We start from the raw sequence: 140,083 nt of genomic DNA on the forward strand, positions 1-140,083 counted from the left end.
AGGATGGTATACAGTCATCGTGATCACAGCCAGGAGCTTCACAATAGTCATGAAACAGCCTAGAGTCGTGGGACATAAATATACCTCTGTTGTTTCTGGCAACCCTTGCAATTAAGTTCAATTGCCTCATCCAGACCCGCCTGTCTGAGTAGGGATGCTGGCTGGATCAGTGCATAGGTAGGGCACAGGTAGGGAAATGGATGTTTTAATTACTTGGCTGAAATGATAACTCTGCTCAGTAACCTGTATGAATAACAAGCAGATTGACGTGATGAATGCACTCGGAGTCAGCATCTGGTGTGGGAAGTGGGAAAAGCATTGCACTGTGCAGCATAAACAGGCACAATAAACCTTGGGTGGGGGGGTGAGAGTTTATCCCAAGTTCTCATGTTCCTCAGGACCTCGTGTAGGGACAGAAGTATTTTATCAGAAGCGTAATGGGAAGAGGGGATGCATCTGGGGAGAGCTGTGGAGAGAATTACTGTTTGAAACGTCAAGGCTTTGACTCCATTGGTCTTCCTTAGAAGAAAGAATCCAGTCGCTTTGGAGACAGTCGGTCCTCAGTTAGGAATATGCAGTGATGTTTTGCAGAGCATTACAAATCTAAAGCCTGTATGACTGTATATGAATGCATAGCCATAAAGCTAAGGCGAGACTGTTAGAATGCAATGCCTTTGATGGATATCGAGGTTCAGCCTTGTGACCGAGGTGGGTTTTTGCAAAGCACAGCCATATGTTTAGGTTTGCTACGAAACATCATTTAGAGGTCCTTAACAAAGCAAACGGACACAAAGTTTTTCTGTGGCTTACTTACAGCATTGAAGCGTTTTATCCTTGACAGTAATGAGGTACCATTTCTTTTGCACAGAGGAGGGTGGCTGAGATGGGATTGAATTCATAGCTACTGAGAATGCAGTATAGCAGGGAGGAGCCCTCCCAGGACTTACTGCACCATTCCTACATATGTGATATCCCGGTGAAAATGGAGCTGCTAAGAGGAACCTGGATCATATATAAAGTGTTTTTCACAAGCTGCCTGTGCGTGCAGCATCTCCAAAGTACTGAGCATAAGTCTGTCAGCACCATTCTCAGAGCACGCACTGCTGTGTGAGCAAGCAGAGCAGGGGTAAGTGTGTACATGAGAGCCTCAGTACAGCCCAGAGCTCTTCTGAGAAGTAGTTTTCAGTCTATCTGACTTTTGGATCTAAATGCTTCATGCAGAGATGTGGATCTTGTTGTACAGTAGATGTGCACTTATTGATAATAGCCATGATTTTCATGGTTACCTTTCACAAATCGTTTAGAAGCAGGCCACAAACTCACGGTGACAGTCGTGTTTGAAAGCCACTCTAAAGGCTCGAGTTTAACTGCCTTTATAACAAGTTGCCTTCATCGCAGTCACAAGGTCTCCTGGTGAACCTGAGAGCAACTCATGGGGCATCTGTGCATCTCACTTGAACCTTCTATAGCACTTCTGAAGCTATTAATCTCCAGGTAAGAGAGCTGCTGTGCTCAACTGTATGTTAATCTGTGTGCCTGACTCTTAGATTCCCTCCTGTTTTGATAGCGCTGTTTTTAACTGTTCTGATTGGATTTATGTGGGCATATCTCTGAGAATACATCTCCTACATAGGTCTGAACTACATTCCCTGCCTTTCATACACTTGCATAAATCTAGATGCTCCAGTCCACTGCCTTCAGACTTGAACAGGGTAAATTACAGTCCCGGTCCACTTAAGTATTCAAATAGTGGGGCCTTTCCAGGAATAGGCTCTAATTGCTCCCTGACATCTTACCTGTTCTGTGAACTTCTGCTGGTTGCTGAAGTGTATTTTCTGTCCTGTGTATTAACGGGGTGCACAGAACTGTTTTGGGGTCAGCAGAACCCTCGCACTCGATAGAGCTGGAAGAAAGACACTAACATAGCACGGTTTGGGAAACCAAAATCTCTCTCCAACGTTGAACTTTATCTTTCCACAATTTAAATGCAAAAAATACTAAGAATCCTAACAAAGCCTTTTATGTAACTTCAGTGTCACAGTGATCAGTTTCAGGGCTGACGTGACAGCAATTATAAACAACAGTTACGCAACTGCCTCGTCCATTGAATTGAAATTAATACAGAGAAAGAAAGAGCCAGGCAAGAAGGAATGGCTTCGGGTTAACGTGTTGTTTTGAAGTGATACCAAATGCTCAGGTCTGCCGGCTTTTCAAAGGCGACGGCAAACCCAGGATGAAAAACCTCTTTGAAAAGCAGAGGCTGCCCTTAAAAATCCCAGTGGTGGCGGAGGCAGAGTTTTGTTTGCTGCCTTCAGACTTGCAGCTTTTATTAATTCTCAATCTGCCAGTGAGGTAATTCAGTCTCTCAATGCGGAGTTCCTGCTTTAGGTTCCTTGTAGAAGAACTGCTCAGCGCGTCGTTTGGTTGAGCATTGTGGCTGCGGTGTCGTGGTTCTCACTGCAGTGAAGGCCCATGTCTACACAGATGTGTTTTTCCTCCTCTCAACATCTGGCAGGCGTTCAGATGTTGCCTTCATTCCCACTCAAAAACACGGCTGCTGCACTTTGTATGGCCAGCATCTGGTATCTCAGAGAGGAATGCTTCCTTAGGCTGCAAACCCATTTGGTAGTACATTAATTCATAGAAGGAAAACAGGGAAGTTCTTTGTCCAGCTGGCTGTACTGGCAAAGCCCGAGCCCTGCATCTATTATACAGGAGTTGTACCTGACTCTCATTTTCTGTGATCCATCTGATAAAGGCAGGATGCAATTACCATGCAGCACCACTAAAGATTTAGTATGGACGTGAGCTAACCTGGAATTAATTTGCAGTTGGGAGGCAGATGTAGAAAACAATGCCTGAGCAGATCTCTTATCACAGAAATTCCGTGGCTTTTTTGTTTCTCCAGTATTTTTCCTGCTCATCCAGAGAACAGCACAGAAGAGATGGGGGACAGGAAACAGACCTGTCTCTTTGCTCATCGTGCCTTTGAGAATGCGAGGATGCAGAGGAGCTCTGCTTTGTTGCTACCCCTGGGAGGGGAGATGGCAGATTTTGGAGGTGCTCAGACAAAGTGAGTTTGTTACACATCCCACTGATACAGGTGTGTGTCATCCTGTGTATTTACTACCCTGTACATAACAGGTTCAGTGAGCAAAACGATGAAGAAAACCTGCAGTCTATAGTGCACTCGCACTATAAAGCACTGGGAGGTTAAGTTTTATGTTTTGCATAGCCTTCCCCTCTGGAGACATGAAAAGAATTATAAGAGTTTGACCTATTGTGTGGCTAGGCAGCTGTGATGGGTGCTTTATTAAAGTCTATAGCAATAACACTAACACAAACCAGAACCTTTCTGTGTAGTTTTATGTAACCCTTTAAGAAGTGATGGATGTTTTGCAGCAGGAGTGGAGGGAAATCGGTAGGTTGGGTCAAACTGCACAACATGATAACCAGAGCAATTAATAGTGCTTACTGTGAAACAGCAAGCTCTTGGCTCCCCAGATATTATCCCATTTATAAGGCAGGACAGAATGCCTTTAAAGTATGGCTCTAATCAAAAGAGTGTCTGTAGGGCCCTCGGTACCATAAAGCTGTTGCATGGAAATCATTCTTCTCCATGTCAGCTGAACCATTATCTGAAACAGTGGCAATGGTGTCTCTTCCCCATCAGCTGCCATTTGTACCAATCCACTGACTCAGCTACGGAGCTGTAACTGGCCATGGTCTGTTTTTGTCTGTGTTCCTAGTGATGATGCCAGAAATCCTCCAGCTTGATTTGCCATCTCAAAGTTGCTCTGCAGTACCCGTGTTCTGAAATAGCCTTTCTTTTGTTTGCTGTCCAACACAGAGAATCTGAGCTGCGTGTTGGAAGACACAAAGAACCCAGCAGTGTAGAATGCAGCTTGCCTGACATACTAGGGTATATATTCTTCTCCTTCAGCACCTTGACTATTTTGCTCCCTTTCTTAACTCAAGCCATTCCATTTTCCAGGTAGCTGCTAGGAGACCAAGCAGGTACTTGTATCTTCTTTCCTAAAGGCAGAGGAGGAGGAATCAAACAGCAGCAGGAAGATTTAAATGGAAAAAGGCAAGTAATGTTGAACAACCATCTCTCCTATCAGCATACTAAAAGCCAGTGTCCAGGATCTCTCAGTCTGTGCAGGGTATGTGGACTTATGTCTGCACTCTCCCTCCTCATGTAGTGACACCGTGTTTTATGTAGTGTTATGTGCTGTTATGACATTCTCTTACACAGTGTGCAGGGTTTCTTGAGTAGTGAGGTTGGCACAGAACTGTTCTTGTGCCCTCAAAGACACAGGTCCTCATGGCCATAATACTATTTGTACAACTGCATCGTGTTCAGTACTGTGGGGTTTTTTATTATCAGGGGTGTCGAGTACATCCTCTTTTCTCATTAAACCTAACTCTATTCTTAAACTCCTGAAGGGAACGTAAGGGAAAAGAAGAAGTGGAATTAAGGTTGTATAAAAGTGTCCTTTCTTCCCGACTTGGAAGACAAGGTATTTATTTTCAATGCATTAACATTTCTCACAAAGAAGCTGCAGTTCCCTGCAGGACTGTAGCTCAGCCTTTTGGCAGGCCTGGGAAGCCAGTACTCCCTTACTTGCATTCAAGTCATGTTTGGTTGCTTGGCTTTAGGTCAGTGGGGGTTTGCTGCAGCTTTGAAGACTAGAAAACAATCTCTTGTTTCTCCTTTTAAAAACTGAATGGAGCTAAGCTGGAAAATGGGAGCTCACTGTAAAAGTGCATCAAGAAGGCCAGGTATTTGCAGCCATCTAAGCCATGTACGGTTCCATTGCTGTAACCATGGAGCAAACAGCTCTCCCTCCCTATTTATTGAAAACAAGTATCATTAGACCAGGGGAGAGGTTGGAATTAATTAATTGCATTGTCCTTAACAAAACAATCTGCCTAATTACCCCCTTGGTCCAGCAGCCTTGAGTGAGAAAAACATATTTTGCAAAGTAAAACCTGTTCAGCTGTCACCTTCCCAGCCCGCTGTCCTTAAGCAAAGCAGTTGCATCTCTGCGTAACCTTATAGTGAATGAGCTTCAGCTCCTTCAGCCAAGTCTGTATTTAGCTCGTGGGTTGTTGTTTTTCGTATCTCCAAAGGTGTTTCATTAGCTCAATTACCAGTGACATGTTCCACTGCGCTGCTGGCCGAAAAAATTCAGCCAATCCATCTCCAAATAGAATCCAATTAGCCTCTCACTCCCCCCTCCTTTAATCCCCCGTGTCCTATGACTTGTTCACAGCCACATCTTTTAAAGAAGACGAGCTTAATCTGCTTGAGGTCACTTCACACTTTTTGTAGTTGTTTTTTGGTTCCGTTGGGCTTGGCTGTGTGCTGTTCTTGTTCAAAAAACAAGTGTCCAGTGATAGTTCTCTGTGTGAGACTATCCCTAGGTTTGCTGTATAGGTATTTTCTGCACCTCGCTGTCCCTATCAGTAAAGGACGGGCAAAGATCCCCAGCAACATTTAGAAAGGTTGCTGAACCTGTTGACTGCAGGCCACTGTGTAACTGCTGAGACCCTGCAGGAACATAACTGGTGCTGCAAACACGCTTGCTAACAATTCAGTTTGCTTCTATGCCCTTCAGATCTTGGTGAAGCATTGTTTTGAAGGCAGTTAAGGTGCCTGGGTGTTGCACTGGCTTCCTGCTCGGGGCTGAGTTTTGCCCTAGATCCATTAATGTTTTGGCAGTGTTGTCAAGACAGTTAGATGCTGAAGTCATCAGTAAAGGCATATAACCCTAAATGGATAGGTTGGATCAGTGACCTACTTTAACATACAAGTCTTGCACAAGTCTGACCACGATCCACCCTGAGCAACACAACCCATCTCCGAGCATCTTCTGTGTCGTTTTGGGCATGTGCTGAGGTTCTCAGCAGCAGGGGAGGCCCCGTACCCCATGAACCGAGCAGTTCAGTCAAAGACATACAGTCTTGGGAAGGCTGGAAGGTTCTGGATGGCAGTGAGGACTGTTGACATGGTGTTTTGGTGGGATGACACGGGCAGATAGTCCAGACCGGTGCGTGTCTGTGTTTATATTTGTGCAGCTTATTGAGTGATAAAACAGGATGAATGCCCTGTAATGTGGGAAGGCAGTGACGAGTTTATACTGAACTGCACAGTCAATACAGCGAGAACTAGTCTGGTCAGGTTTTCCACAGACAATTATCTATTTCTCCTCTTACTATAGCATTTCTGTTAGGTCCTTTTTTGGCTTTTCTCTTTTTAATTCCCTGCTCCCCTAAGCTGATCATCCATCCTTCCTATCTCCTGCTGTCTAATGTCCGTTCATGCCAGTGGTCCCAGCAGCTTTCAGACAAAGCACGTGCCTCCCTGTTTCCCTTACCTTTGAAAGCAGCAAGCTTCTTCCCCCTTTGCTGCACCCCAGGCAGCTCAGGACTGTTGGCTGCTCACTGAGCATATGCAGTTTCTCTGCTGTGCGCCCAGCTAATGAGTCTGTGTTTGACTTAGCAGTAGGCCGGATACCAGCCCCGAGCTCAGCCTGCCTAGAGGTGCTTTCCCCATCTCCTGAATCAGGCTGAGACGTTCGCAGGTGTCTGTCCAGTTCAAAGCATGAAGGAACCACATCCCCCAGCGCTTTGGGCTCTTTGGAATCCACGCAGCATTTCTGTGGCTTAAGACCATTCCTTCATTGAACGTTCTCAGATCTTGGAGATGTTTTGTTGCTGCCTATCCCCTTAAGAGGTCAAGTGCTTCTACAGGGAGGTTAGCCTGTAGTTTTCCATGCACCCAGACTACCCCGTGCACGAGCGGATTTGTTCGGTGATAATACAGCTGAGCATGCAAAACCGCGAGTAAATCAGACTGGGTTCTTTTTTTTTTCCCCTCCACATTTAATAACAGTTTACTATTCTGTAAGTGCATGTAAAGCACATGCCCTGTTCCCCCAGCCAAGGAGCCTGACAGCCTGTCAGCAAGAACTACCATAGGTCTGCAGTGACTGATTTATCCAAGTAAAAACACACGTGCCAGGACCTGGCAGCAGCTTGCTCGTTGTTCTCGTCTTTGTCTGTAATGACTTGGCAGCCCTCTCTCTCTTCTCCATCATCCAAACTTTTGCCTTTTATAGTCTTCGAATCACGTTTTTTTTTGGTTCATTTTATTTATTTCTTTTTTTTCTTGTAAATGTATGTAGCCGTTTCCCCTCCCTCTCTTGCAGCCATTCGCTCTCCTTATCTGAATTGGCCGTGGGACCTTGGCGTCTCAACAAGCAGCTCTTGTCTGAGTACACACAACCACCAACACGACTGCACATGGACTCGTGGTTTTGTGCACAGGGATGGGTGCACGCCAGGCCTTCATAACACTTTATTACCTGCACAATGATATACCCATGCTTCTACATTGCACATGCTGATCTGTCCTCACGCTGGTGCAATCGAGCATCTATTGCCATTAGTTCTCATGGTTTCGGTGTGGAGCGGCCCTTTAAAGGGCTACACAAATTTGTCTGCATTATCCAAGTGGGAATTCTTAATCGTGTGCACACAGAAGCTTTTATAAACCACGCTACGTAATGGTGCGGCCTCCAACATAGGTTCAAACTTGTTTATGCAGGAGGGTTCATTGATTTGCTCTTCCTCACTCAAAACCACATTCAGGTACAGACTCACACACAGCCATGCAGCCAGTTTCTCAGACACATGCATTCTTAGGCACAGACGGTCTCTCACACATAAGCTTATAGATTTATGATTTGTTGTGAGAGTGGAAAACAGCTGCTGCAGGCAAATCAAATACAGCACAAGATTTAATGCAAAATAGCGAAAAACACTGTCTGGTAGGAGGGTGAAATTCTGAAAAACATGCTGGTCTCGTGGCTCCGGGCCAGTGCAAGAAGGTTTGCACCTGGCCATGATAAACATCAGCAGCGGATTTGGAAGAGGCTGCTTCGCCCTTAGAGGGCTGCCAGACACATGGGGTAACATTCCCATTGGGTTTGGCCCTGTGAACGAGCTGTAGAAGTTTGAGGTTGTGATTTTTCCAGGGCTTGCAACAGAGCTGCTTAGTGTGGACCAGCGAGAAAGAAGCGTAGCCCAACTCAAGCAAAAGCTTTGCAGCACGTTGGTGGAGCAGGTTTTAGTTCAGACCATAAGCTGATTCCTGCCCGTCTCCGTGGACAAATGGAAAGCCATTCAGGGCTGTCAGTTCGGCACCTTTCACCAGTTTTGCAAAGGCTTGGAAATAATTAACTGCAAAGGAAAGAATCTCATCTCGGATTTCTGCTGACTGACGACACAGGCAATTTATGATGCCACAAGAAGCTCAGGCTGGGATTATTTCTATGTGACTCCCTATGCTGCTGCTTGGCAGCTTAGCGACCGTGTTGGAAGTGACTGAACTAGATGAATATCTTGTGGATTTGAACTATAAAGTTCCGTGAGTTTGGAGTTCTAGGGCTGCTCTTGGCTGACTAAAGACTAGAACTGGGGCACTTTCAACATCCTCATCTGCCTTCCCTGTTGTCAGTAGGTGGGACTTTCTCAGCACGGATCTTCCCATTCTCACTCAGCAGGTACGATCTCACTCATCTGTTTCCTAAGGTGAGACCGCTGAGGGTCGGAGTGAAGTTTATCTGGCAGCTGGCAAAATAAACACATGAGGCTGGCCTGCAAAAATAGCACATGACCGATCTTCAAAGCGCCCTTCCCATGGAACCTTGGCTTGGCAGCCTCAGCTGCTCTGTGCTGCTGCTCATCTCTGCCCTCCTTGGGTGCCAGGCAGTGAAAATCTGATATCTATGTACTGGGGATAGAGAGCTCTGATTCATGGCTGGTGGGTGCTGCTCTGCCAAGGAACCCATATTCCTCCTCCTCGTGAGCAGACAGCCCTGGGTGGCATAAAGCACACACTGAAACCTATTCTCTAGGGACGCAAGAAGCATCTGTTCCCTCCAGATGTTCGGTTGTCTTATTGTCTGTGAGATTTGAGGACAGGAACCCCTTCAGTTTTGTGAGGCTCTCACTGTTCTCATGTCTGAGAGTGGGGGCTGGGGGTGAGCTGGCTTTGCGTGACGTCAGCAAGGAATAGAGCAGAGGTTTCATGCTTTTTAGACGACACTTGAAAGGCCTTTGAGCTCTGGCTAATCTCCATTGTTCGCGTGTTTTCCGGCAGCAGAATGAGAGAGGAAGAATGGAAAGAGGCAAGAGAACAGAGCTGAGAATTACAGCTGGAGGCTTTTCCCGTGGTCAGGCGAGCTTGGCAGAACCCATCGTGGCAAATGGAACTGGACGCTACAGAATGCAGGGTTAAGCTTGGCTCAGATCTGAGGCCCAGCAGAGCCTCCTTGGATCTGCAGGAGCTTTGTGGGTAGATGAATGTGTTTCAGCCAGCATCACTGAAGCAGACTCAAGTGCAGCTGTTGAATTCAGCTGTGGAGTGGAACAGAGGGAAGCAGTGCATGAGAACTTTGCCCGCAGCCATTCTGTGTCTTTCATTTTTCTAGAGGCTTATTTTGTTCTCTATTGGATGGTGTGGTTATTCTTCTGCGGGGGTTCAACCAGGTACAGCTTAGAGCAAGGCTGGAGTAGAAACCTAACACTGGCCAGAGCAATGCTATGTCCCTACACTGTATCTTAACCACTTGTGCAGCCCTCAAACTTTCCCTCTCAATATGTGCTCTCTTTCCTATGCACCAGCAAAAAAATAACGTGGTGAAAAGAGCCATTTTCAACTCAAGGTTTTAAATATTTTGTTCCTGACAGTGAGTCAATGATTTTTCCAGTCTCACCCCCACAATAAACAAGTGCAGGCTGAGTGTGGTCCAGAGGAAAATGTGAGTTGCACATGTCGTGGCCACGTGCTTCTCTGGTACCAATGATAACCATATGGTGGTTCTCAGACCCCAGATCGCCAAAGAGCAGAAGCGTTAGCAAGAATTAGTACAAGCTCCTGCAGAATGGATCTGCAATCTAGCCTTGTTTGTAACTGCGTGCACGTGCCCACTAAACACCCTTGCAACCTAGTACAGTTGTAGTACCACATTGGGTACCTTTCTATTTTGCCATCTCACTCATTTAGGATGTTCGCCCAACAATCACTAGCTAGAACGTCCCTCAGTTTTTTGTCATATCTGGGCTCTGCCATAGAAACAACCCTGCCCCAAAACCACTGCAAGAACCACAGCCCTCAGCTGGCCCTCAGCATGCATCATAGCACCTCCTTATGGGTTTGGACTTGGCTTTGGTTAGCTGCCCTCTGCTCCCTCACTTGCTCATCCCTTATACCCATTTACCATCCAGCCATTGCATGATACTGTTTGCATACCATGCTTGCAGGGTTCTTAGGACCCCATAAATTAACATTATCATCACCATTTTCTTGCAGTAAAGTAAAGCTGAAGCCCAGAGATCCCTGAAGATGTTATTCCCATCTGGTACCTTTAAAGATCTGGTCACAGAAGAAGTCAAAGGGAAGGAAGGAGTTATTTTAGATCACCCACCATTTGATGCTGCTGTCCTGGTTTTCCTCTCTCTGAGCTCTCCCCAGTCTTTGCTCACACAGTGTGAGAGATTTCCACGTGCTTGCCTTTGTCTTTGGAAGCAGCTCGTTTCTGTAAGCGCTGCACATCTCTCTTACCTGCACTTGTGATTCTTTATTTCAAAAGCAAACAGGAGGAGGTTCATGCATTTATTTTTTGTTTTTAGTGTAAATTCTCAGTTTATTAAAGCGAAGCTAAATACACAGCAAACATAAGCTCAGCTCAGGCGCTGGTTCACAGGAACTTGGCAGAGGCCTGCCTGCATTTCAGAATCCTTGTCCTTTTTCTAGATGAAAGCCCTGCAGAAGGATTTGTTTTGCAGACAGAAGGCAAGCCAAGTTGGTGATTTCATCCCAAGGCAGGCTGTGTCAAGCTGGTCCTATTCAAACATGCAGGAAATCAACCTTGGAGCTCATTCAGAAATGAGGATGGAGAGTGGGGGTAGAGAGGGGGCTGTGAGGAGGACGAGATCTTGAGTTTTGAAACTGAGCTCTGAACAAGCAGGAGTGATACCTGCTGTCAGCGTCATGCTGCAGGGACCTTCTGAAGCATTAACTGTCAAGCTTTCAAGTAACATTTCTTCATTTCTAGCTCTTCCAAGAAGGAATCTCATCTCCATCCTCATGCAGCCCTGCAAGGGCCATGCATGGCATCATAAGAGGTCAGGTGGCTACCACAGACTAGGCAGTTTTACTCAGGACATTTTCTCTCTTCTCTACACATGCCATATCTGTGCAGGCATGGCCCAACTCTTCACTTTTCTTCTCATTGCATCGCAAAGGGCAAAGATCCAAAGAGCCTGCAAGACTCGTGCTGCTTCCTCCTCGGTTAGCTGTAACTCGAAGCAGCGTGGAAAGCACGATGGAGAAAAGCCTGGCGTCATTTTATCCGATGCTTTTCTGCAGCTGCAAAGTTGCCGTTGTTCAGCAAAGATGTCACCCCCAAAACCTCCATCATCATACAGCAGTTCTGCTGCGGCTCATCACGTGGGGAATCAGTGACCCTGCAAGGGATCTGTGTGCAAGTGTGTGTAATTCTTCATCCCTAAACAAAACCTGCAGGCTTCCCAGCAGGCAGTGTAGGCTGTCGCTGTTAGTAAAAACTAAGAGTTGCTCCTTTGCACTTAGCCTGTCTGCATAACAACTTCAAGGGCTCCAGCCCTTCCTTTCTAGCAATTGCTTTCATGGATCCAGAATTTAGTGGTTTGGGTGTTTTTTAATCAAATGCTTTCTGACATGAATAATACCAACAAAGCGTTTGCAGCTTGGCCTGGAGGATGGGAAAAATGCAAACACCAAAAGCCAAGGCAGTTTCTTCATGTTGATGCTCATTAGGTACTTTTTAACATTAGTGGCTGGTTCTGGGATCTGCCCACGCAGGCTGGAGGCTGAGGAAATCTTATTTGAACACATCTGCTCCGAGAGATACTGTCAGACTTTGGGAGCATCTTGTGGTAATTAGGGGAATTCATTCCCTGGTTTGGTGCAGCACGGTTTATTCCTGATTGGTTTATTCTGTTTGTGAGTTCCTTTGATATTTTACTATCTGCTTTGTTGGGTGTTTTTTTTTGGCAGGCGAAATGCACCCAGGTAATGTTCTACCATCACACAGCACCTTCTTACCCAAGGAATTGCAAAGCTTGGCAGAGAAGCTTTTGCAGCCACGAGCCCAAAGTGCAGCTTTGAGTTCTAATCACTCACTGACTCCCCACTTACCTGTCCCTGATCTTCTCTCTCCTTCCTCCCCATCTCCCAGTCCACACGTGTGCATCTGCTCCCCAGAGGACAGCTTTAAAGCCCCATTCTTTCTTTCTGAAAAGGGGCCTTTAATACGGTTGAATTAAAAGGCCATCCTGCAGAGCTCCTTTTTGATGTCAGCTTTGAAATCCTGCACATTTTGTTTCCATTCTTATTCTTTTTGCGTGTTTAAATCTGTACGTTTCCAAATAAGGTCTCTGCACTCACTCCTTGAACCTTAATGCTTTCTGTAGCACTGAGCAGTGACAGAGTTATGTTAACCTCTCTGCCTCACTGGGCACATTTGTTCCCTCAAAAATCAACACAGCAGCCATAGATGCTGACATCTGAAGCAGTCCTGGTGCTCCTCGTAGCACTGAGTTTCTCTTTAGACTACGTGGGTTGCACAAGGTGCCTCGCAAGGAACCACAGACCAGGAAAGCAGGTCCCCAAGAAAGGTGAACCCCTAACTAGGAAAACACAGGCTCTTGTGTGCTGGTTTCTTTGCTGTCATCCCAGCCAAGCTTGGTTCAGGACCAGGTGAAGTTTCTTTCCCAAATCAGCCCGGTAGGTTAAATGTGGGCACCTGGTGCTGCTTAAATACTGAGCCTTACGGGAGAGCTGCCTGTGCTTTATTCACTTGGTAAGTTTCTATAGCTACTTTTGGGGTACAGAGGGATGGGGATTTGGGGCTGGGATTAGTAAAAGTTCTGAAGGGGATTAAACAGGGATGTGTTTTTGTAGGTGGATGCTGAAGATTTTTAGCTGGATCTTCTCTACACCAGAACCAGGACATTGGACTGTTGCTTTCAGGAATCTGTGGCAGGAAACCTGCAGGAAAACTGCTGAGAAAAGTGAGTAATACAGCATGATGTTAAAGTATGAATGCTATTTGAACTGCGGTGGGGAGATAGGACCGTGTTTTTATTCAGTTGCACTTTGGAGAGTAGGTGCTTGAGGATTAAAGAATGCTGCTGGGCAATGAGGTCAGGGTGCACATATAGCAAGTGCTGGAAATTGCTTTGATAACATAAATGTTGCATATAAAAACACTGAGCTGGGTTTGGTGCCCCTTCACCCTCAACTGCTTGATTTCCATTTGTAGCTCAACCAGCTGCTGGAGCCCTTTCTAGGATGGCCAAAGATCTAGAAAGCCCAGAAGAAGATCCCATATCAACAAACAGCTGTCATGAAGCACCAGCACTTCTATTGGATCATCCCCTGTTTGTGTGCTGGGAAGGCAACGCGATCAAAAAGAGCTCTGAGTGCTGGGAAGCTGCAATGAAAGGTAGGAGACAGAATCTACTTCTGTGTGAGATGCCTGGGTGGTGCATTGGGAGGGGACTCCTTTGTGCTGTGCCACCTTTGTGTGAGAGCTGGGATCTGAATGGCTTTAATTCCTAACCTTATGTGCTGTGCATAGATCATAAAGACAACAACCGATCAGTGGTGTGGTTGCCCAGTGGATGTGAAAGCTGCCTACCTGATGTGCACAGTGAGTAACAGTGAGCATTAAGTTGTGTGTTCTGGAAATGGTGGATTTCTTTAACCTTTGTTTCTTAGCACACGTGTTATTTTCACATGTCTTTTCTGTTTGTTATCTTCTGCTTCCAAAAGCAGAATGGAAGGTGATGGCTGCCCAGGATCCATCGGTGTTTGTCCTGTGGCCTCTGAATGAAGGGGAAGTCTTTCTGAAGCCTGGGGAAGCTGTCTCACGTTGCAGTGTAGCTGTGCTGACGGAGGGCCCTCCTGGGATAAAGGAAAGGAAGACGGTGGCTATAGGGGCTGTGTCGACAGGAGTCATCTCTGCTGTCTGGTACCAAAAAAGGAGTGGTTGTCATGGTTACTGGCCTCCCCTCCTGTCACTTGTCTTCTCTGGAGCCTCAGGCTGGGAGCAGGATTCAGTGTTTCTCTCCTGTTGAGCTGTTGCTCTGATCCAAGCAGCCTCAGTGTCAGCCATCGGCGTGCTCTTGTGACACTTGTGTGCCTGCACATCTCCCACATCTTTGGTGTCCTTATGTTCCTACCGTGGGCTTTTTTTGGTTGAATCCGACTCTTCCTTTTTACCTTTAGAAGCAGCTTCAGCATCAGATGAACAGGTTACGAAGGACTTGTGTGAACTGCAATGGAGCTCCGTGCAACGAGGGGACGGCAAGGACAGCAGCAAGCTGTGCTGTAGGAATTCTTGGAGTAGGAGGAAGGTGAGGAGTCTCAAAGGAAACATGAGGTCATTTCCCTTTTAACATAGTACATTGCGGAGATATTTCAACAATTAATCAATACCTAAATCTGCAGTCCATTATAAGGCTTGGCAGCGTGTTATTTTATCGTCTAACAAATGGAAGCCTGCCTGTGCTAGTAACTTGAATCCCTGAGCTGCAAGAAAGGTTACTATCACATGGCAAGCGGTAACTTGCTCCTCCCTGCCTCTTCTTCTTTAAACGAGGTCAATTACATTTACCATTTATGGAAGATATTCTTCCAATTAAAATGATGAAGACCCAAGGAATCCTCTTTTCCCTTCTTTATTTTAAACTTTAAAAGCAATAATCGTTACCAAAATCTGGGAATGAAGGGCAGGGAATCTCTCTGCGTAGGCAGCCAAGTGTTACAACATTGCCTTGGCTCCAGGCTCCGTGGCTGCTGCAGAGCCCTGTTGTAGCCCATGCTGGAACATCTGGTCCATCTCATGATGGATGGTCGGGCTGTGGAGTCTGGTCTTAACTGCTGCACGAGCCTCTGGACTGTGGGGGCTGAACAGCTGTGTGTGATGTACTGAGCTCAGAGCTGGGTGCCTGCAGAGCTTGAGGTGCTCGTGGGGAAGGAGCTCGGGTTGCAGTGTTGTGTTGGGAGGTACAGGCTGTGAACTGGCATCCTCTGTTGAGCTTCTGAGCACGGTCTTGGACTTGCAGGTTGTCTGGGCTTCCCCAGCTCTGTGAGTAAGGTCCCAGTGAGGTGTTCTTGGCAGGACAGAGGTATGTATGTGGGCCTTGTGGTTAGGGCAGTGATCCCTTTCTACCTTACTGGCACTGTAGCCAATGCTTTTGGCTGGTATTTATTCCTCTGCTCTGCTTACCTGGTTAAAAACAAGCCGTTTGGCTCGAGCAACTTGCCATCTCCTCTCAGGAAGAGAGAGGAACAAAACCCAAGTGTTTATTTTTCTGTGTGCCTTCCTCCTTCTGCAGAGAAACAGATCAAACTCCTCTGACTCTTCCCTGGAAGTTTATTTGGAGGAGCAGACAGTGAGCGACTGTGCGCCCTCCTGTTAATTAACCTGAGCTCTTGGAGATGGGGAGGGAGTGGGCTACTGCATCTATTATTAAACAGGGGTTATCAGTGGACAGCATCACATGACTGTGAAGGCATTAGTCACTTAATTAGCATTAACAGGGCAATTATTATCTTAATAAAATGACTGATTATGACATTGAAGTTGTATCTGAGGTTTAACAGCTGCAGCAGCCCGACTGAATTGTATGTTTGTTAATCCCTCAATGAGGGTGTTCTGTTTCACTGAGTGATGTTTATTTAACGTGCAATAAGTGTCTTAGTGAATCTCTATTAAAGGCATATGTGGAAACCTTAATTTGAGGCATTACAGAAGAGAGCAAGACTGTTCGATTCATAAAATCCTATTTAAACATTGTGAGCTCCAAACCCAGCTAATGCCAAAGCAAACTGTATCCTGCAAGTCCTTTGCCAGATGTCTCATGTGGGGTATCCTCAAGGTCCAAAGAAAATAAGGTCTGAAGGGAACAGTTTGGCCATTGAATCTCCACTCCAGCCTATATAAAGGGGTTTCGTTTCCATTCAGGAAATACAAACCTCTTCTGTATGGATCCCGTTCAAAGTGTGTTTGCTGAACAGTTCTTCCCAGCAGCAGTGATTCTCAGTAACACCCACGTCTGGGAGCAAAACTAGATCTGGTGGAAAGACTTTGGAAGCGCACTACGCCTGTCTGTGAGTAACAGAGGACTCGAGGTGCTCCGTGTGCCACCGACTCCTGCCCAACTGACTGCGAACTGTTCTGATGATGTTCTGGGTCAGACCTGAGGTGAAGGCTTTGCACGTTTGAGGGCTGGTTGTTGCGTTTTCATCTCCCGTGTTCTGTGATTTCAGGTAACTTGGTGCCGTGGTTCATAGCCCTCAAAGCAATGTGCTCCAGGGTAGTGTGGGATTAACATCTGAGAGGCTGAGATGATCTCCCTGTAGATCCTGGACACAAACCAGGTATGAACTGGTACCCTGTAGTAACACTGAACTCAGCTAAGTGGCAAGATCCTTTAGTGCTAACTCGGTACCAAGTTAGTGCAGGCTTGAGACTTCCAATTGGCTCAGATGTAGATGCACATGTACAGGCAAGGCATGGGCTGCATCTTGAGCTCTTCTGAGTTCTTTAACAATTCAACTCTGCATCCAAACTTTTGGGCTCTGATGCCAGTTTTCTAGGTCAGGACATCACTTAGACACTGAATCAAGACTCTGCTTTCCTTCCACCTGCGTGTGAACTCTTCCCACAGGGCCAATAGAGGGATGGGTAGTCCTGGCAGTCATTACGGCATGAGCTGTGTTGGCTTTGAGTGAAATGCAATAATTACAGAGGGGATAACACTTGAGGCTCCTGGGAACTCTCCCAGCTCTGTGCTGGTTCCTCAGGTGAGTGCTGTGCTATCTGTGAAACGCGATTGCTGGTATGAAGCCTTCATGTCTGTATGAGATCATCTGCAGCAGTAATGTCCTGTGTGCGTGTTCTCATTACAAAGGCAGTTCTGAGATACTGTCCTGCCTTTAGAGGGTCTGAGAGGATTGCCTGAGGCTTCAATAACGCCGTGGCGGGCAGCTTTATAAGCTGTCTTTCATCCAAGAGACTCAGTTGCCCTTATGTCAGAGGCTATTCACATCCTGTATGGGCAGGACTGTTTTCTCACTCATCCCTGGCTCTGGTGGTTCCTGTTGTCTCTCCCTCCTGCTGTGCTTCAGCCCTGGTGCAATGTCTGGCTGAAACCCCTTTCTAGCTTTCTCCTGCCGAGCTCTTTTTGCTGTGCTGACCCTTTATCTGGCCTAGATGCCAGCAAACCCACCAGGAAATGCTGTGTCTCCCTGCTCTGACCTTGTAACAGCATTGCTTGGAGTGGGAATCCTCTGTCCAAGAGTGGCAAGGTTTCTGGCCCCATGCAATGGCTTGGCTGTGCTCAGCAATTTCCCTTTCCTTGCTCTTAATTTATTCAGAGCATCAAGCCAAGTAGACCCACAGGCACAATCGAAACATGGGATAAATATTCTGAGTGGCTTGATCTATAGGAACAAGCGCATGGGGGAGGGAATGAGTTCATCTCCTCTGTGTTCCTGGCAGGGCTGTTCCTACATCTCCTATGTGCCGCAGTGGGGTGATAAGCTGGTTGCAAGGAGGATGTTCTGTCCCCTCCCTGGAAGAAGAGACTCATCTGAGCCTTCCTCTTGGGAACAACCCTCGATAGGCAGCTAAAGTTTTCCTTTTCCTCTCATCCCATGACTGTTAGGGAATATCCAGCCCCTTGCTTTGTCCAGAATAATTCCATTCTCCAGGGGGTTGGTGTGTTTCAGCATCTGTAGGCTGGCTCTTCCCTGGAACTTACATTTTTGGCTGCTTTTTCCCAGGTTGGTACCTCCAGCCCCCACTGATTTGTTCTTGGAGCTGCAGGTTCATGCAACTTCCCTGTAAGTATGTTTCTATGTTATATATGGGTCTTCAGCCCAGAACATCTCTGGTGACAGAGCAAAAAGTGGATCCCTACAACCCAGGTTTCAAAGGTACCTTAACTTGCTTTCTAAACCTATCTCCAGACTTTCCAGGTCTGTCAGTTCCATTTTAGGAAACCTGAAAGTCATCACTATGATTTCTTCCATCCCAAACAGACGAGCAGAGTGGTGTGAGCTCAGGTACGGTGATTGGGATCAGCCGGTTCAAAAGGCACCCCATGGAAGGTGACGTGACAACACATCATTCTACAGAAGGTTTTGATCTCCTGGCTCAGACACGAGGAGGAGGGTGAACAAGAACTGTGTTCAGAGGTCGCCTTGGTTTTTTGAGAGAGGAAACAGCTCTTTTCTGATGGGAAGTATTTTGGATTTCTCTTGCTTTCTACTGCTGTCTGTTTCTCAGCTCAGACAACTGTTCTGTTCTCCAGCGTGCTTGCCCAGAGCCATTGTATACGACTGTTAAACAGTGTTTAAACAGCCATAAGCCTGTTTATTTACTGAGGCTATAAATTATCTTGAAATCGGAATTCATCATACTGCAAATGCCGTGTTTCAACAAGCAAGCTGGCACTCTGCTAGAATTGCAATCTAATAGCCCTCCTCACTGCTCTGCCAAGTTGCTGTCAAGGGCAAGTGTCCTTGCATGGGTAATTGCTGCCTTATAGAGAATCCTGGTAGACTCAGAGTTGATGCCTTTGAGTTTATCTGCTGGCGTATTGGGGAATACTGTAGTAAGTAAGTGCAGGTCTCTGATGGCTGAGCCATGTGTCAGAGTTAACTCGTGCTTGCCAGGGTTTGCTGTTAAATGAATGGGCTATCCAGTCAATATAGCACCAAGGTGTGGAAACAATATTGTTTCCAAGGTGTGTGAAAGGCTGACGACTCACCTCAAGCTGAGTGTGGACTTGGTGGTCCAGATCCTGCCTGTTGTTGCATGAGTTGTGTTGGTTGGGTTGGCTCGCTCTGTGGCAGGTTGATAGCAACATCTGGTCATCTCACCTGGTCTGTACTGTGTAAATTATTGCCTTCAGAGTTCTGGAACCACACAGACTGAAGATGGGAAAGATCCGAGGTCATCCAGCTTCTCCATTTTCCCCACAATAGGGGAAGGCTTGTTCTCTTCCACTGGATTTTCCTGTACTTGGTCCAGTTTTAAGTGACTCAAGCATTAGAGCTCTTATTTTTTCGCTTCCCTTGGGAGGCCTGGTGGATTTCTCACCATGAGAAATGTTTTCCTCATTCTCCACCTGATCTGTTCCTCCCCCGGATTCCACACTGCAGATTCCACAGCGGAAGAGAACATAAAGCTACGGTGGGTTAATGCTCATAGTGTTATTGGAGAACTGGTTAACTCTTTTGGTGTCACTTTGATTGTCCTGAAACAAAAAGGCTTTGGATGGGAGAACATCATGGTGCTGCTATAGAGTGTCTCTAAGCCTGGTAAGCACTGATAGTTTGGGCAGCATGGGCACCAAGACCTGCTGATCTTCCTAGAAGTTCAAGGTTTGTGGAAAGATTTCTTCTATAGAGTGTAAGCACAGCTCCAAATGGGAGATTACCATCCTTGGAATGTTGAACTCAATGGCAAACTGCACATATGGTGATGGCTGTTCTTTACTTTTGGCTTTGCTTGTGCCCAGCACGTAGTCAAGAAGCTTGCTTTTTCTTCACAAGCTGAGGATTTTCCCATGGATTGCTTTCTTTGCTTATCCTGCCTGTGCTGCCAATGCTGTGTAACCAGTGGCTCAGCTAATGCTGAAGTAGCTCTTAAAATATCATCTGCTAAATAGATGGGTTACGATGGGATAAAGCATCTTCCATGAAGGATGAGTGGGATCAGGCCTTGGAGACGCTATCAAATGGGAGCCGGTATGAGAAGAGGCAAGTAAATATTTCACATGTGGTTGTGCAAGGGACAAGACTGGAATAAGATGTAATAATGGCAGAGATGTTAAGGGCAGCTAGCAGGTCTGTGGTTCCCTGCAGCCCCAATGCTGCGTGCCAGCCCTGCTGCTGGTGTTCTTGGAAAGAAAGGCTGCTCTGCCCTGCTGAGAACCACAGCCATGCCACTTGCTGCGGTGGCAGAGCCCAGGAACATGACTAATTGGTAACATAAAGAACCACCTTCCGTGCAGCCTGATTCACCCGATCCTTACGCAGACTCACTCTTTCCATCAAGGAATGTTTGTTAATGCAGCGCACGCTGCTGAGATCACCCTTCTGGCAAATGCCTGCTGTGGTATGAGACCCAGTCATCTGGCAGCACATTGCTTACTGCAGTCTCCACGGCAACCCTCCATGCTGTTCTTCTTTGGAAGCTCTGCGCATTCGTAAAGAAGCTGTCATCCCTCTTACTGTAAGTGCAGCAGATGTGAAAGATTTTACCTGTGCCAATGAACCCCGGAGCAGGATGCTGTTGCTCAGAGGGGCAATGCTGCATTAGGTATAATGCTTCTCTCTGAAGGGCTCCGTCTGTCCACTGGTGGCATTACAAAATGTCTCCTGCTTTGTGCTCTCAGCCTTTTAACGTGTCTGTAGCCAACAGCGTTTGCACAAAGAGGCTGGGCTGCCACCAGGATCACAGAAGATCTCTTCTGAGTCACAGCTTTGCAGCGCTGACAGCTGCCACAATAAGAATTCATTTCGGAAGGCTGGTCCCAAGGTGGATTTAATGGTCCTGCACTAAGATGCGAATGCCTCTGGTGTGGAAACAACTGAACTGCAGCATGGACCCTCGTGTTTCATTGAGGCTTCTTTGTTTCTTCTGAGCCGCCAGTTGTATTGACAAGGAGGAACAGCCATCTTCTCTGCTGTGGATGCTGAACCTGACAGTTCAGAGGGGCATTTATTTGCCTCCAGTGCCCCATCTGAAGCCCTGTGGGAGGGTTCAAATCAAATAGGGTGGCTGTCTTCTCTTCTGTAGGCCTGGTACATGGAAAAACTCTATGTCCTTTGTGTGGAAGGAACCACAGCTTCTTGCCTCCCTTGGTAGGTGATGTGTGGACGCAGAGCAGAAGAATCGGTCCAGCTTCAAAATGGGCACCTGACTCTATTTCTGGTTTGTTTGTTTTTTAGGGTCGTCAACATACAGCAAGAGGTCCCCCTCTTTTTGGAGGAAGCCCAAGCTGCCACCTCAGAAGGGTTGGCTGAACCAAATAACAGCTGACATTAAAACAAGGTGACTGCAAGACCTGCCTTTGCCAAAGCATCTCATGTTCCCCGTGGGTGACAGTGAGCTCTTTATTTATAAAGCTGTTGTCACTTTTATTTCCCCACTGTGAGCTCTGAGGGGGATGGCGTTAGATTAGGCGTGAGCTCTGCTTTGCTGTGCAGGAGGTTTGCTCGTCTGCCCTGTGTCGAGTGGAAAAGCCTCCCACAGAGCTTTCAGCTCTTGCCTTTCCATCAACCTGCTTCTAAACATGGGCAGCTCACCTCTGTCCCTGCTTTGCTGCTGAGGAGGGCCAAGGTATTTTAAGTGCAGTGAGCCCACAGCCATCCAAAGGTGGGTCTCTGTATGGTAGAGTCTGCTGAGTGGGTTGAAGTTATTCATCTTAAAGGACGTTATGAAGGTAACCCACTTGGAATCTCAGCTGGGTGGGATTTTAACTTATCTTGTGTTTTTTCTTCTTGTCTCCCCCTCAGCAAGCTGGAGGATGCATGCTGGGCAGTGCATGGGAAGCAAGCGGGCAGTGGCATGGGAAGCGAGTCCCTCTGCTGGCACAGAAGTGATTTCAGGGCATTAATACAGATCCTAATACAAGTACGTGTAAAGATAATGAGAACCTTCCCAGTGATGTCTGGTGCTGCCTTGATCTTCCTACTACGCTTCCAGCACTATCTAGAGCTCAATAAGCTCCCAGTGACCTGCAGGACTGTCTAGAAACACCAAGTGTGCCCCTGTGGGGCAGCCTGGGGGTCTCCAGAGGGGAAATGGTTTGGGGCCTCCTGGTGAACTGGGAAAGACATCAAGTGGGAGGAAAACTCCCTGAGCTGGACCCTCACCCTGAGACAGGGGACCCTATGGGTAACTTTTATCCCCCAACCCACTTAAGCACCTTGTAGGCAAGGCCAGCTGCTATGGGCTGCTTAGCTTTCCTCTCCATCCGGTGCTGCCTACACTTGTTTCCCTTCCCTGCCTGCTCTTTCCTTTTCTCTGCACTTGTTCCCCTCGGCTCCCTCCCCTTCGGCCTTTGGATTTCTCTTTGGATTCCTCCTCCTGGTGATGTTCCAGGAGCTTTTGTGCCTTGGCTGAGAGGGACATCTAGTGGGATCTGAGCTCCAGGGCACAGCTTGGTTTAATCTCGCTATTTTATCTTGGTTTTAATCTTGCTATTTTATTCTTCTGTTTTTGCACAGGACCTGCTTGTTCAGGGTGCACCCAGGCCCCCGATAACCCCCAGCCCCCTATTGCGTGTCTCACAGTTTCCCCAGAGCTCATCTCTAACTGCAGCCTTTGTCTCTTGCTGAAATCCTGCTCTTGGCGCTCCTCCTTGGCTTGCTCTAATGGGATGCATGAAGCCAGCAATAGCAGCAGGGAAGAAAGCACGTGAGGGGGAAGGTTGCTGTGCTCTCGTGTGAGACTGTAGGGAGTGTGTATAGGGGGCTATTTAGGGGATAAATTGTCTCATCACTGGAGTCCCAAGCCTGTAGGTCTCCAGTCCTGATGGAGGTTCCAAGCTTGATGTAGCTTAGAGGGAGCTGCAGCACTGTGTTGTTGGCACCCACCAGGCTGTGGGAGATGTGAGCACAAAAGCTTGGGTGAGGTGGGAAGCAAGGCAGTAATCATGCTGCTCCAAAGGAGCAAGTGCTTGCAAAGCTTTGGGGTAGGGCAGTTCTGTGCTGGTTCCTTCCTGTTGTCTGTACAATACTCTGACCCAGGTTATTGAATGCTGGCTTAAGGATGCTGGCCTTTCTCTGTCAAGGTGAAGGTGATGCTGGAGTCGTGGCTCAGCCATCCATTAATGTTTTCAGCTCTTGTCCCAACCCCTCCAAGCTCTGCTTTGCCAAACCCACAAGACCACAAACACGACTCATCTCGAGTTACAGGCGCAGCAAACACACATCCAAAGCAATGCCAAGGTGAGTTCCGTGTGTTCCCCCTGCTGGCCCCCTTTGTGTATCAGCTGATGTGATCCACAGTCTGCAATCACCCCTTATGCTGTGGGTGGCACTGGGAGCCCACAGTGGCTGGAGGAAGGAGCTTTCCTGTAGGGACAGGCTCACAGCAGAAGTGACTGCAGCCCTTTGCTGGCAGTCAGTTTCTGGTTACATGTATGTTAGGGGCATAAAGAAAACGCGCTGGCAAAAGCAAGGATGAACTCCATGCTTGAGCCAAAAAGGCTTTTAAGAAACCTTCCTTCTCTATCCCCAGTAATTCAGGGCAGATGATGCTTCGTGCAGAGCCTGTCCTGCTGATAGCTGAGAACCAGCACTCATTTGGGTCTCCATCTCTCTGATGCTGTGTTTGTTTCTTGCCTGTTGCAGCAGTTTGAGCATTGCTGGTCTGGAAGACTTCAATCTACTCTGCAAAGATTCTATTGCAGCCTGGATGGGTGCTGAGAGGTATTTGTGGGACAAGCTGGAGAGGATTTGCCTGCACCCAGAGCAATAGGACTGGACAGAGGGTCTGCACAGAGGTAGGAGAACCTGCAGGAACCACAGGAGTGGCTGTGGGGAGAGGAGGGGGATGTCTGGGCAGCTCGAGCTCCCACAGAGAGCTGAGTGTCTTGTTCTGCTCCAGTCTGAGCATCTCTCTTCCAAACGCAATGCTGAGAGCATGGCCAGAACAGAGAGCTGCAGCTGTGGCACTCTGGCAACCAGCCCAGCTCTGCCCATGTGTGAGTGTTTTGTCAGAGCCCCCCGGTCAGTGGGTGCCCACAGTAAATACATTGCTGCAGCATTGTGCAAGCACTAAGATGTTTCTTTGTCTGTTTGCAGGGAGAAATGAGGCACAGGCCCTCCCCTATGAGCCCCAGCAGCTGTGCTTCTGGCACACCCTGGCCAATGCACCACCTTGCCAGCCATGTCTGCCTCTGCAGCACTCTGGTGTGACTATGAAGCAGTTAAAATCCTTCTGTCTCCTGGACAAAGAAGCTGGCAGGAATGAAGAGCAGCTGCATGCAGCACGAATCCATTTGCACCCTCAACCAGGCTGGACTTTGGATCTGAGAGATGGTTTGGTTGTGAGCTGTTGGTGGCTTGTGCTGCTTTATTGATCGTTTTCCTTGCAGTGTCTATTGGGGTTTGTGGCTCTTCCTCTGATTTTTTTGGCTTTTCTGCTTTTTCTTTAGGGCTTGTTTTCCTGGCTGAGCATGCAGAGCAGACCCTGTGTGTTTCCAGATGGGAAGCCATCTCCAGCACTGCCTGTGTCAGCACCTCTTCCAATACAGCACAAAGGAGCTGAGCTGTGCCTCTCTGCATTGGAATGGGCTGGGGCCTGAGGATGCCCAAAGCAGCACATCAGTGAATAGGTAGGGGGAAATAGGTAAAGGGTTTTGGAGCACTTCCATTCGTGATGCTCAGCCTCCTCCTTGGATGGCTGTTCACATGGGAATGAGTTCAGGTTTGAGGCTCTGTGCTGTAGGTTCCCTAGAAGAGGAACATGGTTGCACAGAAGCCCATGAAGAACCACCCAGACCATAAAATACTATAAAATATCCCAGTTTATTATTCGGGCATTTCATCCAGACTCTTACAAAACGATGTATTTACAGGTAAAGACTGAATTCACTGGGAGTGTTCTCCTAAGGACAGGACTGGGCTACACAGGTAAAACCAAATCACATTCAGCAGTCACATTGCATTATTTTTTCCCTTGAAAACAGTAAAAAGAGCGGGGCAATCTGACAGCTTTTGTTTCCATAGGAGCCAAGCTGTGAGAACACCCCTCTCTGCCCCTGGAATCTGCCTGCAAGGAAGAAGTCATTGCTGTATGCTGGGTCCTGCACAACGCAGCCACCTCAGTGCAGTGGGAATGGCGGTGCTGGCTACCAAGGAGCAACCTGAAGCACAACGAGAAGGTAATTCCTCTCTCCCTGCTCTCTGTGGCAGGGCTTTGCTTTTCCAGGTTTCCCTCCATGTGAGGCCACGTTTCAGCCCTGCTTCACCCTCAGCATCGCAGCAACAGAAGCACAGAAGGCTGGGCTCAGCATTGCTGGCCCAGAGCAGCAGGAATCCACGGAGAAGAGAAGCAGCTCCCCTCCCTCATCACTGAAGACCAGACAGAAGATGACAATTAATTGATTACTAAATTAATGCAATGAGAGAGAATAGATGATGATGAGAGCATGTACCTGAACCTGAACCTCTCCCTCCCGCTTGCCTCTAAAAACACTAAGTGTTTTTTTCTTTTTTTTTTTTTTTAATTTTTTTTTTTTTTAAACTTTAATTATTTTTTTTTTATATATTCTGTTGACTGTCCATTCAGGTTCGTTGTGGGACCTGCAGCTGCTTGTCAATAAAAGAGAAGAAATCAATGTGTGGATGGAAGGAATTAATTCCTAAGCTGAGATGGGGGGGGCTGGTTTGGGAGGGTTGAAGTAACAGAGGGCTGCGCTCAGCCAGCAGCCCAAGGCTGGGAGTCTCAGATGCAGTGAGGTAGAGGCTCACAACTGGAGGAGGTGCCTCACAGTCAGTGTTGTTTCCCCCCCCCTGGTTCTGTGCAGGTTGTGTCTGATGGTTGAGCCCATCCCTAGAGCCCTGTCTGCTGCTTGATCCATGCCCGCAGTGCTGTCAGCCGGCTGTAGACTCCAGGCTTGTTTCTCTGTGCGCAGCCATCACCCCAGCTCACAACACCAGCCAGGAACATCCGCCCGCTGTCCTCCACGCCGACCAGGGGCCCTCCGGAGTCTCCCTGCACGAAAACAAACCACACCGTCAATATGGAACCATTTCAAAAGCTTTAAGTAAATCCCACGTGAGCAGGCAGGGTGCAGCTGCGCGGCTCTGACCCGGCGATCCATTTATGAGACCACAGCATGCATCCATAACTACAGTTTGCTGCTGCCGTGCGTTCCAGTTTGTCCATGTGAACCCAGAAGGATCCAGGCGGCTGCGCAGCATATTATGAAGTGCTGCAATGGGAGTCGGTGTGCCGGAATAAAAAGTGCTGAGCTTACCTGGCACGCGTCCACGCCGCCCGTCAGGACCCCGACGCACATCATGCGCTGCGTCAGCTGGTCGGTCAGCAGTTGGTTGCAGATGGTCTGGTTGATCACCCGGATTTCTGCCTTCTGTAAGATGGTGGATCCGCTGCCTGCAAGGACCAGAACCAGTGTAAGTATAAAGTCATTTTGGCAGCAGTCCCCTCCCCTGCTCCCCGTTATGTGCTGCCAGCGCTCACCTCCTTCCGTAGTCGCTCCCCATCCGGTCACCCACAGGTCTTTGCCCACAGGGAAGCTGTGTGTGTGATCAGGCAGGCAGATGGGCTGGACGACAGAGGAGAAGGTGGCAGGGGTCTGCAGCTCCATCACTGCGATATCGTAGTCGTAGGTGTAGTCGTTGAAGGAGGGGTGGGAGATGATGCGCTTGATTTGCTTCTTTTGCACACTGGCATCACTGTGTTTGCTTTGGTCGGTCAGGCCCAGGTAGGCTGTCCACAGGCTGGGATCTGAGTACCTGCAGGAGCCACAGGAGTACAGCAGGCAGTGTGAGGTCCTGCTGTGCAGAGCCAGCAGACATCCCAGCCCTTATTCAGACAAGGAAGTGGCTGAAAAGGGAAGTGCTGCTGACTGGGCAACCTGTCACCCCAAATCCCAGCACCCAATCACCGCAGTGCCTGCAACCACACGTGGTGCTGATGTGACACCTCAACAAGCAAACAGTGGACTCCAACTGTCCATCTGTCCACCGATCCATCTGTCCCTGACAGTGCTAAACCAGGCAGCCCTGAGCTCTGTCTGCCTGCTGCACAAAGCATCCCTAACAGAAGCAGCACCCCGGCTCCCACCTACCTGATGCCCTGCATCTGCACGAAGCAATGTGCTGCTGACACCAGCCAGGTCTCCGAGATGAGTGAGGCTCCACAGACGTGGCCCTGGCTCTTGGCATGGAGGCTGACCTGCCACGGCCACTCTCCCACATCCGAGTTCTGCCCACCGACGATCCGTGATTTCTTAATGTAGGAGCGGGTCCCACAGTCTGGGGTGAGGAACGAGAAGAGACACTTACTTAGATGCTCCTATTCCTGTTCATCGCCCCCTCTTCCTTTCTCAGAACAGCAGAAGTGCCCCCCTCCTACACCAGGGATGGCTGAAATCTGTACATGTACAAACAAACCCCTGCACAGTGCAAACCCTCCCTAAACACCTTGGACAATGCAGGCACATGGCACACTGCTGAAGAGCACAGCTACTGCCAGATCCCAGCTGTTGCCCAGGGGTTCTCTCTACCACATGCTGGTCTAAGCAGCCCAAAACCCCACGTATTCCCCTTGGTACTCACTGCAGTTGTCCTCATCAGAATTGTCCTCACAGTCCTTCTGCCCATCACACTCTGGGTTCTGTTTGCTGATGCAGAGCCCGTTGCGGCATTTGTACGTGTACTCCTTGCAGGCAACTGTTGACTGGGCTGTTGTGGGAAGGCCAAAGGGAGAAGGGTTAGTCCCAGTGCTGGGGAAATTGTGCTGCTCTGCAGCCCCTCCCCATTTCTGCCCACCCCAGGACATTGCCACTGTGGGCAGAAATGCACTCCAGGCCGCCCAGCCATGAGTACACATCCATAAGAGGCCCATCCTCACCTTTGCTGCAGGTGCCCTCGTCGCTCCCATCTCCGCAGTCGTCCTTGCCGTCACACTTCTGTGTGTTGGGGATGCACTTCCCACTGCTGCACTTGAAGCTGTTGTTTGCACAACCTGGGGGAGAGAGCAGCTCCTGAGAAACAGCAAAGCACTCCCAGGCCCAGAAAAGCTGCATGGCTGCATCCATCTCCCTCTCCCCTAAAACAGATAAAGCCTCTGCAGCTACAACAAACACCGGTGCTTCTTTCCACCACCCCTTCACCTTTTTCAAGCCCCCAGCCCAAGTTACTCACTGCACTGCAGCTCATCGCTGTTGTCACCGCAGTCGTTCACGTTGTCACAGAGCCAGAACTTGGGCTTGCACCAGCCGTTCTGGCACCTGAACTGCTGGTCGGTGCAGGCTGAAAAAGAACAGAGAGAAATCAGAGAACAGATCTGCAGTTGACCCACGGGGTCACCAGCAACACAGCTGGCATCGCAGGAAGATCCGGCAGCACTGAGGCTCGCTGCCAGAACCAACCCAGCACAGCAGCCTCAGGCACCCTGCAATGAAGAGCCAAAAGGAAGGAAGGGCACTTACTGCAGGACCGCTCGTCGCTGCCATCAACGCAGTCCAACCAGCCATCGCAGCGCATGCTTCTCTCAATGCAGCGGCCGGTGCTGCAGGTAAACTTGCCAGGGCAGGCTGGGAGGGAGGAGAAGCAAAACAACACATGAGCCCTCCAGCTGCCCCCCCTGTGGTACTTCCCAGTGCTCTGAGCTTCTTCCTTGCAGCATCCACTTCTTTATCCTGCAGAACACCCCCAGTTCCCACCCACGGCCCCCAGGTTTCAACTCACGATCGCTGGAGTCGTAGGACAGATACTCTGCAGAGAAGCCAGTGTCTGTGTAGGAACGGTCCGAGTGGAACTGCACTGTGATCCTGTTGGTGCTGCTGGCCACCACAAACTGGGAGCGTTCCCCGCAGTACCTGATGGGAGAAAACAAACACCGATGGAGCCCTTCTTACATCCCTGATCTCCCCATCACCACACAAAGGGTCTGAACTGAGCACGAGTTGCTGGACCTCGGTGCCACACACAGGAGCTGAATTTTGCTGTAGCTGGCAGAAGGTTGGAGCAAAGTGCAAACAACACCATAGAACTGAATGCAGCCTCCTTACTTGGAGGGCCAAAGCCACGGTCAGACACCTACCTCGTGTTGTTGATCTGCACATAGTCCTTAGTGCAGGAGCTGACTGGGATCCCGGGCTCCAGCACAAAGAACATATTGAAATGCACCTTCACGTTCTTTTTAGGGGAAACCTGCAAAAGGAAAGAGTTAGAGGCACTAAATACGGGGATGAGTTACATGGGAAAAGGTTTGAGATAAGGACAGATGAGAACTGAAAATGGAACCAAGTCAAGCAGAAAAAGAAATACCTTCCCAAAAAGCCCCTACTGCTCACCTCGTCATTTAGACAGTCACTTGGCTTGCTGGCCCTGGGATCAGCACACAGAAGGAGGCTGAAGCCAGACCTTTGTCAACTGTGTCCACTCCCCCAGGGCAAAAGATGGACTTTGCCAATAGCAAGTGACAGCTCTGTCCCAAGGCCCAAATTAAGTGCACTGTGCAAAGCTACAGCTACTTGGGGCTACAGTGAGTATCACACAAGGTCCAGACTTCCCTCAGACTCTTCTGCCTTTAACAACAGGCCAAAAACCTCTTCTAGCCAGCTCAGACTCTAAACCTGAAGGCAGCGCCTGCTGTAAGCTCATCTGCAGTCTGTCCCACATAGGCAGGTTTCTTTGACAGAATACTTAAGGCTAAGAGGAGAATGTGGCTTACCTCTATGTTCCAGATGCAGTCTGAGGCTGGTGGGTAGTGTGCGGGGTAATAGGGAGTGGTGAAAGTGCCTCTTTCTCCTCTCAGAGTCCCACCACACACTGGAAGAGAAGCAGAATGAAAGCAAGTTAGAGATTCGAGATGTGGCTTTCCCAAGACAAAAGTGGCTACTGGCTGAGGCAGGGAAGGAGGGAAATGCATCAGCCTTTAACACATTGAAGTTAATCTCTAAAAGCAGCTCCTGCTCCAAGGCTTGGAGAGAGCTCAAGAGATCAATAGGTACTTCCTACATACATCCCTCTCCATGCCCAATCCAACTTAATTCTTATTTTCCCTTCCTCAGGGGACATCATTGCAGCAGCCAAGAGCTGTGGGCAAGGCAAGCTCAAAGAGCCAAGATGGGATATTGCTTCCATGTCTCCCAGCCATGGAAAATTCCCTGGCAAACCACAGCCACAGCTGCACTTCCCTCCTCAACTGCTTGTGGTAGGGAGAGGTGGGGGAAACTGGGCCAAGGTCTACGCTTACCTTTCATCTTTGGGAGCTGGAAGAACTCAGCCTTAAAGCCAGGGAATCTCCCCTCCTTGTTGGTAATCAACGTGACGAGCATAACGTTCTGAGAGGACAGGAAGGTCAGGTTGTATGAAGGGGCATAGGTCCCACAGAGCCTACAAAGGAAGGAACAGAATCCTGTCAGGCAGCTGCACAGTGAGCCTCAAGTAGCACAGATCAGCCCTGAGCAGGGACATGAGTTCCACCACCAGGACCAGGATCAGACCTGCCACCTCCCACCAGGCCTCAGTGCCACACAAGAAGCCAATGCAAGGCCAACCCCTCTTTCGCCACCCCATGGAGGAGCACCAAACCCTGGGGACACTCACCTCACCAAAGCGTGGGGCTCCACGGGGCTCAGAGAGTCATACACCTTGATGTAGTCACTGCTGTCCGTGCACTGCTCCAAGTCCAACGTCTTGAAGGTCAGGCTGATGATGGAGTTGGCATCTGCCCTCAGTGCCCAGTAGCAACGTGCATTGTTGGGGTATGGGCTGTTGGGGAACCCCGGCGTGGTGAAACTGGTGATCTCCCCTTCCTTGGCATGGAGGGCAAAAAGGCAGCTATCTGCCAAGGAGAAGAGCAAAGAGTTATAAGGAGAAATGAGGAGGAGAGATCTTCCTTGTGGGTGCAGGGTATACAGAGGACAGCAGAAGTGTTGGGGTTGAGAAAGGCACTGCAGAAGGACAGACCCGGCCACCCACCACTGCTGGATAACAGCAAGTTCAGCCAACCCCAAACCAGCTCCAAGCAGCACATGGAGACCTGCCTCAGGCAAAGCATCTCCCTTCAGGCCCTTCCTCACCCCAGAAGGAAAACTGTCACCCTGCAGACACATGGGGATGCACAGAAGCCATTGCAATGAGACTGAAGAACTGTACTTACTGTCCCGTGCAGTCTGAGCGATGCTGGGGTCGGCAGCTGCAAGAAGAAAGAGAGTTGCTCTCACCTTTTGAGCTGTAAAAAACCCCTGCATACAAAGCTGAGGGCGCCCAAAGGAGGGGTACACCTGGTGAAACACCAGAGCCTCCCCTCTCCTCCCCAATCCCACACAGTAATGCAGCACTCACGGAAAGCAACGATGGATTCCACTCTCAGCGTGGGGTTTCGCAGCCGTGGGTTCAGCCTCTGGACCAAGTTCTGCTTGTCTGCCATGGCCCGGTCAAGGTTCTCCTCACGGTACTTGGGGACGATGAACTCTGACAAGTAGTAGGCAATGACACTGCCTTCGCTGTGAGGAAGGGTGGTTATGGGGCGAGGGCAAGGACAGCAAGGACAGACATGGGGGGGCCAGTCAAGTGATAAGCTGTTGTTGGAGGATGACCATAGGAAAGCTTCGATAACAAGCTGAGCAAGCTGAAGATCAGCAAAGGTGCCTCCATCAACAGCAGCCCAGCAGAGAGGGTCTTATGGCCAATGCGATACGCCAGAACTCCTTTCCTACACTCCCTATCTCAGCTCAGATAGCATCTCCCAACACTCACCTGAATGCAGTTATTACTGTCTCCCTATGGTAAGGGCCAATATCTGGATGATTCCTGTAGATGTCCTCGACCTAAAAGGAGATTAAAGAAGAATGATCAGCACATCTTAAAGCCAAGAGAGTGGAAAGGACAAAGACAGACAGAGCTTCAAGCTTCTGGAGGAAAATCAGAACACATAACCAGCATCCTTGGAGTGCAAAAATCTGCAGGGGAGAACTGAAAGGAGACAAGTGTCCAGACTCCTGCAGCCAGCCCCTGCCTCAGTCCCCAGCCCCAAAGCTTGCTCAGCTGTAGAGCTGCTTTCCCTCTCTGACCCTACATGCCAGGCCTGGGATTTGCCTTGCCAACCCCACATGGCACACACTGGGCCACAGGGCAGGCAGACACCGTGGCAATGGGCTGGAGCTGTGACACCAATTAAAAGTGAGTCACACGACTCGTGATGAGCAGGAAGAGTTGAGAGAAGTGAGAAAGCTCCAAGCAGGATCTCTATGGCCAACACAAGTGAAATAAAAACTCGGTAATAGGGATCCAAGGAAATGCTCACCGTGCTCTTCACCTTCTTAGCCAGCATGATGAAGTCTGCAGAACTGGAGTTCTCATAGGCATCAATGAACTCCCAGTTCAGAACTCGCAGGTGGCCATTGAAGACTTTCTTCACAGGCGCGTTCCTGTCTGGAAGGTAACATGTCACAGGGAAAGGCAGTCAGGGCAGGGACTGTGGCACAGCTATCTGCAGTCATAGGGGAGAAAAGGGCTCTGTGCTTTCCTCTGGCTGCTATTGCACTTAGTAGAAAGGTCACACGTGAGCAACACTTGGTAATGAAGCTCTTCCAAACCCACAACAGCAGGGTTATGTTCCCAGGGCATGTCACCACCCCCACATTAGCTTAACATCACACTCACATTTGAAGTGCCAAACCAGGAGGCCAATGACCAGGGAGATGAGCAGAAAAGCAATGATCAGAATGGCCACAACTACCCTTCGCTTCGGGCCACGCTTCTCCATCTTCTTGGAGTTCATGGCAGGGAGGAACTCCACCCCTTCCTCCAGGTTGTTCATCTCCTGCGAGGGGAGAGAGGGCAGGACAACATTAAGGTCACTTCCCAAGCTTGGTTTGGAGAGATCCAACTTCAAAGCAGTCTGGTACCTACAGACACAGAGCAGAACCTTTGGGCATCACTGAGAGCACAACACACACCTCGGTGCCTGCAACCCCACAGCCGCCCCCAAGCAGGACCCCGCACAGACAGCAGTGCTAACGTGTGCCTCCTCCTCACACCCCAAAAGGAAATGGATGCTTCCTTCCGGGCTTAACCCAAGCTGATCAGTTTGAGCAAACACTGGGGCAGCCCATGTGCAGCCCAATGGCCGTGGCAGGTCCCCAAACCCACAACCTCAAGGATTGCTGCCTTCTGGCGGATGAAAAAGCAGACAGAAAATCACCTCTCCACGGCAACTGTTATGGGGCAGACGTGTCACCCCACAGGACACGGCACGCTATAAGCAGAGCTCCTGAAACAGAAGGCAAACTACTTCCTCCCTGTACATTCACACCACAATATGCATTTGCTGGGCCAACACAACGCTCCTACCTTCCTGCCCGGATCTCTCACTCAGAATAAAAGCCTTATACAACACAACACAAGGACAAACAGCAAACAAACCCCCCCAACCAGCCGCCCCTCAGGACAAAATGTGCTGGCAGACAACCAGCAGGTCTCACCCAGGAGTGAGGAACGGCACCAACAGCACACAGCCATCACCACCCCGCTGGGCTGGGCCACCGAGGGGAAGGGCTCTGCCACAGCACACAGCCCTGCATCAGCTCTGCACGCACAGGGTGAAAGCTCGGGGCAGGAAGCAGTGCCAGCAAGCCCTCGCTGCATTGGAGTTTCACTTTCTTGCCCCAGCTCCTCGCCCTGCCCATGTACCTGCAGCAGCCCAGGCTTCAGCCAGGGAGGGAATCAGAGCAGCACGTTCCATCCTCCAACTGGAGAGAGAAAACCCACCTCCCATCCCCATGCTCTGCTGATGAGACAAGCTCGCCCTGCGTGCCCGCTCAGTGTACAGAAAGGAGGAGGGATGACCTCACGCTCTCCTTACGAAAGCTGGAGGGTGTAACCGAGAGCCAAGGGACACACCAGGAGTTTGGAAACGTCTGCCAGACAGAGGGAGGACCTGCCTGGTGCCCACAGCATGGGGAGAAGCTCCTGCAGCTGAGGGCAGCCCTAGCTGGGCACACAGGGAGCTCAGCACATCCTCTCCTCCAGCTGACAGCAAGGACACAACAACCCAAAATGCTGACCAGCACAAACATGCTGCTTTCAAATGCATCGTTGTGCTCTGGAAAGGGGGTAACAGCCCAGCCAGCAGGATGCTGCTTGCCCTCTCAGTGTCAGAGCTCAGAAACATCACCTGCTGCTCAAAGACAAACGTCACAAACTGCAACAACTTGGGGAAAGCAAGGACACAACAACCCATCATCTCTGGGTCATCATCTCTGAGGTGTCAGGCTGCTTCTACCATCAGCATCCAGCTGCTGCCAGCAGGAACAGAAGGCTCAGAAGGCCACAAAGGGCCACCCCACTGCGACTGCTCTGCTGCTGGTTTAGCTTCCACCACCACACAGGGAACTTGAATATGCAAACCAAGTGAACTTTGGAAGAGAGAACACACAAAGAGAACTTGAATACAAATATACTCCTCAAACCAAGGAGCTCTTCCATCAGAATGAAGACTTGGTGTCTGATGCACCATCTTTGAACACTCAAACCGCACCACTTGGCTCCCACCAGTTCCCAAAGCAAACAGATCAGCATCTCCCCTTCCCCACTGCTGGGCTGCTTGCAGAGCCAACCCTTCCCAGGACCTGGCCTCCAGGATTACCAACATGCTGCTGTTGTTAGCAAAAGGAAAGGATTGAATTCACTTCTAACATCTGCAGGAGCCCGTGGCAAGAGAACGACCTCCAGGGCTTTAATGATGTTCACATGGCAGCAGCTTCCCTGGGCTTCCCAGGGGCCAGAGATAAAGAGGTTTCTGTCCCTACCCTCTTTTAAGGTCTCGGTCTCATCCCCTCCCATGTTCACACCTCACGAACCTCATTATGTTTCCCAGCCTCTTCCGTCATGCACGACCATGCTTTGAAAACCTGTTGCATGCTGCAGGTTGGGCAAGCACCTGTGATTCCTGAGAAGCACCTTGTCAATACAAAGGATCTGAAGCATTCCCCAAGCACCACGGGAATATACCAGACCATGCCAGGAGGATTTCAGACAAGGCTCTGTCCCAACCTCTGAGTAATCTTTCCTGCCCACACTCAGCACAGAAAGCACCCGTTTGACCTTAGAACCAGACACGTCTGTGTCCAAACAGCACAGCTCTGCTCCACGCTCACTGTGCTGCACATCCCTTTTGCTGCTGCCCCTCCAGCCCATCAGGGACAAACAGCTCCTCTCCAGTGCTGCTCAATGCCCCTCAGCCAGGCAGAAACCAGATGGCACCAAAAGCAAGAAAGAGCCAAAAGATCACAGTAAAACCAAGAGAAAGATGATGGCTTTTTAAATCTCCTTTAGCTGACCATTGCTGTGCATTTCCCTCGCCCATACCAACCATTCCCTTCACCACAACAGCATCTGCAGGTGCAAATCAGAGGCGATGTGAACGCACGTCCCGCTCTCACCTTGTTCATGGTGCCCCAGGAGACACTGGGCAGCACAGAGTGATCCACGCTCTGACTCTCTCACCCCTCTCAAGGAAATGACTTCTCTAAGCCTTAACAGAAAAACCTTCCTTGATATTCTGCCCGCGTTAGTCACAGCTTCAGTTACTTCCTTCTTGCTCCTCCTCACTCCGGGCCTCGCTCACTGCAGGGCTGTTGGTAGGCACGGAGCTTTCTGACTGGTGCTGCTGCCATGTAATGTCCTGGGAGGAAAGTCACGTGCCAAGAGAGTGAAAGGGTCAGAGAGGTGTGTGTCGCTGATGAGGAGGCAGGACGTGCACACAGGAGCAGCTTATCCTGGGCTGTAACCACCAGGACACGGAGGGCAGTGTGCTTTCACTGCAGCTCACTTCTGAAGAGCCTCCAGGTGATGAGCAGGAGCTGTTTGTACAGCAGGAGCTGTTTGTACAGCAGGAGCTGTTTGTACAGCAGCACGTGCCTGGGCTTCCTCAGAACAGCCTTTGGGGGACGGTGAAGAGTCGGCAAGTCAGTGTTTAATAATCCCGGTCTTTTCCTGATGTGGCAGAGCAAGCAACAGCCCAAACTGCCCCCAAAAAAAGGAAGAAAGACCAATAAAGCCCTCAACCAGCAGGTGAGCCTCCAGCTGGTCAGAGTGCTGGGCTGCAGCATGGGGAACTGCAGCATCCCGCATCACCTCCAACACGTCCCTGTCGTCTCTGCAAAGCCCTGATTTCTCAGCAAAACAAACCAAGGGCCGGGACTGCTGCACTCAGTGCCTGTTTGCAGAGGGTGCCTCAGTTCCCCCTGGAGTGCAGACTGAGGAGGATCGGGAGAGCACAGAGATCTGTACCGCGATGTCTCTCCAGTGACGGGCTCCCAGTGACGTCCAATATGCAAGCAAACCTTCCCACTGCTCAGCTACGTAACTTATTTTTAGACAGTGACCGTAATCGGCCTGACTGGACAAACCAGAAGATGCAGGAGTGACTAATTCTGTCAGCAGGAAACGCAAGCGGGCACACGGGGAGGGTGGGAACTGCCACGGCAGACTCAGGACTGGAGATGCTTTACTGGAAAGCAGAGATTCATTGCAGCAGGGGCTCAATGGAAGGTCGGGAGGTGTCTCTTCCCAGCAGGAGGATTTCTGGGATGTTTACAAAGGGCAGGCCAACGTGGGATCAGCATTACCCTTCCTGGCTGGTTTCAGGCTTGTCTGATAGTGCCAGCAGGGCAGCTCAGCACAGCCCACACACCAACAGCCCCCGCTGCTCTGCACCCCTCCCAGGCACGTCCTCTGACCTGGTGTCCATGTCTGCCTCCCTGGACTCTGCCCCACACAACTGCCGGGCTCTTGGCTATGAGTTTCACCCGTCTCTTATCATTGCTAGTTAATTTGTTTGCCCAGCTCAACACAGATATGGGATTCAGCTGCTTCCCTTGGCTGCTACCACACTTCAGCCCCATCTCCTCTGCCATGGATCCGCACAGAAGCGAACAGCAGGAGTGTGACTAACACAGCATCACCCAGCTCTGCTGGCAGCAGTGCAGCTCTGCACAGCCCCTTTCCATCCCTCTGTCCAGGCCTGCACTAAGGCTCCCTGTCTGACACCAACACATGCAGGTGCAGTGCAAAGTCAGAGGGGACCTGGGGGAGGTCTCCTGAGATGAAGGAGGGACATCGGATCATTACCTGATCCTTGCCAAGTCATCACACTCTTCAGCCCGTACCCAGCAGGCAGTTCTCACCTCCCCTTTGCCAGCCACGCCTGCTCAATAAAACCCCAAACCAATTCTCACATGAGCAGCACAGTGGTGGAAATGAGAGGGAGGGCAGCAGCCACTTGAGCCACATCAGCTCAAGTGCAGCTACACAACCTGTGACCAACTCCTGCACCAACCAACACCTGCTGAGAACCCCAGCACTGCTCCAGAAAGGAAACCTGCACGGGCCGTTTTCATGCAAATTCCTGATAAGAACAATACGTGACAATGGCAGACATATGAGCTAAGTCTCATTAAGGCATATTCGCACCGCGTTGCCCCAGTATTGGCAGTAAAGCACTGTCAAAACTTTATCAGCGCTTTATTTCCCTCCAGCAGTTCCTTATGAAGGGCAATTGCACTATAAAACGATGGCATCGGAACCAAGAAGGGAATAAGGGGCAGAATCCTCCAGACCGTCCAACTTCCAGGCAGAGAGGGCAAGTTTAACAGTGAGAGATACCTCTCACACAGCAATTCCAAACACGGGCCTTTATAGCATTCGATTGCTTCATGACCATCCTGAGTCACAGAGAAACCGAATTCCCTTGGGTTAATTGCAGAAGAAACTCAGTTAATGTTTGCACAGGACAGCACGGGCTTGGCTTGCTACCCTGCATCAGCCTTATCAGCACAGCTGTGTCATGCAACGCGCAGCTCAGAGAGTGACAACATCTATTTGTGTTTCTGCTGGAGCAGATTCTTTGCCATGTAAGACTTGTCAGCCCTGGGGAGAGCTGGCAATTGCAGTCGCCTCCGAGGCCTGACGGATGGCTGTGAGTCCAAAGCCCAGAAGAGAAGCATACCACAGGTGTAAATAGCTTATTTAAACCTGCCCGGTGCACAGCACTGTCTGAACAAGAACGCCCCCAGCTGTGCTCCAGACCTCAGTGAAGCATCCTAAGCTCATCATTATGTTTCGCCCACAGTCTTTACTGGCTCTTCCAGTCCTTGAGGTGGAGCTGGGCCAAGATATTTCAGTACTTGGGGTCAACAGGAGGGGAAATACCAGGATCTCCAAACAAGCAAAGCCTTCTATCAGCAAATCCGCCCTTTCTCAGCCGCTGCAGTAACTTCTCTCTCCTCCATGTGAGCCCATTGCCCGGATATCACAGCACGCCTCCCGTAAGGTGAGACTGCAAGGCCTTTAATTGGAAATGGTGTGCTCTCCCCAGGCGAGGTGAGAACCTTTGGTCCAATACGTTCCCCAGTCCGGCCCTCAATACCGCTTCTCCCTGTTCCCTCAATAGTTTTACAGTGATCTTTTGTTTACAGAGCAAAGGTCTCCCGCACTCTCGATCAACCTCAGCCTCTCTCTCTGTGCCTTCCTTATCCGTTTTTGCCTTTGGCAAGAAGAGCAGCAGAACTGGCCCAAGCAGCAGCAGCAGCAGCTCACCCAGCAGCCACCGGCACAGCCTGAGAGCAAAGCTCCGCACCTTTCTAAGGATGAGGATTAGCTGCCCCATGCACTGCACCCACAGGCTGCAAATCTCACAGCAGAAAGCACAAGTCGTTGCAAAACAATCCTGTTTGCCCCACCGCCATGTTAACAGGTCCACCGAGCCCAACTGCAGCTGAACTAACAGAAACAAACCCCTCAAAGTGTTCATCTGCAAGGAGAGACCTCCCAGAGCACATCAGCTTGTGCTCAGACCCTGCAGAAGGACGTGGCACGTCCCTGATCCTGGGGGTGGTGAGCAAGGCGGTTCGAGCATCCAGCTGTGATGTGAAGATGCACAAAACCCACAGCTGCCATAAAAGCACTCCGACTGGAAAAGCCCTCTGAGATCCCCAATCTCGACCCCACATCCCTCAGTGCCACATCCCCACGGCTCTGCAACACCCCGGGGATGATGATCACCCCCCCTGGACAGCTGAGCAGCGCAGCACCGCTCACTGGAGATGAAGATGTTCCTAATATCCAACCTGCACAACCTGAGACCATCAGCTCTCACCCTGTCCCAGGACAGCAGCGGGCTGCGAGGCTCCCTAATGCCCTTTTTCCTGTACAACAACCACACGCAGGGCTGGAAGCAGGGTGACCTGTTTCTCTCGCTATGGGTCAGCTTCCTCCTCAGCGCTGCAACAACCTGCCAGCAGGTGACAACCACCAGCCCTTCCCCAGGGTCCAAAACACCAACCAAGGGGGCGAGAAAACGCGCAGCTCAGCGCTGGTTGGCTTTCAAAAGGCTCGCTGGCTTTCAAAGCACGCAGGTAACCCAGCGCTTAATGAGCAAAGCCGCACAGCTCTCGGTCCCCGCAGACTGCGGCCGGCGGAGCGAACGACGCTGCTCAGCAACCTTGAACCCAGCAGCGCACCTCCGCGCTCCCACCTGCCGGCCGCCACCGTTTCAACCTCAGCGCTACGAACCACGAAGCACGGGACGCTCCCGGCTCTCCTCCGTTCCCGGCTCTCCTCCGTTCCCATTCCCCTCCGTTGCTGCGGGCAGCCCCGCGGCGCTCACCTGGAGCCGCGCCGTGTACTTCATGCCGCCGCCGGGCACCGTGGTGCCGCGCTCCATGCCCAGCGCCGCCGGCTCAAGCCGCCATGGCGCGGCGCTCCGCGGCCCCTCCTCCGGTCCGGCCCTCCGGCAGGTACGGACGGGAAGCAGGAAGCGGCCCCGGAGCCGTGCGGGTCGCGGAATGGGGTGAAACGAGCGGCTGGGATTGCAGGTTGGTGCGGGGTGTGCGCCCCGTCGGGCGGATGGGCTCGCCGGAACGATGCGTCCTGGGGCGAAGCGTGATGAGGTGACAACAGCCGTCCTGTAGGAACCCTGTGCTGCCCCAGGGACCCGCCCGCTGTTTGCCCGAGCACAGCGTGTCCTTAACGGCACCCTCTGTCCACACTACGCCCCCAGTCCGATCCCTGAAATAGCAGTAGAGTTCCTCTGTCCGTCCGGTACCCAAACCCTCCCGCCTCCAACACACGGAGCCCACCTCAGGTACCTCCAACCAGCAGCACGACTCCTCTGTCTGCCACATCCCCCGACCCAGATCCCTCAAGTAACAACACAGCTCTTCTGTCCAGCCAGAACCTTCGCTCACATCCTCAAGCAGAGCAAGGCCATGAACTGTCCATCATGTACCCAACCCCGACTCCTCAAATAGCACTACAGCCTTCCCGTCCCTCCTGTACCCCCCGTTTGGATCCCTCAAGTAGCAGCACATTTGGCCTTTAAAGGTCTCTTCAATTAATCATCCTCCAGCCAGAGGAAAACAGATGCAAAATGACACACGGCACAGCAGAAACCACATGATATCCACATTCCACACTGCAAGATTTGGGCCGTGTGTCCCAGGGGTCTGCACTCCTAACACAGTTTTATCCCACCGTTCTCCTCCTCCTGGGACGATGACCCAAACGACACCAATTTTTGGGTTCCTACATTCAAACATCAAACACACCAACACCTTTCTTCAAACAGTTCTTCCCCTTCTCCATGTTACATGGCACAGCCCGTGCCTCCAGGCAATGCACCCCTCAAAAAGCCACATTGTGAGCCGGTCTGCCTTTAAATCAACTGCCTCCAGCCCTGAAACTGAACTTTTCCCATACCTGAACACTCCCACCTCTCTGGTTTGCTGTAACAGAAGCTGCACGCTGATTCACAGCGCCGCAGGGAGATGCGTGCTGGGTTACCTTTGTTTGCCCTTGCTCTAAAATGGCCCCTGCAGAGTGTGAGCTTCCTGGCCCTTCTGCAGGTGTCTCCCTGGGGAAAAAGAGATGCTGTTTGCTCCTGGAACCTGCTGTTTTCTCCCTGGGTGAACAACTGAACTCCTGTGCTCCTACAGAGATGCTCCTGCCACTGCTTTCCTGGCTCCCTGCTCAGCTACCAGGATCACATTTGCCTGCTTTGTCTCTGCAAATTCATCCTCCTTTTCTGCATATCAATTCATCTCCTCCGGGCAGGTGCCAAGAAAATGCTGTGCTCTGGGATGTGGTTAATGAGGGCAGTCTCACTCTTTGAGACCCAAAGTGTCCCTTGCAAAGATCCACAGCTTTTGGAGCTGCAAACACTCAGTCATTCAAGCCACTGACATTTTGTAAACGAATTCATGAGCCCAGTTGGCTCTTTGAATAAGGAGATACAATCATTGCTGGGAAAACAAGAAAGCAACCCATGTGCTGCATATAAAATATTACGTAGCTGGAAGGCAGTCAGTTCAGAGCCCTAAATGATAGGATTCCCTTCTCTTTGCTGCCAAAATCACGGTGATTTACTTAGTGGCTGTTGCAATAATGGCTAAGTTGCCACGGTAAGATGATGGCCCGCTCCTCCTGACCACTGCACAGACCCAAAACATCAAGGCACCATTCTCAATCAGCATCCGCCACGTGCTTTAGCACCAGCAGACGTGCCACGTGTCTCTCTGGTCTGACTGAAGGATGCTGAACTCAGCAAGTCCATCTCCACTATTAAGAAAGATGTAATTAAAGCAGAAGGATCAAGTAAATCACTTGCAATGGTAGCAGTCAGCAATAAACAAAGCCTCCATTTTCTGCCCACTTACAGCAGCTCATTCAATAAACGCTGCCACCTCTTCCACCTAGCCTCCTCTCTTTGTGTCTGTATGGCCACAACAGCAGCATGAGAGCAGAAAGCTGAGGTTTAAAGCACCATTAGGAAGAAGGAGATTGCTGGCTTTAGGTACAACCGAGAAACAAGTCCGCCTTTGTTATAATTGTAGACGAGTTCCAAGAGCTAAACCACAGCGAGCTCTACCCCCAGGAGAGTCCCAAAGGAGACAGGGATGAGCTGCTGGAGCAGCAAACACCATCTGACCAAACCGAATACTTTCACATCAGCTCCCAGCCCTGTTAATGCCACGCAGGGAAAAGAGGAAAAGGTAGCAGCTTACACAAGGAGCGAAGGCAGGCTGCCTGCAGGGGAAACGTCTTCTGGTGGAGGCAGTTCCCAGTAATCCTAGCTCCACAAAGAAGCACCATCCATCCACATAGCAAAGGGCTGCATTCAGAGTCAGTGACAAAAGGGTTTTTCCTTCTGTTCTCACTGTGACTCCCAGATTCAAATGTCACCAACAGTTCCCTCCCACCCAGATTCCTGCCAGACAACCCTGAAACCACCCCACATGTCTGCAGCTCCAACTTCCAATCCGGTCTGGCAACTTAAAGACAGCGATACAAAAGATGGGGAGAGAGATAAAACTCACAGGGTGTCCTGTTACTTTGCATTCCAATGGGTAAATAAAAGGCTGATTCAGTGGGAGGAGAGGAAAACGTCATCCAGAAGCACCGTGGTTTCCAGCTGAACCGGCAGCCCCTGGCTCCAGCAGAGCAGTGTGATGTCCTGGTGAACACTGGGTACCCTACAACTGCCATTGCCACAGGGACAGCTCTTCCTGTAGGTTGTCTCAGCGTGATTCAGTCTCTCCATCTGTAATGCAAGGAGAATAATGACTGACTTTGGAGAACGGGACTTGTAAAGCGCAGCGAGTTGCCCTCATGAAGGCCAAGCTGAGATGCAGAACTACTTATCAGAAAGCTTCTCGGGGATTTCTGTTTCCTTTGGATGGGAACATCCCCTTTGATCTCTATTGCTTCTGTCAGAAGCTGCGAGCTGAGAGTCCTGCTTCCAAAGCACAACTATGGCAGGGATCAGAAGCAGCTTAGCCCCTCACACCAGTAACACCAGTCACTTCCACCTGCTTTAGCTCTTAGCCAGGAAAGTGCTCATTACAGAGTTCACCATAGCTGGAACAAGAGACCAGCTCCATCCTGTGGAAGATAAAGGCATGAGCAGCAAGCAAAGATGTGACGGGATGCAACCAGCCTGCAATAAGGAAAGCCCACCCGCAGCTCTCCAGCACAACTCAGAGACACACTCAGAAGTAAGGAGGGTCATTTCTTGTTTACCAGCCATTGGCAGCTATGGGACACGGCTATGAAATACACTGCAGGATGTAAGCTGGCTGCCAGGGCTCTCCAGTTCACCAGGCCTTTCTTGAGGACTTCCACGGCTTGTGAAAGCAGAACCTCTTTTGGTGAGCTCTGAATCAGTAACAGCAGTGTTTGCCAAGCTGTAAGTGTAATAGAGTGGACAGGCTTGAATGCCAGGTTTCTGGCACTGTGTGTTTTGAAACGCAGCTGTTTGCTCGGGCACACCCAAGATTCAAAGTCAGTTAAGGTCCCGTCTGCCTGACAATCTGCAAGTGAGCAAGAACTGAGAGAGATGCAGACAATGCTTTGGGATCACCTGCCCCCTCTTTGCTTTACTACAAACAAGTAAGCCTAACCTGCGCTTACCTGCCTTGCCTCCTTATTTCCTATGGAGAACAACAGATCAGACTTGGTGTAGCTGCTTACAACAACAACAACAAAAGCACAACATTGATTCCCCTTATTTCCCTCACTTTGCTGATGAGGGATGTTCCATACAACAGGGCTGTGATATCGACAGGCCCACCCTAAAGCAGGAAATCCAGCATGAACTCACCCAGAGTTCAGTCTGCCAAAGGTGAGGGGTAAGACACGCTCTCCCGAGATGCTGCTCGTACTCTCCAGGATGAGGCATCACGCTGGATGCAACACCTTGCTGCTTAGATCAGCCTTGCAGACCTGCTCTAATCCATCCTCCACCTCAAAAGATGACTATGCACAACGCTTGTCTGCCTGCCCTCCTCCCAGGACAATCTGTTCTAGCATTAAGGAGACCTTCCCAAAGCGGGAGCAGAACAACAACAAGGATATTAACGTGGGCAGCCTGGGAAGAACACGTTCACTTAAAAACCAGAATCTAATCCTTTAATTTTGGGACCTTTGGTTGGGCTGAAGTTGCAGCCTGTCCCTTTCAATAATGATAGGGACTTTTTGCTATGCTTTTGCTTTCAAATGTAGGCATCCATTGGAAGTTCTGACATCCAGAACCCTGCTAGTTTGTTTCTGAAAAGCTACAGCACTTCCCAATGGCTTTTGGAAGTTAACTGAGGCTGTACTGAGTATCTGGCGACCAAAGAACCACTTATCTCAGCATTTCCACCTCGGTCATGCAGCCAAAAGGGTGACCACACCTGACTGAAGGAATAATGCACCCATTGTGTAAGAGCAGAAGTAATCCTCACCCTCGGTTCTGTCTTGCTCTGTGCGTGACTTGGACTGACAAAGGTGAGATACCAACTCACTGGTGTTTCTGTGACCACTGGTTGGCACTGAGCTCTGTCCTGCATAAGCCAGAAGAGCTCAGACTGCCCCTGCAGGGAGCCTGGTGCAGGCAGGGGAACACAGTGGGAAGCTGCAGCTGTTTGCCATCAGCCTGAACCACACAGCATGAAGGAGAGAAGGAACTTTACTGTGGTACCTGCTGACTGACAGGACTGAGGGTGAGGCTGCTCCTAGCATGGAGGTATGTATCCTTAGCAGTAGCTTTATTATATATATATATATATCTTTTCTCTCTCTGTGCGTGCATATACATATATATAAATAGATACAATGCAGGTGACCCTCCTGTGTGACAGCTTCCTTTAGCAATGCTATTGATCAGTAGCTTGGATTCTCTGTTTCACTTTTCAGTGCTGTTCCTCCCTCACACCAGAGGCTGTGATTCAGCTACACTAACATCTATTTTTGACTGCACAGCAGTAATTACGGAATGAATACAGGCAATTATTCTCCTTTTGCACTGCACTGAATCAGGAGAGGTGGATGCTTTACTGTGAATCCTTAACAAACACTCAGGGCTTTGGTGAAGTCTATTTGCTCAGTGCTGCCTCCCCAATAAATTGGAACCTAAATAATTCCATCTGTCTCATAAATGCCAACTAACCGCTGCTTCCCCAGGGACAAACATTTCCCCATTGCTGGACATTCATTCACAATGACACATCAAAGCATGAAAGACACTTACCCAGTTGCAAACAACGCCAGCATCTTTCCAGGTGTTTGCTTCTCATTGGCTCTATACACATCAGCACAGCAGTGTCACCTTCAGCAGGTCTGCTCCCTCCTGCTGTAAGTGTGGATGCAAAAGCATCTGGTCCTGGGGCTATTAAAGACCAGCATGATTCTCCATCCAGGAGCTTGGTAATGGAAGGTGAATTATTTTGCCCCAGGTCTTACAAAGTGGAGGACGGTGAGAAAAGGCAGCTTGACAGATGTAAGGCTTATCAAGTTAGTTTGGTGGATACTTCTCAATGGAAGCCAACAAACTGGCTCTTAGAACTTGTACCTTACCTTTTACTTTTACCTTATTAGCCCTCAGTGCGGGACACTGGGAACAAAATCAATCCATGCTCAAACTGGAAACTGCTGATAGCATTTACAACCGAAATCAGGACTCCCCTAAAACATGGCTGAGAACTGCAGTGCTCCATCTCCATCCACAGATAGGAATTCTGCCAGGCTTCATTTGAAAGGCAAAATGTTGACCCTGTTCTGGGATAAAAATCAAACTCTAAGAGCTCTGACGGCAATTGAACAATAAAACTAAATGGAGTCGGAAGGATTTGAGCTTAAATACTTTGTTCCTTATTGGATAACAGCAGGACTGAACACCGAGAGGCGCAGTGGGTGAAGCAACATGAACAGCTTGCCAAAATGACCCTGTATTTCAACATGCATTCACAAAACTTCCATGGAACAAGTTCCATGTGATGCAGCAATGCCACCCCCAAGGTTTTATCAAAGCAGGTCAGTAGCTCAGTGGAGCTGGAAACACAAACAGAAGATGTCAGATTCCAGCACACACCAGCTGTCCGGCTCAGTTTATTGCACCGTCATACAAGCAACTGAACCAGGCTGCAAGGAGCACCTCGCTGTGCAAACTAAACAAGTGTAGCACTTGTCTGAGTTATTAAAGACCAGAGCAGAGGACAGCCTGAATGTTTAACCACTCTGCTGGTGGCAGAAGGTTAATTCCCACTGCTGCACTTGGATGTACTTTGCTACCATTGAACGGACCAGTGTAGCACTATAGATGCTGTTTGATTTACAGCACGTCTAAGCTACCCACATAATAATGACTCAGCTAAGTTACAGATGGAACTAAGCTGATTGCTGCCCAGCAACTACAGCATTAAAACACATCTCTGGTGTGGTTCGGTTTTGCCATATGAAAAGCAAGCGACAAGGGTTGTGAACTTACCTGAGAACTGGAAAATGAAGAGCAACCATTAAGAAGAGGCAGGCTGCTGTTCAGTTAGTTTGAAAAGGAACACTGCCAGTAACCCCAAGGAGACCATCGGGTCATGAGAACATCTCACTGAGGTATAAATATTTTCCCCATGATTTGAATCAAATGAAGCCGTTGTTAAAATAAAGGTTAGAAATAAAGGTTAGTGCGTGTTTGAGGCAGTCTGTGCAGGACTCAGCCCTTATAAGCAAGGATTACATTATATTCTCTCAGTGGAAATAGATACCTATCCCACAGCTTTTAACAAACAATAAAGGCTCTTACATAACACCAGTGAGGAACTCAGTGCGACGAAACCGGGCCGTAATTCCATTTTTTAATTACAAAAGATAACGGTCGGGATGCATCAGAACAAAAGTCCTTTCAGTTTCAGGCCCTGCAGGACAAACAGCTGGAGAACAGATGCTGTCACACACTGCTTTCTCTTGGCCTTTCTACTCCTGCTCGTGTGCACAGCTCTGCAGTACTCACCTGGAAGTGTTTATTCCCATTGCAGCCTAGTTTAAATATGCCCTCATGCAGCCCTAGCATACACCAAGAGAAACTAACTTGAACCCTTCTCTGCCCTTGAGCATATTGCTGAGAGATTATAGGTTACTTATAAAGCCAACTGTGCTTTACTTGCAGAAGCTCAAGGGTTATTTTTCAACCAGAGTGGAATTAACATACCAGAAGCTGAACCATGGAACAGGGCATACTTTGCTCATGAAACTGGTGTACTGTTCCATTCAGGACACCCAATTCAGTTCCTGCGGCATATTCATTAGCCAGCTGTTTGGGTTGGTGTGTCCTGCTTATTCAGTACCTGCACCTGAAGATCAGCAGAACAGTTGGCTCTGCTTAGATGCAGCATTGAACAGCAACGTGCAGCTTCAGCTTCTGCCATGAAGTTCTACTAACACAGAAGAGCACTGAGAGATGAGACCTGGTTCTGTAAACACGTGTATTCAGTACTATGTAACTCAGAGCAACACAGTGTAAAAAAAAGACAAGAGAAACCATCTTAGAAGGAACCATCTCACAAAGGAAGATGGACAATCTATTAGCCCTTGGCCAGCTAAACCATCATGTACACAAAACAACAAGCTGTACAAAACTGAAAGGAGATGGCAAAGGGATTTGTAAGGCTTTCTGCATTCTTCTCCTCGCTCAACACTCGTGATCTTATTCTGGAAAAGCTTCAGGTCACATCAGGACTGCAAGGAACTCTTCTCCAGCATGTGCAAAACTCAAAGAAAGGGATAAAATTCTCAAGATAAAAACCAAACTGCAGGTCAGAATCACTTCGTTAACATCAAGAATCATCCTGACCAGGGGGCTCTTAATGCTGCCCTTGACAGAAACTTGACATGGAAGTGGTATCTGCTCAATGAGAAGTTTGAGCCCAGAGATAGGGAAGAGGTGTTTTAAAAGTCTCTATATAAATAGTGCATTCAATGTTTTAGGGATCTACTTCCAGGCTGTGTTACAAATGCCACGTGTCCACACCAGGATCCTACGTCAGCTACAGATAATGAGTGACAGCTGGGCTCCACCCAAAGGATGCACCTTCTTCACGACTTTGGGAAGCCAACAAGTCGCCTCTTCTGAGTGAGACACCCTGGTTAAGGCTGCAGAGCAAGTAACGTGTGTTGCACGTGACAGAATCCAGTCCAATCCTTTGCCATGACTGCGGTTAGGTAACCTTGGATGGCCGGATGGGAGATAACAACATATTCAGGGAAGCTGTTGGAAAGTGAGCAGTTCTGAGGCCAGTTCTCATAGCTGATCTTGGGACTGTTTTGGAGATGGAGCTGTTGTCACGACGACAGTGGAAACCGCTTTAGTTGAGCCAGACACCGTTCCCTGCTGGAGATGGGAGGCTGGTACTGTTTGAATTCGCACCTGTTTGAAATGGAAAGAAAAGAATTCAGCTCATGTCAGGAACAAGCTGGTGTCACACCATTATGTGAATCCAGGAAGATGACTTTAAAAACCATAACTGGACGTAGAGAAGGCAAAGGAAATGATGCAGTGCATGCGCTCAATACACACAAGCTGCATGCATATGCTTTTCGTGGAAACCCATGTACGAGATGTGATGTCCTCATGAAGACGTTAGTTCATCACAAAGCAAAGCAGAGAATTGCTCTCCGTGCCATTACCTGTGTGGCTTGGCCTTGCTGCTGCAGCTGCTGCAGTTGCTGTGCAGTCAGAAAACTCACTGGTTTGTTCCCAGCAATCAGTTTTGTCCCCGCTGGCATCGTGGTCAGGATGATGTTTCTACCCAACCCACTGATGCTAAGGAAAGAGAATTGTTGAGGGGTTAATCAACAGTACAGCGGGTTATATCTCTTACAGATTGTTTTTCAGTTGCTAGGAGATGAAATTACTGAGCCAATTTACTAATGGTTTTAATGATTTTTCTTTCACAACAATGGCAAATACACAAGTGAAAAGTTCATGTCAACATTTCTCACGATTAGAATGACCTTATCGCATGGATTAAACCCTCTCACTCTGGACCGTGTCTGTTACTGGGCCAGTCTGATCAGACCTGAACGCTTCCCAGGGGATACAGAAAATAGCTGAGCACAAACTGTTCTGCCTTGAAAGATCAACCAAGGGAGATCCTACCAGAATTCACGGACGAATAAACAGAAGGACTACAACACCTGAATGGCACAGGAATTTGCACTGAGGCAGGTAACAATGCGCTGGTTTCTTTAGCAGAGAGATGGCCTCAAGATTACAAACAGTTTTAGGTATGTCACCAGCTTAATTCTTGCTCAAAGAACTCATCTATTATAAACTAAACTATTTTAGTTGGTTTAAAAGCAAATATTATTGTTTTCTTCCCTGTATGTGCTGGAATTTACATCTCAAGGTCCCCTAAACATGAACTGCATTCTTGGCCAGACTCCACGCTCTCTCTGTTTCCTGCTGTTAGCTGGTGGCCCTATGGACAGACATCACATCTCTGCCACCCTCTACTAGATCCCCAGGAACCTGACTGAACAGAGAACCTGCTCAGTCCATTTCTAAACAAAACTACCAGGTAGAAAGTACTCACTTGGTCCCGAGGTTGCCCTTGATGATGGGGGCAGTCACCACACTCTTGCCTTTCACTGGCTGGCTGATCACTGACAGAGGCACCGTTATTCGGGCTGGCAGTTTACCCTAAAGAAGTTGAAGAATACATGAGAAGCCACAGGGAACACAGCAGAGAAACTGCCTGACAACACACAATTACCACTCAGTTTGCTTTGCAGCATCCTGGGAAGAGAAACCAAAGCAGCGTTGCCGATGTAATCAGCCCCATTTCAGCCTGATTAAAATTCACCTCCAACTCATTCACTTCACAGCTGCCCCAAGCCTGCAAATCCCTTTCATCTTTGCACCACAATATTTCTCTGGGAAGGAGCATTGCATTTGGCCATTGTTTTTTATCCTTATGAAACCACGGCAACGTCAATTAACTTATTCAGCTTTCACAATACAGCTCACACTGCAGACAGCTTTGGCCATTAGAACTACATTAAACTGAGCACTTGGTAAAATCCTTTATACAAGTGAAAAGCTCTTCTACTTGTGACACTATTCCAAAGAAGAACGTTCCGGAAGCATGACGCACGATGCTGAACTGCAATGGTGAGGACTTTAGATAAACCCAGTTTATTTCACTCGCTGTCTCAAAAGGGAGTTAATGGAAGACGCACAGTGAACTGTTTTCTGGTCATTCAATATTGAGCTGCAATTCCAACACCACGAAATCAGTTGCGGACTCACATTCTACAGCACTTAATTTGACCTTTTGCAGAGGTAAGAGATGTTTAGAGATAAACCATCAGCAATAAATCACCACTCCCCTTTCTCAGCCAACTCCAGGAAAAGCTCAGCATTACTTACTGCCTGTGATGTAGACACTACTGTGGTGCTGACAGGTACCTGCCGCACAGCAGTACCTCCTGTGCCTATAGTTATGGGAGTCCCAGCAGCTCCTGAAGCAACAGCAACTGCTTTTGACACTGTGGCACTCATGGTTGGTAATGAGACAGCTGAGGTGTGGACTGTGCCAGGCACGCTCACTGCTGCTGAGGAGGGTACTTGCTTAGCATGAGTAGCTACGGTAATTGTCTGCCCAGCTTTGGGTGGCATCACCCCCAGCCCTTGGACGATTCTTATGGTAGCAGCTGGCTTGGCCTCAGTGGATGACACTGTAGTAATGGCTTTGCTCTTCTGATCTGCCACAGTCATGCCTAGAGCAGGCATCAGTCTGAAAGCAGAACTCGTTGGCTCTGCGGTCTTTAAGTCAGGGGTCACTTTAACCACTGTGCTCCCAGCTGGACTGGAAGAAGAAGATGAGGCCGTGCTAGTCTTGGCTGGAGAATCAGCAGTCTGGACAGGATTGGATGCCACATGCAGCGTTGCAGAAATGCCCTTCCCACTAGCACTGCTTCCAGCAGCTGCTGTGAACAGGTCCTGAGTCAGTTTGACGGTAGTGACTTGAGATTTGGCCAGGGTGGCCATCATGTCCGGGGTGATACGCAGCACAGTCTGTCCCTTCGCATCTGTGGTGATTGAGGAGGGGGGAAGGCGCAGCACATCCTTGCCTTGGATCCGAAAGTTGGTAGCTGTAAGTGGGATGCTGCTTCCAGGCTGGGTCTTCATGCCAAGCTGCCCCGTAATGGCCACCTGGAAAAGATCAGAGAACCAGATTTGTTACATGAAACTAGAACACAGTCCTAGGCACAGTAAAAGAGAAGTAAAACTTCCCTACAGGTTGATGTTTGCTCAGCGTTCTTTTCCCCTTCAGCAGGATGATAAGTGCTTACTGCACTCCTACAAATAATCTATGGTTGCTTGTTACGCAGCACTAACAAAATCATAGGAAATGTCCTGGAAATTGTTTCTTCTTCAAACAAAAGGAATGGAAAAATGATCGACAGGCACAGATTCTACGTTAAAGAGCCTGCACTAACACATTCTTTACCTGTACATGAAAATGGGGCTAAAATACAGCAAACCAGCAACTGACCAAGCCTGAATGGTCAATCAACTTGTACATGATGGGCAACTATTCCTTTCACTGTCTTTTCACATCTGCATGCACACCTGGCACGATAAAGGGCAAACAACTGGGGCATGCAGTTCACTCTCATCTCTCCTCCCTCTCACCTGCTTGATGATATTCTGGCCAGCTACATTCTGGATGACAGTGGTAGAGGAGGTGCTTGTAGCAGAACTGCCTGGAGAGCTGGTTACTGCCTTTACAGCAGGACTGGGTGCTGCAGACAGTCCTGTCACAGTGATGCCTGTCTGTCCTGTCACAGAAGTTCCTTGTCTTTGCACCTGTGCTGGGCTGGTTTGAGCTTTTACTGGTAAAGTCATCACAGCCTACAGCAAAACAAAGAGGCAGCTTATGAGCAGGCTCACACAACCCTAACAGACTGATACACAGTGGTTTTGTCTCATGCCTTAGTTTGCAAATTCTGTATTTTTTAGTGTAACGTACAAACAGATGCTGCCACATAAACTGCCTGTGGAAACAAAAAAGGGGCACGGAACAGTATTTGTACACAACTGTTAACAGTGCTCTGTTTCTGCAGCTGCACCATAGCAGAGAGACCCACAGACAAACATCAGAGCTACTCCACCACTTCCAAGCAGCCAGTCTCACCTGAGGCAGCCCTTTGCTTTGCGTGGCTGTAGCTGGAACACGGATCTGAGACACTGATGTAGGCTGCTGCTGCTGCTGCTGCGTTACCACCGGGGCTTGCTGAGACACAGCTGGGATGCTGGACTGGGCACTGACCACCCGGACCTGTGGCAATACTGAGGATGCAGTGTGACTCACCACCCTGGCGGGAGGTGGCTGCGGGCCAGGCTGGGTCTGTGAACTCTGGGCTGTGGAAAGCAACGTCCCAAGCTGTGGCATGGTAGGGGATGAAACCAGAAGAACACTGCAGAAAAGATAAAGCCAGCAGAAGGTCAGCAAAGGTGTAGATGACTGCGCAAGAACCAGTGATACTCACAAGCGATGTATAAGATAGAAGGAGAGCATACCTTTGGCTGGGTTTTGCTGGCTCTGATCCAGCACTAGATACACTCTTGTTAACTACAGACACCGGTGGGGGTGAAATAGGTGTTGCTGGTAATGCTGGTGCAGTAGGTGTCACAGGAGTCACTGGAGTTGGAGGCATGCTGGAGTCACTAAGGCTCAGCTGACTGGGCTCTGACGTGCTGCTGGGGGGAGCTTTCACAGAGCTCTCCTTGTTACTAGATTTCTGCAGAGAAACCAAGTCAAAGTGAAGGTGTTGTACAGAAACAGTTGTGTTTGTTGCACTGTAAGAAGAATGGGCTGAGCACTTCAAACCCGTATCTCATTCTCAATCACAAAAGCACCTGTGCAAATCTGTGCAAAGAAACTTACCACTTTTGCAGGAGGTTTTGGCTTCTGCTGGAGAGCCTTCTTGGCCTTTGCTGCAGCAGCTTGAGCCTGGTGGATCCGTTCTGCAAATATAAATTAATAGTTAGGGTTCCTGAACACAAACATGTTTGTGTACATAAGGAATGAACAGGGTAGTCCCACCAAGCCAGGCTTACCAAACTCCTCCTCACTCCTGTTCCGGTGCAGGTAGATCCACAACTTGCGTCCAATGTCGTATTTAACACAGGGATCTTTCTCATAATGCAAACGATCCAAAGCACCACTAACAACAGTGTTAACCTGAAAATACAGAATTCACCATATTACCAGCTGTCCTTGTTGGGGCAGCTAGAGGTCAAACCCATTCAGCATTAAACCAGAGTAAGTCGCTGGCGATCTAAATGTGCATAAGAAGTGGCTAAGAGCAGAAGTTGCACTGCAGGGTGCTGCTTGCCATCTGGAATTAAATGGAGCTTCAAGAAATCCAAGGGCTCTGAAGAATCAACTCTTTCTGGATCTGTTCTGTAAGCAGCCGTATGCACGATGCAATGTAAACCCTGGGTCTTTTTTCTCAGATGACATCCAACTCACTTGAGCACTTGTGACATCGGGCGCGAGGAACTGGGAATCTTTAAGCAGCTCACAGATTTCAGCACGAGTTCCTTCTCCATTGGGAAGCCGAGCAGCAGCATCACGAACTGAAGGAGAAAATCAGAGCTTAAACTTGCAGCTGCCAGCATTTCACCACCATCATTTCAGGTAATTTTTCTCTTCATTTATGTCATATCAGTAAATCATCCGCTTTTTTCTTTCATATCATAGATTCCTAAAGTCACTGTTTGGATGGACAGATGTGCCTTTCAATTAGTAAATAAATAACCATCAAAGCATGCAATCACCTTACCAAGAGACAAGATGGTGACATACGCTGGTCTATCTGATCGCAGGAGAGAATGCTCTCGGGCTTTGTTTAATGATGTCTCCTTGTCAAACACCCCCTTCACAGGACCAACAACTGACTCAAAGCCGTGCATACGGAAGGTGAAAGCTTTGTGGGGCTGGCTGTAACGGTAACGTTCCTGCGTTTTGAAACAAGAGAACTGAATTTAGCAGGACACAAACAGAGCAAAGTCCTGAGGTTTGTAACTGATATTGTAATATAGATTAAGTTACCGTCATTCTCTAGATAGTTTCTTAAGCTTTTGCAGAGTAAACAACTCTCAAACCATACAAAACCTCTTGCTTTAATGGCCAACTCTTAGGAAGAGTCTCTTTTTACCTGCTCCTGGAATACACGTTTCTCCTCTCCAGTGCTAGGTCGGACTACATAGTCAGTCCTTCTGAAACAAAGACCACCGTTAGCATTGAGCAACGAGCCCACAGTAATCCCAATCCCAAAGGATTAACCACCTCACTGCAAATTCTTCTGGCACCAAAGAAAAAGTTCTGAAAGCACTTATGCTGGTATAGATAACCTTAAAATATTCCCTACAGGCTATCTGAAGGTAAGCAAGGACTGTAAGCAACCCAGTAATGAGGACACACATTAGATCAGAGGTCTCTTTGGGTAACAGCTGAATTTGGTAAAACTGAGCTGAGTTTGCAATGTCCAGTTATTTTGTCTATAAACTCTGACAACAAATTCTCTCCTGCCACGTTTTTTCTTTGAAGTAACCAGCTCTTCAGATCTAGAGCTACAAGGACCAAACTCCACAGCTTTAGCACATACTGTGCAGGTTTAAAAGCAATATCATACACTTACACTCTAGGAATTGGCATTATGGCATCTGAGCTGTCTTCATTTTCCTATTAAAGAAACACAGAAATGTCAGTGTTGGATACAACCCAGCCGGGCTTTGTGCTGCTAAAAGACCGTTTTCTCCTGACTCACTTTGAAGAAAGTCTGGTCCTTGGTTTCCAACCAGAGCTGAAACAGGGCTGCCAATTCTTTCTCATGATCTTGGCAAGAACCTGGTCCAAAAACCAAGAAACATAGGAAATGAAAATTATTTGTTATGAAGCCACATGCTTGTACTTTCCAATCATCTCCTACTCCCTTCTAACCTCCATGCACCATCAGTCACAAGGCACCTTACATACTATGATCATCAAGTCCAACCTGACTCCAAAACTCTGCCAGTTTAAGCCCGTGAATATGATCAGGAGTCACAATAGGTAGGAATAGAAAAACCTTCAGCTTAAGCTAAAGTAAAAAATGCAAAGTGTCGGTAGTTCACACAATATGAGCCTGGGCAAATTCATTATTCATTTGCTCTTTGGTTCCTGCTTGTAAAATGGGAATAAAATCAGCCTGCTTCACAGAGAAGCTTCAATTATTTATAACTGTAATGAAGAATTAGGCAGAATGGAAAATATGAAGGTGTTCAGAAAGATCTGAAGGGTGACAAACATGGTTATGTCAGCAACGTAAAGGAAAAAAGCTCAGTGCCTTTGATCACTTTCTATTGCTGCAAATAATGTCTAACAAAAAGTACTGAATGTAAACCACGTTTCTGCTCAGCTAAAAGAACACAAAGAGCCCAACCACTGAAGTTATGGATCTGCTGGACATCATCTCTGGGCTACAGCAAGGAAAAAGGAAGAGTTCTGGAGCAAACAAATGATCTTTACAACACCAGAAATCACAGAAAAGTGCAAGTTACCAAGTAATTTCCACTGCTGAGTTTTTTCCTTGAATTCAACAAAAGGTGAGAAGCTGGATGGAACATCTACAAAGAAAGATGTGCAGTTCAGAAACATCACACAGCAACACAACCCCCCCAGTTCTATGGCTGTAACGCAAACTGTTGAGTCAGTGACAGCATTTTAAGTGCTTACAGCTCCAAATGCACTCTTGGCCAATGGGAAGGTTAGCATCTCCTGAGGAACACTGCAAGCCCAAGAACAGAACAGGGCAACAACCTTTGTGTCTACAAGCTGTCAGATCAGATCCCAGGAACTGTTAATGGATGGTAATCCATGGGCTCATGTTGAAACAGACTTGAGATTTAAAGTAATCACCATCATTATGGAGAACATCACGTATCCATTTGGCAAAGGCCAGTACAATCTACACTGTCCTTCCATTAAAACTGAGCAAACCAGAACCATAGAATAAATGAGTTTAAAAGGAAGAAGTAGAGCTTAGCTGGCCCAAACCCCAGGTAAAAGAGCTGGTCCTTCATGTTGCCAGTGGATAGATCAAAGAAGCATCTCATTTATTTTTCACTATCTCCAAAGACAACTGCAACCTCCTTGTACATGCTTCAAACACGCTGCCTTAAGGACATGATTCAAACAGGAGAAACAGCCTGTTTTAGTTTCACATCCATTAGAATCAAACTGGGTCTTATCTACCATCCCCATGCAGATGTAATCCCTATTACAGAAGCACTGTAAACAATACAATGACTTACTGTGCTGATGAATTAAAGATTGACTGGAGCTATAATATAAACCAGCGCTGATTAGAACAAATGTACAAGCACCATTAGTATTTCTGACAGCTATTCTTACCTCTGCTGTCACCTGACAGGTACTGCAAGGCAGGTAAAACCAGTTCAGACCAGTTAGTGGCAAAAGAGAACCAGGTATTCAGTGCACTGGCAGGAGAAGTTTGCCAGTCTATAACTTTATCCTCAAGCTGGAAAGAAAACATAAGCATTCTGTTAAAGATGGATATTTTCTAATAGAAAACCAACCAGCCAAACTTGTAATGGGAAAAAAAAATGAATTGATACTGACACAACAAGATCATCTGACTTTTCCAAGTAACTCTAAGGTGGTATTTCAGAAAACAGACAGCAAAAATAGGGGAAAAAATTCCCCACTATCACCAGCCTTTACACGCAGAATTGATCACATCATGACCTCAACAGCAGGTACACAAAGACTTAGGCAGGCAGCCAATTGAATTCACGACACAGAATGTGGTGTGCACTCTCAGACGCCTGTAATCTTGTAACATCGAACCCACACATGGATGTGATTCAGAGCAAAATGCTCCCGGAGAAAATCTCTATTACCCAGCTACAAAAATCTCTGCGCTCTAATTTGACTTTCTGCAAAGACTGTTACACTTGTGGGTGGTTCTCACCATAGAGAGACTGGCAGGTCCTTCCAGAAACAGTATTTCCAACAGAAGGGAAAAGAAGCTGGAAGATATTTCATTTACTCCAAGGCACGGCTTCATGTCTTCAAGAGGTCTTCAAATGAAAGAAAACACAGGCAGTGTGTAAGCATCCTTAGTTTAAATACATGAGATCATACACATATATGAAGCCCACCCTCATACACAGAGTATATGGGGCTTTTTGAAGCACTTACTCCTCTTTGACAGACGACAGAGGGATGGGGGAATGATCCTGAGACAGCGATGGGATCCCATGTGCACCGCTGAAAGAATCAGCCAAATCTTCCACCTCTGATTTGATGATCTTCAGCTTCTTCTTCTTTTTGTCATCTTTTTCCTTCACCTTTTTCTTGAAGGTTGCAAGGTCAAATAAAGCTTCAGAGATGACAAAAGGTAAGAAAAATAACAAGAAGACATCTTACTATATTTCAGCGAGGGCCATAAAATAACAGTAGAATTAAACACATATTCAAAACCACATGTAAGACAAACTTCTCCACTGTCTGTTCATCCCATCCTCCTACTCCCACATGTCTGGAAGCACTGCTTCCAGCCACTCACCTGCTAAGGATCCTTTCCTGCCAGCATTTACACGAGTCATAATGTCCTCCAGAGTAATGTCTGCTGTCACTAAATCTGGGTGGTCCTACATGGGACAAGAGGACAGGAAGGAAAATCAGGAACAGGTAAAATGCCGCGTTAGCAACAAAGATCCAGAAGGTAATCGAACACCGAAACACCTCAAACCTATCTGGGATCAGCTTACAAAGTTAATCACTACAACAGAAACAGAGAAGTCTTCAATCCCCAAGCTGAAAATGCTGAGTCTCAACAACCCACGGTGAAAGCTACAGAATACTTCTGAGCAGATAACCACGAACAAGGGATGCCATCAGCAGCTACGTATGATTATGGTATGGAATCGAAGGGCAGCACACACACTCCTTGTCAGACCCCAACGTTTCCTGTTGTCTTACAGGCTGGTATTTTCGTTTCTCACGGTGTTTCCTCAACATCATCTTCAAATCACTCTCACCAAGTTCTATTCTGTCTGCAATAAAAAAAAGTCAGGGATAATGTGCTTTTCTTGTTTTGCTTGGCTACTTTACAAACCCAGAATGCCATTTTCTATTCATTCTCACTCCCAACAACCTCCGACTCCCAGTAAATAAATTTCCCTTGATAATTTGAAACGCTTTTCATCACTTTCTTACAACACTTTCTACCTTCGTTCATTAGATTTCATTGCTAAGGCAAATGTGGAAGTGAAAAGAAGTGAAAAGCCAAAGGTTTGCAGCCTTGATTGCAGTAACCTGCAGAGGAATTCCCTTGCCACATGCACATAAACAGCTACAACTGCACCACGCTACTGCTTCAATCATCAAGGAGAAAAAAACAACCACAAAACCCACTAATATTAAACAAACTTTGGATATTTTGGGGACTATAAAATTGATGTATTTCATGATTTCTCGTGGAACAACAAATTCTCACACCAGGTTCTCAAAGTAATCCTCACGCCTCAATCCTTATTGACCCCTGCGTTGTTTCTCACCTGCTGTTCTCATGTCCATGGTTGACAATGTGGGTATCACTCTCAGGAGAACTGGTGGACTCGGACAACGTGTGGGAGAGCTCGGAGGCCAGGAGCTTAGATCTTAAATGAACAAAGAGTGAAATGAATGTCTGCAAGTCTTATCAGCCCCAAACACAGCTAATCCCGTTCCTCAGTGCTTAGTAAAGGGCTCTTTAATAGATAGATAATACAGATAGAGGGTTCTTCCTCTATCAAATACACTATCCCCGCTTAATCAAAACGCCTTTTTCTCTATTCACAGCTCACATCTTCAGTCCTGGGCATTACCTTCTTCATCAGAAGACAAAGCAGTATCTCCACACTCCTCTTTCACTTCCCTCAGAATCTTCAAGTAGCGCCGATGTGTCCGTTTCTCCCGCTCTTCTGCGTCATACGATGGTGAGAAATGCCTTCTCTTCATGATCATATCAGGCCCTCCTTTCCTAGCTAACTCCAGCAAGTACTGCAAGACAAGATACGCCTGACGTTAGTCAGCTCAGGTACAGGCATTTAGTAAGAGAACGGAGAGTTGTGAAGGCACAGACAGCAAGGCACGCTGCTGAAATGACAGCCTGTCCATTATGGACCACAAGAAAGTGATGGCTGTGCCTTGAAGACACTCACGTTGCGGGAAGCAAGGATCTGCTTGAGCAGCCGGTAGAAGTATTGCTGCTGAGAGCTCAAGTAGCGTTTGTACTGAGACTTCAGACACAGCTGCCGGTACTTCACCACCTCGGGATTGAAGTGTCCATCTGCAGTAAAGAGGTCAAAACTCCTTCAGTTTTCAGCCTGAGAAATGACAACACATCACACGTTATTGTGCTCACTGACCACGGAAGAGTTTCTGGGCGATGTGCAGTGGATTTCCAAAGCGGAAGTTTTCGCCATTGAACAAAGCAGAGATGATTTTGTTCTGATGCTCGTGGTTGTTCTCAGGGAAGCGAGGCAAGAATGTTTTTAGGTGTTCTTGCTGCGCGTCTGTCAGCACCTCCTGCCACGTGGACAAGCTGACAACTTCAAAGAAGATCTCAGGCTAAAGGAAGGAAATGGGAAATAACTGAGGAAAAAAAGCATACGCATCTTTAACAACTTAAGCTAAATAACACAAGGCCGCCCCACACTGAAACAACGTCGTATGGAAGAGGAAGTAATTGATATTGGTAATAAGTTCTGTTCCGCTGTATTCAGCACAACAGCAATTAAACACGCTGTTTGTTAAGGCTCTGCAAACACAAGGCGCTACTCACGTCCTCCAGAAGGTCCTCGGGCAGACTGACTCTGGTCGTGCCCAGCAGACAGTCCTCCATGATCCGAGCCCCATTTCCATCCCCGCACGGCCCCAGCTCCAAGGGGTCTGTCAGCATGTGATCCAGGGAGTCCATCCTGCTGCTTCCAGCTCCTGAACAACGAATCCCTCAGCACACCCAGCAGCGCAGCAGCTCCATCCCACACTGCCCAGCTCCGAGGGGACACGTCTGATGCAGCTCAGCTCGGGCTCCTCACAAGCTTTGAGCTGCCGTGTCTCAGCTCGGTGCGGACACACACAGAGCCCACAGCACCTCCACGCAGCCCTTTGGGGGGAGCAGGCCTCGGTGGGCCGCCTGACCCACACCGAGAGCCGGAGGCCGCTCCCCTCGCGCCCAAGCCGCCTCCTCACCTCAGCGGCTCGTCCAGCGGCAGCCAGGCCGCGGTGCCGCCCCCGTTAAGCTCCCGTCCCGCCGGAGCAGCTCACAGCGCGGTGCGGCCCGGAGCTGCCGGCCGCTCAACTCAACCCTCTGGCGGCCCCTGAACCGGAAGCCGGAAGGGGGCTACCGCTTCCGGTGCGTGCTGCAAAGCATGGCTGCCGCGCCTGCGCAGTGCCTTCCCATTAAGAGTCATTCAAAGGGTACGAGGAGGATAAAAACACCGAGAAAAGGGTTTTTTTTCCCCCCTGGTTCTTTTTCTTCCTCCCCCCCAAACCTCTTTAATTAACACCTCAATTAGGACCCACTTATTCTCCCACAGACACCACAGCCTTTAAAAAAAAAAAAAACCAAGAAGAAAAGATTTATTAACGTGGTTGTTTTTGTTTGTTTTTTACACGTTTTAATGTAGCACAAAGACTACGAACGACACCGACAGTCACCGCGTGGACAATGGAACACACACGTTTCAATAAGGGCAGGCAGAACGCTGCCCCCCCCAGTGCCCAAAGCAGCCGGAGCTCAATGCGGGGTTGGGGGCCTGTAGGGGGTTAATGGGGAACAAAACCAGCTCTGTCTCTTCTTCCTTTATAACACAATTGCTCTGCTCAGCTCTGCAGCTCCCCCCCCCCCCCAGCTCCTATTCTGGGAGGTCACCGTAATTAATGACTTTGGAATGAAACATTCACAACACTTGATTTCCAGACGTGCTTCACCCTCCAACAAAGGCATCAGTTTGAGGACGCGATGAGTCGCTTAATGCTGGTGTCAAGCTGATGGCTCGAGTGCACTGCTATTGGGAGCTCGCTATAGCGGGTATGAGTCCAAAGGTGCCGTTGTACAACTGCTTTTCTGGAACACTTTGCACTTCTCAGCTTTAAAAACCTGATGCAAGAACAACCGACCTCATTCTGCGGCCTTTCCCAAAGGTTTCTCTCTTAATTTCACATCTGTTAAACCATGAAAATCAAAGTTTGATAACGTCCAGAGATTTCAGGCTTTAAGACTTTAAAACTGCTCCCGTAGAGCAGCATCCATTTGCAATGATTTAATTTCCAGCTCTTCTACTTCCCTCCTGCTCATCCCAACACATGTTTGACTTGTTGTTAGTACAGCAGCCCGAAGGCAGACCCCCCTCCTAAAAAGGGCTCTGTGAGGCAAAGCCAACACAAAGAGTTTCTTTCTATTCTCCCATACAAACAACTGCAACGGCCTGTTCTTCAAGAAGTGCTCAGCAACATGATTTCATTTCAATTAAGGGGTATCGCAGCTGCTCCCAAACCCACCGAACCCAAAGGCTCATCACTGCACTTGACTAAATGGGAGCTCAGGTCTTCAACTACTTACCAACCCAATTAATGCCCCAATTACTAGTTAATGCCCCACTACTGTGGCTGCAGTATGAGAAGTGAAATCCCAGGCACAAATTAATCTACACTTTGGCAAATCACTTCAGAGTTACCTTGAAACAGTCCCGGACTGGCCAGTATTTCAATCAGGATTTCTCATCATGCATGGTCACGATTTCCACACCATATTAACAGATATGTTATTTATCAAGGGAATAACATGCTACAAGGCTTCGCCAGCAAGGAACAAGACATCTGCTTTCCAAGCCTGAGTGTTACATTCTCTCGTATTTAAGAGCTTTGCCTTCATAAGAACTGGCACCACAACCTGTATAACATGTGTAACACCACTCACATGATTTAATTCCATCTCAATCCGTAGAAGTAATTACACCAGAGGTTCCAGATTTGCACTCAATGCAGTGTAAGAGAAAGTTAAAGAGATCCTCTCTTAGTTCTTCTGGCCTTTCTTGAGGGTCATTAAGACTTCTCTGCTTTCCATTTTATAAATAATCTTATCCTGTTATGCACTGACATTCTGGGATGAGGTTTCAAGCAGAATGAATGAACACTTAGACACATACAGTACAGCCCATCAACAGTACATGGCGTTGCAATCGTACTCTCGCAATACCAAAAAGCATTAAATAACCAACACGACCTGTGAAGGAGAATTATGTAAGAAAAGAATACACTGCCTTAAAAGAAAAATAAGACACCTTTCCCTCTCTCCTGGTCCCCAGACATAACATCAGTTCTGTACATAGACCAGGTCCAGCAAAGCAGGCAATTCTTGCAGATGGCTTTTCTGTGTCCTGTACATAGTGGTCCACTGGTGTTTTGCTTGTGTTTCCTGAGTCCAAGGGCTGGTCACTTTAAGAAACTGTCCGAAGGAATTAGTGTGTTGTTCACAAGGTATGCGGAAAACCAGCATAACCAACTCTTCATCCAGTCCTCAAGAGAAAGATATGTCCAACGTTCAGGTGGCAACTGAGATGACCAGCCTGCATTTTCAGAAGGTGCACTTCTATAAGCCATTTCTCCTGGCAGATCTATCATTAGAGATCACAGCAGAAGCTGCTATGCAGGCTAAGGGAAGCATTTTCTGTTTGTGGGCAAAAAGGTGTTTTGCCCTGCAAACTCTGGAGGGAGAAATAATAACAGTGGCTCCGTACTACTGTTACGTGTTGCTATGGTTTTATTCCAAACATAAGGCTGCACTTTTCCTTTCTCTGGAACTGCTTGGGAAAGCAGGACAGGCGAGACAGCATGTAAACAGTTTGAGGGTTGGAAAAATAATAATTTAATGGACTGCTTCTGCACGTCGTCACAGCTTCATTGTGGGATCCATCCCCACACACATGAGCAAAGAGTCACTGCTTCACTGCTGCTCTTATTCTCCACAAAGTCTGCTCTCGAGCTTATATTCCCTTTCACGTTGGCTGCTGAAACAAAGACAGAGAAAGCAGTTCTGCCATATCCCAGCAACTTACATGATGTCCTCTTGTTTAACAGCTCCTATTACAAATATACATACAACATCATCTGCCAAATTAGCCTTCAGATGGACAAGCTATTCCCTTACAATTGAAATAGTAGGTGGTTACCAGAGACACTTCTCAGAAGGAAAAAATTAGGGTCAGCAGACATGCCAAAAAAAGTCCAGGGCAGGCAGAGGTTTCATTTCTCCTCTTGTCCTTTCTGTTAAAAGCTGCATAAAATGGCATCCCAGGAGGATTCTGAGGGTAATTCTTCATGGTCACTGAGGACTTAAACCCTCTTAAAGCATTAACAAGAGCTTCAGGATTTTAGCTGAAGTGAGTAAATACTTTAAAACATATGAGCTCCAGGATACCCATCTACTCGGGCTTTTGGAGGAGGTGAAAAATACGAGCGACACCCCAATGCTTCTTCATTCATGTTCTGCTGAGAAAGTTCTTGGTTTAGTGATGTGCACTTCACTGCCCCCGTTCCCATTGGTGGTTGTAGTGATTATGTACTGGGTTGTTTGCTGCTGATTACTCGTTTGAGATTCCAGCGTATCAGTGTGTGTTGGTGGCTGGGAAACACCAACCTGCACCTCATTGGAGAGCGAGGAGTTCTGTTTGACATCCAGATCAGGTTGACCTTCAGATATCACATAGTGGGTCTGCGTGAAGAACATAAAAAGTCAATTGTTTTGTCTTCTACAGTCTCTGTTCTAATCATCTCTAACCTTCCTGCTGCTCTGCTGAATGACATTGTGGCATAAATAAGGAATCTTGAAGCTGATGATGTCCCGCTTTTAAACAAAGCTTTGAGACCACCAACACTTTACTCTCTGTGGCCCAGTCATCATTTTGGCATGCACTTAACCTTACAGGCTTTAAGCTTGACATTATTTTAGATTTAAAAAGCCATTTTTTCCCCCCCCTTACCTGAGTGACTGCTTTCACTTGCCCTGTGTTGACAGTGGTGACGGGTGTACCTACAGCTGTCTCTGTGATGACATACTGGCCTTGAGGGATGGTCATCATCTGAATCTCGGATGCTAAAAGATTGAAACCAGACAATCAAGGTCTGCAAACTCAAAGACCACCATGAAAGATGATTATGCTTATGCATCAATAACAAGAGTAGCCATTGAGGATATGGTGTTTCACGAATATAACTTGCACTCCACATCACACCTCCATCATCTTGATTATTTTCAAGGATCCACTCCAGTTTGAACAAGCTGCTACCCAACAGATTCTTACTGAACACAAGATCCTTGGATTAAAGGAACCCAGTTTGCCTGACCAGACCACGTGCCAGATAATTGTAGATCAGCAGTAATAAAAGCTAATACAATCACTTTCATTTGTCTAAGATAATACTTAAGAAGGCCAAGCTCTGAAAACATACCATTTGTTGGCCAGTAAAACTAGAAAACATTGTAGTCTCACATGCCAGCCAAACTTCCAGCTGCTGCTGACACTTACAGTAACTCCGAAATGAATTCCACGTGCTGGGAAGATACGTGTGCTGGACTGAAGATCCTTGCTGCTGCTGGAGGGCTTGGTTTTGTGTAGATGCAGCTGTCTGCATCTGTGAGGGGCTGAGTTCCTGCTGTGATTGCTGTGAGGAGGGACTCAGAGGCTGACCCCCAACCTAGAAAAGAAGGCAAGCAGACTGAGGACTGCACACACCTGCACCATTATCAACATGGCCTCCTTTATTAAGGGAGGAAAAATTAAGGCTTCTATAGCATACTGAGCACAAGAAGTACAAAGCTCTCTCCCAGCTGACATCTTCCCATGATCAATATGCAGAGACTGGAAAAGACAGATATGGCTTCCCAAAGTTTACACAGGACCTGAGGAAATGGCTCGCTCAGAGAGGTTCAGCCTGGATGTTAAAGAAAGGTTCTTCACTGAGATGACAGTCTGGAACAGGGTCCCCATGGAAGAAATCAGCACCAAGCCTACACCATTTTAGAGAAACACCTGCAGAATGCTGTCACACATGGTTTAAGTTTTAGGTACCCACGAGTTGGACTCATTGATCCTTGTGGGTCCCTTCCAACTCAAGATATTCTTTGATTTCAAGATAAAAGTCGGGCAGAGGACTTAGACAAGAGGCTAAAAATTATTCCAGAGCACAAAGAACCGAACTTCCAAATACTTGAAGAATTCTGATTTTCATTTATATCAGTTTCTATCAATTTAAGTGGTTACTTCTATTTAATCAGGAATAGCTGCGAACTCATCAATTTCCGGCCATCTATCTCTACCTTCTGTACATTCTGAAAACATAACCAAGCCCTAAGGAATACGATGACCTCAAAGATGTTTAACATGGCAGTTCTTCCATGCGGTCCTTTAGCTTAAGTACAAAATGATTGCTGTGATTCAGGATAGTAATGTGCCATCTGCGCAGAGAAGAGTGACGTACCTGTGATGATGACTGAGCTGTGGGTGACGGCTCTGTGACCTGGATGTGCTGCACCTGGATGGCATGTTGGGTGTATGTCTGGGGGTCATGCAGCTGTCCAACATCCACTGTAGAGTGCTGAGACTGGTGAGGTGAGGTAGCCTAGAAAGAAAGCCAAAGCAAGGATATGTACTTCAAGTTCTCTGCAGAGGAAGCCAGGAACTTTTCTGGCTTTATTTTTTTAACTATCCCCCAACAAATCTCCCAGTACTACAGCCCCAAGGAAGCACAGGCTTCCTATGAGAGGGTCAAAAAGCATACAAACTCTCCCAGCAGGTTACTCACCTGGGCCACTTGAACAACCTGCAGTTGAATGTGCTGAGGCTGCTGCAAGCCAGTTGTGGACTGAGACACAGGGATGTACTGAATTCGCTGGTAGTCTCCCTGGGGAGTTCGATAGTCTGTTGTGAGGGTCTGGGATAGCTCCGTCATTGCTTGTGTCAGTAAGTCTGTTGTCTGAACAGACAGAGAGAGAAACACACACACAATATCATCCATATTGCCTATGTGACTGAATACCTTTATAGGGCTGCAGTCCTTTCACTGCACTGAATCTAACACCTATGCCATTGAGCCTCACTATTTCTTTACAAGAGCTAAATGCATACAGAGGTAGGCTGATGGGGTCACAAGCTGTTAGCAAAGACCATCCACTAAGTGCTAGTCAGAATCGTTCAGAGCAAACTTGACATATAATAATTTAAGAAAATATTACAATCTGGTCAAACAATACAGTACAGATTCAAGAACAGAAATGACCTCTAATAGTGCCTTAACACATGCTTTAAAGTGATGTCTGCCAGAAATACTAAGAAACACTAAGACTACTATATCAGAGGGCGTCTATCCTCTTTGTTTCCCTCCAGTGATCTGATTTAACGTCTCAAATCCTTACCACAACAGTCTCTCCAGTTGTGCTGTCAGTGGTGAGGACTGCAGGAGTGGAACTGATGACAGCTGTCGCCAGTGGGGCATGTATTGTGTTAGGGAGCTGAGCAAACTCTGGGTGCTTCTTGCGAATGTGTTGTACCATCTTCGTCTACAGAGTGATGCAAAAGAGCGTTAATAAAAACAGCCAGCAACTGAGGTTTAAGGTCAGATGAAATCTAACACATGTGGACAGCAGCTTATAGCTTTCTCTCAGTATGACAGCACTAGCATTAGTACTATGGGATTTTCTGGTCAGCAAAAAGGGAAATAAGATCATAAAATTTACTTTGATTAGAGCTACCTGATTGGAAACACTTGTCTCAAACATCAGGATCCATAATCACTACAAAAAGAGGCTGTCCTTTGAGGCTACGAAACATCCCCATCATACCTTACTGCTGTACTGCTTGGAACAATGAGGACAGCAGACTGGAGGGGTGGCTATAGTGCCTGTCAGCTGGGTGTGGGTGCTCAGCATGGGATCTGGCTCTCCTGGGCCTGCAGGGCGCAGTTTCCGGATGCTTGGAGGTAGCTCAGCACCAGGATGGTTCTTCAGGATATGTGCTTTGCGTTTGCTGGCACTCTTGTACACCTGAAGGGTAATGATTGGAGTTGCATTGTTTTAATTTCAAATGGAAGCATAAAAAAGCAATATCACTTATCTTCACCTGGAAGGTCTGTGTGTTGTTTTAGACAAAGGATTGGGCTATAATTCCAAACAAGTACAACATAATGCACAGACAGATATACACATTCTAGTGCTTTTGGTCAGCGTTTGCTTGCAAGGCCCTCAGAATCACTGCAAGCCCTGCCAGATGTTCTTGCGCAGAGACAAATTGCTTGTATACAAGTTTAGGACTAAGCTACATTCTGAGGGCTCATTTCCTTACCTACCTTATCACAGTACTGACAGAAATAATCTCTGTTGGGTTTGATGATGGGCAACGTGAGCTCTGGCACCTCTTCTATTTTCATGTCTGGATGTCTCTTTGATAAATGATTCACCTTAGGAGAAGGAAACAGAAGACCAACAGAGCACATTGCAACTGGAAGCTCAGCAATTGCTTTTTGTCCTGGACATGGTAAGTGCCAAACCAAAGCTGCAGTAGTATTCGCCAGCAAAACACCAGAAGCATTTACTATTGCAAAGTCTATTGTGCGTTTAGTTGCAAGGTAAACACGTTGCCCTGATGTACTCATTCACAATTTCCCCCAACAAAACACAATGGAAAGAGGTAAAATAGCTTGTCAGAAGTCTCAGGTAGCTGAGAACATGTTGATATAAAGGATCTCTGCTCAAAACATGAAAGAAGAAACCTTATTTGCAAGCATCCTTCCACAGGGGGCAGTTACAGTGCTTGGCCAGCAGAGGCCCCTCCCGAGGAAAAACAGGAGAGCATCATAAAAGCTGAACAAGCACTAAGGCTCAATCAACACTGCACAGCACTGAGATGGTGGGGACAAGCAGACATGTGAAACAGGCAATGAAACACATAAATGCACACATTTGCTGAGTAGAGAACATGCCTAATTTCAAATGGACAATAAGATGACACCGGTTTCACAGCATCACTGTGTTGTAGAGATGGGAATTCTACCCTTATTCCTTAGCAATTAAGATGTGAGAAGTGGAGCTACATCACGCGGATGCTCACCAACATCCCCCTCCGGCGGAAGCCCATCATGCACAGCCGGCACTTGAACATGAAGCTTTCATAGTCAGTGGAAGCTATCCGAGGCTTGAAAGTCTTTGAGCGGCTGATTCGGTCAGCTTTCTTGGCCTCCCTCTCTGGGTTGTGCATCCTCTGCATGTGCTCTCGCAATTTGTCTTTCCTCTACAGGAACAGCAAGCAGGGAATAACAACAATAACAACATCAGTAGTGTTTATTGCTGTACTATTTGCTACAGATTGGAAACACAATGTGAGTTGTTCAAACACCTCTTTGGCTTTTCCCCTTCACTGTTGCTGTGAAATAGAGGTGCATGTTCAGCACTGGTCAGCACAGAAAGAACTCTTTGGGCTTAGGCTGGTGGTTCAAAAGCTGAGGTTACTCAGCCACAAAAGGCAAAGTCAAACTTAATAGCTTCAATAGAAATGAATCCCTCCAACCTGGCTTTTCTCTGAATTCATCTAGAATTGACTGTACATGCCTGGAAGACTACATCACTCAATGTTCTCCAGCAATGCTGACTTCAAGCCCCACAATGGTACCAAGCCTGTCCCGATGTTATTCAGCTCCTTTGGGCACACACTGTTCAGAATGTGCTTCTTCACCCAAAAGGGCCTTCCAATCCCCCCAGTACCTCCATGGGAAACTAAACAGCTGCCATCACCCTTTGCATGATCCAGTGAGGAATCATCTTACCTTGAACTGCTTGCCACACGTGGAGCACAGGAAGTCTTTGCGGTCCGAGTGTCGCAACATATGGAGCCGCAGCTTGTCAGGGCGGCAGAAAGCTTTGTCACACTCTGTGCACTGATAAATCTTTTCTGAATGGAAACTGCGTACGTGTTTCTTGACCTAGAATTGCAGATCACAAAACAGTGGATTTCATTCAACCAAAGGTTTGTGCGGTAAAACAGTCTCAGAAATTCTTGGTAAGAAATAAAGGAAAAAAAGGGTTCTCAATCTGCTCTGGTTTAAAATTCAGTTCATCTGAACAGTCGATATCTTGGTGGTGCTTTCTACAACAGCAATTGCTTTTGCCTACTTTGAGACTACCCTTCACATCTTAAAGCACTCAGTGTTCTGAGGTTGTCTTTCATAGAAGAACATTAATGAGGGCTCACATTTGTAATCCAAGCACCAGTGCATGCAGGAGATCCCAAAGGTGGGGCTTCAAATCTGTACATCTCACCTGGATAAAGTCCGGAAAGCGCTTTTTGCAGGTAGGACAGGTGAAATAGCCATCAATGATATGGATGGCCACGTGATCTTTGAGTAAATCCAAGCGGTCGAAGGACTCAGGACAGAAAATGCAGGAGTATGTTTTCTGGTCCATGTGGAACTTCATGTGGCTCTCAAGAGAACCGCTGTTGATAAAACCCTTGTTGCAAATGTCACAAGTCAAAGGGCAGTTCCCTTCCCGGCCGTGAAACCGCAGATGCTGATCCAGTTTGTCCTTTTCCCGGAACGCCTTTCCACACTGAAGGCATTTGAATGGGCGGAAGGATTTCCTTATGAACAGGTGCTGAAGAGCCGCATTCTGAAAGAAACACGGAGCCCATCAGCTTTCACTAGATACCGACTTCACAGACCAGCATTTCCAAGATCAGAAACAGCAGATCGGTGAACCTGAACTTCAAAGGACTCTTTGGTTACAGACAGCCTGCATTTTACACAAGTGGATGCTGCGGTGGATAGAGGGGAAATACCTGCAGTTAAGAAAGCAGAATGGAGAAGTTCCCCCTCCTGTCCACGTTTCCACCTCTAGCGTGACATTCTTCAGTGAAAGAGAGCTAAATCCCTCTCCAAAGAAGAGACCTGGGTACAAGAAGAGAGCTGCAGTTCCTACTTATGTTGCAGGATTGGGCCATGAGGTCAGTCCCATACTGAAAGATGAACTAATCCCATCAGGGCTTGAACCTGTGGCACCAGAGGTTGATACTTAAAACTGGAATGAACACACACACAGAACATCCCTGCCTTAGACCTTAGAAAAGCTCACAGGAGATTGTTGGCTTTGAAAATGCAATCCTGTGTGAGTAATAAGGAAGAGCTGTAGAGGTTTCCAGATGGTAATCAGCTGTCAAGGCTTCCTACCTATTCTCTGGAAATGAATTGCATGCTCCTCTTAAAACCAAGTATTTGCTTGTTGATAATACTAAGGGCATGGTACTATGCACGTTGTGAATAGCACAATGGATGGAGCACTCAAAGGGTGCTAGAGCTCAACCCAGTTCCTCAGTCATTAAAAGGTAATGGTAGCTATTTTCCTGTTGTCTCAAACTCTCATTGCTCAGCCTGATGGAAGATGGAAAAGTGCTACACAACCATCACTGTGCCATTCTGCCAATGCCCCTCTCTTGAAACGCCACCAGACTCCATTGAACACAACTTATTGCTTAGCTTATAGATTTGGGGATACAAACACACCACTGAGGATTAAACCACCACTGCACGCCTCTTTTTGTGATCCCCTCGTGATAAATGCTCAGAGGACAAACACCAAGGAACAAGAGATCGGTCACTTCAGAACTTCTTCCCCTTTCCTCCCGCATTTACTGTTTAATAAGATCCTACATTAACATCACAGCCAAACTCTCTCCTCTTCAAGATATGCTGCTGTATTTATGGGGTAACACCATCATCGTCTGCATACATATCACTGTAAACTGAGACCCAAATCTGGCTCTTCCTATACAGAACAGTTACTCAACTCTTTTCTGATCTTCTCATCCCCTATAAACTGTATCTTACCCAAATTGCAGCTCTTCCTTTCTGTAATCAAAATTTTACACATGGAAGAGAGAGATTTTTGGCTAAATAAACCAATCTCAGTTACACGGCTTGAAGGATTATTTGCTTGAATCATTTCCCTCCCACACACAATAGAGGGGAAAAAAACCAGCTCACTCAGCTGACACTGAGCTCAGGTTCAAAGCGTTTGTTGTTGGTACACAAAGCTCTTAGCACAGGTTTTAACCTCACAAAGACAGACAGCTTTTCTACCCCAAGAAAGGTCTTTAACACTATCATCAACTAAGCAGATTCAAGCTGAAGTTGTGGTTTCTCTTCAGCAACTATTTGCAAGGCAAAAGTTCCAAGAGGCACAGATGGTGCTGTGAATAAGCCAGTCTGTGCCACAGCACCATGATCCAGCCGGCTGTTGGAAGCACTCCTGCTTGCCAGCTTGGATGGACTGTGCTTCTGTGAAAGAATTACTGTGCTGGAATTGAATCGACTCCAATTGGTGACCAGTTCTCAATAGCATCTCATGAGATACTCGTTCTCTACGTGAGATTTGTCTCCCTCTCAGAAGGAAAATTTGCTAGGAATGACATGCTTTATTCAGGACTTGGAAATGGATACTGCCGTGGGGAAAAGGGACCAGCTGCTCCTTTCAGGCAGGTCCAGCAATCTCTGGGTTACAGCGAATGGAGAGGATGAGAGAAAACATGAGCCACTATTGTCTTTGCTTACCCTGATACGCTTTGCTCGCCTCATGTCATCTGCTGTCATGGTGCTCTGCGTAGGCACCGCGCTCTCATCATGCTGGGGCTGGATTTGTAGCGGGTGGTTTTCTGACTGCTGTTCCAGTGTTGACTGTGTCTCTGATGGCACTGGAGTCTGTTCCTGCTGCTCCAGCCCATTCAGTGTTCCTTGTCTGGCCTCATCAAACTGCCCCTTGCTGGAAAAATGCAGCAAGTCCTGAAATCGCAAACCATACAGCCAGTGATTATTCCCCCCACCCACTGAAAAATGCTTTGATATTACTCAGCAGACAACTGGATTTTTACATCTTTCATTGGAAGCTATAAACAAAAGGTGTCTACACTGCTCTACTCCAACACATCTCGTTGATAATCTCAGCAGATCTCAACCTACAGCAGCAACATTCAGAGCACTGGGGAAGTCGTTCTGCAAGAACATAACCCCTTTTCCATAACATTATCCACACTTGACTGGACACAGAGGATCAAAATAACCCAGCTGTTAACAGCCAAGCAAGCTTCTGCACTACTGACCCCATCACTGCTTAAACCAAAGATGATACAGGCTAACCTGTGAGAAATTTCAAGACCAAAGTGAGTAGCACAGATTGGACCTCCAGGAAAAGCAGAGAATTTCTGTCTCATTGAAACTGTTGTCACTTTGAAACACATCAGGCATTGATATGCAGCGTCTCCCCTTTCTAGCAAACTAGCTGGAATGATGAACTGGAGGGTGATAAACGAGATCATTACACTGTGCACGGTGTGTTTTACTATCCAGTTCCCAAGCTCTGCATACTCTCATCTACTCAGCTGCATATATTACCTATATTTATCACACAAAGCTATTCTCTTCCATTTTAGCATTACCATAAAAGAAAAAGGAGGGTGCTGGGAACTGCAAGTACGTGCTACAATCTACGTTTGCTTTCCTCTAAAAGTCCAGTATCTCCTTTTGGATGGAAGCCTCCAGTATAAGGAGAAAAAGCCCACAGATCCTTATGTGTAATCACTTAGAATGCAACTAAGGAGCTTAAAATCTCAGATAATGAAGCAAAGCATCAAGAGAGCAACAGCTCAGGGCTGGTACTGTTCAAGCACAAATGGAGGTGTGGGAGGAAAAAAAACAGTGAGATGCCAGGAGTGCAGCTGTTATAAACCATTAGTGCTCATCAGACAGGGAGATTTAGTAGAACAATATATTATCCAAAAGTCCAGCCCTGGCCTAGGTGGGCAGATATCCAAAGACCTGGGACACTTCCCTGCTCGACTTTACAGACACACGTGAGCTAAATCTGGGCCATGCTCCCAAGCTGGGAGGATGTGAGCCACTGCCAGTCCAGAGCTACTCAAATTAGCACAGAACTGTGCTCAGTGAGTCTTGACTCTCTGGAGAGAAAAGCTGGAACACGGAGCTGGCTGCTGGCTCAATTTGCAAAGAGGGTGACATCATCTCCAACATAATGCAGAATTAAGGGCAGTTCTGCATGCTCAGAAAGCAGTGGGCATTCAGAGGTCATGTATACATTCCTCCCTTTGAGTCAGCAATTAATTGTAACCTAACGAGACACCACAAGAAAATCACCGCTTCAGACATCAGCTTTCAGCTAAGCAATGAAACTGAGCCGCTGATTCCCTGTGACACCTTCATAAAAGGGTCTTGTGTTAACCCTATGCCCAGTCAGCATTAAACAGAATTAACATTTAATTGATATCAATGTATCATTCTACAGGAACCTAATGCATAACTAACAGCCACAAGCAAAATAACCTTTTGCAGCAAGCAGGCTGACAGAAGGACCCTTTGTTAATATTAAAGCATCATAAAGAATCATAGCTCTACCTGATTTAATTCCACCAGCAACAGTTATAAGAGCAGGTTCTGACCTCACATTCCAGAAAGGACAAAAGTGAACCTAAATTCCCATTACAGTTTTACTGCCTAAATTACTTTTGTGATGCTGCTAAACAGCTGCAATAGCCTACCTCACTGCTACGAGCTTTGGGATTAAAGTTGCTGTAGAAATGCAAGGCAGTTTACAGACTTTACAGAACAGAAATAGTGCGCTCCCTCAGCAAAGATTCACACCTAGAAACGACACAATTTACTTGGGTATAAAGCAGAAGCAAGCCTTCAGTTTGCACTGATGCCCTGAATTCTTCTAGTTGAACATTTACACCCCACAATGACATCTTATTTTCCTCCCCCCCATCCATATATACCTGTGTCCCTTCTTCACACTTGTCTCCATTTTCAATGGTTACTTCCATACGCATGAATTTAGGAGGGCGTCCCGGGCGCCTGCCTGGTCCAAACCTTCTTTTTCCTCGCCCACGACCTCTGCCTCTGGCTCTGCAAAGCACGATGCTTCAAATTAGAGACAAAAGAGATGGGTTTGGCATCCCCACTGACTTTATGCATTCTTACTTAGTACCAACAGCCACGGCAATGCTCCTTCTGGCATCCCAGGGCACAGAGTGCTGGGAAGTTACTGTACCAGCAATCCGGTTTAAAGCCTGAAGCCATAACATCCCTCCCCAAAAAGACACTGTAAACTGAAGGGAACAACACTGTCACAAAGTAAAAAACGCAGCCACTTGATAAATCTCAGGAAAAACAAGGCAGCAGTGCCTACTGTTCCCTGAAGGATGTTTCTAGATGGAGTTTATAATAGGTCAGGGTAACTATCTTTCCACCTCGCTGGAGAGGCAAAGCATTAGATGCCTCATTCTTTGAGCTCTGTATCTGGATACATCAGAGGAAGATCAGTATTTCACTTCTGTCATATGAAAATACTGCAGTTTAAATCATTGGTTTAAAAAAAAAAAGAAAAACAAACAACTTCACCAGCTTCCCCAAGGTGCTCATTTTCCTTCATCTCTTTCTTTAGCAAAACCTCTTAAGCTAGTCAGCTTTCTGGTGCTGTATTCTTACCTTCTTGGTGCTGAGCTATTCTCTCCTGAGTACCCAAATTGGTTACTAATACCTGTATGGCAAAGGCCCTCCTTCTGCAAACCTTGGGGAGCAACAGCATTACACACGGACCAAACTAAAGCTCACAATACCTGCTGAAGAAGTCCAGCTTCTCATCGTGGGAGCTGAGGTGCTGCTGGAGCTGCTCTGAGCTCATGAAACGACGGTTGCACTCATAACACGGCCAGTTCTTCTCTTGCTCTCTGAGAACTACGTTCCATTGGAAAGGTCAGTAACAGCATTTCAGACACTACCAATTAAATGCCTCTTTTCCCCCACCCCCTCCCAAGCATTTCTATTCTGGGCTTTATTTCATCACTAAAGTAGAGACAGACTGCAGAACAGCCAGCACAGCCCCACTTAATATTGCTTTTATCTATCCCCCCTGCCCTGTACATGACTACAGCTCCTTGCAGAAAGACAAGAAGGTCACTGAGGAAAATTCAGATGAATGAGATACATGAAAGAGCACCTACAGCATCATGTGGTAGGTGCAGCCAACAGAAATTGCCTCAATCCGAAGCAGGAGCATATAGGTTCATTACTCAAGTACAGAAATATTTCTTCCCAGCAGCTTATAGGCTCTGTACTCAGAACCAAGTTTATCACCCCAGCCAACATCACTCTGCACAAACAAAGCAGAAGAGCCCACGTTACCCTTCCGTTCCTCCTCAGATATGTCATGGATCTTCTGGTTCACAAACTCTGCGTAAGAGGCAGCGTACCACACCTAGAGGGGGAAATACAAGGTAACGTGGCACTTCCTTACATGGAAAGGAACCAAAGGGAATTCACATGAAAAATGCTTTTTTATGCAATATTTTATGCTTACTTTATTTGCCTCAGACCTAATTCCTCTTTCTCCTTTCATCCTTGCTAATAAAGCCTCCCCAGTTCCCCAGATGATGTTAAAAAGGAAGGCTGTCTGAGCCAGCCATGCTGCTTTGAGCTCAAAGTAATCGATACATTTTTAGGGGGAACAAAAAGGAACTCACAGAGCAGTCACAATATCCTTTATCATTTTCCACAAGCAAAAAGCTCCAGGAAAGCCAGGCAAAGTGAAAGACCACATTCACTTAAGGCACCAGAAAACATGTCAGAGGCACATAGGACTAACTGGAAAGGGCATCCAGAACTACAAAGAATAAGACTACTGTAATAAAAACTAGATTGCATCAGCAAAATATATGCAGTGTAAAGCATGACAGCGACAAGCAAATCATTTACATGCTCTAATTTTAAGCTTCCTTGTTTTTATGTCTCAGCCGAACTCATTTAAAACCTGTCAGTGGCTGACTATTGAGTTCAGTGACATTTGATTCAGGACACCATGTGCTTTATCATAGGGAAAAAGCCCTAAAAAATGCTCCAATTATTTACAGCAATCATTTCTGACTCTTGGAGATGTGCTTATTAGGTAGCAATTGAAACGGATTCCATCAGTAGAAACAGTCAGTCCCCAAACACGAGCAATGCCGTACCTTGAGCTCCTGCTTGGGCTCCACGTTTTTAATGGTTGTGTAATAAATGTGGTGGCCATATTGATACGCAACCAGGTTCTGTTCCAAATGGTTTTGAGCCGGACGCACAAACATCATCCAGTTACAAAGAGCCTCACTAGAAAGTTCAAACCACAGGTCCTCCTGCAAATCTCTGTCTTTTCTGTCACCCTTATCAAGAGACACCTGTAAGAAAAATCAGTTCCATGTGACTTTCTTGCAGCAGACTTGAAAGAATTCTCATTTCTAAAGAAAGACAACTGCAACTACATAACTTTTACATCAGAAAAGCAATGAGCACATAGCTGATCTTCTCTACGCTAATGGGGAACCAAGAACAAGCAGTGCATAGGAAAACACTTTGATACAGGTAGTGATTTAACTAAGGAGACCCCTTCATTCAGTCACAGTCAAGCACAGTATGTGATGTACAGCTGTGACTGAGGCACAAGAAGCTGAACCTTCAGTGTGGCACACAGCAGGTGTTTCTAACTAGCACACACCCCCTGCTTCTATTTCAGGACTCACCGTGCCTCAAGCTATAAAATAAACCCCACTTCTTTTGTACTGAACCTGCCTGTAGTCCTACTCAGACTCTGACTACTGCTCTTAAGACTATGGGCCATATCTCAAGCAAATACTAGAGTAACTCCTACAGCCAAGCCAGTAAACATGGAATAGAAATTAGTGAAATCCAGTTTATCTCGTGCTTGGCAAGGAGAACGGGAGAGAAAAATGGGGGAGGAAGGAGGGAAAGGAAGAAGGAATTTAATGTAAGTTACAGCGTGACGCAAAATAACGGCTGCAAAACATCCTCAGACTATTTTTATGTCTATGTGTTGCTTCTGCCTACGTGACAGTGATTCACAGCACTGCACACTCTAAGTCCTATACACCGTAACACCATAATATCGATCATGATTATTGCTTCCTTGGATAAAAGGATAGATTTGAAGCCAAAGCAAGCTGGATATTTCTGAGTTATATTCAAAAAGGAAGCAACACAAGAACAACACCTCCAGGAAAGTCATTGATCAAGTCGCAGCTGATCAATTCACACTGAGTCAAACTCACAAAGATCAGAGTCTAAACAAATTCCTCCCACGCACGCACACCCTTACCTTCAAATGGATATAGCAGTCTTTGAGCTCAGTTTGTCTAACCAGGGGTCCTTCTACAGGTCCAAATTGTGTGCGCTTGGGGATACGCCTCTTGGAGAAGACGCCTCCCAAAAACCTGTCTATGTAGAGCACCAAGGGGAGGCTGGCTCTTGCCTTGGTCAGCACAGGCCGGTTTGGGATTGGATGCAAAGGTCCATGTTTTGGACACACGGAGGGATGTGCGTTATTACACTCTTCACACCCTATAACACAAAGTCAGAGAGGACATGACTGTCAGACACGCTTGGAAGAGACAGCCTTATCACCCTGAGCATCTTCATCTCAGATATGGGACCACTCATTGCAATAGTCTGTTTATCTTTTAAAAGATTAGGAAGGGTAGCCTCCCACAAAATAAAGAACTCTCTCCCTTTGCCTTCTAAGTGACAAAGCCCAACACGAGCATACATTTCTGGATATAAAGGGCTTTAGTTATTGCTGCTAAAAATACAAGATCTCTGACCCCATCTAGTACAGGGCCCACGGAAGCAAAAGAAAGGTCAGCTGATAAACTACATACTACTTCATGTGCTTACACAGATCATTGGGATCAAACGGTCGGGGTGGATCTGGATCCCATTCATCCATGTCCGTGTCTTCCCCTTCTTCATCATCATCTTCATCCTCGTCGTCTTCCTCTTTTGTTTCCATCCTTTCCATCTGATTCTGCAGCGGTGCTAAAGGGTCAGAACCATCCACTGCCTCCATAGGAGGTAACACCTGGTTATGCACCGGTAACGATGCCTGAAGACAGAATTCACAAAAAGCAATCAAAACTGGATCCGAAGGAAAAACACTCTTACAAACACAAGCAACGAAGGCTCCTGCTAGCCTACTTTTTGGTAAAGGAAAGGAGGAAGAAGGAAAGTGGTGCTACACGATACATGAATGCTGAGTGATGCTTGAAATCCCTGCTGCTGACAGTCACTCAGGACAGCTCTGGCAAGGCCTGACTTCAAGGAAGACAAAACTGAAGTCAGAAGTTCCGGATGCTCATGAAAAGTGTCAGCAATGAAATGGAGTCCCATCTTTCTGGATGTTATACAGACCCTAAAGCTGCATTTCTGCTTGGTTTGTACACACTGTTGAACCCTGTACTTTGTTTGGTACATTCCTTTTTTCCTCCTGTCGTGCAATCAGATGAAAACAATTCCCAGAGCACACGTGTAAATTAAGTCAGGGAGGGAGGAGACAACACAAGGACTGTTTTACTCTAAATGAAGCCTTTCCCTTGGCTTTCCCTACTTTCTAACTGACATGCAGTGCACTGAATATCCATCTGCCACACAGGTTTCTCAGGTAGGGAACAACAAACACCACACACAGTAAAGCTGTCGAGAGACTGGCAAGGACACCCAGAGGATGTCGGTCCTACGTGACAGTCAGAGTTGCACCTTCTGTTAACTTCATTTCTTAAAGCTAAGACTATCTTAAGGTGCTGCTCAAGACAAAACAACCCACAGAAGAGGTTTATTAGATAATACGATCTCTAGCTCTCAATAAAAATAACACAACACGTATTTCATGGTGAGATGAAGACAGTACAAATCTGCACTAGGGTTTTGCCGCATCTCCTCCCATATCACTCAGACACAGTTCACCACCTGAGACAATGGAGCAATGAAATCAGTGTATTTTCACATTCAAAAGAAAAGGGTGCCTGGCAACTTACTCTATCTGCTTGTTGACCCTGCTCCAGAGCCATTTGCTGGGGGGATTCAGCAACGCTGCCGAGCACAGACAGGTTGGTGGGATTCATGCTCTGAGCAGCAGCAGGCAAGAGCACAGTTACCTAAAATTACAGGCACTCATTTTAGCACTGCATCATTTCCATTTTTCACTTCTACACAGGCAGAGCCCTGCATGCAAAGCTCCCCAGAGTGCTACACTAGGTCAAAATCTACAGCATTTCAATGACGTTTTTAGTATGGATGACAGACTTGCTTAACACCTAAAAACCCAGAGACAGTGGGAAAAGCTACAAAACCCAAACTGAAAAGCTTTCAGCCCATGTCCAACTCCTGACTTGAAGCAGAATTGCTACCCAGCCTGGGATTCAAAGTGGCTAAAGCCAAGAGTAATGAGCTCTTTATGTAGCTCTTGGCAAACCACTGGACTATGGACTTTGGCCCTTCCATTACCAAATTCACTTTCTTCCTTTTCCTCTGAAAAATAGAATCATCTCCTGATTTCATCTATATCCCCCTTCTTAAGTAAACAAGACACGTTATAACACAAAGAGGTGTACTGACCTTGTTGGAGGCTCAAGCACTCAAAAGTGAGAGAACTCCAACAACAATTTCATTACATTATTTGGCCACACCATCCATTTTCTGCTCAATTTTATACCATATCTTCGTGTAGTAACAGGAAAATTAACACATTATCACATAGTGCCCCCATTCATTCTGTGATAAAGCAGAACTGACCTCTTAAGAATCACCTCTCCTGTCTTTGCTGCTCTGCTTATCTATGCAGCCACTCGTGCCAGCACACTGCATGACTTTTCATCCTTCTCTACAGCTGACATTATGTGGCTACAAGTTCGTGTCTCTGACTGTTAAACAGCTTTGATGCTAAAATTAAAGCCTCTGCCCCACTACTGAGTGCACAATAAATATCAGATAGAACTGGGAACAGTGAAGTATGCCAGCAGTAAAGGAACACGCAGGAAAATTCATAACATAAGCAAGACAGTTTTGAAACTTCAAATCTAGCTTAAAGCTGCACTGAAAGCAATTTAGGAAACTACTTATAAACCTACAGGACATAAAAAAAGAATAAAAAGACTTCAGGGAAGTGCATGAAAGCAAAGTGGAAACCTCCGTGATCACAGCGGGGCTGCCTGCTGCTGCCATGTTGGATGCCAAGGGGCAACAGAAAAGCATCCTTGTTCAGCAGCACACCCCCAGCTCTGCCAGCCTCATGTCTATTTGTACCACATATTAGCACCTCTCGCTGCTAATCGCACCTCAAACACATCTCTAACTTCCATCTCCATGTAAATCCCAGACAATGCAAAGAATATGGGCAGTACTTTAAAAGGAAATTTAAAAGATACGTATATAGTTGAAGTGAAGCTTTTCAAAGACAAAGGTGCCTTTGTTGTTCAGGGATGCCCTACATGAAATGCTGATGTAAAAACACCTGCAAAGGTAATAACTGCCATAATGAGATTGTTCTGCTGGGACTGCTGTCAGTCAGAAAGGAGGGCAGTCTGAAGTCATGCAGACACCAAGTTCTGATGCCCTTGGTACTACAGCAACAGCCTTGTATCTCAGTTTAGGTCTCCTTTAAGCAAGAAGATTTATTTTCAAGGCACATTCACCCCTTCACTCTGCCCTAAGACTTCCAACACACACTCTAATGATAGCATTAGCAATATGGTGACGATTCAGATCTAACACGCATATTCCCACATGTCATTATAGGGGCATTTCTATTCCCAGACCACTTCCTTACAAGCAAGCGTGTCAGACCTGGGAAATCCCACAAAGATAAGTGAGGAACAACTGACTTCCTTCAGGTTCCATCTTTATTTTCTCCTGCAAAGCTTCTGCTAGACTGAGAACCTGAATCAAAACCAACCTTCTCCCCTTGAAAGCTTTCAGGGACTTCTAAGTACTTTGATCAGAGTCCATATGGGGACAGCTTCTAACTCGGCCATTCCAGAATGACATGAAAATAAAGTCAGATATATCAGCCTGCTGACTGACTTAAAGCAATACTGGAGGCAGTAAATTTGTATTGTTGTTGAGCAAGTATTAAAAAACTAAATTCACACTTCTCTTTTTATTGACACTGATGCACAAAAGAGCCGAGATCAAAGTCTCTCACTAACACCTGCTTTTTGCTCACCATCACTGGGAAAGATGGTAAATGACCGAAGATTGCCAGCTCACAAACTCAGAGTAAGCTCCTTCTGCTCTGTCTCTAATGTTCCTTATAGTTCCAAGCCCAAAGAAAACTGTCTCTTTCTTACCTGCTGCGTGGTGGCATCCTGCTGGACATAAGCCACTTGGGACGGATCTGTAAACAGAGTCTAGACAAAGTGAAAAAGGCTTATCAAACTGGCCTTAGGGCTGATTGCTCCCACGCACACAAGTATCACTGCCACCAAAATGTGATCCCCATAACTGCCTTGCTAGCTTTTAACATGCCTATTAACACAGCAGATTCAATTATCTTTCTCCAAGTTCAAAAGAGAGCTCTGCAAAAGAAAGCATGTGGATATCAGCACATCCTACACATGAATTTGGTAGGGGTGAGGATGTCTGTTTTCATTTAATAGAAGACGTAGCAACGCCGATATTAATATGGTAGCCTGCAAGAACAGCCCTGCTGGGAGAGCTTCTACATCACAAGAGCAAAACTCAGAGGAGCACAAAGCATTGACAGCAGCCTGCCTGCCTGGCCAACATCCGAAATACCCAAGCATGCAGCAGTCTGGCTCCAGCAAAGCGAAGCATGATATGGTAAGAACCCCCTTGGTGCTTTTTGCATGATGCCTTATTACTACAGTGAGGTTTTTACATTTAGACAAAGTGGTCATATTCAGAGAGTTCCAGAATCACTTGCTCATTAACTTCCTGGGAGATACCCCCTCCTGCTGCCTTATCCTCTCAGAACACCCCACCACATAGGAACTGCTTTTTATATTGCTGAATAAAGATCATGCCACATAAAGCTATGCCAATGCTGCTGGCAATGTCATGTACAGGCACCTTGCAGCAATACTGGTCTATTCTGTCCAAAAGCCCGAAGCACTTTCATGAAGCACATCTACTTGTGTTTTGTTTGTTGTTTTGTTGAAGTCTATCCATACAGAGGTACAGATGCGTGCTATATTAACTCCATATAAACACTCACTGTCGGAGGGGGGAAAAAAAAGCTTTGATATTTCATATAATTATGAAGAGAAACAACTGAGGCAACCAACAACTTCTGTGAAGAGAGATTACAAAATTCACTGAGATCTTCTGCAAAAAGGCAGTGCTCTTATTGCTACAATTCATAATTAAAATAGCACTGTGCAAACAAGGACTCTTCCAGGAGACACAAATCTCTCGGCTTTTACCAAATACAGGCAGAATTTCTGGAGAGAATATTAGGCTTTTCAAAAACACTTTTGATTTAATTACCACCCTGTCCACCTTTAGTGAAATAACAAGCGTTTCATAATTCATAGCCTCAACATCCTTTGATTACCACATTTGCACATCAGACCGAAACCAACAGCGTGAAGTCCCTGCTCAGCAACGGGCAACATGAAAGTGTTAGGAGTAACTGCCTGCTATTTTCCAGTCATACCACTCACTGGCAGCTGGCTTTAATCTCAGACAAGCCTGTTTCATTTCCTAGATGCCATAAGGGGATGGGGGTGCTCAGAACCACACGTGCCTGCGTAGCTTCCACGGGATGGATGTAAACCAGCGTGTGCTCCGAGGTGTCCACGGAGGTGTACGAGGTGCCATCTGCTGTGTACACCATCTGCTGGGAGGGACGCTCCTGCTCCTCACTGTACACAATCTGTGCCACCGTCCCTGCTTCCGGGACGAAGTGCACCTGGATGGAAAAACAGATCCTGTATTGAAATAGCTGCAGGAATACCCCTATGGGAACAACACAAAAGGCATCAATTGCAGAAGCATCCACCACCTTATGCCCCAGATATCTAACCAGGTGTTAGGAGAACAATAGAACCCTCGGTGCATTATATATATTTATAAGCTCATCTAGATCATGCTAGCAGCATAAAAATCTGAATGAACTACCATTGGTTCCAGATTTTATCCCCTGCATTTTAACTCAAGACCTTGCTGGCATAGAGGATGCATTCAAACACCTCCATTGCCAACCCTTAAATGAGGGGTGCATCCTGGCTCCAGCCCTTCCATCACTCAGTACATTACATGCACCTGATCTGCCCTGGGCTGGCCCTGCCATCCCATCAGGCGCTCCATCACTGCTTCAGGCTGTGACTCGGCATTTCTATTCCATACACCGTTTCCCTTTATTTTCTATCTTGCTTTTTGGATTTATGATCATTATTTCAGCTAGTTTCATAGTTGCAAGAAATCTTTCTGTTTGATAAACTGGCTGGCAGAATCTAATCGCTTTGATTATTGCTTCAAGTAATAGGATTGCAGCCATCGCAAGACAGCAATAGCACATACGTGATTGCTTCTTAGTAGGATGAACACACAGGAAAAAATAGGACAGTTAGCAGGAAGCCCAGCTTTGGTATCCACATCCATCACCCCGTGTTTCCACATAAAATAAGGCCACATTTGCAAGTTTTATTTACTTCGTTTCGCCCTTTAGTTCGTTTCAGATGACACCTGGGACTCCTCAGGGGATGCTAAGCACTGATTCCATACAATAAATCCTTATGCAAACACTACAGTAAAAAGGCATGCAGTGTTTCACGCTTGGAGAGCGCTCTGCAAACACTGATCAAACCTTTTAACCGCCACGTGCAAACAGCAGCACAGTTATCCCATCGCACAGAACACAGGTTACTAAAAGCTGCTTTTCTTTGCAAAATGTCCAAGCTGGAAGTTAGCAGGAAAGCCCAATTTCCTTGCCTTGCGGTTCAAATGACACGCAGCACCCTGTTCCTAACATAGTCCAAGAAATAAATCAGTGTTCTGATAATTCTCAGCTGCACTGTCTCAGAGATGGAGGGACCAGCTGCATGCAGCAGGATCTGACTACATCAGTCACTGACATTTCTCTCTCCCCCACTACCCAGATGTCTTTCCTAAAAGGTCCACCCCCACTTCCAGCTGATTCAATTGATGCCAACAGAACGGGCTGCCACAGACCGCATATTTTCTTAATATTCATTCATCTGAATATCCTTTCACTTTCCCACAATGGTATCTATTCATTTTTGGATGCTGAACGCAGACGCTGATTGGTTTCATTCTGTCCATTCCAAATGCCTGTGTGCTCACTGCTGCAGTCTGCACAGCTCACTTCCTGGAATCACTACAAGCATGATTCTATTTCCTCTCCAATACAAACCGAGTTTCCAAACAGTTTCAAAGAGCAAAACAAAACCAAAAAAAAACCAGTTCAATGGGAACATTTGCTTGCAAATCCACTACACTGAGCCTAATCCAGCAGAAGCAGAGTCCAAGGCACGATAGTCACCTGAGCAGCATTCTGGTCCTGCTCTGCAGAGTCAGGCCACACCTGAGGACTTTCTTCTTTCGAGTCCATCTCCTCCCTGCTGTGGTGCTCCATGATGGGAAATAACTATTGGAGGAATGTCTGGCTGAATAGATTCATCTCTTCACTGTGCTTCTACTTCCAGAAGGCAAGGGGATCTTCAGTAGCATGGCTAGAAGGAAAGGAGATGGAGATATTAAAACACACACGTAACAGTCTGGTTTTGTTATGATGGAAGGGAAAGCTGTTATCAGCTACTGCACCACAGAAACATACTGCAAAGGCTTTAATGTCACACTAAATCCACAGGCCTTGGAATTAACGTGGGGCTGAGCCCATTTCATTTTCCATCTACTCCAATTAACTTTGCTTTATGCTCAGCGCCTCCCCGGACTGATCCAACGCCAAGCACCCTGTCTGTGCACCATGAAGAAAGCAGAAGGCTCCTTGCTGATGCTTTCATTCATTTGCGTGTTCAATGCAAATTATTTTAGTCCTAATTCAGTCCCACAAATGCCAGCAGTTGGCTCATCATCGTCAAGCTAAAAAAAGATAAGGGGGAAAAAATAAAAGCAGTCACTTTCTGCCTTCTGCTGATTTCACCACGAATGAATAAGCTCCGCAGACCTGAGTGCTGACTGAACCACCGGCCTCAGCCAGAAGGTGGAAATCAACAGCACAGAAATATCACTGACTGAAAGAAGAACTAGATGGACCTGCGTGCTGTGCTTTAGTTAGTGTGGGCAGACAGAGGGGCAGCAATGGACTGAGAGCACCCAGAGGGCTGAAACACGGCTTGTCCACAAAGCATTACTGTTTATTTATTACAGCTCACATAAGCTGTGATCTAGTAGGAAATCTCAGCCATCCTCACACGGTACCTTTCATCCTGTTATCTCAAGGCTCCTCACTGCGTTATTGAGGATTAATGCCGGGATTTCCTCCTATCTAATCCTTCCACTTTCACTGAACTCCATGCCTCGTCTCATTGGGTTCAGCCCTGTTGGTGGCTGTGCTTATGGCAGCAACAGCCTAAACAATTTCACACGAAACCAAATGCCTTCTTGTCACCTTCGTTCAGCTCCGTCCATCCTAATCAGCTCGTTTCTGACTCCTGCTTCGTAGGGTAAGTGCAGGTAAACCAGCAACCTGCCCAAGAGGAAACTTCACTTGAGAACTCCTGACCTCCACAGCACACTCTAACCCCTCTCTCCCATTCCAGCAGCATCTGAAGCTGTATCATTAAATCAGCAGCTTTCCCCATTTGCCTTATTCAGCTCTGGACGAGCTCTGCTCGGGGCAAAGCACCTCATTCACCATCCAACACCAACGTCCTCATTAGCCTTGCTGTCCTCAGCAGCAGACATCCACCTCCCAAAGTGCTGATGAGAACACTGCCTGCCTTTGGGCATCCACGCCACATCACCCTGCAGGTGCCCCGTGACCCCATCAGCTGGGGAATGGGAGCGAGCCGTGCTTTGAGAGAAGGGCTCAGAGGACAGCAAAGCATCCGTTCCTTTTATTTGGCATGCAAGGGTTTGTGACAGGAACTGAAAAGCAAAACCACACAGCACTGCAAAGAGAAGCTCAGCTCTGAAAGACATAAAGGATTGACAGCACCTCTGTTTTCTTCACACACCTGCTATCAGGGAACAAGACTTGTTTTCAACCTATACAGGAGATACAGACAAAACTCCTGAGGCTTCACCTGCAGGGAGCTCTGCAAGTTCAATTAAGAACATCCTGCTGAGAAAGCAGCAGAGCCAGCAGCTGCCAAACATCCATCCTTGTCCCTTCTTTGAGATGACAAGGATGGGGGGGAACATTAAAGCTGGGCAAGGGGAGAAATCTGCTTCCCTTCTCAGGGAGTCATAAAGCCACTGCAGCATCTCAGACAAGAAGCCACTTTGCAATAATGGCACATAAAAAAAGCTAATGTGATTTACTCCCTAGTGTAAAAGAGGCTTGCATATAGACTGAAGCTCCCTGCAGCAATAACAGCAGTGGCTATTAGCTTAATTCTTTAAGTACCGAGCTCACTGACCACTCTCTTTCACTGCTGGCCATATGCAAGGACAGCACGATCGCTACAAAAGGGGGTTTTATGGCCACGGGTCTTCCTCCAGCTTTTAATATGAAAGTGATTTATGATACTCAAAAGGAACATCACATGTGTCTGCAAAAGCTCTATCCCACACTTAAGTTAATTACCCCAGCTTGCCTGGAAGGCAGAGTTGGTGCATTTCCTGAGGTTCCTTGGCAAGGAGATGCTTTCATTGCAGCAGGAAGGGCAGGGAAGCACGCTGGGGTTCCAACCTCATTGACTACTGAGTCACGACTGCTGTCTGTTCCTCTGCATCCTCATTCATCAGAAGCACACATTGTTTCAAGGAACTCAGCTCTCGTGCTTTGTCTGCATGTTAATAACCAGGTAATATATAGCCACAATATTTATGCTTTACTGGTGAGTTAGAAATAGAAATCATGCACAGGGCTGGGATTATTTATTTCCACCAAAGGAAAAATGGCTTCAATTTATTTAGCCATATAATAAATAGAACAACTCAGCCAAACACAAACTCACTCTTTACTCAAATTGCACGTAATGAATTGATCTAGCTGCATCTTCACACCACATCCATCACAGCACAACGAGCTGGAAGAGGCCTCTTAGATCTCCAAGGCAAGTCCTCTGCTGCTGCATTAAGTGATGTATGAAAGGGCACTGCCCAAGCTCCAAAACCACGACAGCATGGCACAGCTATTCCCTGGCAGTACCAAATAAGCAGCTCTAGGTCTGTTTACTCCACAAAACACATCTAGAATTGCAAGTGAATCCCGAGGCACATTTACATCCTACAGCAGAACTGCACAGACTTGGCTACAGACCCACTTGGAGATGCAGCTCCCTCTCAGCACAGCCTTAGTTCCCATATAACCAAGTGCTCCTCAGCATCCGTCCTTCCTGCTCTCAGTGGGCAAAGAGGCAAGATTAAGGTTTATATTCATACACACGTCCTTCCCAGTCACCCCATAACTGATTTCTTCCTCCTCCTCAGCTTTCTGAACGCACTATGACATTTTTCACGTTATTTTCTTCTTCTTTGTGTTCCCAGCTCCCTGTGATATCCTCAGCATCCGCCGCTGCCATAACCCACAGCTCTCAGCCTTCAGCTGCTTGAGGTGGTGACCTCATTTACTTAATTGATTTGGCTTATAAACGACTGAGGGAGAACGATGATAAAGGGACAAAGCAGGGAAGGCACTTCCTTGAGAGTAACAAGAAGGAAAGCATCTGTATCAAAGTGTGTCTACACTGTTGCAAATGCATCTTTTTAACTGAAAACAAAAGCAAACCGCCACCGTTTCACCCCACCTTCCTCTCCTACTCTTCCTCCCAAAGCCACCTGCAGTTAAAGCTGCACTTTGCTCATCTTCCTGATGCTGCTTCCCTCCCTCTCCATTAAATCACGGCTCTCAAAAGACAAAACCTTCTGCTGCAGAATGACCGCTGGTGGAGAGAACAAACCTAGAAGGAACCAGGCCTTCTAAACACTAAAGCAGGTTCCTACCCAACACATCAGGCCCCTTTTACTTCTATGGCACACTGACACAAAAGGAGATGTAACAAACAAAGCTCAGCTCTTCTTTAAGCCAAAACCAAACTCGCAACATTAAATCAGCCTCCGTAATGAGCTACACTTATAAATTAATTACAACTCTGTCTAGGCAGCTGACAGCAGCTGCAGGTGGTCAGAAACGCACTGAAAGTAGCTGCTTACTACAAAGCCAATTAACACCAGAGAGCTCACCCAAGGATTTCCTATGCAGGTTAATAGGAAAGAAAGGGGTCAGATGAGAGCGAGCTCCTCACACCAACTTCATGTCGGGAGCAAGCGGTCAGTTATCCCATCAGATAACAACGGGCACATCAATATCTCATCCTACACCGAGGCAATAAGGCTGTGTTCATTTCAAACACCTCATACACAAGAGAGGAATGCGTGTAGCAAAGGGCCAACAAGCATCACTTCATCCTTTGAAACCCCATCAGAACCATGAATATATCACTCGTGCAACAAGTGCAACAAGCAACCCCCACACAACAAGAAGTTCCTCATGCAGAACAAGCCCCTTATGGGGTGAGCTGCCTCTTTAGGGTCTAGAAAACAAAGAACCAAGGTCTTTTTTATTTTATTTTATCTTTTTATTATAATTTTAACTCAACATTTACCACTTTTCCAACACAAGAGCAACACCGGAGCAGACGCAGCGTATCGACACTACAAACCTCGATAGCAAGAGGTCCTATAGAGCAATAAACCAGCCCCATGGAACAGCCATCCCACAGCTCGTTTGGCCTGAGACAACCACCAACACTGCTACGAAACCCAACCTCAACACAACATGGGCAGCTCTGAGCCCACACACGGCCCTCACCCTGCCCTCCAGAGCACCCAGCAGCGGCCTGGCCCTGCTCTGCCCATGGCTGGGCCCACCCTGGTACCTCCAACATGGCAGTGAGCGTTACCAAGCCCCTTCCTATCAACCCCATGGCTGCCCCATGATGGGCCCCACTCGCCCCCCGGCCCGACTGCAGGTCCCCCCACCCTCCCATCTGTCCCTTATATCCTCTCCTCGCCCCACCGCAGCCAATCCCAGGAGTGGGGAACAATGCCCCCTCCTCTCGCCAAGCCAATGGCAAACGGGGGCGCGAGGCACGCGGCCAATCAGGTGTGGGCAGGTGCTCCCCCTTCCCGCCGCCGTTCTCCTCCATGCGAGTGACCCCCGCTGCCCCCCATCCCCCCCCCACCCCCAAAGCTGCCCCCGCCGGGCGCTCACTGAGCCCCAACCACTGACGGGCCGGGGGGGGACAGAGGGGCTGCGGGAGAAAGGCAGGAGAGAAAGGCGACGGGAAGGCCCGGCTGCCCGTGGGAGCGGAGCTGGGCTAAGCACGGGCCGAGGGAAGCGAGCGGCCCACCGTAACGGGGGGCTGAGCGCCCGGAGCGCTGGGGGGGAACAAGATGGCTGCAGCGCACACGCACCCCCCCCCCCGCCCGTAGCGAGGTGCCGGGGTCCGGACCGTACCATCCGGGGAGGGGGGCGGGGGTGGGGGCAGCCCCTTTCCGTCCGGCCGGGGCGGGTGGGGGATCCCGGCTGGGGCGGGGAGCGGACCGTACCTCTCCCGCGGGGTGGGGGGGGATGAGGGGGGGAGGGGAACGATCTCGCCCTTCTCCCCCCCCCCCCATAAGCGGGAGCGAACGGTTTATCCCGGCCGCAGCGCTCAGCAGCCGCCAGCTCCGGGCGCCATCTTGGGTGCGACTAAAACAACACGGCCGAAACCCCCGGCGCGGCCCCGCGTTGGCCCCGCACCGCGCTGCCCTCCCGGACCGTCCCATCGCGGTACCTGAGGGGGTCCCGTGCGGCTGCCGCGTCCCGACCGCCGGCGGCGGCCCCGCTGCGGCCCCAAACCCCCCCACCTGTCCTCACCTCACAATGGTAGCTGCAGAGCGGGAGGGGGGGGGCGGCCGCCCGGACCTCATTACCATAATCTGCCTGGCAACAGTCGGCGGCGGCGAGCGCTGATTGGTTGAAACGCCTCCGCCCGCGAAGATGAGGCATAAAAGTCGGCAAGATAAAACTCAGGAGGCGGCCAGGCCTGGGGGCCGGGGAGCAAATGGGGGGGGGAGGAGGGGACCGACCCACGGGGAGGAGGGGGACCACTGCCCGGGCCTTCACCGCCCCCCCTCCCCCCGGATGTTCGCCACCAATCAACGCGCAGCTCTCATCCCCGCACCGCTCCTCAGAGGTCCTTTCCGCCAATCCGAGCTCTCTTCTTATCTCGGCACTCCGCCCCCTACTGGGGGAGGCGAGCAGCGCCCCCTACTGGGAGGGCGGGGAAGGGCGGAGCGCCCTCTGGCGGTGGGGAGGAGCTGCAGGGGGAGCTGGGGAACCTGCGGTGGGTTTATTGGTGCTTGTGTTAAACGCAGCTTTGCTTAGCCCGTGTTTGCCATTAGCATGGACTCAGCAAGCTGTTTGAGCTAGAGATTTCCTAAATCAGATGATCTGTGCACAGCGCCCTTCGGTTTATTGCAGTGACCCCCTACCAGAATAAGGTGGGTTTTGCATGAGGTGAATCACGGGTCCTTCTCAAGCAGCATCTCCAAGCTGTCCTATTTAACTTGGGATTCCTGAGGAGCTCCCTAACGTTGCAGCACTGACTTGCATACAAGCATGCTATTGTGCCACGTTTCCATGCAAGCCCATGGCTGTGCAGTTGAGCACACAGGGGTGTAGGAGGATTTCAGGGCCGCCCTTTCTCTGTACGTGGGTCCTGAATGTTCTCGGTGGGTATTTCCTTCCCTTTGCTTAGGAAGGCTGGTTGAGGGCAGGCGTTCAGTGGGTGTAAGGGGCTGCCAGATGCAGGGAAGGCGCGCTGCTCTGATTCATCATCTGCCATATCTGGAATCTGATGTAATGCCCATTGTATTTCCCACATTTAATGCATTCTTCCTGATGCTCCAGCACAGGCTTTGTTTTCCCAATGGCCTCACGCTGTCAGAGCGAGAAAAGCCTTCATATTAGGTCAATTTATTGCTAGTCTTCATAGTCCAAATAATTTCCCTATTAGCATTGTAACTCTGCACTGAATCCTTTCATCTCCTGGGCCATCAGGTCTGCATCTCCATCTCCACACCGCCTTATTTGCACTCAGCTGTTCCAGCACTGCTCAGCTGTGCACGTTGTCCTCCATGGCCCCATTGACCTCTCCTGTCCACACCTGTGCAATGATAAGTATGGCAATGATAAGATGCCTTTGCATCCAGATTTGCAAATTAAACTGTGCGGAGTTGGGCCGTGCGCTGCAGTACCCGCTGAACCTCCCTCGTGCAAGGCTGATTTAAAGCACCCATCTAGAAGATGAAGACAACGTCTGTTAGAACCTTCTAAATTAGAATGCAGCTGAAATGTGATTGCTTTGCATCCTGCTTGGAGGGTATGAAACATGGCGGAGGTAATGATATGAGTTCACTGATTTAGAGCAAGCCATAGTAAATGTAATTAAGATTGCTTCATGCAAGACATACAAACAGAACATACAGGGGTACCAAAGAGCTCCTGCTGTCATCCCCTCCAGAAAACAGCTTCTTTTCCTTAAATAGGCTGAATTATTCTTTGCATTCTGCATGGAAAGGATTCGCCAAACAAGCTGGGCTGTTCTAATAGCATCTACCTGATCACCTCCAGATTGCTTTGACTTAACAGGTAAATTCAATTTGTACCATTAAAGAAAGCATTTCATCACATGCATTTCGCTTCGGCTGCCTTCACCTGACCCGCACCCGCAGCAATGCCATTCATTCCCCCAACACTTAATAAACATAGGCAGAAAAACGGATTACTAAACAATTTACATGCTCCACAATAGACTTTACCGTGCACTTAGCAGAAATGTGCTCAGACTCTTAGGAAAAGGAAGCTTTTCACTTCACCACACAGTCCTAACGAACAGAGCCACAGTGTGGTACAAGCATTGGGGTGGGGGGGTTTTGCCTGCCAACACAGTGAGGAAGAGCACAACTGTTTGCATGGCAGTGCCTGCCTGGCCCCACTGTAAGGCTGCATCTTGCAGGGGCTTCAGATCCGAGTTCAGCAGAGCCCTGGTTCATAGGCACAGCAGCAGAGCTGTAGCAGCAGCTACACACCCAGCCCTGCTGGCTGTTTGCTCCGGTCCCCGTGTCCCCCCTGCCCACATCTGGTTCTATTGGTGCACTGTCATTGGCAGCAGGTAGTCCTGTGCCAACTGCTAAGTAACCAAAGGCTATTTTCCTTTCCTCCCCATTAAGCAGGCTGGGATGACTCAAAACTATTAATGATGCTTTTTGATATTTCTGAGTCTGCTCGAAGCGAAGCTGAACAGAAATAAAAGCCAAATATTTTCTCTTAGAATTAATACCATATCTAGGCATCACACCAGAGCCTTTAAAGAACCACGAAGGATTTAAAGGACCTCAGTTTTCCAGAACATTTCCGCTTGCCCAGATCTGGACTTATTAATCTGTGCCCTTCTGACAGCTGGCTTTTATAGGGGATAAAGGCAGTCTGAGCCACCTCTGCTGGGAAAGGGGAGACCCCTCAGAGATAACCCTGCTGCTTCCAGGTATGAAAAGAGGCCACATGGACAGCACAGGTTGTGTTTAATGCTTCCAACAGAAGTCACATTGGATAATCTGGATGCTTGTGCTATTTGTGCAGGCTTTTCATTGACCAGCAAAAATAAGCGCTGTGCCTGGGGAAAACCCACTGATGGTTTCAACATGGATCGAGACAGAAATATCAGACAAGTGGCTGTTCTTCCTTAAATGGCCTGAAATGAGGACATCAGATCCTTCCCCATGAGCGTGAGAGGCAGAGGGGTCCTCAAGCACTGAGCATCCCAGGCAGCGCCGTGCAGCACCTGAGCAGATTCCCTCCCAGCTGAAGCTGTCACTTTTGCTCTTGCAGCCTCTCTGCTGGGTGCCTACAAAGTGGCACCGAGGACAAATAAGGATAAACTTCTTCAAGGCTTATTTCTGCTTATTTGTTCTTACGCCAAGATTTTTATGTAGCTTGGATAGGACTTTTTTTTTTCCTCCCCCCTTTCTACTGTTTACTCTCCTCATGTATTTATAGACAGCAGTCATATCCTCTCCTATAATTTGTTTTTGTTAGGCTGTGCACATTCCTTTTATCTCCCCTTGTACAGTATGTTCTCTACTTTGTCTAACTGGCCCCTCTGGTAGAACGCTATAACTGAGCATTAGAAAATAAGTCTCCAAGTTATATGGTTTTTCCTTTGAAGCAGTTTCAGAAAGTCCTACTGAGTTTTAAGGGAAAGGGCTCCCATCGTGAGGTCTTTGGTGCCTATGGAAGAGGATGCACCTCTGAGCTCATAGAGGCACTCAGTAACCACAGCTCCATCCTAAGGAACCCAGACAAAGCAAAGCAAGCCAAACTGCTGATTGCAGCTTGAGTCCAGAGCAGCAAACAAGGTCAAAAAACACAAAGCAGGTCAGAGGTGCAGCAACAGAACAACCCCCAGGCTACAACAGAGCCTGATAAGGATAATGAAGATTAAACACAACCCTCACCACCCCCAACCAACAAGCACAGACCAGAACCATGTTCCAACAAGATGATCCACCCAAGTGAGGAGTGGGAGGCCAGGGCTCCACTTATATACAGCACCTGGGCCCGTGGGTGGGTTAGGATGCTGGGATATATAAGTGGCCCCCAGGTAAGGGCTGTGTTAAGTGCTGTGGGTAAGGTCTTGTTTCTGCTGTAGCTTTGCTTGTTATGCTGCATGGCCTATCTTTTTTGGTACCTCTTCTTAAAACTTTGTGGCTGTGTTTTGAAATGACTCCTCAAGCTTTCTGAAGCTGCTGAGTGCTTTCCTCATGTTTATTTATTCCACACCCTTAGGCTGTGGTTTTTATTTACTGTGCTTTTCAAGTTTTCCCCCAACCTCTTCTCCCTGCAATCAAACAATCAGAGCACTGAGAAGGAATCCACTGCTGGTGCTTTCCCAAAGGGCTCTGGATTTTTGTTGCTCAGTACAAGGAAAACAACCTTTTCAGCATTGGCTGCTATCAGCGTCTCTGGTATTTGAGACTGCAGTGTCCTGTTTGAATAACTGACCCTGCAGAGAGATCTGCACAAGCAGACACCTGCAGCAGCATGGGGCTGTATTGATTTAGATGTCACTTTGGATTATGTTCAAAATGTTTTTGCAGAGCAGTTCTTTGCAGCGGGATCCGTCCTTCAAGAGGAGAGCGGTGTCAGGGGAAGGGAGATGTTTGCTCTGGTGGCTGGTTAGCATAAAGGAGGGGATGTTTGAAGCTGAACTGTGTTTGAAAGGTAAGTATATCCCACCCACGCTGTAGGCACATACCTGAGCGTCTTGGAATACAAGTGTATTAGAGGAGCAGTAGGAATCAAATGAGGTAAACATGTAACAAGTGCCAAGGTTTGTCAGAGTTCAACGCCGCCTTGTTTCTGAAGCTGACAAAAGAGAAATGGTACCATCTGAGGCAGCCGTTCAGCTCTGAGCTGCAGCCTCTGCCCCAGTGCAGATGGCTCCAAATGAAAAACTCCTGCTGCCAGCCAGGCAGGGGAAACATGGCAGTGAGCTGCATGGGGGGAGCACAGAGCTGGGAGTGCTGGCAGGTCCCACAGTGCGCCTCAGACAAATGGCATTACAGGAGGAATCGGGATCCTGTGCTTTGCAAAGCAATAACGTATTAATCTGCTCTCTAGAAATCTTTCAGCGTAGTGAACAGAACGTAACCTGATTATTTCAAGCCCATTTTTCCCCCCCTGTTGTTTTCCATTGTAGGAATTGCTCCTCGTTGTGGAAGCTTGTGTGATGTTACCCACGTGCACACGGCTGTTACATACCCCAGGTGTGGCCAAACACCAGGCAGAGGTACTTTCTTCAAAGCAGTGCATTGAGGTGGTAAGGCGAGCATTCATTCTTTCAAACCCTTCTGACAGTACTTAGCATTTCTCTGTTATTACACGATTGTTCAACTGTTGCTTTGAACTCCTGTAACCTCAGCCTGCGTACAGTGGAAAAATTCAGGATTTGCTCTCTCGGGCGTGATGCTGCAGTTTGCAATAAAACCTTTGCTGTGCATCCAGCTGAGAGTGCTGATGTGTCCTGCATCGTGTTGGGTTTGCTCTGCTTGAATTTTGCAGGAGCCCTCCTGGAAATGTGTATGAAGAGTTTTGCTGTCAGATTAGAACTGGTATTTCGCAGCGCTCTAAAATCCATTTGCTTGAGAAGGCTGTTTTTCAAGCTGACATGCTGTGGTGAGAGCTCAGGATGGATCTGTGCTGGAAGGCTTATCAAAGGAACCCAGAATCTGGCCCCTTGTTTTCAAAGTGATTTGGAATTCCCTGCTTAGTGAATCTGACTGCATGGTAAGAGCAGCACAGAAATAGCAGGGCTATTTCTTAAAGCAAATTTGGAGCCATTCTGATGGAGGGATGTGCCAGCTGTAAACCTGTGCAAAGAGCAGCTGATTCATAAGCTGAAACATCTTCCTTGCCACCATGGTTAGATTGTCCTGAAAGTTACTGTTCTAAGTGCTGAGTTATATAGGAAGGTACAGGACAGGAATGCACATGAGATGATTTGGTCACCTTACACTTCTGATTAGGCTGAATTCATCTCCCAGGTAAGTTCTGTTTCATCTAGGAATATCCTATGAAGCTGAAGGAGCCGCTTCACAGTCCCGCTGTCCTCCTCAGATGCCACAGGTTGCAATGAAATGTGTCCATGTTGATTTCTATAATGAATTGCAAAGCCTGCCTCCCTTTCTCTGTCCTCTGCTTGCTATTTCTCTGCACAACTTGGAGGAAACCTGCTGGTGCTGCCTGTTTTCCTTTCTTCCTACCCAAGTCCCTCAAATCATCCGGCCCTACTTTAAAGTCCTAGAAACTCCCAGCCCTGAGGCTGTTTGCATGCAGAGTTAAGGCTGTGGCTCTTGCTTTCTCAGACTGCTGTGTAGGTTCAGATAATCACAAGTGTCCATTGCAGGAGCCAAGGTGTTGAAACCTCTCAGGCACTGCAGGTAAAGCAAAACCATCCTCCACTTGGAAGCCATTTTCCCCAGCTGAAGCGTTTCAAATGGCAGCATCTCAGAGCTCGGAGAAATCTTTTTGTTCTTTGCACCAAACGGAGCAGTTATCTCACTAACTGGATTTCTGCCTTTGCTTTATCTTTGCCTTTGATCCCTTCACTTTCTGTTACAGCGGTGGTAGCAAACATGCAAAAGTATTTCATACTGTTCCATACAAATAGAGCAACTGCAACCCTGCAAAAACACATTGAAGGTGTAATTAAGACTGAAAGACCATTCAGTATTTTATAGCTCTATTGAGGATTTATCCCCTTCCCTATTCTTATATCAGGTTTCCTTTAACAGCTGACATATTGCTCGGTAAAATAAATAGGTAAAATAAATAGGTAATAAAAGTGAATGGAAGAAGCCCTCTGCTGCAGAGAATGCAGGGCTCCTCCTCAATGAGCTTCTCAATAGTGAATCGTGCAATTGTTGAGATGCTGTTTGCAAGTGTTTGTGTCGAAGGCGGCCAACAGGGCTCAACGTGTGCAGTGTTTTTCCTTCCCAGAATGTAAAGAAACGTTTTTCCCAATGCAAGAACCTCTTAGGAACAGCACGACGTCTGTCGCCGTAAACTCATTTCATTCTTGTTTCTCATCGCTGTACTTCTTGGGTTCTTACTTGGTAAATGATTTCCTGCCCTGTGCCAGATGCTGTTCTCCTTCACAATGCAGTCATAGTTCTTGGTTAGTGATATCACAGTATTATACCACAGTCCTTACTGCGGCTTCTCAAATTTAGCACACTGAAATACATTCTTTGTTGGTTGTTTGGGGGCTTTTAGATCTGGGGTTTGATTGAAGTCGGGCTGTAACAAAAAAGAAGGGATAGAGGCTGGGGAAACTTGGACAGTGTGCAGAGAAACAGGGAAACAAAAGAAGGGCAAGAAAGAAGGGGAATATTTGATATATCCCGTCTCTGCTTGTGTAGGTAGAGGAAGAGCTTGAAGTAACACTGGTGTTATTTGCTGCTGTTTGGGCTCTGAGCTGCTGTAGGCACTGAGCAGCTGATCCTGCCCAGGGATCTCCCTCATGCAGTGGCTGTGGGTTCAGGCTGGGGATCCCATAGGGCTGCTCCCCCCCCCCCCCCCATACATATCTTTCCTAGCCAGAGATAAAGCAAGAATACCCACATACAAATAATTTCTAGTCCTTTAACTGAATCAGGGTCTGGCCCTTCTGAACAGAGACCAGAAAGTTTGCTGTTCCCTTCTAGATGTGATCTGTGGGTTTCCTATCGTGATGACACAATTCCACTCTGTGCTGGTGTAAGGCTTATTAAAAGTGGTGTGTGTTTGTGCCAGTGTGAATAGCAGTGAATTCTTTTGAAGGGTTATGTAAAAGTATATTTCCAGGAGACAGAACAAATACAAGGAAGCCAGTTTAGTTACTTAAGGCCTGGCTGTACAAGGAGCGGGATGTAAAATCAGCCTGGATTTTAAATGCAGGCTATAGCATTTCACATCCCATGGGTCTGTGTCAGGATGGAGGGGTGTGTCTGTATGTACACACGTATATGCGTGTCCTGAAGCATAAATTGATGTAAGGACATAATCATATGTTTATTTTTTCCCTTGGAAAGCAAACTGGGAAGAAGAAAATCGGTAAATAAATATTGATTTAAGGTCCTCCCTGGGGAGATGCCTTCTTGGGTAGATCTGGAGCCTTTCTGGCTGAGCTGGCAAACAGGTCTGTCGTACAGTTTCCAGGTCTGGTTAGAGTTCTTAAGGAGGGGAGGTGTTTGTAGGGCCTGATGGATCGTTGATGTATTTAAATATGCTGAGACATGAAGTTTTATGAAATAGGGAACATGGACAGAATTTTCCTGTTGTGTTCCTCAGGGACTGCACCAGGCTGTATGGTAAGGACTAACTTTGTCAGAAACAGCTTTGAGGGGAATTATTAACATGCAGACAAATGAACCTGTCTGGCTGACCAGAGGAACCTGTATTCATACGGCAAATGGGACATTACTCATCCTGCAGTGCTTTCTGAAGGAGATTTTGGTATCATCCTTCTCCGTTTTAAATTCAGCTCGTAAATCCCAAAGGGGAATTCACTGCCAGCCATTTGCATTCTAAAGCTCAAACCTCAGTAGAGCGCTCTACTTAAGACTCCTCTTATATAACTTAACCAATGAGCTCCATCCTAGTGGAGGCCTTGAGGAGCCAACTGAAGGACTGAGACAAGGCAGAAACACTTGGTAGAAGCCTGGTGAACTGCTTTGTGTAATGCAGGTCATGGGGGGATCTGTGCAAAGCTCAACTGTGAACTGCTGCTCTTGTGGTTGTACCCTCATCACTGGGGGAAAGGAAAGCCTTCAGCCTTTGGCAAACCGCCTGCCTACATGACAGGCTGTTGTGTCTTCTGGTGCAAGAGGGGAAATCACAGGACAGCTCTGAGTTCACCTTTTGCAAGATGGGGAACTACAGAGGGAAAGTTACAGGAAAAGCAACATGTGTGGGTTTGTTTTTTGCAACAAAGATTTCTTGGGCTGACTCATCTTCGAAGGAAATGTGATTCAGGAGGGAAACAAAGTAGGGCTGCTCTGCCCCTCAGGCCATGGGTTTGCAGGTGGAAGTTGTAGGCGATCCACTCCTTCCCTTGGAGACACTGGGATTCATCTGCACAAATGCCCCAGTTCCTTCAGCTGAGTCGTGCTCTCTGTTTTTATCCAACTGAAGCAGACTTCAAATACGTATATTTCTCTATTTCTTATTGCCAAGAGATCCGCTATCCTGGCTTCTTGCTGAAGGCATCTGAAGCCTTTGAAAGTACTGCTAATTATTTTCTTGGGGTCCTCTGAAGAATTGAACGCTTCAAATGTTATAGTAAAGTGCAGAGTGCGAAGCCACTATTTTAAATAAGTCTATAAATGAGTAGTAGAGAGCACTGTCTCCATTCGGACCATTCAAAAAGAACCTATTTGTCTCCAATTGTAGAGCAAGGTCTGCGAACAAGAATCCCCGTGCCTGGGAATTCCAGAATCCCACTGATTTTTCACTGCAGCTCAGTTGAAGATGAGGCTTTAAATGAGCACCAGACCCTTCAGCTCCTTTCCAAAACACGTTCTGGTGACAGGCAATGGAAGGCTGAACTTCGGAGTCTCTTTTGTGCTTCCTTGTGTGCAGCTCCCTTGTCTCCAGGTTGCACATTTCAAGGAACCGAAGTAAATATTCCCGTGTTGACATAAGAATGACTGGGTAGTTGGGAGCCGTGAAGCCTGTAATGATGATTGCAACAGGAAATGTAGCTTAGGATTTGTTCAAACAGAATGATGCAAGCTGCAGCAGTCTGTGCTGATACCAAATTAAAGTCACGGGGGGTTCTGGTGGAGTCGCTTTGCTGTTATGTGCACAGGAGGGAAAAAGGACTGAAAGTATTATGGTGCCGCTGGGAAGACGTTGCTAGCAGTAAAGCTTTGTTGTACCAGGCACAAAAAGTTTGATAGAGGTGGAACATCTCCCAGGCCTCTCAGAATTCCTTGTTTTGTGTCCCTGTGTCGGGTGTTGCTCCTTAACACACCCTGCTGCTTGCAAACTGAGTAACTGTACCAACAAGCGATGGGGGAGGAATAAGGTGACTCCAGAGTGCCACAGAAGAACTTGTTAGCACAGGCGACTCCGTGATGCTCGGTGAAACACACTGAATCACACCTGATTGCAGAAGGAGGGGTAGATTTTTTGCTGTTGAATTGCACTTATCTTCAAAGCTGCTGCAGATGATTCCACGTTTATTCAGCAGGACAGAGTCCCCAGGCTTTTGTATCCCATGTTGTTCAGTGCCAGTTGTTAAGATGAGTTGGCTTTTAATCCACCAGTGAATACTGAATGAAGAATTCAGTCATGAATCAGATCTTTCTTTTTTTGCTCGCGTTTTTATTTTCCATTTCAGATTTCTTTTGCTGTCCAGGACAAAAATAAATTATGAGAGGAAAGAAGTCAAAATTGTTCCTCTTGAACAACCCTCCTGCATCAGTGCTTAATCCTTCCATTATGTGTGATATCATTAATCATTCTGCTCTGATATTTGACACACATTTGTGGGGGGGGGGAAGAAAAAAAATCAGATCTAATATAAAAGATGCAATAATAGTGACTTATGCGGATCTGCAGCTAATTATAACGTATTTGAATTTTCATCTTTCATAAAAGACCTCTATAAAATGAAGAGCCTTCCACAGTGCTGAAATGAGTGTCTGAGTGAAACTGGCAAGCAGACAAGGAGAGAGGAAAGAAACGTCCAAGGACAATGAGAGAAATCTCAGCATCGTAACGGCCACAAACTGCAGGAAATATCTCTGCTTGGTGGTGGGCTTCTTTGAGACAGAAGCTGAGCAGCACAACAGCCAGTTTGCATCTGATGAGAACCCACGTTGACTGAATGAGTAGTTAGGCTGGCTTCTATTTTAGCGTTTGGGATCCTAAATCTAAGTGTGGGCTCATCGTTACGTATTAGGGAGAATTCCCTTTCCTGAATAGTGAATAGTTTTCCTCACAGCTGCAATTATACTTCTGTTTTTAAGGTATGGCTCTTCTAGCAATGCATCTGTTCCTTTGTGGCTCTCAGACAGCCTTATTGGCAGATAGGGGACTTGTCCTAAATGCAGTACAGGATGAGTTGTGGCAATTAACTGTACCTCGGACTTGCAGATGGGTGAATATATTTGTTTTCTCGAAGCACTCGTTAGTGTGAGTCGTGCCTTAATAAGGAGCCCTTTTTCCATTCGAGCACACCCATGTGCTGTGGTTGCTTTCTAAATTCAGCTTGCGTTTTGCCTCCTATAACCAGGGCTGGCTCAGCTCTACCCTCGCAACCTCCGAGTTGTACATATCTGTCATGTACAGTTTGTACGAGCAATATGATCTGCCACTTAAATCTTCCATCAGGTTTTTTTAATTAAGAACTGCATAACACGAGCTGGATCAATTTTATGCTTTAATTTGTTGTGTCTCAGAGAATGGTGAAAATATTCAAAGGCTTTCTCCCTTCTGTGAACTCATTCTCCAGTACTGGCATGATCTCAGCACATCTGTTTGCTGAAGCTGCTGCTCCTGGTGCCTTTCCTGCATTGACTTCTACTCACCCTTTATAACAAGAGTTTAACATGCACCATTTTGGGTCATGTTTTTATGACCCCGACTCAGCTGTGATCTTGCTGGTGATAATGGAGGGATGTTCACTTGAAATATTATTGAAGGGATAAGCAGAAGTACAGGAGGGTTTTTCTCTCTAGGCCAAGCAAGGCTGACCATAACATTTGGAGTGCATCTTTAGCACAGATGTCCTAGGAAAAGGGCACTAAAAGCCTTGGAACCAGGCATATATAATACAGGGTTCTTGGAAGGAAATGGAAGCTGCCACCTGCCTAACAGGGTTGGCAATGGGAAAGGAATTGCAGGGAATGCTGCAGATTTGCAGCAGTTCTATGGTACTGTTGTCACAGGCAACAGAAAAACTACCTGTCAGTTCTAACCTGAAATATATCTATGGATAAAATGGGGCTGTGACCACTGTGTGTGCCAACAGATCGTGCTGTGACGACGTTGAGTAGAACTCACTTGAAAAACAAGCACCACTAAAACTTGTTCTGACCCCAGAAGGTGGTTTTGTGTTGGTTTTTTTTCCCCTCTTATTGTTGTAGCTCCTGGAATCGCATTTGCATTTTGCTGTGTAAACGTGCTGTTGGGCAGCTCTGAATGACCACCTGCATTATGAAGGAGATTGTTCTGGTCCCAGAGCAGCCATCCTCACAGCACAGCCAAACGATGCTCCAACAGCCCATGGCTGTGAAACCTGCACTGTGCGCTATGCAGTGCAAAAACTCAGCACAGATGTATGGAAAGCTCCAGAAGCTATAACTTAGTGTGCTGAAAGAGAGGAAAGAGGCTCTAGACAACATAAAGTATGTGAGTTATTTGCACTTTCACAGAACCTTTCACCTGGGAATCTTAAAGGGTTTTATGGACGTTAATGTAACCTTCCTGTGCCTTGCTGAGCATATATTAAACACTGCCTCCTCATTAATGCCGAGCAGAAAGAGGCAGTCCCACAATCCCTCATCCAGGATTGTACCAAGTGGATCTGGGGGAGGTGATGGATCACTGCTGGGCTGATGCTCCAGCACCTCGTGCTCCTGCTCCGTGGGGGCTCCGTGATGGAGCACGTCAGGGGTCAATCCGCTCACCCTATGTCTGCTCCTGTTGCTGTCACACACACCAGTCATGCAGTAGCTTTACAGGTGGTCCAAGAGGTGGAAGCAGAGCACTCGGTGTATTCTGCTTGTACCGCTTTGCTGACCTCTAACACGGGCACAGAGTGGCTGTGAGAATTCATGCCCGGCCCAGCCTGACTCCGAATATCCTCAGTTATTTACTTCAATTCAAACTGGGGCTGCTTATTGCTCTATTGCTCAGACTTACCCCCATCCGCAGCTCTTCTGCTATATCCCCTTCAACCTCTCTCCAGCCAACGGTGCTTATGGGGGGCACTGAGGGTTATGGAAGTTGTGTTTTATCTGTGCTGGGAGCTTTTCTCCACTGTGTGTGCACTTTCATAGCGAATCCATGTACTTCCATAGCGAATCCATGTACTCTATAAGGTGACAGGGAGCGCCTCAGCTGCGCTTCGCAGAGCCGCGCTGTGGTGATGGAGCACGGGGTGATCCCTGCGGGCCGTGCCTGTAAAGGAGGCGAACAGCGCAGCGCTGCCGCTCGTTCCGGGTATGTGAGACCGGACATCCCGCTCATGTTGGTGCAGCGGACCCTTTTCCACACATAACGGGCTCCCCGCGAGCAGCACCGCTCTCACAGCTCGGACATCCCGCTTACCCCACAGCCGCCATTTCCCGCAGGGCCACAGCGGAGCGCGCCCCCGTGGGCGGGACCTCCGCCGCGACGGCTCTTCCTCCCATTGGCCGAGAGAGGCGAGGCGGGCGTGACTCTCGCCCAATCCCCCTCGTTCAGCGGAGTCCCGCCTCCGCCGCGCTGTCATTGGCCGAGGGGCGGGGCTTGGCCAGGCGGCTCCCATCGCACGGCGCAGGGGGCGCGGGGGCCGCAGTAGCGCTTGGGCGGCGGCGGCGGTGGCAGCGATGGGCACCACGCGGCGCTTTCCCCTCCTGCTCCTGCTGGGGCTGGCCGGCCCCGCCGTCACGTTGGCCGGATACATCGAGGTAGGTGCGTGCGGAGCGGAGCCCGGAGAGCCGCGCGGGGCGGCCGTTGGGGCCGGGCATCGCCTCGCTCCGCGCCCTCGCGGTGCCGGGGGCTGCGTTTGGCCGAGTCTCCCCCGGCCCGGTTCGGATCCGCATGGTGGATGGGCCGGGCGGTGCCGTGCGGGGATCCCTCGCCGTCTCCCAGCGGCCCGGCTCTGCGGCGCAATGCGGGGCTGCCGTGGGAGCGGGGCTCGCTGTGCCGGCCGGCCCTGGGCGCGGCTGTCTGTCCCGAGCGCCTGGCTGCGTCTGGGAGCGGTACTTGAGGCGGCCCGATTAGCGATGAAATGGTTTAATTGCCGCAATTGGCGTGCGTGTGGGGACGGCTCTCACGGATGAGATAACGAGAAGAGGGAAATTCCGGTTTTATCTTATGGAAATCGCAGCTCCGTGCCGTTGAGCCGCTGACACCCAGGGGAGGAAAGCTGCGCACGGAGCCGGCCGGACCGCACCGGGATGCTGTGGGAAGGCCGTGCTGTTGGGCCGGGCTGGGTCCGGAGCTCGATCCGCTCTGCTGCGGGAACCTGAGCCCCAGGCTGGCAGCAAGCGCAGCCCTGCGACGTTTCTAACGCGTTATGTGACGCCAGCCCGTGTCTTTGCCCGCTTGTGAAGGCGCAGCGCTCCATCTCCTCCTTATCTCTGTGTTAAAGCGATGCAACGCGGCGCTAATTTTAACAGGAGGGGTCGGTGCTGAGGATGCAGCAGGGCTGGCCTGCAGGATGTCGGCCGGTGCTCTGCTGGGGTCACTCGGGGTCCCCATTGGGGAGCAGTTTGGGTGCTGGCTGGTGCACCTGTTGAGAAGCTCCTCCAGCTGTAGGTCGCTTCCTCCATCACATCCAGCCACCGTGCCCATGGACTCATGTTATGAAAAGCCAACAGCCTCCCGTGGGAGCAGACACGGCCCTCCTGGTGTTCTGAGGATGAAGAAGCAGAGCTCAGCATTCACCCACCCGTCGTGAGGTCAGCAGAGGCTTTGGCAGCCCTGGGATGGTGCCATCAATGCAGCGGTACTGACCTGATGCAAGAAGGTTAACCTGGATCCCATCCTGCCTCATGGCTCGCCCTGCACCAGGCTTTGCTCCTGAGCTGTGGATCAGGGGCTACACGGTGCTCGGCCATTCCTGCAGCACCATCTGCATCCTGAAGGCGTGACAGCCTCCTTCATCTGCTGGCACAAAATGTCAGTTGTCACATTTTACTTCTTGTCTTTTCATGCTGTATTTTCCACCATTGCCATGTCAGTGGGGAACTGCAGATCTTCCTTGCTGTCAGATTTGCTCCGGAATCGTAGCTGGATGCAGAGCTTAGGAAGTGAAATGGTGGCTGTTTATATCGCCTTTGCTAGCGGGTAATGTAATGAAAAATAGGAGATAGGTTTATTTTTTGTATAAAGAGGACTTTTAAAAGCATTGCAGAGCGAAGGCAAACCAGTAGCGGTGGCTGCATTTATCAGTTCAGCGGAATTGGCAATGTCCCATTAGGTGGATTTTCTTTTGCTTGATTATCTTAGCTAGCAGTCCCTGTCCCCGGAACACCCGCTAATCCGCTTATGGACCACAATTTGTTTTTCTTTCTCCCCCCTTGCACGGAGGAAGAGGAGTGGCGGGGCTTATTTATTTATTTATTGCTGGCATCTGAGCCTTTCAATAGGGCGTTCCCCAGGGCTCCTGCCTGGTGTCAGCCCTCCTTTTCAGATAGTGCTGCTGGCAGAATAACCTCTGACAGCCTCCGTGCAAATGAGCTGCAATGTACGTAGAGACACTGTAGGGACCCCATCGGTGCTGTTGTCTTTGTAGGGTGTTGTGTCTGAATTGGGGGCTGCCACGTTCTGCTTGTGAAACCTGAGAGAACTTGGGATGGGGCACAGATGCCAACTGGAAAAAAAGAAAACGAATCCATTCTAATTGGATCTCTGTTCCAATGATAAACTGCTCGTGCTGTGTCCCCAGGGCCTTCAGGGATGGAAAGCTGCTTTTTTATCACTTGACCTTTGTGTGTAATCGAATCGGAGGCAATGCAGACTTGATGCTGCTTTTGGTTTTCTTTTTAATAGCCTTTGGTTTTAGTGGTCCTCTTCCCAAGCTATCCTGAATGCTTGTGTTGCTGGTTCAGGTAACCGAGGTTTAGGGTAAGGAAAAACAACGTGCTGACTAGTGTCAGGGTTGTTTTTTTGCATGGTGTGCTTAAATTCTCACTAACAAAAATACCGGTCTTGTGCCATTTCTGCAGACCTTGGGGACTTGTAATTGCCTGCTGCATTGAACAAAGAACTCCACCTAGGGGAAATTTCCACTTCTGTGTTCCAGTCCTGAGGAGAAACAGCTCAGGAAAATTCCAGTCCTGAGCACAGCCTTTGCTTTGCTTTCGGTTCCCAAAGTTTCACTTCCCAGGAAGGCGTTAGGTGAAATGCTTCGGTATGAAAGCAGTTATTTGCAGCGCCTCGTCTCAGCCTTCACAAAACCTCTGCTGAAGCAGAGATGCGTGTAAGGAAGCAGTGATGGACACCTGCTGCTGTGGGAGGCTCTGCACTGCCTTGGGCTGCTCCACGGAGGTGAGCTCAGTGCTTTGCAGAGGGCTGCAGCTCTCCTGAGCCTCAGCTGTGAATGCATTGTGCCTGTGACCTTAGATGATAAGGATGCATTAATGATCTCTGCCTTGGGTTAGGCTTCTTTTTGTTAATAGCATCCATTGTAACACGAGGGCTATTCAAAATCCACTGTACAGGTGGCCTTGGCTGCATTTGAGCTTTGTTACTGCACGTTGCACCTTCTCCACTGTGGTGCAGTGCAGGAAGAAGCAATTTGGGGTCTGTTCTGTACATGCGGTGCTTCTCTCTTAGTATTGCTGGTATAAAATCTACCTTTGCTTTTTCCTATTCCGTGCGTATTTGGGAGGCATAAGGGCTCAATCTTGTAAACATAAGTTATTTTGACTGCAGCATCTGCTTCTACAACTGTGCTTAAACCATAACCTTGTTCTCCAGTTGGAAACGTGAGGCGTGTGCTCTCCCCAGCCTTTCATGCTGGGGACAAGACAGCCTTCACATTGGTGCTCTCTGGCGTCTCACACTCTTCTTGTGAACTGCTTTAGGTTGTGTCAATTGCTGTCGTCCTTCAGCTGTTTGCTCTCGTGCTGCTTACGTGCAGTAAAACAGTGCTGCTGATTTCTGTTTAGTTCATGCAGTCGACATCTCTGGACCATCGTTAATTTAAGATGATGTTGGCTTCTGCTTCAGATCTGTACCTGAACTTGTGATGTTGTCCCTTTGCTCTCAAAAAGTGTAATCAGGGCCCATAGTGGAGTTTCCTATCTCTGCTTTTAAGTTGAAACCAGTCCCACCAGCAGCAGAGCACGGCCTGGCTTTGCACAGCCAAGTGCCCACCCGAGCACAAGCACGTGCTGCTGAGCTGCTTACTGCCCAGTGCTACGGGGCTGCTTTGTGCTGCCATTGGGGAGGATACTCCTTATTTTGGTGGCAGTGCACAGGGCTGTGTTGTGGGGCTGGGGCTGTCCTTCCATCCCTATGGAGATGAGCCATGCAACACGCTGCTCACTAACCAGCCCCCTGCTTTGTGGGGGCTGTTCTGTGCAGCTTTGGAGGGCTTTAAGTGTGGAGACGGAATCGATAACAGTTTGGCTTTGGATGGCCTTGCTGCGTTTCGAGACTAACTGAAAATCGTTATGAAATGATGACTTCGAGTTTTTTTTTCAAGAGCTTAAAAATTGCCTGCGTTGTTTAAATGCAATGCAGAAATAAATAACAGCGTAGATGATAGAGCTGGTCTTTTGCTGGGTGGCTCGATGGAGCTCCGTGTGCCATGCAGGATGGGCAGAGCGCATCATCCCTTTGCAGCCTGACTCATCATGTAGGCGGAGCTGTGCTGGGGGTGGTGGGGGGAGAGCCATGCTGGGATTCCAGGCTTTGGCTGTGTGACAGGGATGCATTTAGGTAATTTCATACGGTAAGCTCTCTAACAAAATTACAGCAGTCAGAAGTATGGCCTGATTCAGGTCAAGGACGTGGAGGGAGATGCTCAAGCAGCTGGAGACGCCAGGCCTTGGTTCCTCCTGGCTCTAACAGAAGATTGCTACTTTACTTAGGGAAGTTTCCATTTCGGAGTTGCTAATTATCATCCTAATGCCGCCTTCTTGCTGATCACATCGAGCAAGCTGACAACCAGCCTTTGCAGACATGTTGAAGCAAAAGTAGCGTTTAACCTTGGAAGTGCCCTTTTTCATTTAGCTCTGGTTTTTGCAACCCACAAACGTTTGCTGCTGAGGTGCTATTTTTGAGAGCCTGCTTCTTGCATTGCAGAAAGTTGTGTTCTGTTAACTCTGGTCTCATGGACTTGTCTTTCAATGCATAGCTGCAGTGCTTAGTGTGGTCAGGTTGCTGCCTTGAAGCACTGTGATAGACAGGGATACCAGCTCATGCCCCTGCCGGGGTGGGCAGGAGGCTGGGTGAACGACTTGGGTTTTTCTGGGAGCTGCCCTGACTTAAATGAAAAACCAGTCGTTTGCATTTTGAATCTTTGGGCTTCTCTTTAAAAGCTTTGACGTTATTTTTAGCCCCAGCTCCCTGCCAAAAGACTCATCGCTATTGTTTTGGGTTTTGGGTTGCTGAATCCCACTAATTATGATGTCATTGCGTAGTGTGAAGTGACAGCAACAGAAAGAAAAATGTTGCCCGTGCCATCTGTTAGAATAAACATCATGCACTCATGTTGGATTTCAAGCGGATTTGGAGTGCATATTCACAACAGACACAGGCTCTGCTTACACGTATGGCGGCCTCTAGCATAAAGCTTTTAATCACCACGTTCCCCTCTATGGTTTTGGATTTGGTGTAGCACGTAGCTGGGTCTTAGCAGATTTTTTTATGTTATCAGTGTTTAATCTTTTCCCATTCATATTGGGACTCGTAACTTGCCAGAAGTGGTCCTAGAGCAATGGGAATGAATTACTCTCAGTCACTAATGCTGAGCCTTGGGTGCTGGCTTCTTCCCCTGGTCATCTTACAGTAATTGTGGCCTGAAATAGAGAAGGGCAGATTTGCTTTAATCTGCTAAGTATTCCTCTCAAAAGATTAAATGCAAAATGTTGATTCAAACCTGAGCTTTGAGCTCCCAGTCAGTGTATTGGCATTTGGACGTGACTCTTTCTCTGCATAATTTATCAAAGCCCTCACAGAAGAAATTGAATTTGATGTCTGGATGGTTCGAAACAGGAAGATCAGATATGCGTTTAGGAACCCAAAAGAATGGATAAGTGTTGAGGTCCAAGCAGTGTACGTTAGCCAACATGGCAGCCTTGGCCAGAGGTGAACTCTGCAGTGCAGGGTGTATAGCAGGGCTCGTGTGTTCATTCAATGCCATGTGTCCTGGGAAGAAGGGAGTCCTTCAGGATAGATTCATAGCCCTGAGGCTGGAAGCATTAAGCAGTGGAGAAGGTGTTTTCTTGCTGGCCAACCAAAAGAGTTTGGTTTGGGTTTTGAAACGTGAAGCTTGGCTTGAAGAGCACCAACAGAAGCGTTGTACCCTCTCCTCATCAATGCTGGCTTGTTCCCGTTGCATCAGTGCTTGCTGTGCAACAAAGCTGGGCACTGTGTGGGCATTCTGCTCAGGGCAGCAGCCGCTTTCTCGGAAGCAATTTCCCAATAACAAAGGCAGGAGATGAATGGCCTGCCAGAGCGCAGGCTTGTTGCAGTGTAGTGTTTTGCTGCCCTGTCCCTGCGCTGTCTGCAGCTGGCTTTGGGCTCTGCATCACAGCCTGTGGTTGCTTTAGGTCCCCCACCTTCCAGCTATGGGCTCGTGCTCTTATTCCGTGCGTGTTCAACATGTATTTGTCACGCTAATTGCAACAGCTGATGCAGATTACTTACGTTTGAATCTGGTACTGCTTTGATGCATCGTGTTTTGGATAATGTATTCCTTCATTTTCAGCGCTTGTGTCTTGCTTCAGAATGTCTTCATTTCTCAGGTTAAGAGACAAAGAGAGAACGTTCAGCCAGCTGATCCCTTTGCAGTCCTTCTGCCTTCTCTCCCCACCCAGAGGATCCTTTACTCAGCAGTGTGCCTCTGAGGAAGGCTGAAGAGCTGGATTCCTAATGGAGCAGAGCTGCTAAGGCACCCAGAAATCTCCGTTCAGATTTGCCTAACTGTAAAACCTGCAATGCCAGCAAAAAGCATTTTGAAGTCTAGGCTGGAATTCCTGGGTCTGGATGGATTTGTTGTGCTCGGTTGTATTAAGCAAGCTTTTGGACCTTGCTCCAATGGGAATTAGTGTGGGGGGAAGAATACTGTTCAAAGTATAACCACATGGGAGGTTTTCCACAGGGCATCTGTAGCACGTTAATTCCCTCTTTCATTGTGGGGCACGGACCAGAATGGATCACTGTAGCCCTTTTGTGATTCCTGCTGATGTATTTCAAGGGTATTACAGCTCTGAAAAGGCCAGTGCCGTACTTGTTAGTCAGGTGTGTGCAAACAGCTGAACTGGTTGCTCCAGAGAAGCACGTGATGAAGATGTCCCCAAAACATGGGGCTGGAAACTTCATCCATAGAGTGGAGGAGAAGAAGTGGGCAGCGCTGCCTACAGTAGCCAATGGGCCTTTTGCCCCAGGCAGAAACAGCCATGCCATGATTTCCTTTGCCTTGTTGGCCTTGGGTTTGGTTTAACTCCTTGTGTTCCCTGTCACCATCCTTAAAGATTTTTTTGCATGAAGTTGAATTGTTATTCCTTCCTGTGTAAAGTGGTTGATCGCTTTATTCATGTTGCTCTGTTATTGTATTCAATAGCCTGTGATTATTAAATCTGTCTTGATCGTAGAACTGAGGGCATAACCAAGATTTAGCTACAGCTGGAAGCAAACTTAACCACCTAAGGGGGGTTTAATGTTCACAGCCATCTGTAGCTGCATTTCTACATATGAGCTTATTTTTCTTGCCCGGTTTCCTCCTCTTTATCTATTGTACATTTCAGTCAAAGCCAACAGCTCTCAGTGCGGGATCCTCACAACCTTCTGAGTATCCCTGGCATCCCCAGCTCCTGCCACATTCATCCTGCACTGCCGGCTGGGTTTGCTGTGGGGGTGGTGCATGGAGAGGCAGCCTGGAAGACAGCTGAGCCTTAGGCTGCTTGGGAACACGTTGGGGCCCTCAAAGTTTTGTGTATATCCATCCAAAGTCAAGATATTAGAATGAGACATTCCTGGCTCTCTTGTTCTATTACATCACCGAGCTGTAATTTCAGCGTGGCTCCTTCTCAAGTGCTGATTTCTTATGATGTGAGGCACCTGAACACATTCCATGGGACTAATCCATTGCAGAGATGTGCCAGGTTTTGGTGAGGTTGTTGTCTTCAGCCTTGTGTCTGCATTACAAGCCTTGTTAGGCCGTGTCTGGAGTCAGCTAATGAGAAACAAAACCACCACTCCCTGGCGTGAGAACTTTGTGCAATGTTCTCATCCTTTGACTTTGAGAAAGCTATTGGAGCTACTCAGCCCATGGCTAGGAAAATGGTGAATGGCCTGTCACATCAATACTGCCATCGATCTTCCCTGCCGTCGCTCTGTAGTGATGGTGTTTCTGTGTGAAGTCAGCATTTCCGCTGCAGTCCGTATCTGCTTTGGATGGTGAAAGAAAGTAAAACTTGTGACAGCTGAGCGTTTATACTTTGCTGCCGGCCCTCAGAGCCTTGCTATGCCCACCACCCAGCTCATGTTTCCCATCAAATCAAAAGGAAAGAGCTGCTCCCTGACACCTGCCTTCAAAGCTGGCACCAAATGCTTAAGGAAGCCTGTATATATGGGGTGTCTGCATCCTGTGGGTTCCTCCTCCCTGAGACCAGGAGGAAGTTGCTAACAGAAGTGTTTTGTTTCCTCCTGTTTTGTTTCCGTGCGGTGCTGCACAGTGTGATAGAGCCCAGTAGATCCCATAGCTATAAAACTCAGTGCATACAATGTGGGAATGCTTGTGCAATGTGCAGTGTCACTTAACTCTGACAGAACAGCAGCCTTGATGTACCTGATGTTCTGTGCTGGCTACAACTGAACTAGTTTTACTTTCTGGATCAGCAAAATCAGTAAAGGGGAGATCCGGTCCGAGCCAGCTTTAGTCTGTGCTATAAATTACTCCTTAATTTTCTAATAGCATTAGTCTAAGTAGAGGCCTATTGCTTCCCTTAAAGGAGCTGTTTAATACGTCCATTAGAGTTTCTGTATGCTGGTTTATCTACAATATGACATGGTGACTATTAAACCCTGGCTGATAAATTAATGCCTCAGAAATAAAATGCTCCCGAATTAGTCAAGATTGCTTTTAAAAAGAGTAAAAGATGGGAATGCATTAAGGTGTTAGAAAGTCCCTTTATGGCTTTGTGTGATCCCGCTGCAGGCAAAACTCGAGGGTTGCTCAGGCTCTGCTGTTGGACCTTTCCCTTCTGATAGATGCTGAATCTCAATGGGTGAGCAAACGGGGTTTGCCTTCTATGCTGCCCTTTGAAAGAAGGGAGTAAGTGGTGAGATCAGGCTGAGTCCTGCTCTTCGTGCTGAGATGCCTCCTAGGAATGTTTGGCTGTTGGGGGATGTGCTTAGAAAGAAGCAAATAAACTTTGCCCATCTCGTGCAGTTCAGTGTTGCTCCAGGCCGCCTTCCTGCGCTCCTTCAGCACTCGTCCTTATTTATTTATAGGTTTCTTTAAAACCACTTGTTTGTGCACGTCCATTTGCCAGCATTGGTGGAAGGAAGCTGGCAGCTTCTCCTCGGTTTGGTTGCTGTTTGCTGGGATCCAAAATAGCTGCAGTCACAAAAAGCAGAGGGCTGTTTTTCTGCAGGATCTGGAGCTGGGTTTGCTGAGCTAATTCTTTCACCTTTTTTTTTTCCCAACCCATAAGTGGTGGGGTCTCTTCCTAACAAGCAGCTTAACTGCAGACTCAACTCTGGAGCCTGGATTAGCAGCCGCTTGGCAGTGGGAGCAGCACCGTGTTGAGGATGGAACTCGAGCTCAGGAGTGGCAGAAGGCAAAGCATGCCTGCACTGCAGACTTCCCACTTGTTATCTTCTCTTTATCTCGCACGTTTTTTTCCAGGTATTTTTCCTTGCCACTTGACATTCTTGATGCTCTGTTGAAATACCCTCTTCTGTTTCCTGCTTGCTTTTTGGATCTTGGTGGTGCAGATCAGACCACAATCTGTGCAGCCTTTTTTATCTTATCGCGTGACATCGGAGCGGTGAGACCTGTGGTCAGGCTGAGAAACCACATTCCTGCAGCAGCCATCCCACCACAGCTTGTCGTGGTGAGCTTCACAGCTCTCTAAAGCAACATCTGGACAGATTCTTTTCAACATATCTCTGCAATGCCAAGTCACTTTGGATCAGCAGGTTCTTTGGCCTGGTGATAATACGTTCTTCTCTGTCTCCTTTCTTCCATTCCTGTCCACTTGGAAGATGAGGGGGCAAGTGCATGCATGTATTTTGGGCTGAGTTTTGGTCTCGCAGCTGGTTGCTTTTGCTTCAAACAGATTGTTTGGAAGTGATGAAAGGTTTTTGTAACTGTACGTTCCTGTGTATTGTGGAATCTCTGTATCCTGGATACTGCAGTGGTTGTATTCCCCAGCTATTATGTAGATAAAGTGCCTCGAGATGGAAGGGGATTCATTAGTGAACTGTGTGGAAAAGTTACTTAGGAAATAGCATGTCTGAGTGCTGCTCCTCACATTGCATTGTGCTGCTAACAGCCATAAATACACGGTTCAGCTTTCAGCCACCTGCTGCATTTCCCACTGGTTTCTCTCTCATTGGATTTCTAGCGCATGTGAAAACATCATCTTGTACTGAAGTTTTCCCTTACTGGCAAGATAGTGAGGCATCTTGACTCTCTATGGTTCAGATGCCTGAATAACTCAAGTGGGAGAGCAGTAATTAGTCTTGCTGTGCAGGGCAGCGTGATGGCACAGATTGGAGCGTCGGGGGGCTGAGGATTAGCCCAGGCTGAGCCTCTGATGCATGACCTTAGGCATGTCACTTGGCTTTCTGCCTTCCTTTAGCCCCACAATAAATAGGTCTGGCCTGTGTGTGCTGTGATGTGTCTTAGGAGGGCTCTGTATAAAGGTGCATTAAATAGTCCCAGTGCTGTGTTTTGCTGAAGCAGGGCAGCATGGCTAGCAGTCTTGGCACCCATCTGTGCACTGTGATGAGACTCTGCTGGTGATGTGCTGCTGGTCTTTTCCTTCCTCCTTGGACTTTCAGGGTAGCTCTCATGGCAAACTGCTCTAGTGCCAGTTGTTACATGGAAGCTTGGGGGCTGTCAGTGGAGCTGCTCAAAGGCCGCAGTTCTGGGTACAGTAACATTTGTTCAGGGAACGTTTCGACTGAGTAGATCTGAACTTTGCCTCTCTAGGGGTAGAGAGGAGAATGCTGAAGGCAAGCATGTCACACAAGGAAGCCTTGAATTGTGGCTTTGCTGAGCCTGCTCCCCACGACTGGCTGTGCACCAGTGCTGCTCTCCCTGCCTGCATCGCATGGCCTCCCAGTGCAGATGTCTGACGGGCAGATTATCTGCCCAGTGACTCATGTAGGCTTGGTTTGTGGAGCACATAGACTAGAGGAGGAGGAGCGGGGAGATAATCTGCTGTGTAATTAGTGCACATTCCAAGGGCAGAGAGGCTGCCTGTGAGCCACAGGTACTGGGAAAGCCCCTTGTCTTCTGCAGAAGGGCAGAGCAGAGTGCAGGAGCAATAAGAATGCTCCGGGCTTTGGGTTAGTGTTTGTAGTTCTCTGTCTGCTGTCAGCACATCTGAAAGTACACGGGATGTTGTCACTGGATTTCCAGGCGTTCAAGGCTGCACGTTGGCCATGCATGGGGTGGGTCTAAATATAAACTGCACTGAGCCAGCAGTGCAGCTCCTGCATCACTTCCCAGTTTTTGGCTGCTGCGGCACCAAAGTCAGTAAAGGACAAGCAGATGAGAACGCCTCCCCTCCAGCAACTTAAAAGAAGCCAAAGGCTGCTTCACTGAGATTTCTGCCTCCTAAATTCAACAGCAAACACAGGCTGGTATTATCAGCTCACACCAGATCTGCCTGCAGACAATAATTCTTCCTGTCCTGGAGTCCTGCCCATGTGCATTATTGTAATTATCAGCAATTTAAAGAAAAATAAAGCAGTAGAGCTGGGATGAGCTGCTGGTCTGTAGATTTACTGCCTGCTGTGTCAGACATTCATCAGCCTTCCTGGGTTCGAGCCACCTATCTGCTGAATAAAAGCAGGAGGGGAGGTTAAGGGCAACAAAGCGTGGAGCACCATTGGAAGCACAGATTGAAAGCTCTGCTCACATTTAGGAGTTACTAATCCAAATACAGGGGAATCATAGGTACTTTGTTTAGAAGTTCTTATGTGGAAATTCACTTTGCCAACTTCTTTCACTCTTTAATTGAAGCGTTGATTTCCTTAACCCTGCCTTGCTATAAACCACTCCTTACCAGGTGAGATTCGTGGCCTTGGATGTGGGGTTGTCAAGTGCTGCTTCACAGGAAGGCTGATAAAGCAGGAGGGCTCATGTCTGCATCATTCAATCCCTCAGTGGTCTCAAAGAAGTTAAATGTCTGTGCTCTGTGTCTGCAGTGTTTGTGCTGTATGGAAGGAGCTGCCTTGCTGTTAGGGAAGGTATTCTTAGCAATGAAATCTAGAAAATTTCCTCTTTTAAGTTAAGTGGGGATGGGAATTGTAATTTATCCAGATAGGATCTGTGCCAAACAGCCCGTTCTGAAGTCTCTTGGTTTGTGCATTACAGTGTATGGAGCAAGATTTCTTCAGAGGGCCTTCCCTTTCTGCAAACACAGACAGCACAAGTGATCTTTCACAGCGCAGTGTGGCACTTCTTGGCAGTGGAGCAGCAAACAGTTGTGGAATGTTTAACCCTTCTGAGCAGGAAATCAGCTCTGACCTGTGGACAGTCGTACAAAAGGCATTTTCTTGTGAGGCCGGGCCATCCCCAGTGTGTGCCTGTGGCTCTGCCTGCACTCAGTGGGCCTGCTCTTGCAAAGGGTTGCTCTCTAGCATACACCAAAGGGGCGCTTCCATTTATGGCTGGGAAAGTCCCATGGAGAAACATGCTTTCTTTCTTCATCCCTCTGCAATGTAGAAAGGGGGGAATTCTCTGCAATACCGAATGGCTTAACTAAGGACCTGCTTTTATTCCAAGCTTTCTTCTGGCTGGTGTGTTACACCAGCCCTCCTTTTGGAGAGTAATGCTTGAACATGGGGCAAGCAGCTCTTGTGTGAGTGCAGACTCATGGCCTGGTCAGCCTGAGCTTTACTTTTTGGTACACTTGACATCATTGTGGGGGTGATGGAACAGGTCTTTGCCCCAAGAGCCCCCATGGTAGGTGAGGTTCTTCAGTTGAGTGGCATGAAGGTGTGGACTCCACTGGGATTCCTTGTGCTGTGTTCTGTCCTTACAGGTATGATGAGATTAAAAATGCCGAGTTAAGTAAATGATGTGGTTGGTGAAAAATGGGAGCTCATTACTCACAGATCTTATCTTGGGGTTAAAGATTCAGCTCCTGCACATCACAGTTCATTAACTCACCCAACTGCACCGATTCCAGAGCAGACTTATTCCATCTGATTGAAAGTGATGAAATCAAGCAAGTAATTAGACTCGTTTGTTCAGCTGCAAATTGGGGTTTAGCATGTTCCTGTAACCATGGCAACGGACTGATATGCAAACTGGAGGAGGAATGGTACCTTTGCCACAGTGCGAGGTGTCAGGCCGGAGAGACAGCAGGACTAAACAGCAGCTAACAGCAGTGTGTAAATAGCGGCTGTGGGTGACTTCAGGAGGTTGGTATGTGTTTGAACAGGAGTTTTGCTCCTGAAGGCAGCTGTGAATGGATTACCGGTGGATGTTTCTGCCTCTGGATGGGAGCTGCACCTCTCCTTGCTTTGGAGCAAGTTGGGCTGTGTTAGCAATCCAAACCACTCAAAACATGCCTTGTTCTTCTTACCAGGGCCAGAGCTGTGCACGTTCGTGATGCACTTTTTGTTCTTGTCAGAGTTCAGCTCAAATCCTGCATGTAGTCATAGTGTCTCAAAGCAAAGTTTGCCTGTGGATTGCTTCCTCTCATCTATTTGTTGGTACCGACACGGTGTTTGTTTGTAGAGAGATGGAAAAGCCCTCTTAGAAAGTTTGCTTGTGCAAAAGGACCATCCTGCACTTCCCTTTTCCTCCTGGCACAGCAGGGCAATGAGGAAGGCAGTGCAGGACATTTTTTCCCCCTAATATCTAGAAAGCAAAAGCTGCACTTGGAGTTGACCAGCTGAATTCCTCTCTTGATCACTTTTGACTTGGCTGTGAGTGTATGTGCGTCGATTGAAGTTGGTGGGGACCTGCAGGCAGTAGGGAATGAACAGTGCCTGCAGGAACATATGCATTTTTGAGTGCTTGAAAGGTTAAATACGAAGGCAGGATTGGTGGCTTGGGGCAGTGCAGCCTGCCAGATAAACACAGCCTTGGGGCAGCACTGCTCTGGAGCTGCGTCTTGCTGTTTCTCATCTGCCTTATCTGAAGCAGTTGAAATGGATTTCACTCCCCCCTCCAAAAACCACTTTGAAGAGCTTTTGATATGGGAGTTCATAGGGTGGGTTGCTTTGTTGTTGTTCTTAGGGTTGGTTTTTAGTTACATGGGGAGAGGCCGGCCGGCTCCTAACCGAAAAACCCCCAGCTCTGCAGCTTAGTTTAATCCCGTTTTTCTTTTGTTCAGCCAGCAGGATTTCAGGAAGGGAAGCTGGCCTTGTTTTCAGTGCTCGCTCTGCAGTTTGACCCGGATGTGCCTTTGTGTTGTCAGGCTTTTGTCTGCTGGTAGAACCTGGCAGGGCAGCAGCCCTAGGAATGCGTGGGGTGAGGGATGGGCTGGGGAGCTGCATCAGCAGAAGCCATCCTTACTTGGAGGACTGGACAAGCTGGGTGTCTGTATCCCAGATGTCTGAAGATCTCTGGGCAAGCACCTGACTTGAATCTCTGAGCCATCCTCCTGAAGTGGGAAGCGATTAATTTATTAGCAGAAGCAACACTGAGAGCTGCACGAAGGAGTTTCTGCCAGGGGTTAATGAGATTACTTCTTTATCCCCAAATACCGGGGATGGTGAGCTGGTCTTTAAGTTCTTCAGACATCTGTTTTAGCTTTTGTGGGCTCGACCTTCAAGTGTGAATTGCCCTTTGGTTTCAGTAGGCTGTTGTTGCAAAAATAAAGTTGGAAAAACAAATGCATTGCTGGTGAAAACCCGGAGTGGGAACCATCAGCTTCAAGGAATAGGGCTACAAAATGCGTATGCAAGACTCTGCTGATGGAAGTGGGAGCTCTCTGCGGAGATGCCGGAGCCTTTCTGGTGCTTTGAGTTGTTCTGCTTTCTGTCAGGTAAAGCAATCAACTTGTGTTGTTTTTCTTTGTCTTCACAGGCACTTGCAGCCAATGCTGGGACAGGGTTTGCGGTGGCAGAGCCTCAAATTGCCATGTTCTGTGGGAAGCTAAATATGCATGTGAATATCCAGACCGGGAAATGGGAACCTGACACTTCTGGGACCAAGAGCTGCTTTGGAACGAAGGAGGAGATTCTGCAGTACTGCCAGGAGGTGAGGATTGCTGTGTGATCTGGCTCTTCAGTGCTGCAAAGGAATTGGATTTGAATTTAACCAGTCAGTAGCAAGATCACCCTGCAGGAGAGTTGTGTTTGACTGTCTGGCTTCCCTGAACATCCCTGCTGTGTTGCTGCCATGGAAGAGCAGCATGGATGCTCTAATGGGATTTAGGAGTTACCTCTAGTTTATATCAGCCCACGCTGCCCCAAAAAGGCCCCCAGTCTGTAGGTCAGGGAGGTATCACTGTTTTCAGGGTTTGGCTGGTTAGCTCATCAGCTGGGATCCTGACACCTATTTCAATTGGAATATAGTAGTGTTGCTGTCAGTGACATGTGCAGATCAGCCAGAATATCAGCAAAATATTTTCATCTAAATGTTGGCTGTACTTTTAGGTTCTTCATGCTTTATTGTAAAGCCTTAATCTCCTTTCAGTGTGCTCCAGATATTGGCCTTGAAGGGTGTCTTTAATTATTCCATGGAGGTGATGGGCATATAAAATACCAACAGGAATGGTTTTTTAATGGGAAGGTGATAGAGCATGCTATGTCTGGACTGGAAAACTTCTAGTACTGTTTTACAAGGCTGATGTAACTGGGGCTACATGTGGTTCACGTAGCGGAAATCTAAATATAAATCAGTGTCTGCACTTGAGAACTTGAGCAGAAGTGTTAACGGGTTATAAATGGAGCAGGCATAAGGAAACTTGAGGAGTTAGGTTTATGTTAGCTTGGCAAATGATGAGTCAGTCTGAAGATGTTATTAGTCCTCGTTATTGGTACTTGCCCTCTTCCAAAGGGTATCACGCTGTCAGTGCACCAGCCAAAATGGAACGGGTAAAAATACTCTTCTTCCACCTCCATGCAAAGCCAGAGGCCTCAGCTCTGTGCCCGGTTCTTGCTCCTAACCTGGCTTTCTCCTGCCACGTGTAAAGAAGTGGTGACACATTCCATTGCTGATGCCCTGAGTGATAAACAGCTGGGGGCTTTTATTTTATGTCTTCAGCTGTTGGGAGCTTGATCCAGAAGAGAATGTGTATCCGTGTACAGATTTGAAGTTACTCTTGTTCAGAGAATTGGCCTTGCTGCTTCTGGCTGAGAGCCACTTTGTGCATTCCTTGTCCTTTCTGGAAATAAATGTTATCTGTGGTTCTTTTTCAACAGATGTATCCAGACCTTCAGATTACAAATGTCGTGGAAGCCAATCAGCCTGTCAGTATTGACAGCTGGTGCAAGAGGGGGAAGAAGCAGTGCAAGGACCACACTCATATCGTTGTGCCCTACAAGTGCCTGGGTGAGTGCACGACGTGCTTACCTGCATTTGTGTGTGTGTTGGGGGGGTAAAGAATTGCCTCCTGGCTTCTTAGAGAGAGAACATCTGAGTTATAAAGCTTCTCTCATATTGAGTTGCCATTTTCACATCCAACTTCCACTCAGATGGTTTTATTTCCACAAGATGGAACTCTGCCTTTCTTCAACAGATCGACAGCTTGATAACAGCTGCGCTGGAATAATGGTGCCTGGCGTGCAAAAGAAATCCCCATTCTCTTTGCAACTGCCATAAAAACCTGAAGGCTATTGTATTAGAATATCACAAAGACACTGGGATTTAATACTCTGATCTTATTTTTGTGGAGCTTTAATATTTTGTTGCCTTGGAAACTTAAACACTCTGCCTGTTCAGGCTTCCTGCTTCAGTCTTGGCAAGAGATCTCTATTCTGTTTCAATGCCTATATTTAAACTTAGCTGTTTCAAAAGGGCCCTGCTTCTTGCAGCTACATCCCTCATCTCCAGTTTTGAACTGTGAAAGATATCAGATAATCTGTCATGGATTTCACTGTGCTTTCCAAAGTCCATCCACCCACTGGAATCAGGCAGCACTTGTTTATCATGCAGCTTTTGACCCGTAAGTCGTGATTGACACTGCTGTGCTGGTTTTCTTAATTACTGCATGTACCTCAGGTTAACATGTGGGTTGGTATGAGAAAGGACAAGGAAATTCCAGAGCTCTGTGTAGGTGCTGTTCTTCTGTATGTCATACCTTCCATAGAGCACTGCTGCACTGCTACGGGCTGGTAAAGCTCAGCCTGTCAGCTCCGGTTTTTACATCTGAGTTGCAAGTCATAAAATACATCTTTGTGGTCTTTAACAGTTTGCAAACCGCTTGCTGTAAATGGATGATGAGCACCTCTGGGGTATGCAGGGTGTTTTTACTGTAGTCCAACCTGCTGGTGTTTCCCTTGCTACATTAAGGTGCTGACAGTCTTGAGATAGGACCTTGCCGTCCTACTGTGTTTAACCTCTCCTGCCTCTCTCCTGCCAGTGAAAGCTCTTTTGTATTTCAAAGGTAAACAGGGGACAGGAGGGCCCCTGGCACCAGCACCCAGCTGTAAAATGGAGGTAACAATAGGATGGTGGAAGTGGGGCTGAACTGGTGAGGTGTGAAAAGGCAAACTGCTGGCTGAGCTGCCAGGTGCCATGGGAACACCTCCTGGGGCTGCTCCCATTCTAAAAGGAGGAGTGTTTTTTTTTAATTGGAAGTGGTCATCAGTGAAGTAGGTGTCCCATTAATGTGCCATGCGTGGTGGTTTTCCATTTACAGCCTGAGATGAGAGAACTTTCCATGTCTTCCATTCCTATATTAGAAACAGACTCTGCGGCAGCTGTTTATTAATGCTTGTTACTTGTGATTGGTTTGAGTCTTCTGCCCCCAAACATTTGGACTGATGGTCCTTCCTTACCCCTTTTAGGGTATCTAGGCATTTAAATCCACAAAGAAGAATCTCAACTCTGAGAAAACATAATACTTTGCATTGTAGCACTGATATTTGTTAGGACTTTAGACTAAGAACAGGAAATAATGCCTATGTTGTTCTGATACTGATCCGACGTGTTGGTGCTAAACTGAGTTGTAACAGGCATTGAACTTAAACAGTTAAATTCAACTGATGCAAAGCCTGCAGGGCAAACTGATATCTTTGTCCCCTTTCTTCTTCAAAAGCAAGATTCTGGCCTTGTGGCTGTGCCAAAACTTCACTGTGCTGGTGAGGCTGTGGTTATCTAAGTGCTGGAATGCAGTGTGTTTGCTGAGTCTGGTTTTACTCTGTTTTTTTTGGGGGGGGCTGTATGGATTTATTTTCCTACCCTCTGTTTTGGTTAGGGCTGTCCGAGCTGGGGAATGTGCCACAGCTGATCCTGAGCTAAGCCATCTGGAAACGTGTAAAACAAAACAAACAAGACTTAATCAGATACTGAAAACACAGATAACACTTGTGGCACGTAAAAATGTTCAGGCTGTTACAACAACAGGCAGCTTGAACCAGCCTTGGTATGATACAGCTCATTTAGAGATTGATGATTAAGTGCTTTGAAAGCTTCCGTATGCAGATGCAATGTTCTCCAAGGTTTGCATGAAATTGCTCCTACGATTTACGGACTGCCACTGTCAGTGTGTTGCCTTCAGTTCAGCCTTGGGGTTTGTGTAGTGCTCAGCCATTTCTCCTGTTTCTATCTTGGAAATTCCAAGCTGTTGTATTGCCCTGCATTAACATGGATAGCTGCTGTGCCACGAATGCGCCTGACCAGACCTTAAAGGCACTTAAACTGAGTGTGCTTTGGGGACACCTGATGCTGCCTCTGTCTCCTGCAGGAAGCTGGATGTTTGCGTTGGGATGGGCAGACCTTTGTTCACCTCCTTGTGGCCATCTCTTGTTTTTTAGTGGGCGAGTTTGTGAGCGATGTGCTGCTGGTCCCGGAGAAGTGCCGGTTCTTCCACAAGGAGAGGATGGATGTGTGTGAAAGCCATCAGCACTGGCACACGGCAGCAAAAGAGGTAACTGAGATGCTTTGCTAAGAGCCTTTACCCTGGGTATGTGCACTTAGATGGCCGTAGAGCTGGAGTGTAATGCTGTTCATCTCTGGGGTCCCTCATTCCCATGTTGCAGGCTGCGGCCTGAGGCAGAAGGCGATGGAAGAAATGCTTGTAAGTGCTCAGGTGACATCAAAAAGCTGTGTAGCTGGTTGAGTTATTTTCCAAGCTTGCAAGACTGTCCTAAGCAGCTTCCCAAGATCATCTGCTGGGATGGAGCTGGGAATGGAATTCATATCCCTGGGTACACCGCACTAACTGGTGGCTCATCCTTCACCCCATGGTGCGGACAGTCACAGCGGTCAGAGTTTGGGATATTTCATGCACATTTCCCATTAACGTTGGTGCTGCTGCTGGGGATTTGGTTTGGAGTGCATTGTGAGTTCTGTTGTGACCGATTAGTGAGGTTTTACATAAGAGATGGATTATCTTCTCAGAATAAATCTGGACCGCTGGGGCTTTGGCTGGTTTGTTATGTATGTTGGTTGGAGTTTTGATCAATCTGCCTAGCAAAAATGTTACAAATTCTCTGTGTGCCCATTTCAGATGTGAGTAATTAAAAAGGAAATGGCGGTTAAACAGACATGCTTAAAATTTTGTGGGAACTGTAACACAGTGCTTCACTGTGACAGTGTTAGTAAATAAGAGGTTAAGGATGTACCAATTAAGCTTCTATTCCTTTAATTTCCTGGGAGAAAAACCTGTCTTAATGAAGCTGTGCTAGAGGAATTGCTTTTTAATTGAGGACAAACGTTATGTACAGAAAATATAAAGATGGCTTGCTTTCAACGGATTTGTTCTCCAGAAATATTTGGCTCGTTTCACATCCTTGCTGTTACAAAGCGAAACAGGAGAGAGTTCTGATCTACATAATAAAGCCTTTCTTACTGCATCTTTGTCTGCAAAGCCACAAAACGATACGCTTCTCTTCAATGACGGAAATGTATGGACATAACGTCTGAGCACAGCTTGGATTGGGCTTTTTCTTGAATCGTCTGATTGATTTTCATCTGCAGCCCGTTAAAATAATCTCGACACAAAGTGCAGTTGAGCAATTACTCACTTACTCATGTGAAGTTTAATAGATAAAGTCTAATGAAATGGCCAACCCAGGAAGGCAAACAGCAGTTCCCTTTCTTCCAAGTGCTCTCACCCTCGAGTTGGCACAGAACACCTGATTGTTTCTGCAGAGCTTAGCAGGGCTGTGACAAATGGGTGGTTGATAAGTGTGGGGTTGGGGGGTTGTGCATTAGCACCAAGAAGTGCTGCATGGCTCTGGATCGGGGACTTCTCTGGGCATTTTGCTTCTGCTGCAGGTTTCAAATCCATTTGCTCGTAGTGTTCAGACTCAGGTTGTGCGTTGCTATTATTTGGATTATTGGTCTTCTCATTGCTGGGACCACTGCTAGGCAAACATTATCCAAAGTAAGGGCGTGATCCTCATCCACCATGTGTGGGCTCCTCTTTCAGGCCTGTCTGACAGAAGGGATGATCTTGCACAGTTACGGCATGCTGCTGCCCTGTGGAGTAGACCAGTTCCATGGAACAGAATATGTATGTTGTCCCCAGACAAAAATTGTGGATGAGGCTCTGTCCAAGGAGGAAGAGGATGAAGATGAGGATGAAGACTATGACACTTACAAAAGGTGAGGTTCTTACTGCTCACACAGGTGTTAACAGCCCTGTATGGGAAGCTGCTTACTGAAGAGAATCTGTTAAAGAAACATTAGGAGCCCCCACTAAGCTAGAGGCATGGAGCTGCTCTGCTTGTAATAGCTGCGCTGTTGAGTCCCGTTGCTGTTCAGACATCAATGCACTTATTTTATCATCTTTGGTTTTCCTAAAACAGTTGAAAAGAGAGTCATTATTCTGTTATGCCAAGGGCTGGCTGCAAAGGAGCTGGCTTTCCCTTATCTCCCTAACTTAATTATATCCCTTCAGTGAGTTCCCTACAGAGGCAGGTGTAGAAGACTTCACAGGAACAGCTGTGGAGGAAGATGAGGATGAAGAAGATGAAGGGGAGGAAGAAGAGGATGTGGTGGAAGATCGTGATTACTATTATGATAGCTATAAAGTAGATGATTACAATGAGGAGACCACTACAGAGCCCACCAGTGACAAGGCTGCTTCCGAAAAAGAAGTGAGCAGTGATATGAAATGTAAGTCACGTTCTGGCTTCCAGGCCTTTTACTTCCTTGTACTCATGTTGGCTGTCAGTTGGTGATAGATTTTTTTGATCAAGTCAGTAAATGCCACTTGGAAGTTTTATTTGCCAGATAAGTTAGCAAACAGAGGAAAGCTGATGATGCTTGTGTTTCAAGTGTTGAAATTAACTCTCTGGAGCACGGGCCATATGTTTCCAGATAAACAGCAGAACTGCTGGCAGAGAGCCCAGTGTTTGGCACACTGAACAAGCACCTCCATGAAGGTGCAGCGTTGAGTCAGGAAATAACATGGGCAGCGTTGTGTGTTATACCCAGATTACAAAAAGGAAGCTTAAAGTGGCGGGGTTTGTTCTGCAGAGGTGGTGTTGGAAGTGCCCTTTGAGGCTGAGGATGATACTTGGTGCCCCCTTTCCACTCTCCAAGTCAAACAGGGAATTGCCTTTGCATAAACCCTTCTCTTTCACAAAAGAAAGAAAATCAGCACAATTGGATCACTTTCATTACATAAGTATTTGCAGTAGGTGCTGCTAAGTGGTTGGTGCCATTCAGAGGGCATCTGTGTTGCAGACTGTCCTATACTTTGCATGTCCAAGTGTCTGCAGAGAGAACGAGGAGCAAAGAGGGATTGAAATTCAATTAGCTACAGATCACTGAATCATTGCCAGCAGTTCTTGCATCTTGCTGGTAAAATGCCAGCATGCTGCAGATAATTTTCCTTGCTGAAGCAAGGCTTAGATCATATATGTACAGAACCATTACAGATCTGCAGATGTTGAAGCAGATTTGGAACAATTTGACTGGAGGGTCTGTTTTGGGGGTACACAGTCTGTTTTCTTGAAGTACCGCATACAGTTGCTGACTTAACAAAGCATATCTGTTCTCTTGCCTCAGAATAACCCATCAGCTTATGTTGCCTGCTTATTGTGAAGCAGCCCACGTGCCGTGGCTATCTGGACTTTCAGTATCTAATGCATAACCTTAAAAACCTAACAGCTCTGATTGCCACAGCGATCACGTTCCGTGTGCTTAGCCTGCCTTTTCACTTGCTTTTACACCTCACCTGTGAGACACTGAGCATCTGTCCAGGCAGAGTGCAGTGGAACAGGACATCGCTGAATGCGTTAAGCAGCCCTAATGGGTTTTCTCTCCATCATGCTGGTTTTATACAGCTCAGGCCCTACCATTGGGATACCCAAGACACAACTCTGGCATCAGCATAATAGATCCTCGCTGTTTCTAGTGCTAGCTAATGTGAAATTACTCTTGCAGATGAAAGCTACATGTCAAGACTCTGGCTTGGGTAGCCTGCTGCTGTGCGCTTGCTGCAAAGCAGCATGTGCAGGCCATTCCCTTGCAGTCCTTGTGGTGAACACTTGCTAAGAATCCCCCTCAAACTGACAAAAGCCCTTTGGTGAAGGGCTGACATAGCGATGCTGAGCCCAGATGTCCAGAAGGAGGTGTGAACCAGGGCCAGCACTGCGTTGTACGTTGCTCGGCACGGCCTGTGTTCCTTACCAGCTCATGTTCTACCCCATCTTCACACAGCTGTCTGCTCCCAGGAGGCGATGACAGGGCCCTGCCGGGCTGTGATGCCTCGTTGGTACTTCGACTCTAACAAGAGAAAATGCATTCGCTTTATATATGGAGGCTGCGGAGGCAACAGGAACAATTTTGAGTCAGAGGAGTATTGTATGGCTGTGTGTAAAAAGATGAGTAAGTCCTGCCTCCCGCTGGCCCCTTTGCAGCTAGCCACTGTCTGTCTGGCGTTTGGTGTCTCCTCCTCCTTGCCTAGGTCAAGAGAGGATCCGTGTGCAGCCCATCCTTTTGGTTCTGGTGTCTGTCCTTTTGCAGCAGTCTCCTCTTGTCTCTGCTTCTCGAGGTCTTTAGGTTTGACTTTCATGGGGGAAAGCGGTTCTGGTTGCGTGCTGTCTGTGCTCACCATTGGTCTGCAGCTCTTACCAAGGGGCTTGGTTATCTTCTGGATCTATAGCAGGAACCAGGGGCTGTTTCTCACCTCTCGTTATGAAAGCACCTCGCTTGCCTGTTTGCATAATGGCTTTTTTTCCAAATCCATGGAAGAAAGCACTCTCTTTCCCCAGTCACATTGCCATGCATGTGTTTGACTAGTCAGTCCTGAGAAGCAGGCTGCTACTCGCCGTTCTCCTGAAGGTAGGCGTTTTCTTGCTATTACCTTTTCAGGAGACATCAGTGAAGTAGTATAGAATTCAGTTCCCCACTTTCAGCTCGGTTTGAAATATGAATCACGATTCAATCCCTGCTTTTTTTTTTTTGAGAGCTTGAGGTTTTTGGCACCAATTTCAACTGGCTTTTATGTCAGATGATAAAACTACCAAAAACATTTTAACCTCCTTATTAATCTTATTGTTGAACTCCAGCACTTCCACTTCAGCTACCATTAAAGCCTTTTGAAAGGCTTTTTGTGTTATCTGGGGCTTGGCAGTCTGACTATACAGCCATAATCCTGTTTACAAAATGGGCTTCATGCAAGTGCTTTAGATTGGGCTGATCTAACTGAAGTGGTGAAATAAAAGATGTGGATGTCAGGAGCTTCTCATACAGGAGTTTGTCCTGTTACAGAGGGATTTGGGGCTGGAAAGAGAGTCAGAGGCTGGTTCAGAAATGCCATGGGCAGGTCCAGAGCACAGTGCAGGTCTGCATTGTCCTCGTACACAGCGATAATGCCTGTGTTATATGTTGCCATTCTTTCATGCAGTAATTCTTCCCCTTCTCCCCTCCTCCCTCCTGAGTAAGAAGGTCTGTGGAGTCCATTGCCTGCTAAACTCTTCCCCTTCATTCATGCTAAAGCACAAGGTGACTTTTGCTCAGAATCAGGCTGACTTCCAGCGAAGTGTTGGAGGTTTTTTCTGCCCATGTTAACATAATGGTTGAAGGGTTACCTTAGCTTTCCCATTCTGCTCTCTGTCTGTTAAAGGGCAGCGACAGAGCACGTCCTGCTTGCCGTAGATCCTTTCCGAAAGGGCTCTAGGATGTGGCATGTCTAAAACTGTAGCACAGAAACCTGGTTCAGTGTTTCCCCACTGTGGTGTATGGAGCACAGAGCTCCCGTTGTGGATTCTGCAGGAGCTTGAGACTGTCAGCTCTGAAATCCTATTTCTCCCCTTGTCGGATTTGAATGTCGTAAAGATGCAAATCATCCCGATTATTGGACAAGTCAGTTTGTCTCACTGAGCCTCCTTCTGTTGCTGTCTTGTCTAATATCATTGCCTGTTAGTCCTGTATGGTGCATCTGCTACAGAAGGTAGGTTTGAAGTGTTAAAATACAGGGTAGTGTTTTGTGCAGATCTATTGTCGAGCTCCTTAATCATGTTAATGATATCTGGAGCCAGCTTGTCAGTGAGCAGCTAATGCACAAAATGTCATTTAAACTATCCAGAGCCAGAGGGAAGGGGAAAAGAACACAAATTCTTTATTCTGCAATGCAAGTCACTCTGTTCTTGGAGCTGAATAGTGCTGGTCTCAAAACTAAAGAGAAGACCAAACAGGTGCTGGTTGTCACAGCGCATTACTGTGTGTTTGGGCTGATGTAACTGGCAGCTTAGAGATACAGAAATGGACTCCTGGTAGGTGGTGGTTCAGCAGGCTTTGCCTGATGGATTAATTCTGCAGGCATGGAGGCTTCTCTCCCTACCTGTCTTATACAATCCAGGATCGTGTTTTTCTGCACCTCCACTTATCCCTCCCCTCTCTTTGCAGTGCCAACCGATGATGTGGATGTGTATTTCGAAACCCCCGCTGATGACAATGAACATGCCCGCTTCCAGAAGGCGAAGGAGCAGCTGGAGGTCAGACACCACAACCGCATGGATCGGGTGAGCGTTTGGCTTTGGCCTTTTGTACTGCACTGCGAGGCAGTTCGATTTTTCTCTTCTCTGAAGATGAGATATAAATGTCTGTCTTGCTGATCTGCTCTGTCCTTTTCTTGTCCAGGTGAAAAAGGAATGGGAGGAAGCAGAGCACCAAGCTGTAAATCTCCCCAAGGCAGAAAGACAGACTCTCATTCAGGTAAGAGTTGAAGGGCCTAAAGGAGATAGCTACAGGTGCTTGGCCTTCATCTTATCAATAAACTAAGAGAGAGCTACCAATATTCAAAGCCAAAAAATGACTGAAATGGAAGAGCAGCTTTCCTGTTCTGTCAGCAGTTGCCTTTTAGAGGAGATTCAATTCAATTGCGTGTTTTGTTCTAGAAGCTGGAGATGATCCGATAGTGTGCCAGGACCATTCTTAAGCCAAGGAGGAGGAAGCTATCTCACATCAGAGCCAAATTGTAACTTCAGACCTTCAGCCTGCTTTGCACTGAGCAGCGACCTCACAGCCCTGTTCAGATTGGCCCTCGTGCTCTGGGCACACATTTCCTGTTTGGGCAGACTTAGTGAAAACCACTTAGACAGCAGATAAAGCTGGTTTGCTGCCAAAATGCCAATCTCCTGCCTTATGAGTAGAGTCCAGTTAGATGATGAAGTTAATCAGGAATATGCTTTGTATGGGATTGTTAGAGGCAGATATTCCTGGCAATGGGAAACAGATGAAGTTCCCTCAAAGCAGTAGGCAGGTATCATTTGTTCAGTGTAGTTTTCATCCCTCAGCACCAAAATTATCTTTATCTGCAGGGCCGTGAGCCCCCTTCAGACCAGGTTGTTTAGCAAGTTTGGAAGGTAAATATGAAATCTGCATCATCGTCTGTCAGTTCCCTTCTCTCCTGCTGTAAATGTCTAGGACATGCAATGTGAGAGGCTCCATTTATTCCAAGGAGTTATATGAATGAGAGAGATCCTGAAGCATGCAGCCTTTTATAGGGACTCTGTTCTTTGTTCCAGCACTTCCAGGCAATGGTTAAATCTCTGGAGAAAGAGGCAGCAAGTGAGAAGCAGCAGCTTGTGGAGACTCACCTGGCTCGTGTGGAAGCCATCCTGAATGATCGCCGTCGGATTGCACTGGAGAACTACCTGGCTGCCCTGCAAGCAGTCCCACCACGAGTGAGTTCCTTTGCAGTGATGTTTTACAGTGGGGTAGTGCTGGGTAAAAAGAGGTATTATGTAAGAGATTTGTACAGAACTATCCAGTAGCAAAGCAGGTTCACGTCTCAAATGCTGTATTTCAGTAGCGATTTTTATTGGAATCACGTGGATTTGAACTCTTTCCTCCTACCCTCCCCAAAATCCTGCAGCCCCACCGCATCGTGCAGGCTCTGAAGCGCTACGTTCGTGCTGAGAACAAGGACCGTCTGCACACCATCCGTCACTACCAGCACGTCCTGGCAGTTGACCCAGAAAAGGCTGCACAGATGAAATCTCAGGTATAAGAATGTTTCTATCAAGGGAGGCATTGTAACCCAGCAGAGGCACTAGCAGGCATGCGTCAGGTCCTCACGTTAGTTTGCTGGGTGCTATAGCAACTTGATAAGCTTGTGTGGAGATCTCCCATTCTGTATGCATGCTGCCTGCCAGCAGATACTCTGCACACTTGTCTTCAGTGTGTGACTCAGAGTTTAAGAAACAACAACCGAGGATGGAGGTTCTACTGCCTTGGGAGTGCAGGGATTAGGACTAGTTTGGTGCCATCTTTGTGTTTCCTTTAGTTGAGTACCCATGAAGTTATTTGTTGGAGGCTTGGTCATCTTTGCATGCACTTTCCTTTCTTTAAAGGTTTCTTTAAGATTGATAATAATTGTGATGTTTACAAACTGCTGTTTGGCTTGTGATATAGAATATGCAGTAGCATTCTCAGAGAGAACTTAGCATATCAAACACAGTCTGTCCTGATCCTTTGTTCTGAAGCTGCCAAAGCCCAAGAGGGAGTGTGTGAACTGTATTCTTAAGCTGAAACCTAAACAGTCCTTAATTCATTCTGAAGGCTGCAGTGTCAACAAATCGACATGTGAGGGATGTGGGTGGTACAGTTCAATTTCCATTCGCTTTACTTTTCAGATGCACTTTAAGCTCCTCAATCGATTCCTTTGACTGACAAGTTGCCACATGTAAAATTAAATTGCTTTCATCCTTGCTCTAAAAGGTCAGGTACACGTTAGACTGTAAAAGAGGTCCATTCAACTAGCTAGCTTTCTCCAACATTTGGCTGTCTGTATTAATGTGTTTCTTGGTCTGCATGATCCCTGATTATGCAGCACCCTCTGCAGGTCAGGCTTGACTTCACCAGTGAATTTAATACACCAGGGAAACATGATTTGGAGCTGAATTTATTTCTCAAATGAAGGGAGAAAGCTGTGAGTGGGTGTAGTGGGTACAAGAAACATGTAACATATCTGTTGTTCTGAAAGGCACCTTTGTTCTGAAAACAGAGGTTAAATAATACTGTATGCTCCCTTTGCTCTAATCTTTCCTAGTAGTTGGGAATGATAATCCATTTAATAAAGCGCTTACTTGAAGTTGCAGCAGGAAATGAATTGTGACCGTATCTGGGATATAGAAAGCAGCTATCTTCAGAGTAGAGAGCTGGTTACAGTGCAAGTCAGCTGACTCCTCTCCATCTTTCTTTCTTTCTCTCCCCCTCTGGACTAGGTGGACCAACAGAATGGTCCCATCCTGTCTGTAATAGCAATTCCTCTAGTAGTAGGTATCTTACTAAGTAAATGGAGTATTGGTACCAGTAAAGTGACTGGCAGTCTTTGCCTACTCCAACGCGTTCGTGTTCGTTTGCAGGTGATGACACATCTCCGTGTGATTGAGGAGCGGATGAATCAAAGCTTATCTCTGCTCTACAAGGTGCCATATGTGGCTGAAGAAATCCAGGATGAGATTGGTGAGTGTCTCTGCCAGCTCCCTTGCCACTGCATTAGACTAGGATCTGTGCCTTGAAGTGAGGCAGACTGCAGAGAGGTTGCTAACTTCTTTGAGGATGCCCTAAACAACGAGCACATGGGTGTAGATGCAGGTACTGCAGGGCATGTATTCCGTGGGTTTTGCAGCACAGCAGGTCAGAGCAGCTTGTCCTAAGAACTTTCACTGTGTCCAAGTCAACAACAGTCAGAGTAGCAAAGCTATCATTCAAAGGTAGATGAAAAAAGGAGCATAAAAATAAGCCAAAGCTTTCTTGTTTTATAGGGTTTTAATCCCCCCTTGCCAAAACCTCTGGCCACATTAAGCTCTTATTTGCATGTTTTTCTGGCGGGTGCCTTTAGTAAGCATTCCAGATGGGACCTCGGTGTATACATGATAAGATAACCTGGCAGCCCAGAGGAGTGTTTGCCTCGCAGCCTTGCATCAGCCAGTTCAAACCATCTGCCCCTTTCTGTTCCTGCCAGGCTTCATGCAGTTTCTCTAAGATTGCCTCTTATTCCTTTTAGATGAATTGCTTCAGGAGCAACGTGCAGACATGGATCAGTTCACATCGTCCATTTCTGAGTCCCAGGTGGATGTCAGGGTGAGCTCTGAGGAAAGTGAAGAAATTCCCCTGGAGGGCAAACCTTTCCGTCCGTTCCAGGTGAAAACATTCCCAGCCGTGCCTGAAAATGAAGGTATGTAGCACTGAAGAGTTGGGTTCGTTTGCCTTACAGAACATAGGCACTGCTTTCTTAACTGCTAGGGTGGCTCAGTGGCGCAGGACACTCCATCCCTTGGGGTCACTGAAGAGGAAAGCAGCCTCTGTACATTCAGACTGTGTCCATTTGGAAGAAGTGGTGCTGCTACAGATTTGCACTGAGCTGCATTTTTGGTTTCCTGATTCTGCTCCTTGCAAAACTGTTTCCTCTCTTTCCCTTTTGCAGGAAGCGTTAAGTTTTTACTCTGTAGCCTGAATCTGGAACTCACTGTCACTGTTTAACCAAAAAGTGCTCGTGTAAGTCTTTGTGCCGTGACCTTCTGAAGGGACACAGGACTTTATTTTCCTTTTAATACCTCTCTATTTTTTGCTCAGCGGGTGTTGACATCTGGTGTGTGTGTGTGTATTTATTTTAAAAACGCTTGCAGAGAGTCCTGAGCTTAAAGAAAGCTGTAGACTAAAAGCTTTTCCCAGGGTCTGAGTCAGAAATCACGCGCAAGCCTTTTTTCCTTTCTCTCTTAATCTCCTTTCTCTGCTATTTTTGTTTTTGTTTTCCCTCCTGCTAGATCCTCAGCCGGATTTGTACCATCCAATGAAAAAAGGTTGGTTCTAAGCTGCTCCCTCACAGTGCTTCTATCACTCTCCTACCTTCTCTGTGTGCTCGATAGCTTCATTTTAGTTTCATACCCACCTTTATTTGCATTTCCCAGCCCTCATTTAGTTTAGTAACTTTGTTTGCTTGTTTAGGCCTAGTGTTAAAGAAACAAGCTAGTCTGAATATCCAGTTGGTTCTGTGTGTTCCTTTCTGATGGGCTAGCAGGTGTCTCAGAGTACACAGATTAACTTCTTTGCCCTCAAGAAATGTGGGCTTAGTCTGTCTGAAGCCATGCAGTGCTTTATATCTCATCGTTTGTACTCAGATACTCAACACTTATCAAAGCAAACCAGGCAGTGCTCGTGCTAAATAGTCTGTAGGCTGTTCTGCAACTGATGACAGCACTGAGCTGGGGATCTATGTGCCACAGCAGTCCCAGGCTGTATTTCTCACCTAAACACCCTCCTAGACACTACTGGGGATATGTTCAGGAGCAGGTAAATAGGAGATTCCTTCTTTGTGTTTTTTCTGCATCCCTTTTTCACAAGTAGCATCTCTCCATACGAGCAAAGTCCTGTGTGATTATCCGTTTCTCCTTGAGCTCGTTATTGATTGTGTAGTAACAGTGTCTGGCTAAAAAGGGGCTGTCTGGGCTCTAAGAGAGGCATGGAAATATTGATGTTCAGTTACATTCTGTGTCAGAGATACAGTCTCAGGTAACCATGCTGCCCAGCTGACCTGCTGACTGAGCCAGTTCCCAAAGTAGCAGTGGAAGGGCTGATTGTCAGGATGCTGTTGCAGAGCAGTGGCACATGTGGGGACTAAAACAGTTGTTTTACTCTGCCTTTGGTTCCATATGCATTGTGTGGAATTTCAAAGCCAAGGATTTTGCTAATAGCCATCTAATGTGAGCACGGATAACTCTTAATGTGGTGAAGACCAGATGGCTAGAAATTGTTCGCATTACCAGTATTTCTTTACAAAAGTCACCTTCATCATTATGGAGCAACGCACAACTGACCACACTGGAAAGAATTATGGCAGCCTTTAGTTGGATTCTTGATTGATGTGTTGTCTTAAAGATGCTAAGTACGGGCTGTCCTCCCCAGTTAGGTAAATGGAAGCTTCTGATAATGTAGGAACAAGGGTTACATCCTACATTTCCCCCTCCTTCCTCTTTTCATTGAATTTCTCAAGGGCTGCCAGGGAGATCTGCTTATTTTGTGTGTGTGGTTATTGTGGGTTGGTTTTTTCTTTCTTTACCTGCACCTTAGAGCTCTACAGCACTGGGTCTGTTATTGGGTACAGTAACAAATAGCAAAGCTCAGTGCAGCAGCTGAACTCCCAGCTCTGGAGACTGTTTTGTGCTGCCTCCTAAGAACTGAGTGAAGCAGCCGTAGGCCAAAAGCTGGTGCAGTAGTTCTCTTAAAAACTACTTGTGTCTATTCTGTCCAGAAAATCCAAATCATTGACTTTCACAATAACATGAACTGCTCTAGTGGCTGTGAGAAGTCAGACTGGCAGCTGTGGCTGTGCTTGGAATCTGATTATAGCATCCAAAGAGCTGTGAAGGGAAAGGGAGTGCAGCAGAAGTCTGGATGCTCCTTTTGGGAGGAGCTGGAGTGAAACATTGGTTTCCTTGGCGTTTTTGTGCAGTAAAAAGCTTGTCAGGGTAAAAACCTGCTGTAGAGCCAACTGTCCTTTGCATCCTGTCAAAGAACGAGTGCCAGTTTCAGCACTGGTTGACGTCATGTCTCGGGCAACCTGCAAGCTCAGCAGCTTGTGAAGAGCTGCACACGATCACCTGTAAAACATTAAGTGCCGTAGTAATATTTCCCCCCACTTCATACTCCTCCTTGGAGGGACCCAACTGTAGCTTCCCTGCCCCCTGCTTTGCTTTAGGGAGGTGTGGATGTTGTGAAGGACATTACGTTGTGCAGTGGAAAACTTGCAGTCTCCTAACTCATTGTGTGACGGTAGGTCGGACTATCCTGCATCAAATTGTTGCTGATTGGATCTGTTTATAAATGCTTGAGATCAAAACAGTTTATACAGAGCAGCCTTCCGTTAATTGATATTCTTATAGCATATAGTAGTTCTGGCTTAGAAATGGGTGAGTGATGTTCTGGTATAGGGGCTAGCATAGTACTCTGCTCCTCCTTTGCCCTGGGGTTTATCATTTCTGGGCTCACGCTGGATGTGGGGCAGCAGCTCATTACAGAGCTGTACTGGGTGACCTTGAGATTCTCATTCCTGAGATGCTGCTGATGTGCTTGATTCCAAAAGAATGGGTGATGCTGACCATGCAATTGCAAGCACTCCCTGTGTGCTGGCTGCCAGCAGAGAGGAGACCTGAGCTGCCATCACAGGTCACGTGGAGGTGGTGGTGACCCTGGGTGACACTTGCAGAAAGGAACTGCACGCTCACAGTTTGTGTTACATGTTGTCTTGGAACTTCTAACAGCAGTACTTAACAGTACGGTGTGTCTGAATTTACACTTGAGCCTGTTTTGGTGAGTCCTGTCTGCTTCTCTCATCGCCACCTCATTTCCCTTCATTAACAGAACCTCCCTGATCACTTGTCACTGTAGCATAGCTTATGAGCTCCCCTTCTGACACAACAGCATGAAGACAGCTTAATAATCAGCGGTCGGTGTGGTTAAATGCAGTAGCTGTGGCAGCTCTACAAAGAGTAGGTAATCCTTCCTATGTGGTGCTAAGGGCTGACTGACGCTCCCTGCCTTGCTCTTTTGGTGCAGGTTCTGGCATGACTGAGTTGGATGGGCTGATTGGTGCTGAAGAAAAAGTGATTAACAGCAAGAAGAAAGTGGATGAAAATGTGGTGAGCCCTCCACCTTTATTTTATAAGGCAAAGCCTGCTCCGGGCACTAATTAATAGCAGTGGCTTGTTTTCATTCCTCCTTCCTGCTAACAGAATGCCAGTGTATTCACTGTCCATATGGTGAGGGGGAGTCAGTTTTCTGACTATTGTAGGCTCTTAATACTGATTAGCATGAGAAGGGTGGGAGGGTGAGGGAAGGAGAGAGATCTGGATCTTTGGCAGTCTGAGCCAGTGGAGTGTCTGATTCAGTAATTGCTTTCCCAGATAGAAACCCTTTGATATACCTTTGTTTTAGCAAGGTAGCTTTCTGTCTGAGTACACTGAAATGCTGTTGTATTCCACCTGCTTTCCCACACACTTTTCATGGCAAGGTAGGCCTCACCTCATCAAGGTGGGTGATTCAGTAGGTGCATCTATCTGCAGCATAACAGATTCACTGGGTCATGGTGACAGCTGCCTCCAGCAGTTGCCTGGCTTGAAAAAGTTGGTTTTTTGGAAGCTTTCTTTCAGAATTGCCCTATAGCCACACGTTAGTTGTTAAGTGACAGAAGTGCTGTGTGCAAGACATTTTAATTCAGGCCTTCACTTTGAGGCAGTCTAGACTTCCAAATGGTTGCGGTTATTTTCTCGGTTGGCTCTAAAAGTTGGAGATGATCCCACGCTTTGGAGAACAGGGTAGAATGGCAGGTGGTTCTGAGCCCTTGCAGGTATTCATCAGAAGTCTCTTGTCTGGCTTCACGTTCCTTCTCCCACCTGTTTATTACAGCTCCTTTCATAAAATGCTTTTGTGACTGTTTTCAGGTGATTGATGAAACTCTCGATGTGAAGGAGATGATTTTCAATGCGGAGCGTGTTGGTGGGCTGGTGGACGAGCCGGTATGTGTGGGGTTACATACATAAGAGTCCAGTGATTGCTGACTTCCTAACACTGCATGTTGGTTCCTTCACATTACCAAGTTCCAGGGGTTCCGTGTGTTGACAGTGCTCTGGGAAGTCATGCAGAGCGTATGGCACTTCTGCATAAAGATAACAGGACAAACATCAGATGCTAACTCAACTCTTTTGTTGCAGAAGTGCTTTGTGGGATATGAAAGCACTGTGGGTCAGTGCTTGTCCGGAATGCCTAAATGGGGAAACAGTTTTGTGTTCATTGTCCTTTTGACAGAAGGAGATTAAATATTTACACTGCCATGTATCATGTCTTGATACCACAGCTGGTTGAAGACCTTATTGGTGGCCTCCTTTTAGGTTTGCAGTTAGCATTGAGGCTCTCGCATTGCTCCTTTTATGCCTGATCCATCACTGTCCTCCTTGCAGGATAATGACAACTCGCTTCGTGATGACTTCAGTTTCAGCAGCAGTGCCCTCATTGGTCTGTTGGTGATTGCTGTTGCCATAGCTACTGTGATAGTCATCAGCTTGGTGATGCTGAGGAAGAGGCAGTATGGAACCATCAGCCATGGGATTGTGGAGGTGAGAAACCACTCCTGCTCCATAACTGAGGATGAAAATAGACCGCATTGAATCACAAGCTGTGTGTAGGGGGTGTAGATGGCAGTAGGTGCCATCAGCTGCTCTGCTCTTGGCTGGATGGGGTTTCACTCTGCCCCATGCTGCCATCTTTGTCACTTATATATTAGCATGCAGGTAGCACTTGTCAGCGTGCCATGCTGGGCCCTGTCACATCACTGTTGTATTCACTTATCACAAGGAATTCAATTAGGCATCCCTGTCTGGCTCAGGATAGGATTTAACAGTAAATGAGCTTTTGAGGCGATTTCTTTAGTCAGTCAGTCAATCCGTAGTAATTTGTCCTCCCAACTAATATAGCGACTATTAGGAGTGTGATCAGCAGAACACAGAGAAGCAGTTTTTTCCTAGTCCTTCAGCTCCCAATATGCACATTGCTAATGGCAACTTAATGGAGTCTGGAGAAAGCTGCCCTTCCCCTTTGCTCGACTGATGAGAGAAGCGTAATGTCAAGTGTAATTCTCACTGTAACGAGAGAGATGGGTCCCAAATTTGTCATGTTAAATAACTGATGGGAAACCTGGGCGTGCAGAAAGCATTAACACCTGACTGAGGAATTCTGTTAAGCAAATCATTTTTGTTGTTTTCCTTCCTTTCTGTTTCCTGCTTGGCGTGGTATTTATCCAGCCTTCTGTATTAACTGCCTTGCTGTGATGTGAGGCTTTTCGAGTGCCTCCTCTGACCAGAGATCATCCTTTCTTTCCCAAGGTTGACCCAATGCTCACTCCAGAAGAGCGGCATCTGAGCAAGATGCAGAACCATGGCTACGAGAACCCCACTTACAAATACCTGGAGCAGATGCAGATATAAAAGAGATGAAGAAACAGCAGCCCTGATCAGGAAAGGAGCAGGGCAAGAAGGGCCAAAGTGGTCCAGCGTTTTGGATCAACTACTGACCAACCGTTGCTTCAAGAGGACTTCATCTTACATTCAGAACTCCTGGATCATTAAGACTATAATTACTACTGTAGAGTTGCAATTTCCATTCTTTTAAATGGGTGAAGAGATGATAATATAACAATATGATATATAAATCTCCTTAAATGGGAAAAAAAATGGATCTATTGCAGATATTTGACTGAGATGTAGTTTTCTTTTTCTTTTGTTTTTTTTTTTTTTTTAAATAATCTGAAAAACACCAGTTCTGTTGTACTGTTGTCTGATACAAGCTCTATATATATCAAATGGGAAACGTTGATTTTTATTTCTGATAGACCACCTGTATATTGAGGGTCATTTGTACCAGCCCGCCTTGTAAAAAGGAGACAGTTGTGGCTCTTCATTCTGGCTTTTATATATAAAGCAGTATTTTTTTTTCCTTTATTATTATTATTATTTTCTTTATTTTTCTTTCTTTCAGTGAATTTTGCTGGGAGTTGCAAAGAGATTAATTTAGGGATAGGAACTGTGAAGGCATATAAACAAGGAAGGCATTTGGAACGGTAACGAACAAAAATCCTCACGACGAGGGAAAGAAAAAGGAAAGAAAAGAATAAACCCCATCCTCATAACGCCAGTGATGTGCACCCTGCTGCTTAGCAGCTTGGGCTCTAGGAATCGAGGCTCCCTGGAGGCAAGGAGTTAAAAGGCTTCTAGCATCTCTGTTTATAGTTACTCTAGTGGAATGTTAGAACATGGTTTGTGCATACTGGGGTCTGCACATTCCCCTTTCAGATTCAGTTCTGCTTTAGAGTTGGAAGTTCCTGGTATTGAATTGAAATCCTCTGTTCTCAACCAGTTTCCTTCAGTACTCACCTGGCATTAACAGCCCCTTTTGCTACTACTTTCTAATTTCCCCCAGCTCTCCTGCCTCGCCAACATGGTAAGTAGTTAAAGAGGCGCAGTGTGTTGAGCCTTTGCATCTCCTCCTGTGATGTTGGGCTTTGGGTCCTTCCCAGAACGACAAATCACTGCAATAGTCAGCACCCTGGGAGCTGATGAACGTGGGGGGGAAGGAGAGAGGGCTAAGTTGGGAAAGGGATTCTGCCTGCTTTAAGGGAAATTGAATGCAAGGCCCCAAGAAGAACAGAAGGGGTTTCGTTCTGCTCACCATCTTGTCTTTGTAATGCTTGTATAGTTGGTGTTAATGCTCACGGCTTTTTTAAATCTGGAGGTTCTGGTAACCTGTGGTGTATTTTTTCTATTTCTCCTGTGACTTTACTTTCTTTTCCCTTCCATGTCTCTTCCCACTATGCACAGATTTACCTGCAAACTCCTTAGTGTGGTCTGTGGGGAATGTACAAAGTTTAAACACATCAATAAACACTTTAACTTCCAGGTTGTTTATTAACTCTTTATTCACGGGTTTGCCTCCCACTTTGTCCTTTTCCACCCCCCCTCCTTGTCCACCTCTCCTTCACTTCCCATCTTTGAAGCAATGTGCTGACACTGATTGACTGCTCTGCCTTGCCCAGAGTCTTGTGTGGTACATCCAGATCCTGCTGGTCATTGGAGAGAGTCAGGAGAAAAGGAAGATTTCCCCTTAGTTGGGCAGAATCTACTTGGTTAGAGGTTCCCAATGGATTTGAACAGAGGGGAGAGGAGGCAGGAGGGCACAAGAGACACTTAACAGCTTTCAGTAGGAAACGCTCATCGCGTGTTCTGCTTCTCCTTAAAATGGCCTCCTGGGTTCCACTGGAACTCCCATATTCTGGCTGAATTATTCAGACTGCAGCAATGAACAGATGCTGCCCTAGAAAACGCCGTCTGTTGGCTTGTCACAACTACTTGGGAAGGAGTTGTGATTTTTAGCTGTAAATTTCATTTAAATGACACTGCAGCAGTTCTCGGATCCAAAGCTGTTCCTTGGATTGCGCCCTCAGGTAGGATGACCGAGAAAGAAACGAATTATAGAGTCTATAGATTGAATTCTAGAATTGAATTTGAGCATCGGATTTTTTCCTTTGATATATTCTATTGGTCTCCCTGTAGTGGCAATGCTGGATCCTGGCCTGAAGCAGTGATGGAGCACCTGGTGGGAAGGCAGGGCAGCCCAGGGGAGCTCAGGTGCAGGCAATGTACTGAGCAATAGAAGGGCTGGAGCCAGGATACATCCCTTTTTGACTGCAGCCTTAGAAAAGGAAGGAGCTGAGAAACGTGTGCTTGAAGATCTGTGCTATAAAGGTGTTTGCTGTACGTGGTGTGTCTTTAGGAGCTGGGAACACAGAGCAGGGGAGGAAGCGTGGGATGACTCCGTCTCTCTGCTCATTAATAATTGCTCTTCTGAGGTTGTGCGGTGGGATAATGTACGTGGAAACCATTCTGTGCCCAACAGTAGGTGGATGCAGCGTGGGCAGATTTATTTTGCCAACCTCCTTTGTTGTTCCAGCAGTGATGGTTTAGCACGGAGCGTCGATGCTGCTGGCAGCAAACTGCAGATCTCAAGGTTAGTGCAGAGGCTGAGGTTGGTGTCAGCAGGCAGGAGCTTCTTTCTGTCTGGGTGTCTCCAGAGCAGTTGTAACTCATTTGGCATCTGCTCTCTATTGAGATGGCAGAGGCTTCAGTGCATGCACAGGACATCCTTAACCCTTGCAGAGCCTGAGCTGCCTCTGCTGAAGGTCCCCCAGTGGTCCCATAAGAGCCAACAGCTCTGCTGTTACCCAGCACACCCTCAGCTGCACCCACCCCAGATTTAAGTATTTCTTTCCCCCGGTGTTTCTCAGAGAAGCTCCCAGCACCAATCAATACTCCATTCACTCCCAACCAGCCCAGCAGGCAGACAGTGCTTCCAACCTCAAGGCATCATAGTGGGGAGATCCATACGAAGGTTTGTTATAGCACTTTATTGGGGACTGTGTACACCCTGTGCATGCAAAGCTTTGTACAAAAACCCCTCTGCAA

General features: G+C 47.5%; 5 protein-coding genes and 1 long non-coding RNA gene across 21 annotated transcripts in view; 2 read left to right on the forward strand and 4 right to left on the reverse strand.

The window, feature by feature from the left end:
• Positions 1 to 13,025: 13,025 nt before the first annotated feature.
• Positions 13,026 to 19,194, forward strand: LOC140261532 (uncharacterized). The gene is made up of 6 exons (XR_011905721.1): positions 13,026 to 13,128; positions 13,380 to 13,562; positions 13,895 to 14,475; positions 16,394 to 16,504; positions 16,795 to 16,930; positions 17,912 to 19,194. It is a non-coding gene; the product is annotated as an uncharacterized lncRNA (long non-coding RNA).
• A 6,221-nt stretch (positions 19,195 to 25,415) lies between these two features.
• On the reverse strand, positions 25,416 to 42,499 carry ST14 (ST14 transmembrane serine protease matriptase). 2 transcript variants are annotated; one of them, XM_072355047.1, is made up of 19 exons: positions 39,522 to 39,894; positions 32,516 to 32,675; positions 32,157 to 32,284; positions 31,610 to 31,680; positions 31,196 to 31,356; positions 31,011 to 31,046; positions 30,455 to 30,692; positions 30,102 to 30,241; positions 29,577 to 29,674; positions 28,944 to 29,053; positions 28,589 to 28,719; positions 28,330 to 28,434; positions 28,043 to 28,150; positions 27,750 to 27,863; positions 27,455 to 27,580; positions 26,965 to 27,151; positions 26,355 to 26,629; positions 26,131 to 26,267; positions 25,416 to 25,865 (listed from the first exon to the last, which is right to left on the reverse strand). In XM_072355047.1, exons 1-19 carry the CDS (start codon positions 39,576 to 39,578, stop codon positions 25,704 to 25,706), a joined length of 2,544 nt encoding a protein of 847 aa, XP_072211148.1. In that variant the 5' UTR covers positions 39,579 to 39,894; the 3' UTR covers positions 25,416 to 25,703. The 2 variants fall into 2 exon arrangements, with proteins under 2 accessions (XP_072211148.1, XP_072211149.1); XM_072355048.1 differs by lacking the exon at positions 39,522 to 39,894 and adding an exon at positions 42,229 to 42,499 and having other exon boundaries at positions 25,511 to 25,865.
• A 4,630-nt stretch (positions 42,500 to 47,129) lies between these two features.
• NFRKB (nuclear factor related to kappaB binding protein) lies at positions 47,130 to 60,109 on the reverse strand. Of its 5 annotated transcripts, none has more exons than XM_072355034.1 (26): positions 59,980 to 60,109; positions 59,570 to 59,721; positions 59,154 to 59,355; positions 58,947 to 59,074; positions 58,611 to 58,785; positions 58,302 to 58,403; positions 57,724 to 57,797; positions 57,308 to 57,392; positions 56,941 to 57,121; positions 56,711 to 56,819; positions 56,131 to 56,257; positions 55,278 to 55,343; positions 54,506 to 54,585; positions 54,377 to 54,420; positions 53,894 to 53,954; positions 53,519 to 53,693; positions 53,206 to 53,312; positions 52,791 to 52,914; positions 52,618 to 52,697; positions 52,251 to 52,471; positions 51,865 to 52,147; positions 51,363 to 51,581; positions 50,094 to 50,879; positions 49,258 to 49,364; positions 48,350 to 48,485; positions 47,130 to 48,089 (listed from the first exon to the last, which is right to left on the reverse strand). In XM_072355034.1, the coding sequence occupies exons 2-26, from the start codon at positions 59,702 to 59,704 to the stop codon at positions 47,964 to 47,966; spliced, it is 3,933 nt and encodes a 1,310-aa protein (XP_072211135.1). In that variant the 5' UTR covers positions 59,705 to 59,721; positions 59,980 to 60,109; the 3' UTR covers positions 47,130 to 47,963. The 5 variants fall into 5 exon arrangements, with proteins under 5 accessions (XP_072211135.1, XP_072211136.1, XP_072211139.1 ...); XM_072355035.1 differs by having other exon boundaries at positions 53,894 to 53,951; positions 59,980 to 60,108; XM_072355038.1 differs by lacking the exon at positions 51,363 to 51,581 and having other exon boundaries at positions 53,894 to 53,951.
• A 1,436-nt stretch (positions 60,110 to 61,545) lies between these two features.
• PRDM10 (PR/SET domain 10) lies at positions 61,546 to 89,881 on the reverse strand. 4 transcript variants are annotated; one of them, XM_072354968.1, is made up of 23 exons: positions 89,749 to 89,881; positions 84,185 to 84,374; positions 82,427 to 82,591; positions 81,009 to 81,068; positions 78,699 to 78,818; positions 77,563 to 77,770; positions 76,988 to 77,229; positions 75,849 to 76,052; positions 75,025 to 75,097; positions 74,460 to 74,577; positions 73,617 to 73,746; positions 71,383 to 71,610; positions 69,098 to 69,445; positions 68,605 to 68,760; positions 67,893 to 68,072; positions 67,132 to 67,242; positions 66,629 to 66,829; positions 66,203 to 66,346; positions 65,593 to 65,763; positions 65,269 to 65,409; positions 64,317 to 64,485; positions 63,771 to 63,883; positions 61,546 to 63,502 (listed from the first exon to the last, which is right to left on the reverse strand). In XM_072354968.1, the coding sequence occupies exons 2-23, from the start codon at positions 84,275 to 84,277 to the stop codon at positions 63,266 to 63,268; spliced, it is 3,612 nt and encodes a 1,203-aa protein (XP_072211069.1). In that variant the 5' UTR covers positions 84,278 to 84,374; positions 89,749 to 89,881; the 3' UTR covers positions 61,546 to 63,265. The 4 variants fall into 4 exon arrangements, with proteins under 4 accessions (XP_072211069.1, XP_072211068.1, XP_072211067.1 ...); XM_072354967.1 differs by having other exon boundaries at positions 89,693 to 89,832; XM_072354966.1 differs by lacking the exon at positions 89,749 to 89,881 and adding an exon at positions 89,610 to 89,738.
• A 12,995-nt stretch (positions 89,882 to 102,876) lies between these two features.
• On the forward strand, positions 102,877 to 138,520 carry APLP2 (amyloid beta precursor like protein 2). 8 transcript variants are annotated; one of them, XM_072355014.1, is made up of 18 exons: positions 102,878 to 103,038; positions 117,531 to 117,704; positions 118,871 to 119,000; positions 121,427 to 121,539; positions 123,046 to 123,221; positions 123,517 to 123,734; positions 125,286 to 125,453; positions 127,476 to 127,591; positions 127,710 to 127,784; positions 128,597 to 128,755; positions 128,947 to 129,075; positions 130,439 to 130,538; positions 131,083 to 131,253; positions 131,843 to 131,878; positions 134,631 to 134,713; positions 135,515 to 135,589; positions 136,031 to 136,186; positions 136,952 to 138,520. In XM_072355014.1, exons 1-18 carry the CDS (start codon positions 102,958 to 102,960, stop codon positions 137,051 to 137,053), a joined length of 2,262 nt encoding a protein of 753 aa, XP_072211115.1. In that variant the 5' UTR covers positions 102,878 to 102,957; the 3' UTR covers positions 137,054 to 138,520. The 8 variants fall into 8 exon arrangements, with proteins under 8 accessions (XP_072211119.1, XP_072211115.1, XP_072211116.1 ...); XM_072355015.1 differs by having other exon boundaries at positions 134,631 to 134,710; XM_072355018.1 differs by lacking the exon at positions 131,843 to 131,878 and having other exon boundaries at positions 102,877 to 103,038; positions 134,631 to 134,710.
• A 1,487-nt stretch (positions 138,521 to 140,007) lies between these two features.
• Positions 140,008 to 140,083, reverse strand: part of LOC140261469 (transmembrane protein 45B-like) — a 5,701-nt gene continuing 5,625 nt past the window's right edge. The window contains exon 7 of the mRNA XM_072354932.1: positions 140,008 to 140,083. This exon is cut by the window's right edge and continues 404 nt beyond it. The gene's annotated coding sequence lies outside the window, so the exon portion shown is untranslated.

The sequence above is a fragment of the Excalfactoria chinensis genome, chromosome 21 (genome assembly GCF_039878825.1).
Source record: "Excalfactoria chinensis isolate bCotChi1 chromosome 21, bCotChi1.hap2, whole genome shotgun sequence".
NCBI lineage: Eukaryota > Metazoa > Chordata > Aves > Galliformes > Phasianidae > Excalfactoria > Excalfactoria chinensis.

Coding starts and splice junctions, on each gene's coding strand:
- ST14 (XM_072355047.1), bottom strand. CDS start 39,578: ATGGAGCGCGGCACCACGGTGCCCGGCGGCGGCATGAAGTACACGGCG. Junction 31,681..32,156: donor CTAAGAAGGTGAAGAGCACG/GTGAGCATTTCC, acceptor ATCTCCTTTTAG/GTCGAGGACATCTACAGGAA. Junction 28,435..28,588: donor GTCCTACGACTCCAGCGATC/GTGAGTTGAAAC, acceptor CCTCCCTCCCAG/CCTGCCCTGGCAAGTTTACC.
- NFRKB (XM_072355034.1), bottom strand. CDS start 59,704: ATGGACTCCCTGGATCACATGCTGACAGACCCCTTGGAGCTGGGGCCG. Junction 57,798..58,301: donor CATGGACATGAGAACAGCAG/GTGAGAAACAAC, acceptor TTTTTATTGCAG/ACAGAATAGAACTTGGTGAG. Junction 57,122..57,307: donor CAGGAAAGGATCCTTAGCAG/GTGAGTGGCTGG, acceptor TCATCTCTGAAG/CTTTATTTGACCTTGCAACC.
- PRDM10 (XM_072354968.1), bottom strand. CDS start 84,277: ATGGAGCACCACAGCAGGGAGGAGATGGACTCGAAAGAAGAAAGTCCT. Junction 69,446..71,382: donor GGCGAGCAAAGCGTATCAGG/GTAAGCAAAGAC, acceptor TGTTTCTTTCAG/AATGCGGCTCTTCAGCACCT. Junction 68,761..69,097: donor GCTTTCCGGACTTTATCCAG/GTGAGATGTACA, acceptor CTGCAATTCTAG/GTCAAGAAACACGTACGCAG.
- APLP2 (XM_072355014.1), top strand. CDS start 102,958: ATGGGCACCACGCGGCGCTTTCCCCTCCTGCTCCTGCTGGGGCTGGCC. Junction 131,254..131,842: donor AGCCGTGCCTGAAAATGAAG/GTATGTAGCACT, acceptor CCCTCCTGCTAG/ATCCTCAGCCGGATTTGTAC. Junction 131,879..134,630: donor GTACCATCCAATGAAAAAAG/GTTGGTTCTAAG, acceptor CTTTTGGTGCAG/GTTCTGGCATGACTGAGTTG.